This window comes from Staurois parvus, unplaced genomic scaffold (genome assembly GCF_062004578.1).
Source record: "Staurois parvus isolate SC_StPar_1 unplaced genomic scaffold, SC_StPar_1.0 ptg002526l, whole genome shotgun sequence".
NCBI lineage: Eukaryota > Metazoa > Chordata > Amphibia > Anura > Ranidae > Staurois > Staurois parvus.
In genome coordinates, this window is record NW_028320322.1 from 1 (window position 1) to 144,179 (window position 144,179).

Sequence of the window (144,179 nt, forward strand, 5' to 3'; positions counted from 1 at the left end):
GACAGATGGGCCATGTCACCTAACGGAGTATTTTTCACTTTTTACATTTGATGGAACCATTGTGTTCCGGGAGGGAGTGTGGGGGATGTTTTTGGCAGCTGAACAGTCCAGTTTCATATCAAGCAACGAATCCTAAAAATAACAGTCGGACCCCCGGCGACGCGGAGGGAATGCTCAGGTTTCCTAGAACTCTGTAAAATCAGAAACATCAGCCAGAGTTCGGTTCTGCAGCAATATACATCCGATGGCCAGAAAAACAGAAACTCCCTCCCCGCTGCTTCAGCAGAAATTGGCCGACCCTGCTATAGAAGGGATATTGAAAAAATCAGCTTTATCTGTACATTGGATTCATGTGTGGCCTGGCAGTGTACATGTACATGCACCTCTATAGAAGCCAACAGTCACCAAGTACCTTCTAAAGCAGTCATTCTCAACCAGGTTCCGTGAAACCCTAAGGTTCCTCCAGGGGTTCCTTAGCCACTGAGAAATGTCTGCCTTTCAGGTAAGTAACCAATGACACCGTTGATCTTTTTAGCTGTTGGTGACTCCAAATGTACATCCAGTCCACATGTCATCTATTGACTTCCATGCACCCAGTGACACCAAGTGTACTCCCAGTAAATGTGTCCTCTACTGACTTTGGTTCTTCCAGTGCACCCAGTGGCTCCAAATGCACTCCCTGTCCACAAGTTATTTATTGTCACCGGTGCTCCCAGTACACCCAGTTACTCTAGGTGGGCTACAAGTCAGAATGTAATCTAATGTCTCCGGTGCTCCCAGTATGCTAAGTGACTCTAGGTGGGATAATAGTCAACATGTCCTCTAATATCTCCAGTGCTCCCAGTGCTCTCCACGTCCATGTGTCCTCTAATAATTTTGGTGTTCCCAATGTGCCCAGTTGATCCAAGAGTGCTCCCAGTCCATGTGTCATCTAGTGACACCAGTGCTCCCAGTGGCTTCAAGTGCTCTCCAAGTCCATATGTCCTCTAATAATTTTGGTGTTCCCAATGTGCCCAGTTGCTCCAAGAGTGCCCCCAGTCCATGTGCCATCTAGTGACTCCAGTGCTCCCAGTGGCTTCAAGTTCTTTCCAAGTCCATGTGTCCTCTAATAATTTTGGTGTTCCCAATGTGCCCAGTTGATCCAAGAGTGCTCCCAGTCCATGTGTCATCTAGTGACACCAGTGCTCCCAGTGGCTTCAAGTGCTCTCCAAGTCCATATGTCCTCTAATAATTTTGGTGTTCCCAATGTGCCCAGTTGCTCCAAGAGTGCCTACAGTCCATGTGCCATCTAGTGACTCCAGTGCTCCCAGTGGCTTCAAGTTCTTTCCAAGTCCATGTGTCCTCTAATAATTTTGGTGTTCCCAATGTGCCCAGTTGCTCCAAGAGTGCTCCCAGTCCATGTGCCATCTAGTGACTCCAGTGCTCCCAGTGGCTTCAAGTGCTCTCCAAGTCCATGTGTCATCTAATAATTTTGGTGTTCCCAATGTGCCCAGTTGCTCCAAGAGTGCCCCCAGTCCATGTGCCATCTAGTGACTCCAGTGCTCCCAGTGGCTTCAAGTTCTTTCCAAGTCCATGTGTCCTCTAATAATTTTGGTGTTCCCAATGTGCCCAGTTGATCCAAGAGTACTCCCAGTACATGTGTTATCTAGTGACTATCATGTTCCATGTGGTTTCAAATCCACATGTTATCTAATTACCTTAGTGCTCCCAGTACGTCCAGTGACTCCAAGTGCACTCCCAGCCCATATGTCATCTAATGTCACAGCTGCTGCCAGTACGCCCAGAGTCTCTAGGTGGGCTACCAGTCCACATGTTCTCTAATGTCTCCAGTGCTCCCAGTATGTCCAGTTACTGTGGAAGGGCTACCAGTCCACATGTCATCTAATGTCTCCCATGCACCCAGTGACACCAAGTGTACTCCCAGTAAATGTGTCCTCTACTGACTTTGGTTCTTCCAGTGCACCCAGTGGCTCCAAATGCACTCCCTGTCCACAAGTTATTTATTCTCACCGGTGCTCCCACTACACCCAGTTACTCTAGGTGGGCTACAAGTCAACATGTAATCTAATGTCTCCGGTGCTCCCAGTATGCCCAATGACTTTAGGTGGGCTAACAGTCAACATGTCCTCTAATATCTCCAGTGCTCCCAGTGCTCTCCAAGTCCATGTGTCATCTAATAATTTTGGTGTTCCCAATGTGCCCAGTTGCTCCAAGAGTGCTCCCAGTACATGTTATCTAGTGACTATCATGTTCCACGTGGTTTCAAATCCACATGTTATCAATTTACCTTAGTGCTCCCAGTATGCCCAGTGACTCCAAGTGCACTCCCAGCCCATATATCATCTAATGTCACAGCTGCTGCCAGTACGCCCAGAGTCTCTAGGTGGGCTACCAGTCCAAATGTTCTCTAATGTTTCCGGTGCTCCCAGTATGTCCAGCTACTGTGGAAGGGCTACCAGTCCACATGTCATCTAATGTCTCCGGTGCTCCAAGTACACCCAGAATCTCTACGTGGGCTTCCAATCCACATGTTCTCTAATGTCTCTGGTGCTCCCAGTATGCCTAGTTACTGTCGGAGGTCTACCAGTTCACATGTCATCTAAAGTCTCCAGTGCTCCCAGTATGCCCAGAGTCTCTAGGTGGGAAACCAGTCCACATGTCACCTAATGTCTCTGGTGTTCCCAGTATGCCCAGTTACTCTAGGAGGACTACCAGTCAACCACTCATCTAATGTACCCAGCCCTCCAGAGTGCCTAGCGACTCTAGGTGGGCTATGAGCCAACATCTCATCTAATATCTCTGGTGCTTCCAGTATGCCCAGTGACTCTAGGTGGGCTACCAGTCAACATCTCATCTAATGTCTCTGTGGCTCACAGTATGCCCAGAGACTCCAAGTGTGTTTCCAGTCAATGCGTCATCTAGTGACTCCAATGCTCCCAGTGGTTCTAAATGCTCTTCAAGTCCATCTAATGACATTGGCACTCCATGTACATCAAGTGATTCCAAGTGTGCTCCCAGTCCACATGTCACCTAAAGTCTCCAGTGCTCCCAGTATGCCTAGAGACTCCAAGCGTGCTCCCAGTCCATGTGTCACCGTGTGTCTCCAGTGCTCCCAGTATGCCTAGAGACTCCAAGCGTACTCCCAGTCCACATGTCACCTAAACTCTCCAGTGCTCCCACTATGCCTAGAGACTCCAAGTGTGCTCCCAGTCCACATGTTACCTAAAGTCTCCAGTGCTTCCAGTATGCCTAGAGACTCCAAGTGTGCTCCCAGTCCACATGTCACCTAAAGTCTCCAGTGCTCCCAGTATGCCTAGAGACTCCAAGCGTGCTCCCAGTCCATGTGTCACCTAATGTCTCCAGTGCTCCCAGTATGCCTAGAGACCCCAAGTGTGCTCCCAGTGTCCATGTGTCATCTAATGTCTCCAGTGCTCCCAGTATGCCTAGAGACCCCAAGTGTGCTCCCAGTGTTCATGTGTCATCTAGTGACTCTAGTGCTCCAGTTGACTCCAAATGCACTCCTTCTCAATGTGTCATCTATTGACTTTGGTGCTCCCAGAGCGTCCAATACCTCATCTACTGACCTCTAGTGCACCCCTGTATCTATAGTATGTTCCCTTGTAGAAAGGAAGTATATCACTGTCAGCATCAACAGGTGAATAAAGAGAATAAAAGCCTAAAAAAAGAAAACTAATGCAGCCACCACATCTAAGGAATGGTAAGCTCTGCTATTACTCCTAGGGATGGAGTTCCCATATAATGGATATATTCCAGATCCTCCCCCCCCCTCGTATGTTCTCATGCCGGAGTGTGAGCACCGGCTCGTCTGTCATCTTTCACCCCGCAGTCTCTTTTTCCCACGAATCTGCAGGAAATGCCACCCGGGAATTCCCGCTCATGGAGAGGAGAGAGCGATCACTATCTGATCCTCGTCATGCTAATCTTTCATGTGCCCTTCCTATGAGGGTCTCTCATTGTTGTCCGCCCACCTCATATGAGAGAGATTTCACGTACATTGCTCCACACCCTTATCCAGACCGCCCGAGACTCCCTGCCCTTCTCAAGACCCCCAAATCTTCCCAATCTCACCCAGAATATCGTGCACCACCACCTCAACAGGGAGGACTTTCTTCCGCAGGGTAATCTGATACCGTGCATTCCATGTGAAGTAACGAACAACTATACTAACTAGAAAAAGTATATCCAAATCAAAGTCCCAGTGAGCTGGGAATGCCCCGTACATCCACTCTGCATAATTCATGCGATAGAGAAAGGGGGTACCCAGAACCCTCCCCACCCCTTTATACACCTCTATGGTAAAGGGACACTGGAGCGGAAAGTGGTCCATAGACTCCACTTTACCAACACACTCTGCTCTAGGACAATCCCGATCATCCACAGGGCGGTGCTTCAGGTTCCCTCTCACATAGAGCCTTCCATGAAAAGTGAGCCAGGCTTGGTCCTTAAGCTTCAAAGGGATTCTCTCCAAATTAATTAAACGCAACCCCCCCCCCCCCCCCACCACCACCGCCATCATCATTACGGAGCCTGGGCAATCCTTTAAGGCCAGTGACACACCAAAAGCAGAAGCCAAAATCCTCTCCCCCAGAAGCTTCCTGGGAAGGGACCTGATATCCTCCACTGTCACCTGCCACTGCCGAAGTATTTTCAGACACGGGGCAACATAATCTGGGAGCTTGCCATGTCGGACTCTCAGACTTTTCACTGGGCCGCCATCTTTCCAGCAATGCAGAAAAGGCCTAAACCAAGACTGGTTTAGACCAAAAAAATACCCACCCATCCCGGGGGGGTCTCTGCTAATATTACCAAGATTGTACTTTAAAAACAGCAAAGAAAAGAAAACTATAGAGTTGACCATTCCTGGGCCACCCTCCCGCCTGGATAGGTAAGTTACATTGCGTTTGATCAGGTTCGGCCTATTTCCCCATAACAGTTGGATGGCCAATCGGTTCTTACTCCAGGCCTGGCAGTATTTGGCTTTGAAGGATTTGTGCTCAGCTTTTAAAACTTTTACGTTTTTCCTCAGCTTTTCCAATCGCCAAGAATCGATCAATAATCCTCTGTCTGTACACATCCTCACCAGGGCCTGGACCCACAGACAGGTCCTCCTCCTCCTCACTAGGCCCGGTGTCATCAGGGGGATCCCTCCCAGGGTCAGGCATGGTTCCTGGGCCAAGCTAGAAGGCAAAGCCCAGGCTTGGAAAACGCTGGTTCTCAGGGAGAGCTTGTTCAATGTGTCCTCCTCATTCTCCCACTGACCCCCAATGTAAGGGACATTCTTCCCACTGACCCCCAATGTAAGGGACATTCTTCCCACTGACCCCCAATGTAAGGGACATTCTTCCCACTGACCCCCAATGTAAGGGACATTCTTCCCACTGATCCCCAATGTAAGGGACATTCTTCCCACTGACCACCAATGTAAGGGACATTCTTCCCACTGACCCCCAATGTAAGGGACATTCTTCCCACTGACCCCCAATATAAGGGACATTCTTCCCACTGACCCCCAATGTAAGGGACATTCTTCCCACTGACCCCCAATGTAAGGGACATTCTTCCCACTGACCCCCAATGTAAGGGACATTCTTCCCACTGACCCCCAATGTAAGGGACATTCTTCCCACTGACCACCAATGTAAGGGACATTCTTCCCACTGACCCCCCAATGTAAGGGACATTCTTCCCACTGACCCCCCAATGTAAGGGACATTCTTCCCACTGACCCCCAATGTAAGGGACATTCTTCCCACTGACCCCCAATGTAAGGAACGTTCTTCCCACTGATCACCAATGTAAGCAACATTCTTCCCACTGACCCCCCAATGTAAGGGACATTCTTCCCACTGACCCCCAATGTAAGGGACATTCTTCCCACTGACCCCCAATGTAAGGGACATTCTTCCCACTGACCCCCAATGTAAGGGACATTCTTCCCACTGACCCCCAATGTAAGGAACGTTCTTCCCACTGACCCCCAATGTAAGGGACATTCTTCCCACTGACCCCCAATGTAAGGGACATTCTTCCCACCTGACCCCCAATGTAAGGGACATTCTTCCCACCGACCCCCAATGTAAGGGACATTCTTCCCACTGACCCCCAATGTAAGGGACATTCTTCCCACTGACCCCCAATGTAAGGAACGTTCTTCCCACTGACCCCCAATGTAAGGGTGCAGCAAAAATCTCAGATCCTGCATTAGTTGCATCATTGTGATCCTTTCTTCTCCATGGCAACCATCAGTCTGAATAAAATTCGATGGTGTCTTTCCTTTGCAGATAAGCCGGATCCCCCAGCCGGGCAGCCCTGTGCCTCGGAGATGAAGGGCTCGGCCCTGACCCTGTCCTGGTATGGTCCCACCTATGATGGAGGCAGCGTGGTCCAGTCCTACATGGTGGAGATCTGGGATTCCGTGGACAAGAAGTGGTCCGACCTGACGCTGTGCAGGAGCACCTCCTTCAACGTGGAGAATCTGCTGCACGACCGCGAGTACAAGTTCCGGGTCCGGGCCACCAACGTGTACGGAACCAGTGAGCCCAGCCAGGAATCGGACCCGGTGGCTTACAAGGAGAAAGTAGAAGGAGGTAACAATTAGAGATGAGCGAATCGAAGTATCCGAAGTGGAATTCGAGTCGAATATCGGAAAAATTTCGATTCGTGCCGAATCCGAAAAACAGCCTAATTCGGACGCGCGAATCGAAATTTTTCCGAAAATGGCGGCTGACATGTGCGGCGACGGAGCGGGGATGTCGGGGAAGGCGCGCAGACAAGGCGCGCTGCCCCATAATGCATTCCTCAACGACATGTGATCGCATCAGCCAATCAGCAGCCAGCCAGCCAGCACTGTGTAATGGTCGAGGTATATATAGCGGCCATTTTGGAAATCTTCATTTGCCTGCAGTCATTGAACAGAGGCAGACCGCTCTGTACTAGGGACAGGGACAGAGTTAGGGCCACAGAAACGAGAATTGGGGACAGAGAGAAGTTACTTAGGGACAGAGAACCATTACTCAGGGACACAGACTTGTTAATGAGGGCCACAGAATCGTTATTTAGGGACAAAGAAACGCTAGTTAGGGCCACAGAATTCATACTCAGGGACAGACAGAATTGTTACTCAGTGCCAGAGAATTGTTACTTAGGGCCACAGAAACGTTATTAGGGCCACAGAATTTTTACTCAGGGACAGACAGAATTGTTACTGAGTGCCAGAGAATTGTTACTCAGGGACAGACAGAATTGTTACTGAGTGCCAGAGAATTCTTACTCAGGGCCACAGAATTCATTCTCAGGGACAGACAGAATTGTTACTCAGGGACAGACAGAATTGTTACTGAGTGCCAGAGAATTGTTACTCAGGGACAGACAGAATTGTTACTGAGTGCCAGAGAATTGTTACTCAGGGACAGACAGAATTGTTACTGAGTGCCAGAGAATTGTTACTCAGGGACAGACAGAATTGTTACTGAGTGCCAGAGAATTGTTACTCTCACAGACACAAAATTGTTACTTGCACAGACACAGAATTGTTACTTGCACAGACACACAATTGTTACTCAGGGCCACAGAATTCATACTCAGGGACAGACAGAATTGTTACTGAGTGCCAGAGAATTCTTACTCAGGGCCACAGAATTCATACTCAGGGACAGACAGAATTGTTACTCAGGGACAGACAGAATTGTTACTGAGTGCCAGAGAATTGTTACTCAGGGACAGACAGAATTGTTACTGAGTGCCAGAGAATTCTTACTCAGGGACAGACAGAATTGTTACTGAGTGCCAGAGAATTGTTACTCTCACAGACACAAAATTGTTACTTGCACAGACACAGAATTGTTACTCGCACAGAGACAGAATTGTTACTCAGGGCCACAGAATTCATACTCAGGGACAGACAGAATTGTTACTGAGTGCCAGAGAATTGTTACTCAGGGACAGACAGAATTGTTACTGAGTGCCAGAGAATTGTTACTCTCACAGACACAAAATTGTTACTTGCACAGACACAGAATTGTTACTTGCACAGACACACAATTGTTACTCAGGGCCACAGAATTCATACTCAGGGACAGACAGAATTGTTACTGAGTGCCAGAGAATTCTTACTCAGGGCCACAGAATTCATACTCAGGGACAGACAGAATTGTTACTCAGGGACAGACAGAATTGTTACTGAGTGCCAGAGAATTGTTACTCAGGGACAGACAGAATTGTTACTGAGTGCCAGAGAATTGTTACTCTCACAGACACAAAATTGTTACTTGCACAGACACAGAATTGTTACTTGCACAGACACACAATTGTTACTCAGGGCCACAGAATTCATACTCAGGGACAGACAGAATTGTTACTGAGTGCCAGAGAATTGTTACTCAGGGACAGACAGAATTGTTACTGAGTGCCAGAGAATTCTTACTCAGGGCCACAGAATTCATTCTCAGGGACAGACAGAATTGTTACTCAGGGACAGACAGAATTGTTACTGAGTGCCAGAGAATTGTTACTCAGGGACAGACAGAATTGTTACTGAGTGCCAGAGAATTGTTACTCAGGGACAGACAGAATTGTTACTGAGTGCCAGAGAATTGTTACTCAGGGACAGACAGAATTGTTACTGAGTGCCAGAGAATTGTTACTCTCACAGACACAAAATTGTTACTTGCACAGACACAGAATTGTTACTTGCACAGACACACAATTGTTACTCAGGGCCACAGAATTCATACTCAGGGACAGACAGAATTGTTACTGAGTGCCAGAGAATTCTTACTCAGGGCCACAGAATTCATACTCAGGGACAGACAGAATTGTTACTCAGGGACAGACAGAATTGTTACTGAGTGCCAGAGAATTGTTACTCAGGGACAGACAGAATTGTTACTGAGTGCCAGAGAATTCTTACTCAGGGACAGACAGAATTGTTACTGAGTGCCAGAGAATTGTTACTCTCACAGACACAAAATTGTTACTTGCACAGACACAGAATTGTTACTCGCACAGAGACAGAATTGTTACTCGCACAGAGACAGAATTGTTACTCAGGGCCACAGAATTCATACTCAGGGACAGACAGAATTGTTACTGAGTGCCAGAGAATTGTTACTCAGGGACAGACAGAATTGTTACTGAGTGCCAGAGAATTGTTACTCTCACAGACACAAAATTGTTACTTGCACAGACACAGAATTGTTACTTGCACAGACACACAATTGTTACTCAGGGCCACAGAATTCATACTCAGGGACAGACAGAATTGTTACTGAGTGCCAGAGAATTCTTACTCAGGGCCACAGAATTCATACTCAGGGACAGACAGAATTGTTACTCAGGGACAGACAGAATTGTTACTGAGTGCCAGAGAATTGTTACTCAGGGACAGACAGAATTGTTACTGAGTGCCAGAGAATTGTTACTCTCACAGACACAAAATTGTTACTTGCACAGACACAGAATTGTTACTTGCACAGACACACAATTGTTACTCAGGGCCACAGAATTCATACTCAGGGACAGACAGAATTGTTACTGAGTGCCAGAGAATTGTTACTCAGGGACAGACAGAATTGTTACTGAGTGCCAGAGAATTGTTACTCTCACAGACACAAAATTGTTACTTGCACAGACACAGAATTGTTACTCGCACAGAGACAGAATTGTTACTCAGGGCCACAGAATTCATACTCAGGGACAGACAGAATTGTTACTGAGTGCCAGAGAATTGTTACTCAGGGAAGACAGAATTGTTACTGAGTGCCAGAGAATTGTTACTCAGGGACAGACAGAATTGTTACTGAGTGCCAGGGAATTGTTACTCTCACAGACACAAAATTGTTACTTGCACAGACACAGAATTGTTACTCGCACAGAGACAGAATTGTTACTCAGGGCCACAGAATTCATACTCAGGGACAGACAGAATTGTTACTGAGTGCCAGAGAATTGTTACTCAGGGACAGACAGAATTGTTACTGAGTGCCAGAGAATTGTTACTCTCACAGACACAAAATTGTTACTTGCACAGACACAGAATTGTTACTTGCACAGACACACAATTGTTACTGAGTGCCAGAGAATTGTTACTCAGGGACAGACAGAATTGTTACTGAGTGCCAGAGAATTGTTACTCAGGGACAGTCAGAATTGTTACTGAGTGCCAGAGAATTGTTACTCAGGGACAGACAGAATTGTTACTGAGTGCCAGAGAATTGTTACTCGCACAGACACAAAATTGTTACTTGCACAGACACAAAATTGTTACTTGCACAGACACAGAATTGTTACTCGCGCAGACACAGAATTGTTACTCAGGGCCACAGAATTCATACTCAGGGACAGACAGAATTGTTACTGAGTGCCAGAGAATTGTTACTCAGGGACAGACAGAATTGTTACTGAGTGCCAGAGAATTGTTACTCAGGGACAGACAGAATTGTTACTGAGTGCCAGAGAATTGTTACTCAGGGACAGACAGAATTGTTACTGAGTGCCAGAGAATTGTTACTCGCACAGACACAAAATTGTTACTTGCACAGACACAGAATTGTTACTCGCACAGACACAGAATTGTTACTCGCACAGACACAGAATTGTTACTCAGGGCCACAGAATTCATACTCAGGGACAGACAGAATTGTTACTGAGTGCCAGAGAATTGTTACTCAGGGACACCTAATCGTTGAATTAAATAGTATGTCAGACAACATGCAGAGGAGTGGCAGAGGAGGCAATGTTTTAGGAGCGAGCAGACGTGGCAGCAGAGGAAGGGGTCGAGGCAGCAGTATTCGCAGCCAGAGGCCAGTGCTCCCGGTGTCATCCAGCGGTCGTGTCTCCACCGACAACCCTGCCGTCATTGATTGGTTGGCTCGGTCGTCTTCCTCTTCCCAGGTCACCTCTGACACCTACAGCCAACGGTCGGTGGGTACGTCAGACACAACCGTTAGTTGGCATGGCCCGGGACCAAGCCCACTGAAATCACGTGTCCTCTACCTGCCCCTGTCCTTTGCTGTTCCCTCACCAAGCGAAGTATCGCATGCTGTGGGCTCAGCCCCACTGTACAGTGAGGAAGAGCTAACAGAGGGCGGTCAGGAACGGGGGGAGACATCGGCCTTTTCAGCAGCCAAGCGAACAAGTACTGGCGAGGAGAGTGGCTCGGTAGCCGGTCTAGAGACAGGTCTGTCTCCTGACCCAGACGCAGCCGAGGGGGCTAGTAGTGAGGCGGAGACCCTACTTGATGATGAGGAGGTTGATCGCACTTGGCAGCCTCGTCGTCATCAGGCAATTTCTTCCGCATCATCAGGAGAAGAGGGTGGCAGCTTGGCAGCGAGCAAAACAGTCGGTGGGTTGCCCAGGAGACAGCAGCAGGGTCGCATCAGTGTCAGTGGAGCCAAACGTCCACGGAGTAGAGCACCAGCTCCACTGCAGCCTACCACCACGGCCAGTAGTGGTGCCGGTGCGCACGGAGGAAGTAGCAGTCAGCCAGTGAAGAGTAGCGGGGGCAAAGTTTCCTACTCGGTGGTGTGGCAATTTTTCCTCAAGCCGCCCGAGGAAGTAAACGTAGCCGTATGTCGACTATGTGGCCAGAAATGCAAGCGTGGCCAGGGGGCCCATGTTGGGACTACAGCGTTGCGTCAGCATATGCAGCGTCACCATTCGGTGGCCTGGGAAAACCGTGATAAACATACGGCGGTTCTGCCTGCCCCAGCCCCCGCTCCATCACCCGCTCCGTTACTTGCTCCGTCACCCGACGTCGTCAATCGCCCTCTATCAGCCAGTCAAGGCTCCAACACCTCTGCTGAGGGGAGTTGTCGCTCGTTGGCATCTTCCGCTCGTTCAGATGCTCCTTCTCCTGCTACTCCTCTTCTCGGATTCCGTCAACAGTCTTTCTTGGAATCCGTATCCAAGAGACAACAGTTTGCGAGCACGCACCCGACGGTGCAAAAGCTGAACGTCCTCCTGTCCAAGTTGCTGGTGCTGCAGTCCCTCCCTTTCCAACTGGTGGACTCAGCACCTTTCCGAGAAATGATGGCTTGTGCCGCGCCGCGGTGGAGAGTGCCAAGCCGTCATTTCTTTGCCCAAAAGGCAGTGCCAGCCCTGCATTCACATGTAGAAGAGATGGTGGGCCAGTCTTTGAGCATGTCGGTCTCTGCCAAAGTGCACGGCAGCGCCGACGTGTGGAGCTGTAACTACGGTCAGGGACAGTACATGTCATTTACGGCCCACTGGGTGAACGTGGTGCCGGCACAGCCGCACCAGCAACTTGGACAGGTCACGACGCTTTTGCCTCCACGTTTGCACGTCCTTGGTCCAGCAAGCATGTCCGCCTCTACCACCTCTTTTTCCGCCGTGTCCTCAGCCGCCACCCCCGTGCCAAGTCCCATTACCCGACCGGCATATCACATGTGCAGGGCGCAACGGTGTCACGCTGTGCTGCACCTGGTATGCCTTGGCGAACGTAGTCACACAGGGGAGGAACTGCTGAGTGTAATGAACAGAGAAATCGACAGATGGCTGTCTCCGCGCAAACTAAAAATCGGAACCATGTTGACTGACAACGGAAAGAACATGGTGTCTGCTCTGCGTCAAGGAAGGTTGTGCCATGCGCCATGCATGGCTCACGTGTTCAATCTGGTTGTCAAGCGGTTCCTAAAATCCACCATCCCACTGCAAGACATCCTTAAAATGTCACGTAAACTGTGCATGCATTTCAGCCATTCCTACACCGCAAAGAACACCCTCATTGAGCTGCAGCGGCAGAACGGAATTCCACAGCATCGCCTGATCTGCGACGTTGCAACAAGGTGGAATTCAACCCTACACATGTTAGACCGCCTTTACGAGCAGCGAAAGGCCATCACCGATTTCCTGATGTTACAAGCGGATAAAGGTACTCCCCTGTGTAACTTAGATGTCAGCCATTGGCAGCTCATGCGTGACACCTGCCGCTTGCTCAGGCCCTTTGAGGAGGCCACGCTATTCGTGAGTCGGCAGGACTATGGGATGAACGACGTCATTCCTCTGTTGCACGTCCTGGAACAAATGCTGTTAACAATGGCTGGTCAGGGTGCGGTAGACGTGGCGCACAGATCTCAACGCCACATGACCCCTGTGGGGGCAGGACAGGAAGAAGAGGAGGAGGTAGAGGAGGACATTTGTGCTCAGGAATTATTGAGTGAAATGGGTGGTTTTTCCACTCAGCGGACAGGAGTGGAGGAGCAGGAGCATCTGGTAGAGGAGGAGGAGGAGGAGACAGAGGACCCAGACGCACCGTGGCAGTATGCTGTGGAGATGGAGGCAGGGAGTCCCTCGCATTCCTTGGCACAAATGGCCCATAGCATGCTCGGTTGCTTGCGTAGCGACAGCCGAATAATAACCATCAGACAGAGGGATGACTTTTGGCTGTCCACCTTGTTGGACCCTCGCTACCGGTCCAAAATGGTGGCCTTTTTCACACCTGCTGAGAGGGAGGCCAAAATTACGTACTATAAAAACCACCTATGTAGTCAGTTGGTCTCTGCCTTTGTGCGCCAACGTCCATCCTCAGACACTGTGGGCCCTGTGCGCTCGCGTTCCGCTGGCATGGCAGCAGGGGAGGGGTGGGGTGGTAGGAGCAGTGGCAGCTCCACCAGCAGTGGCTGCCTCAGTCTGCAGTCGATGATGAGTAGCTTTCTTCACCAGCGCAGTGAGGAAACTACTAACCAGCCGCAGCAGCAGCAGCAGCATCAGGTGGACCTGGAGCAGGAGCTCAAACAACAGGCTTGGGCCTACTTGGACAGCACCCTGCCAACCGAGGTAGACAATCCCCTTGACTACTGGGCAACGAAACTTGACCTTTGGCCCCAACTAGCTGAATTTGCCCTTGAAAGGCTGTCATGCCCGGCCAGTAGCGTGGCATCGGAGCGCGTGTTTAGTGCGGCAGGAGGTATTGTAACTCCGCGGAGGACACGACTGTCCACCCAAAGTGTGGAGAGACTCACGTTTGTGAAAATGAATCAGGCGTGGATTAGTCTGGATTTCAAACCACCAGTTCCTGACACAACTGACTAAATCCGCCATGAATCATGCCTCAAACATGTGCCACTTTCAGGTCTCCTCACACTGCTGGTGTGTTTAATTTTTTGACATAGGGTGCTGGCAGATTACGGGCCTCCTATAGCTGCTGCCAGGCCCCTAATCTGCCATAGGCCCCTATATACCGCCTCCTCATGCTGCTGCCAAGTCCAGAGTCTCTCATGGGTCCCTGTACGGCCTCCCATTGCTGCTGTCTCCATCGCCACACTCTGCTGCCATGTGCCACTTTCAGGTCTCTTCACACTGCTGGTGTGTTAAATTTTTTGACATAGGGTGCAGGCAGATTACGGGCCTCACATAGCTGCTGCCAGGCCCCTAATCTGCCATGGGCCCCTATATACCGCCTCCTCATGCTGCTGCCAAGTCTAGAGTCTCTCATGGGTCCCTGTACGGCCTCCCATTGCTGCTGTCTCCATCGCCACACTCTGCTGCCATGTGCCACTTTCAGGTCTCTTCACACTGCTGGTGTGTTAAATTTTTTGACATAGGGTGCAGGCAGATTACGGGCCTCACATAGCTGCTGCCAGGCCCCTAATCTGCCATGGGCCCCTATAAACCGCCTCCTCATGCTGCTGCCAAGTCTAGAGTCTCTCATGGGTCCCTGTACGGCCTCCCATTGCTGCTGTCTCCATCGCCACACTCTGCTGCCATGTGCCACTTTCAGGTCTCTTCACACTGCTGGTGTGTTTAATTTTTTGACATAGGGTGCTGCAAGATAACGGGCCTCACATAGCTGCTGCCAGGCCCCTAATCTGCCATGGGCCCCTATATACCGCCTCCTCATGCTGCTGCCAAGTCCAGAGTCTCTCATGGGTCCCTGTACGGCCTCCCATTGCTGCTGTCTCCATCGCCACACTCTGCTGCCATGTGCCACTTTCAGGTCTCTTCACACTGCTGGTGTGTTAAATTTTTTGACATAGGGTGCAGGCAGATTACGGGCCTCACATAGCTGCTGCCAGGCCCCTAATCTGCCATAGGCCCCTATATACCGCCTCCTCATGCTGCTGCCAAGTCCAGAGTCTGTCATGGTCCCTGTACGGCCTCCCATTGCTGCTGTCTCCATCGCCACACTCTGCTGCCATGTGCCACTTTCAGGTCTCTTCACACTGCTGGTGTGTTAAATTTTTTGACATAGGGTGCAGGCAGATTACGGGCCTCACATAGCTGCTGCCAGGCCCCTAATCTGCCATGGGCCCCTATATACCGCCTCCTCATGCTGCTGCCAAGTCCAGAGTCTGTCATGGTCCCTGTACGGCCTCCCATTGCTGCTGTCTCCATCGCCACACTCTGCTGCCATGTGCCACTTTCAGGTCTCTTCACACTGCTGGTGTGTTAAATTTTTTGACATAGGGTGCAGGCAGATTACGGGCCTCACATAGCTGCTGCCAGGCCCCTAATCTGCCATGGGCCCCTATATACCGCCTCCTCATGCTGCTGCCAAGTCCATAGTCTGTCATGGTCCCTGTACGGCCTCCCATTGCTGCTGTCTCCATCGCCACACTCTGCTGCCATGTGCCACTTTCAGGTCTCTTCACACTGCTGGTGTGTTAAATTTTTTGACATAGGGTGCAGGCAGATTACGGGCCTCACATAGCTGCTGCCAGGCCCCTAATCTGCCATGGGCCCCTATATACCGCCTCCTCATGCTGCTGCCAAGTCCAGAGTCTGTCATGGTCCCTGTACGGCCTCCCATTGCTGCTGTCTCCATCGCCACACTCTGCTGCCATGTGCCACTTTCAGGTCTCTTCACACTGCTGGTGTGTTTAATTTTTTGACATAGGGTGCAGGCAGATTACGGGCCTCACATAGCTGCTGCCAGGCCCCTAATCTGCCATGGGCCCCTATATACCGCCTCCTCATGCTGCTGCCAAGTCCAGAGTCTGTCATGGTCCCTGTACGGCCTCCCATTGCTGCTGTCTCCATCGCCACACTCTGCTGCCATGTGCCACTTTCAGGTCTCTTCACACTGCTGGTGTGTTAAATTTTTTGACATAGGGTGCAGGCAGATTACGGGCCTCACATAGCTGCTGCCAGGCCCCTAATCTGCCATAGGCCCCTATATACCGCCTCCTCATGCTGCTGCCAAGTCCAGAGTCTGTCATGGTCCCTGTACGGCCTCCCATTGCTGCTGTCTCCATCGCCACACTCTGCTGCCATGTGCCACTTTCAGGTCTCTTCACACTGCTGGTGTGTTAAATTTTTTGACATAGGGTGCAGGCAGATTACGGGCCTCACATAGCTGCTGCCAGGCCCCTAATCTGCCATGGGCCCCTATATACCACCTCCTCCTGCTGCTGCCAGGTCCAGAGTCTCTCATGGGTCCCTGTACGGCCTCCCATTGCTGCTGTCTCCATCGCCACACTCTGCTGCCATGTGCCACTTTCAGGTCTCTTCACACTGCTGGTGTGTTAAATTTTTTGACATAGGGTGCTGCAAGATAACGGGCCTCACATAGCTGCTGCCAGGCCCCTAATCAGCCATGGGCCCCTATACCGCCTCCTCCTGCTGCTGCCAGGTCCAGAGTCTCTCATGCCATGTGCCACTTTCAGGTCTCTTCACACTGCTGGTGTGTTTAATTTTTTGACATAGGGTGCAGGCAGATTACGGGCCTCACATAGCTGCTGCCAGGCCCCTAATCTGCCATGGGCCCCTATATACCGCCTCCTCATGCTGCTGCCAAGTCCAGAGTCTGTCATGGTCCCTGTACGGCCTCCCATTGCTGCTGTCTCCATCGCCACACTCTGCTGCCATGTGCCACTTTCAGGTCTCTTCACACTGCTGGTGTGTTAAATTTTTTGACATAGGGTGCAGGCAGATTACGGGCCTCACATAGCTGCTGCCAGGCCCCTAATCTGCCATAGGCCCCTATATACCGCCTCCTCATGCTGCTGCCAAGTCCAGAGTCTGTCATGGTCCCTGTACGGCCTCCCATTGCTGCTGTCTCCATCGCCACACTCTGCTGCCATGTGCCACTTTCAGGTCTCTTCACACTGCTGGTGTGTTAAATTTTTTGACATAGGGTGCAGGCAGATTACGGGCCTCACATAGCTGCTGCCAGGCCCCTAATCTGCCATGGGCCCCTATATACCACCTCCTCCTGCTGCTGCCAGGTCCAGAGTCTCTCATGGGTCCCTGTACGGCCTCCCATTGCTGCTGTCTCCATCGCCACACTCTGCTGCCATGTGCCACTTTCAGGTATCTTCACACTGCTGGTGTGTTAAATTTTTTGACATAGGGTGCTGCAAGATAACGGGCCTCACATAGCTGCTGCCAGGCCCCTAATCAGCCATGGGCCCCTATACCGCCTCCTCCTGCTGCTGCCAGGTCCAGAGTCTCTCATGCCATGTGCCACTTTCAGGTCTCTTCACACTGCTGGTGTGTTTAATTTTTTGACATAGGGTGCAGGCAGATTACGGGCCTCACATAGCTGCTGCCAGGCCCCTAATCTGCCATGGGCCCCTATATACCGCCTCCTCATGCTGCTGCCAGGTCCAGAGTCTCTCATGGGTCCCTGTACGGCCTCCCATTGCTGCTTTCTCCATCGCCACACTCTGCCATGTGCCACTTTCAGGTCTCCTCACACACTGCTGGTGTGTTGAATTTTTTGACATAGGGTGCTGGCAGATTACGGGCCTCCCATAGCTGCTGCCAGGCCCCTAATCTGCCATGGGCCCCTATATACCGCCTCCTCATGCTGCTGCCAAGTCCAGAGTCTGTCATGGGTCCCTGTACGGCCTCCCATTGCTGCTGTCTCCATCGCCACACTCTGCCATGTGCCACTTTCAGGTCTCCTCACACACTGCTGGTGTGTAGAATTTTTTGACATAGGGTGCTGGCAGATTACGGGCCTCCCATAGCTGCTGCCAGGCCCCTAATCTGCCATGGGCCCCTATATACCGCCTCCTCATGCTGCTGCCAAGTCCAGAGTCTGTCATGGGTCCCTGTACGGCCTCCCATTGCTGCTGTCTCCATCGCCACACTCTGCCATGTGCCACTTTCAGGTCTCCTCACACTGCTGGTGTGTTGAATTTTTTGACATAGGGTGCTGGCAGATTACGGGCCTCCTATAGCTGCTGCCAGGCCCCTAATCTGCCATGGGCCCCTATATACCGCCTCCTCATGCTGCTGCCAAGTTCAGAGTCTGTCATGGGTCCCTGTACGGCCTCCCATTGCTGCTGTCTCCATCGCCACACTCTGCCATGTGCCACTTTCAGGTCTCCTCACACTGCTGGTGTGTTGAATTTTTTGACATAGGGTGCTGGCAGATTACGGGCCTCCTATAGCTGCTGCCAGGCCCCTAATCTGCCATAAGCCCCTATATACCGCCTCCTCATGCTGCTGCCAAGTCCAGAGTCTGTCATGGGTCCCTGTACGGCCTCCCATTGCTGCTGTCTCCATCGCCACACTCTGCCATGTGCCACTTTCAGGTCTCCTCACACACTGCTGGTGTGTTGAATTTTTTGACATAGGGTGCTGGCAGATTACGGGCCTCCTATAGCTGCTGCCAGGCCCCTAATCTGCCGTAGGCCCCTATATACCGCCTCCTCATGCTGCTGCCAGGTCCAGAGTCTCTCATGGGTCCCTGTACGGCCTCCCATTGCTGCTGTCTCCATCGCCACACTCTGCCATGTGCCACTTTCAGGTCTCCTCACACTGCTGGTGTGTTCCATTTTTTGTCATAGGGTGCTGGCAGATTATGGGCCTCCCATAACTGCTGCCAGGCCCCTAATCTGCCATGGGCCCCTATACCGACTCCTCATGCTGTGACGTTGCAACAAGGTGGAATTCAACCCTACATATGTTAGACCGCCTTTACGAACAGCAAAAGGCCATCACAGATTTCCTGATGTTAAAAGCAGATAAAGGTACTCCCTGTGTAACTTAGATGTCAGCCATTGGCAGCTCATGCGTGACACCTGCGCTTGCTCAGGCCCTTTGAGGAGGCCACGCTATTCGTGAGTCGGCAGGACTATGGGATGAACGACGTCATTCCTCTGTTGCACGTCCTGGAACAAATGCTGTTAACAATGGCTGGTCAGGGTGCGGTAGACGTGGCGCACAGATCTCAACGCCACATGGCCCCTGTGGGGGCAGGACTGGAAGAAGAGGAGGAGGTAGAGGAGGACATTGGTGCTCAGGAATTATTGAGTGAAATGGGTGGTTTTTCCACTCAGCGGACAGGAGTGGAGGAGCAGGAGCATCTGGTAGAGGAGGAGGAAGAGGAGACAGAGGACCTAGACGCACCGTGGCAGTATGCTGTGGAGATGGAGGCAGGGAGTCCCTCGCATTCCTTGGCACAAATGGCCCATAGCATGCTCGGTTGCTTGCGTAGCGACAGCCGAATAATAACCATCAGACAGAGGGATGACTTTTGGCTGTCCACCTTGTTGGACCCTCGCTACCGTTCAAAAATGGTGGCCTTTTTCACACCTGCTGAGAGGGAGGCCAAAATAACGTACTATAAAAAACACCTATGTAGTCAGCTGGTCTCTGCCTGTCTGCGCCAACGTCCATCCTCAGACACTGTGGGCCCTGTGCGCTCGTGTTCCGCTGCCATGGCAGCAGGGGAGGGGTGGGGTGGTAGGAGCAGTGGCAGCTCCACCAGCAGCGGCTGCCTCAGTCTGCAGTCGATGATGAGTAGCTTTCTTCACCAGCGCAGTGAGGAAACTACTAACCAGCCGCAGCAGCAGCAGCAGCATCAGGTGGACCTGGAGCAGGACCTCAAACAACAGGCTTAGGCCTACTTGGACAGCACCCTGCCAACCGAGGTAGACAATCCCCTTGACTACTGGGCAACGAAACTTGACCTTTGGCCCCAACTAGCTGAATTTGCCCTTGAAAGGCTGTCATGCCCGGCCAGTAGCGTGGCATCGGAGCGCGTGTTTAGTGCGGCAGGAGGTATTGCAACTCCGCGGAGGACACGACTGTCCACCCAAAGTGTGGAGAGACTCACGTTTGTGAAAATGAATCAGGCGTGGATTAGTCTGGATTTCAAACCACCAGTTCCTGACACAACTGACTAAATCCGCCATGAATCATGCCCCAAACATGTGCCACTTTCAGGTCTCCTCACACTGCTGGTGTGTTCCATTTTTTGTCATAGGGTGCTGGCAGATTACGGGCCTCCCATAGCTGCTGCCAGGCCCCTAATCTGCCATGGGCCCCTATACCGCCTCCTCATGCTGCTGCCAAGTCCAGAGTCTCTCATGGGTCCCTGTACGGCCTCCCATTGCTGCTGCCTCCATCGCCACACTCTGCCATGTGCCACTTTCAGGTCTCCTCACACTGCTGGTGTGTTCCATTTTTTGTCATAGGGTGCTGGCAGATTACGGGCCTCCCATAGCTGCTGCCAGGCCCCTAATCTGCCATGGGCCCCTATACCGCCTCCTCATGCTGCTGCCAGGTCCAGAGTCTCTCATGGGTCCCTGTACGGCCTCCCATTGCTGCTGTCTCCATCGCCACACTCTGCCATGTGCCACTTTCAGGTCTCCTCACACTGCTGGTGGGTTCCATTTTTTGTCATAGGGTGCTGGCAGATTACGGGCCTCCCATAGCTGCTGCCAGGCCCGTAATCTGCCATGGGCCCCCGTACCGACTCCTCATGCTGCTGCCAGGCCCGTAATCTGTCATGGGCCACTGTTGTCGCTTGTTGGCATATTCCGCTCGTTCAGATGCTCCTTCTCCTGCTACTCCTCTTCACGGATTCCGTCAGCAGTCTTTCTTGGAATCCGTTTCCAAGAGACAACAGTTTGCGAGCACGCACCCGACGGTGCAGAAGCTGAACGTCCTCCTGTCCAAGTTGCTGCTGCCAGGCTCGTAATCTGTCATGCGCCCCTGTACCGCCTCCTCATGCTGCTGCCAGGTCCAGAGTGTGTCATGGGCCCCCGTACCGACTCCTCATGCTGCTGCCAGGCCCGTAATCTGTCATGGGCCCCTGTACCGCCTCCCCATGCTGCTGCCAGGTCCAGAGTGTGTCATGGGTCCCTGTACGGCCTCCCATTGCTGCTGCCAGGCCCGTAATCTGCCATGGGCCCCTGTACCGACTCCTCATGCTGCTGCCAGGCCCGTAATCTGTCATGGGCCCCTGTACCGCCTCCTCATGCTGCTGCCAGGTCCAGAGTGTGTCATGGGTCCCTGTACGGCCTCCCATTGCTGCTGTCTCTATCGCCACACTCTGCCATGTGCCACTTTCAGGTCTCCTCACACTGCTGGTGGTTTCCATTTTTGTCATAGGGTGCTGTATGGCCTCCCATTGCTGCTGCCTCCACCGCCACACTGTGGCTCCACACTCTGGTTTTGGCCCCGTGACTGCCCAAATGAGTGAAGTGTGCGGTGATTCTAAGATCGACGGCACTCATCTGCATGTCATACTGACTGACAGTATTATTTCTCTTCCCCAGCAGACTCCAAGGGCATTTAAATTAAAGGTACAGTGTTCTGCACTAATATTAAGTCTCTCTGAAGCCTAGAAACACCCTTTTTTAAGTTAAATTCACAGCGAATTTATTCGACTCGAATCGAATATTGTCCACGAATTCGCCGAATCAGTCGAATCGAATTTTTCATTTCTTCGCTCATCTCTAGTAACAATGTAACACTTTTGGGTTCCTTAAAGGACCACTACGTTCAGAACCATTTATCATGTCTTTAGGTGTCTGCACGTGATTCAAAGTCATCAGGAGTTCTCTTTTTACGTGGTTGGATCATTTAAAGTAGAACTCCGGCCTCCAAAAAATAAAAAGTGCTGCAGTTCCTAATTATAAGTCCATCTGCACCCGCAGTTTTCTTTAGTCCTCCTCCAAACTTCCACAAATACCTGTTGATCCTGCCAGTAAAGTCCATCAAATGCAGCTTCCTGTAATAGGGTGACAACAATGCTGCACTGCTCCTGAATTCAGAGCAGAGTTGTCATGTAGGTGGCGTCTGCTTGCACTGCAGTGGGAGGAGATATTGCAGAGGGCGTGGCTGTCAGCAAGGTCACTACCGATTCAAAAGCCTGGAAATTGTTTTTCAACGCTTGGCCACACCCAGTCCTGCTTTCTGGATTGACAGCTGTGCCTCTGCTACTGAGATCTTCCCTGTGTGGGCTGCAGTGTCTGGGAGGGGGAGCGCGTGAGACACCAATGAAGGGGATCGGGCTCAGAACTTTTTTGGGGACCTGTGTAGACTGTCATACAGGAGCCCATTGATGTACTTTAGAGAAAGTTTTACACTTTTCTGTGTAGAGATTCTCAACTCGACTTTAGTAAATCAGCCTCAGTGAGTTCCCTCTACTGTCCGATATTAATGATGTTCATTATTTCCTTTCATGTTTTTGTAGAACATAAAGATGAAGTTGAAGTGTCTGATGATGGTGAGTGATTCACAGATTGTATATATAGTGGTGAGCCTTAGAGTGTAAGCTCCTCTGGTACAGAGACTGATGGGACTGTGGGGGAGGGGACATTAGAGTGTAAGCTCCTCTGGTACAGAGACTGATGGGACTGTGGGGGAGGGGACATTAGAGTGTAAGCTCCTCTGGTACAGAGACTGATGGGACTGTGGGGGAGGGGACATTAGAGTGTAAGCTCCTCTGGTACAGAGAGTGATGGGACTGCGGGGGAGGGGACATTAGAGTGTAAGCTCCTCTGGTACAGAGACTGATGTGACTGCGGGGGAGGGGACATTAGAGTGTAAGCTCCTCTGTACAGAGACTGATGGGACTGGGGGGGAGGGGACATTAGAGTGTAAGCTCCTCTGGTACAGAGACTGATGTGACTATGGGGGAGGGGACATTAGAGTGTCAGCTCCTTGGGTACAGAGACTGATGTGACTGTGGGGTAGGGGGCATTAGAGTGTAAGCTCCTCTGGTACAGAGACTGATGGGACTATGGGGGAGGGGACATTAGAGTGTAAGCTCTTCTGGTACAGAGACTGATGTGACTGTGGGGGGAGGGGACATTAGAGTGTAAGCTCCTCTGGTACAGAGACTGATGGGACTATGGGGGAGGGGACATTAGAGTGTAAGCTCCCCTGGTACAGAGACTGATGGGACTGTGGGGGAGGGGACATTAGAGTGTAAGCTCCTCCGGTACAGAGACTGATGTGACTGTGGGGGAGGGGACATTAGAGTGTAAGCTCCTCCGGTACAGAGACTGATGTGACTGTGGGGGGAGGGGACATTAGAGTGTAAGCTCCTCTGGTACAGAGACTGATGTGACTGTGGGGGAGGGGACATTAGAGTGTAAGCTCCTCTGGTACAGAGACTGATGTGACTGCGGGGGAGGGGACATTAGAGTGTAAGCTCCTCTGTACAGAGACTGATGGGACTGTGGGGGAGGGGACATTAGAGTGTAAGCTCCTCTGTACAGAGACTGATGTGACTGTGGGGGAGGGGACATTAGAGCGTAAGCTCCTCTGGTACAGAGACTGATGTGACTGTGGGGGAGTCTGACCCCGGGGAGGGTATATTTTCATCCAGGAACAGATTTTGGGATATAAATGGCTGTGTTTGTGTCTGGCAGAGGAGATGTCGGAGTCGGATTACCGCAATGTGGCCATAAACACCACGCAGAAGGTGGCAGAATTCTACGACGTGGAGGAGCGGCTGGGGACGTGAGTATGATGAGGAACCTTTTGCGGGGTCTTTCTGGTGCCGGCCGCGTCCCACCGCTCTGGGCTGCCACTCTCTCTGTCATTTGCCATGATTTATACTTCCTGTGGTACACACAGACTGTCATTTGGACGCACACAGGAGTGTGGGAAATCCCTCGGATCGCATTGGACGGCCGCCGTTCCCAGGACTTCATCCTGAGATATTCGTAACCCCGCCCTTCAGTCCAGAAATCTATTTATTTTTTATGGACTGTTGCTGGAATTTTGCAGACATCGTCACGTTTTTATGGATTTTTATTAACATTCACCCCCAAATCACATATCTGCGTTCCTGCGGGCGGCGTTTTGCGTGGGCAGGAGAGCCCAATCATTTGCCCCGAGACACGCAGGGAAGAAGTCCCAGCACTTCCTCTGAAAACGCAGCCGAGGTTCCCAGTACAGTTGCGTTTTCAAGTGCGGGAGGCGTGCCATTAGAACTAATATCACCCGCCGCGGGTCCGCGTTCTTCTGTGTGGTTGGTGCAGCTGCACGGATTGAAGGGGAGGAGCCGGTACACCTGTGCAAGACTGGAGGGGAGGAGCCGGTACACCTGTGCAAGACTGGAAGGGGAGGAGTCGTTACACCTGTGCAAGACTGAAGGGGAGGAGCCGATACACCTGTGCAAGACTGAAGGGGAGGGGCCGGTACACCTGTGCAAGACTGGAGGGGAGGAGCCGGTACACCTGTGCAGGACCGAAGGGGAGGGGCCGGTACACCTGTGCAAGACTGGAGGGGAGGAGCCGTTACACCTGTGCAAGACTAAAGGGGAGGGGCCGGTACACCTGTGCAAGACTGGAGGGGAGGAGCCGGTACACCTGTGCAGGACCGAAGGGGAGGAGCCGGTGCACCTGTGCAAGACCGTAGGGGAGGAGCCGGTGCACCTGTGCAAGACCGTAGGGGAGGAGCCGGTACACCTGTGCAAGACTGGAGGGGAGGAGCCGGTACACCTGTGCAAGACTGGAGGGGAGGAGCCGGTGCACCTGTGCAAGACTGAAGGGGAGGAGCCGGTACACCTGTGCAGGACTGAAGTGAAGAGGAAGGAATTAAAGGAAACCATAGCAGACTACATCCCCCCAGCCCATCCCCCCCCCCCCGCCCCCCACACACACACTCCCCTGTCTTCCAGAGATCTCCAGTTATCCGGTAGGAGATGAACGGTCGGCACCTGCTTGTGAGCTGGAGATACAAGGTCTGGTGTATATCCAGAGAAAATTCTGAGCTCTCTTTGTTGCTGTCATTTTTTTTTTTTGTTTGTTTCATGGGACTTTTGTTGGGAAAGTCTGTTGTGGTTTCTTCTGAACCCCCCCCCCCCCCTGGGCCCTATTTCCCCCCCCCCCCCATACCTGCAGAACAAAGGATTGAGCTCCCCATACAGCTTCTCTATGTGAGGATCCCAGAGACCTGGAAATTATGTGAATCCCCTGCGGAGGATGTGAAGAGTTTCCCAACGACGGAGCATGTGAAAATCCCCGTCCTGACATCCGCTCCGGGAGAATCAGAACCCAAATATTACACCTAATAATAGCTTGCGGTGGATTGGAAGGAATGGCGTTTGGATCCGGATGCCCATTCCTCATCCCGCTGGGAAAATCCCTAATTGTCTCCTAATGTCTGAGGCGCATTCCTCACATAGATTCCACCATATGTGCCGAATGGAGCGCCACCCGGTGCCAGAAAATATGGAGGAGATCCAGGAGAGAGACAAAGTGTTACTGTAATCACCGCCATGTGATGTCACTACTCTGTCATATATCTTATATCTGGAGGGCGGTGATGTCACTACCCTGTCATATATGTTATATCTGAGAGCGGTGATGTCACTACCCTGTCATATATGTTATATCTGGAGAGCGGTGATGTCACTACCCTGTCATATATCTTATATCTGGAGGGCGGTGATGTCACTCGGTATAATATATCTTATATCTGGAGGGTGGTGATGTCACTCCTGTATAATATATCTTATATCTGGAGAGCGGTGATGTCACTCTGTATAATATATCTTATATCTGGAGGGCGGTGATGTCACTCCTGTATAATATATCTTATATCTGGAGGGCGGTGATGTCACTCCTGTATAATATATCTTATATCTGGAGGGCGGTGATGTCACTCTGTATAATATATCTTATATCTGGAGGGCGGTGATGTCACTCTGTATAATATATCTTATATCTGGAGGGCGGTGATGTCACTCCTGTATAATATATCTTATATCTGGAGGGCGGTGATGTCACTCTGTATAATATATCTTATATCCGGAGGGCGGTGATGTCACTCCTGTATAATATATCTTATATCCGGAGGGCGGTGATGTCACTCTGTATAATATATCTTATATCCGGAGGGCGGTGATGTCACTCCTGTATAATATATCTTATATCTGGAGGGCGGTGATGTCACTCCTGTATAATATATCTTATATCTGGAGGGCGGTGATGTCACTCTGTATAATATATCTTATATCTGGAGGGCGGTGATGTCACTACCCTGTCATATATCTTATATCTGGAGGGCGGTGATGTCACTCTGTATAATATATCTTATATCTGGAGGGCGGTGATGTCACTCCTCTATAATATATCTTATATCTGGAGGGCGGTGATGTCACTCCTGTATAATATATCTTATATCCGGAGGGCGGTGATGTCACTCCTGTATAATATATCTTATATCCGGAGGGCGGTGATGTCACTCTGTATAATATATCTTATATCTGGAGAGCGGTGATGTCACTCTGTATAATATATCTTATATCTGGAGGGCGGTGATCTCACTCTGTATAATATATCTTATATCCGGAGGGCGGTGATGTCACTCTGTATAATATATCTTATATCTGGAGGGCGGTGATGTCACTCCTGCATAATATATCTTATATCTGGAGGGTGGTGATGTCACTCCTGTATAATATATCTTATATCCGGAGGGTGGTGATGTCACTCTGTATAATATATCTTATATCTGGAGGGCGGTGATGTCACTCTGTATAATATATCTTATATCTGGAGGGCGGTGATGTCACTCTGTATAATATATCTTATATCTGGAGGGCGGTGATGTCACTCTGTATAATATATCTTATATCTGGAGGGCGGTGATGTCACTCTGTATAATATAACTTATATCCGGAGAGCGGTGATGTCACTCCTGTATAATATATCTTATATCCGGAGGGCGGTGATGTCACTCTGTATAATATATCTTATATCTGGAGGGCGGTGATGTCACTCTGTATAATATAACTAACTGACATTGGCGCTGGTTGGTTGAGGGTCATGTGATCTGTTTCCTCTTTCAGGGGTAAATTCGGACAAGTGTTCCGGTTGGTGGATAAGAAGACGAAGAAGGTTTGGGCAGGAAAATTCTTTAAGGCGTACTCCGCCAAGGACAAGGAGGGGATCCGGCAGGAGATCGACATCATGAACTGCCTGCACCACCCCAAACTGGTCCAGTGCATAGACGCCTTTGAATCCAAAGCCGACATGGTGATGGTTCTGGAACTGTGAGTACTCCCTTTGTCAGCCAATCAGATCCTGCCTGCAGGATGACATCACACAGCGCACTGCTCAGACCTTCCTGTCTGCTGGTTTTAATAGTCTCCGTGTGGAAGTCATAAAGGGAAATAATAAAAAGTCTAATTGGCCGCCGCGGGTTTTTCTACGCTTTGTATACAGAGAGATCCAGGAGCCGCACTGGATGATGTTTGTTTAACATTTCGTCTTTTATTGCCGATCACCACGGAACTCGGAACTCCGGCCAAAACGGCTTCTTCCCCTTAGTGCAGGTCGGGGTGGATAACTAAAGCTGTCTGTGATATCTCCGGGGACAGTCCCCTCCATTCATTTTACAGATCTGCTCTGTGGGGGGCGCTCTCCATATGCAGCGACACCAGAATTACGGTCCCGGCATTGCGGGGTCACTGCCCCTAGGGGAATACATAGAGAATGCATGCTAGGGAAGGAACCACAAGAGCTTGCACTCTTATGGTAGGATTCAGACCCATTACCAAAATCCCAGAGAGCAGGAAAGACTAAAAACTAAAAAAAAAAAAAAAAAAAAAAGAATGTGGATGATAGATGATAGATATCAGTAATGATAGACAGTGAGTGGCTTGGCTGTCCTTTAATTCTTTCTGTTTATTTATTTATTGCAGTACAGCTGGAAACGGGCGTAGATAAGGGGGGGTCAGGGGGTGGTTGTGACAGACAGCGATCTCCTGTATGGCTGTCAATGAAGCAGCTAAAAGCCGTGCTAGGGAGAGGAGGAGATGCGGCTTCCAGCTGATTCATTGAAAGCCATACAGGAGATCGCTGCTTGTCACCACAACCACCGCCACTCCTCCCACACACCCCTAGTCCTGGCACTGCTCGCCGCCCCCACCGCTGCACAGAACGGTTCAGTTTTCTTTCTGGCCCCCCCTCTCCCCCCTCCCACCGCCGCTGTGTTCCCACCGCTGTGTTCCCACCGCTGTGTTCCCACCGCTGTGTTTTTCTCTGTGTATCAGTATCGGTATAAGTATCAGTATCGGTATAAATATTGGTATCAGTGTCAGTATAAGTATAAGTATCAGTATAAGTATCGGTATAAATATTGTTATCAGTATAAGTATCGGTATCAGTGTCAGTATCAGTATAAGTATCAGTATAAGTATCGGTATCAGTATAAGTATCAGTATAAGTATCGGTATCAGTATCAGTATAAGTATCAGTATAAGTATCAGTATAAGTATCAGTATAAGTATCAGTATCGGTATAAATATTGTTATCAGTATAAGTATTGGTATCAGTATCAGTATAAGTATCGGTATTAGTATAAGTATCAGTATAAGTATCGGTATCAGTATAAGTATCGGTATAAGTATCAGTATAAGTATCAGTATAAGTATCGGTATCAGTATAAGTATCAGTATAAGTATCAGTATAAGTATCGGTATCAGTATAAGTATCGGTATAAATATTGTTATCAGTATAAGTATTGGTATCAGTATCAGTATAAGTATCGGTATTAGTATAAGTATCAGTATAAGTATCAGTATAAGTATCGGTATCAGTATAAGTATCAGTATAAGTATCAGTATAAGTATCGGTATCAGTATAAGTATCAGTATAAGTATCAGTATAAGTATCAGTATAAGTATCGGTATCAGTATCGGTATCAGTATAAGTATCAGTATAAGTATCAGTATAAGTATCAGTATAAGTATCAGTATAAGTATCGGTATCAGTATAAGTATCAGTATAAGTATCAGTATAAGTATCAGTATAAGTATCGGTATAAGTATCGGTAACAGTATAAGTATCGGTATCAGTGTCAGTATCAGTGTCAGTATCAGTATAAGTATCAGTATAGGTATCTGTGTCAGTATCGGTATAAGTATCAGTATCGGTATAAATATTGTTATCAGTATAAGTATCAGAATCAGTAGCAGTATTAGTATAAGTATTGGTATAAGTATCAGTATAAGTATCAGTGTCAGTATTGGGATAAGTATCAGTGTCAGTATTGGTGTAAGTAGCAGTAAAAGTAGCAGTATAGGTATCAGTATAAGTATCAGTATCATTATCAGTAAAGGTATAAGTATTAGTATCGGTATAAATATCAGTATAAGTATCAGTATGGGTATGCGTATCGGTATAAGTATCGGTGTCAGCATAGTTATGGGTATCAGTATATGTAGCAGTATCGGTATAAGTATTGGTATCTGTATCAGTATCGGTGTCAGTATAGGTGTCAGTATAGGTATCAGTATAAGTGTAAGTATCGGTATCAATATAAGTATCGGTGTCAGAATAGGTATGGGTATCAGTATAGGTACAGGTATGGGTATCAGTATCGGTATGGGTATCGGTATGGGTATCAGTATCGGTACAGGTATGGGTATCAGTATCAATATCAGTATGGGTATCAGTATCGGTATGGGTATCAGTATCAGTATAGGTATGGGTATCAGTATCAGTATAGGTATGGGTATCAGTATCGGTATGGGTATCAGTATCAGTATAGGTATGGGTATCAGTATCGGTATGGGTATCAGTATCAGTATAGGTATGGGTATCAGTATAGGTATGGGTATCAGTATCAATATCGGTATAGGTATGGGTATCAGTATAAGTATTGGTATCAGTATTAATATAGGTATCAGTATCAATATAGGTATCAGTATCAATATTGGTATCAGTATCAATATAGGTATCAGTATCAATATCGGTATCAGTATCAATATAGGTATCAGTATCAATATAGGTATCAGTATCAATATCGGTATGGGTATCAGTATCAGTATAGGTATGGGTATCAGTATCGGTATGGGTATCAGTATCAATATCGGTATAGGTATGGGTATCAGTATCAATATCAGTATCAATATAGGTATCAGTATCAATATCGGTATCAGTATCAATATAGGTATCAGTATCAATATCGGTATCAGTATCAATATAGGTATAGGTATCAATATAGGTATCAGTATCAATATCGGTATAGGTATCAATATCGGTATCAGTATCAATATCGGTATCTGTATCAATATCGGTATCAGTATCAATATCGGTATCTGTATCAATATAGGTATCAGTATCAATATCGGTATCAGTATCAATATAGGTATCAGTATCAATATCGGTATAGGTATCAATATCGGTATCAGTATCAATATCGGTATCTGTATCAATATCGGTATCAATATAGGTATCAGTATCAATATCGGTATCAGTATCAATATCGGTATCAGTATCAATATCGGTATAGGTATCAATATCGGTATCAGTATCAATATCGGTATCTGTATCAATACCCATACCTATCAGTAATAATAACCGATAATTGTTGGCTTCACGTTTCAGGGTGTCCGGCGGCGAGTTGTTTGAGCGAATTATCGATGAGGATTTCGAGTTGACGGAAAGAGAAGTCATCAAGTACATGAAGCAGATTTCGGAGGGGGTGGAGTTCATCCACAAGCAAGGGATCGTCCACCTGGACCTGAAACCCGAGAACATCATGTGCGTCAACAAGACCGGAACCAAAATCAAACTCATCGACTTCGGCCTGGCCAGGAGACTAGGTACCGTGCGTGTCCCCTGGGGGTGTCGCCCATAGAAAATACGGGGTACAGGAGTTTATCGCTGTTTCACAGGCGCACCCAAATTTAACTCATTAAAAAAATGGCCGCACTGTCTCTTAAAAATCCCAAAGTGCGATTGCGCATACAATATGACTATCAAACCATATTTCTATAGAGAAAATGTAAGGATTGACATGTTTGGTATCTATTTACTCGGCGCAACCTCATCTTTTATATTTTAACAAAAATGTGGGTCATTGCGGTAATATCGTGTGCCATAAAAAAATTGTGGGGCACAGGTGTCAAACACAAGGCCTGCGGGCCATTTCATGTGGCCCTTGCACCTCTCCTGCAGGTACCCCCTTGTCTCCCCACCTTCTCTCAGCAGTCGGCAGCAGAGAGGAGAATAGAACTCCTCTGCCAAATCCTGCACCTCTCAGTGCAGCCGCAGCCCCCCCTCATCTCTGCCTCCCCCGGTCTCAGCATTCAGCAGACTCTGGTAACTGACTCCATTCCTCCTCTGGTCCTCCTCCAGACCCTGCACTTTGTTTTCCAGCTCTGCCCCCAAAGGGGGTGCACGGTGATGTTAGGGAGGGTGTGGGATTCTTGACATCTGATGTAATGGGGGGGGGGGTACTCTGGACATCTGATGTAATGGGGGTGGGGTGCTCTGGACCTCTGATGTAATGGGAGGGTGGGGTAGTCTGGACATCTGATGTAATGGGGGGTGGGGGGCTCTGGACATCTGATGTAATGGGAGAGTGGGGTACTCTGGACATCTGATGTAATGGGGGGGGTGCTCTGGACATCTGATATAATGGGGGGGGTGGGGTACTCTGGACATCTGATATAATGGGGGGGTGGGGTACTCTGGACATCTGATGTAATGGGGGGGGTGGGGTACTCTGGACATCTGATATAATGGGGGGGTGGGGTACTCTGGACATCTGATGTAATGGGGGGGTGGGGTACTCTGGACAGCTGATGTATTGGGGGGGTGGGGTACTCTGGACATCTGATGTAATGGGGGGGGGGTACTCTGGACCTCTGATGTAATGGGGGGGTGGGGTGCTCTGGACATCTGATGCAATGGGGGGGGGGGTGTTCTGGACATCTGATGTAATGGGGGTGGGGTGCTCAGGACATCTTATGTAATGGGGGGTGGGGTGCTCTGGACATCTGATGTAATGGGGGGTGGGGTACTCTGGACATCTGATGTAATGGGGGGTGGGGTACTCTGGACATCTGATGTAATGGGGGGGTGGGGTACTCTGGACATCTGATGTAATGGGGGGTGGGGTACTCTGGAAATCTGATGTAATGGGGGGTGGGGTACTCTGGACATCTGATGTAATGGGGGGTGGGGTACTCTGGAAATCTGATGTAATGGGGGGTGGGGTACTCTGGACATCTGATGTAATGGGGGGTGGGGTACTCTGGACATCTGATGTAATGGGGGGTGGGGTACTCTGGACATCTGATGTAATGGGGGGTACTCTGGACATCTAGTTTTACAGATACAACCGGCCCTTTGAGGGCACCCATAATGCTGATATGACCCGCCATGAAATGGAGTTTGACACCCCTGCTCTAGGGTCTCTGCTTTAAGAAAACATATCACGTTTGGAGTGTTTTGTATAATCTTCAGGTCCAAAATGAGTTTTTAATCGTGCAAAAAAAAAAGGGCGAAAAAACTAGAAACAAAAGGGTTAAAGTAAAAGAAACCCCCAAATTTTGGGTTGTTCCCAGCAAATTAATAGCGAGAAAATGTTCCAATGCGGACACTAGTTCTGGTGACCTGGGGGGACCCTCCCAAAGAATCCACAGACACCAGTTCTGGTGACCTGGGGGGACCCTCCCAAAGAATCCACAGACACCAGTTCTGGTGACCTGGGGGGACCCTCCCAAAGAATCCACAGACACCAGTTCTGGTGACCTGGGGGGACCCTCCCAAAGAATCCACAGACACCAGTTCTGGTGACCTCGGGGGACCCTCCCAAAGAATCCACAGACACCAGTTCTGGTGACCTGGGGGGACCCTCCCAAAGAATCCACAGACACCAGTTCTGGTGACCTGGGGGGACCCTCCCAAAGAATCCACAGACACCAGTTCTGGTGACCTCGGGGGACCCTCCCAAAGAATCCACAGACACCAGTTCTGGTGACCTCGGGGGACCCTCCCAAAGAATCCACAGACACCAGTTCTGGTGACCTGGGGGGACCCTCCCAAAGAATCCACAGACACCAGTTCTGGTGACCTGGGGGGACCCTCCCAAAGAATCCACAGACACCAGTTCTGGTGACCTGGGGGGACCCTCCCAAAGAATCCACAGACACCAGTTCTGGTGACCTGGGGGGACCCTCCCAAAGAATCCACAGACACCAGTTCTGGTGACCTGGGGGGACCCCCCAAGGAATCCACATCATTTGCAGGGATTTTCCTTCACTGCCTCTGCCAGGGCTTCTAAACTTTCCCAATGGGGCCAAAGAGAACAGCAAATAACCTCTTCCCTATTCCAGCCAAAACATAAAAAAAAAAAAGAAAAATCCAAAAATTCATCCCTTGAATGTCAGGAACATTCATTCAAATCGAGCGAAAGGTCACCGTAATTTTTCTAAGAGATTCATTCCTGCGTCTTCGGCTCCATCTATTGGCCAAGATGCGGTATCGTTTTCTCATTGAGGTATTTCAGAAAGCTATGCTGCACTTTGGTCGCCGGGTGGAGCCGACGAGGCGATTGTTCTCTTGCAAAAATGACAGAATGGCAGACGTTTCATTCAGTTGGCGCAAAGTCTTCCTACATTCGCGCGACAAACGTTTTGTAAACAGACGCCCCTTCGTTTTTTATGTTTTCACCCGACATCCGCACGTTTGGAGAAAATGTGTAAAAAAATTTGGGTGAAAGCATTTTATAGACCGGCAGGTTCAAGACTAAAGGCAAGGCTCAGACCTTGTGTGTGTCGGGAACGAGCGTAAATCTGCGTGCAGCTGCGCAGCAGCGCCATTAATTGTTGTTGGCGCCCCCTACGTATCGGCTTACGCACACGATTTTGCATTCACCATGTGATTTGGATTTTGGAAAGGGGTCAGGGACGGCTTTTCTGTGTTTCTAGCGCATAGGACAGCTGCTTAAAATGAATGGGCTGCCCAACACGCGGCGCGCGGGAACGCACATGTACCCATCGCACCTCGCGGCGTGAACCTAAAATGAGAGATTTCCATCATCCGTTCTTCTCTAACCCCAAAAAAGAACCATTAAATGGCGAGGAGTTGTGTGGAGGGCGGAGAGCTCCTCCTACGTGGTCTGTCCTCCGGTTTTCGCCGTTTTTAAAGACGTGCCATAGACTCCGTCTAATCAGAAGCAGGGGCGGACTGACCGTTTGGAAACTCGGGCACTGCCCGAGGGCCCGGGGTCAGTAGGGGGCCCCATGAGATGCCCCTGGTACCTTTTTCATAGGCTTTTTTGAGTTTGGGCAAGGACACAGGGGCCCCATGATCCCCTATTGCCCGGGGTCCCCATGAGTTGTCAGTCCACCCCTGATCGGAAGCCCCATCTTCAGATCCGCTCCTGACCCCCATCCCTCGCACAGCTCCTTGGGTCCCTCGCACGGCTCCTTGGGTCCCTCGCACGGCTCTTTGGGGCTCTAGTTGCGGGTCGGACATTCTTCTCCAAGTCATGGGATTTGATTTCTGCCCTTTTTTGGTTGTTTGATGTCTCCTGGAAACTTCACGGCAGATAATCGGCCGGCAGGAGATTCGTCTGTTAACTCTTCGTGACTTTCCACAAACTTCTGTTAGTGCTCCGCAGTGTCTGACCCCAACTGTGTACATTGTCCTGGGGGACCCCCAAGTGTCAGGGTGTCATTGTCCTGGGGGACCCCCAAGTGTCAGGGTGTCATTGTCCTGGGGGACCCCCAAGTGTCAGGGTGTCATTGCTCTGAACCCACAAGTGTGAGTGTGTAATTGTTCTGGAACCCCCAAGTGTCAGAGTTTCATTGTCCTGGGGGCTCCCAAGTGTCAGGGTGTCATTGTCCTGGGGGACCCCCAAGTGTAAGGGTGTCATTTTCCTTGGGGACCCCCAAGTGTCAGGGTGTCATTGTTCTGAACCCCCAAGTGTCACTGTGTCATTGTTCTTGGACCCCCAAGTGTCAGTGTGTAATTGTTCTGGAACCCCCAAGTGTCAGTGTGTCATTGTCCTGGAACCCCCAAGTGTCAGAGTGTCATTGTCCTGGGGGACCCCCAAGTGTCAGTGTGTCATTGTCCTGGGGGACCCCCAAGTGTCAGGATGTCATTGTTCTGAACCCCCAAGTGTCAGGATGTCATTGTTCTTAACCCCCAAGTGTCGGTGTGTCATTGTTCTGGGACCCCCAAGTGTCAGTGTGTCATTGTTCTGGGACCCCCAAGTGTCAGTTTGTCATTGTTCTGGGACCCCCAAGTGTCGACGTGTCATTGTTCTGAGGGACCCCCAAGTGTCAGTGTGTCATTGTTCTGGGACCCCCAAGTGTCAGTGTGCCATTTTTTTTGGACCCCCAAGTGTCAGTGTGTCATTGTTCTGGGATCCCCAAGGGTAAGGATGTCATTGTTCTGAACCCCAAAGTGTCAGGGTGTCATTGTCCTGGGGGACCCCCAAGTGTCAGGGTGTCATTGCTCTGAACCCACAAGTGTGAGTGTGTAATTGTTCTGGAACCCCCAAGTGTCAGAGTTTCATTGTCCTGGGGGCTCCCAAGTGTCAGGGTGTCATTGTCCTGGGGGACCCCCAAGTGTAAGGGTGTCATTTTCCTTGGGGACCCCCAAGTGTCAGGGTGTCATTGTTCTGAACCCCCAAGTGTCACTGTGTCATTGTTCTTGGACCCCCAAGTGTCAGTGTGTAATTGTTCTGGAACCCCCAAGTGTCAGTGTGTCATTGTCCTGGAACCCCCAAGTGTCAGTGTGTCATTGTCCTGGAACCCCCAAGTGTCAGAGTGTCATTGTCCTGGGGGACCCCCAAGTGTCAGTGTGTCATTGTCCTGGGGGACCCCCAAGTGTCAGTGTGTCATTGTCCTGGAACCCCCAATTGTCAGTGTGTCATTGTTCTGGAACCCCCAAGTGTCAGTGTGTCATTGTCCTGGAACCCCCAAGTGTCAGAGTGTCATTGTCCTGGGGGACCCCCAAGTGTCAGTGTGTCATTGTCCTGGGGGACCCCCAAGTGTCAGGATGTCATTGTTCTGAACCCCCAAGTGTCAGGATGTCATTGTTCTTAACCCCCAAGTGTTGGTGTGTCATTGTTCTGGGACCCCCAAGTGTCAGTGTGTCATTGTTCTGGGACCCCCAAGTGTCAGTTTGTCATTGTTCTGGGACCCCCAAGTGTCGATGTGTCATTGTTCTGAGGGACCCCCAAGTGTCAGTGTGTCATTGTTCTGGGACCCCCAAGTGTCAGTGTGCCATTTTTTTTGGACCCCCAAGTGTCAGTGTTGCATTGTTCTGGGATCCCCAAGGGTCAGGATGTCATTGTTCTGAACCCCAAAGTGTCAGGGTGTCATTGTCCTGGGGGACCCCCAAGTGTCAGTGTGTCATTATTTGTGGACCCCCAAATGTCAAGGTGTCATTGTTCTGGACCCCCAAGTGTCAGTGTGTCATTGTTCTGTATCCCCAAGTGTCAGTGTGTCATTGTTCTGGATCCACAAGTGTCAGTGTGTCATTGTTCTGGACCCCCAAGTGTCAGTGTGTCATTTTTCTGGACCCCCAAATGTCAAGGTGTTGTTGTTCTGGACCCCCAAATGTCAGTGTGTCATTGTTCTGGGATCCCCAAGTGTCAGTGTGTCATTGTTCTGAACCCCCATGTGTCAGTTTGTATTTGTTCTGAACCCCCAAGTGTCAGTTTGTCATTGTTCTGTATCCCCAAGTGTCAGTGTGTCATTGTTCTGGACCCCCAAGTGTCAGCGTGTCATTGTTCTGGACCCCCAAATGTCAAGGTGTCGTTGTTCTGGACCCCCAAGTGTCAGTGTGTCATTGTTCTGAACCCCCAAGTGTCAGTTTGTCATTGTTCTGAACCCCCAAGTGTCAGTTTGTCATTGTTATGGATCCCCAAGTGTCAGTGTGTCATTGTTCTGGACCCCCAAGTGTCAGTGTGTCATTGTTCTGAACCCCCAAGTGTCAGTGTGTCATTGTTCTGGACCCCCAAGTGTCAGTGTGTCATTGTTCTGGATCCACAAGTGTCAGTATGTCATTGTCCTGGGACCCCCAAGTGTCAGCATGTCATTGTCCTGGGACCCCCAAGTATCAGTGTATCATTGTTCTGGACCCCCAAGTATCAGTGTGTTATTGTTCTGAGGGACCCCCAAGTGTCAGGATGTCATTGTTCTGAACCCCCAAGTGTCAGTGTGTTCTTGTTCTGAGGGACCCCCAAGTGTCAGGATGTCATTGTTCTGGATCCCCAAGTGTCGGCGTGTCATTGTTCTGAACCCCCATAGTGTCAGTGTGTCATTGTTCTGGACCCCCAAGTGTCAGTTTGTTATTGTTCTGGACCCCCAAGTGTCAGTGTGTCATTGTTCTGAACCCCCAAGTGTCAGTGTGTCATTGTTCTGGACCCCCAAGTGTCAGTGTGTCATTGTTCTGGATCCACAAGTGTCAGTATGTCATTGTCCTGGGACCCCCAAGTGTCAGCATGTCATTGTCCTGGGACCCCCAAGTGTCAGTGTGTCATTGTCCTGGGACCCCCAAGTATCAGTGTATCATTGTTCTGGACCCCCAAGTATCAGTGTGTTATTGTTCTGAGGGACCCCCAAGTGTCAGAATGTCATTGTTCTGAACCCCCAAGTGTCAGTGTGTTCTTGTTCTGAGGGACCCCCAAGTGTCAGGATGTCATTGTTCTGGATCCCCAAGTGTCGGCGTGTCATTGTTCTGAACCCCCATAGTGTCAGTTTGTCATTGTTCTGGGACCCCCAAGTGTTGGCGTGCCATTATTCTGGGACCCCCAAATGTCAGTGTGCCGTTATTCTGGATCCCCCAAGTGTCAGTGTGTCATTGTTCTGAAATCCCAAGTGTCAGTGTGTCATTGTTATGGGACCCCCAGGTGTCAGTGTTTCATTGTTCTTGAATCCCCAAGTGTCAGTGTGTCATTATTCTGGACCCCCAAGTATCAGTGTGTTATGCCCCCCCCCCCAAGGTGTCAGTGTGTACATGTTGCTGGGGTCAGGGGTGTAGAATGCAGTGCGTATGGGGCAGACGGGATTTTATACTTCTGATGTTTTGGGTCTCTGTCGGTCTCATATTTCAGATTTCCTGGAATTGGGGGGGGTACATTTCCTGTATTAGATGTATTGGGGTACACTTCGCCGAGCAGGCAATAACTCCATCCTTTTCTATTGCAGAGAGCACACCAAACCTCAAAGTCTTGTTTGGGACCCCCGAATTCGTGGCCCCTGAGGTGATCAACTATGAGCCCATCGGCTACGCCACGGACATGTGGAGCATCGGGGTCATCTGCTACATCCTGTAAGTTCTGCATGGAAGGGGTTAATGCCCCAATCTCCTGTGTTCCCATAAGCTCCTTAGATCCCCCACCCCACATGGGGTGTTGGCTGAATCTGTCCAGGGCACATCTTCAGAGTCAGGTGCCCACCCCGCCGCCCGTCTCCCACCCAGCCAAGTCCTGCAGCTCTTTGATCCGTTTACTTTTGCATTCCGAGCAAGAAATCGTCTCCAGCGTCTGTCGGGACTCATCTTCCTTAAAATGGGTATCAGAGGCGGCGCGGCGGAGGCGCGAGGAATTCTGCCGCTTATCTCCAACCGAACGGCCAACTATCCGTCCAAAATATTCACATCCACTCCAATCAGTGCATCTGATTCCTTTTTTTTTTTTTTTTAATCCCGTTGAACCAGTCTTGCAGTTTAATCACCCAACTACCATAAAATCCAGCCTGAGGACGACTATTCACTATCCGCTGGTCATTGGTCGATAAATGAGCTTCTGCTATTTATAAAGCAGCAATTCTTAATTATTTTTTGCAAAATCAACTTAAAAAGAATTGTGAGGCAGCCAGGCTTCTAGCATTTTCAGAGGAAGGTCAGCGATGGAGGTCTCCCAACTTCTCCAATGACAGGTTTGAGGCCATAAGCAGCTGAAATCCAACATGTTCTCATGTGCTGCCATCTAATGGTGGATTGAGGAATTGCTGTACAGTGGGGGAAAATAACAATTTGATCCCCGGCAGATTTTGAACATTTTCCCACTCAAAGACATGACAGGTCTATCATTTGTATCATCTGTGTATTTTAAATGATAGAGACAGAATATCAACCAAAATCCTGAAAAAACAAATGATACAAATGTTATAAATGGAGTTGCAGTTCAGTGAGTAAAATAAGTATTTGATCCCCAAGCAAAACTTGACTTAGTAGTTGGTGGAGGAACCCTTGTTGGTGAGCACAGAGGTAAAGATGTTCCTTGTAGTTGGTGGAGGAACCCTTGTTGGTGAGCGCAGAGGTGAGACGTTCCTTGTAGTTGGTGGAGGAACCCTTGTTGGTGAGCGCAGAGGTGAGACGTTCCCTGTAGTTGGTGGAGGAACCCTTGTTGGTGAGCACAGAGGTGAGACGTTCCTTATAGTTGGTGGAGGAACCCTTGTTGGCGAGCACAGAGGTAAGACGTTTCTTGTAGTTGGTGGAGGAACCCTTGTTAGCGAGCACAGAGGTGAGACGTTCCTTGTAGTTGGTGGAGGAACCCTTGTTGGCGAGCACAGAGGTGAGACGTTCCTTGTAGTTGGTGGAGGAACCCTTGTTGGCTAGCACAGAGGTAAGACGTTTCTTGTAGTTGGTGGAGGAACCCTTGTTAGCGAGCACAGAGGTGAGACGTTCCTTGTAGTTGGTGGAGGAATCCTTGTTGGCGAGCACAGAGGTGAGACGTTCCTTGTAGTTGGTGGAGGAACCCTTGTTGGCGAGCACAGAAGTGAGACGTTCCTTGTAGTTGGTGGAGGAACCCTTGTTGGTGAGCACAGAGGTGAGACATTCCTTGTAGTTGGTGGAGGAACCCTTGTTGCCGAGCACAGAGGTGAGATGATCCTTATAGTTGGTGGAGGAACCCTTGTTGGCGAGCGCAGAGGTGAGACGTTTCTTGTAGTTGGTGGAGGAACCCTTGTTGGCGAGCACAGAGGTGAGATGTTCCTTGTAGTTGGTGGAGGAACCCTTGTTGGCGAGCACAGAGGTGAGATGTTCCTTGTAGTTGGTGGAGGAACCCTTGTTGGCGAGCACAGAGGTGAGACGTTCCTTGTAGTTGGTGGAGGAACCCTTGTTGGCGAGCACAGAGGTGAGACGTTCCTTGTAGTTGGTGGAGGAACCCTTGTTGGCGAGCATAGAGGTGAGATGTTCCTTGTAGTTGGTGGAGGAACCCTTGTTGGCGAGCACAGAGGTGAGACGTTCCTTGTAGTTGGTGGAGGAACCCTTGTTGGCGAGCACAGAGGTGAGACGTTCCTTGTAGTTGGTGGAGGAACCCTTGTTGGCAAGCACAGAGGTGAGACGTTCCTTGTAGTTGGTGGAGGAACCCTTGTTGGCGAGCACAGAAGTGAGACGTTCCTTGTAGTTGATGGAGGAACCCTTATTGGCGAGCAAAGAGGTGAGACGTTCCTTGTAGTTGGTGGAGGAACCCTTGTTGACCAGCACAGAGGTGAGACGTTCCTTGTAGTTGGTGGAGGAACCCTTGTTGGCGAGCACAGAGGTGAGACGTTTCTTGTAGTTGGTGGAGGAACCCTTGTTGGCGAGCACAGAGGTGAGACGTTCCTTGTAGTTGGTGGAGGAACCCTTGTTGGCGAGCACAGAAGTGAGACGATCCTTGTAATTGGTGGAGGAACCCTTGTTGGCGAGCACAGAGGTGAGACGTTTCTTGTAGTTGATGGAGGAACCCTTGTTGGCGAGCACAGAGGTGAGACGTTTCTTGTAGTTGGTGGAGGAACCCTTGTTGGCAAGCACAGAGGTGAGACGATCCTTATAGTTGGTGGAGGAACCCTTGTTGGCGAGCACAGAGGTGAGACGTTCCTTGTAGTTGGTGGAGGAACCCTTGTTGGTGAGTACAGAGGTGAGACGTTCCTTGTGATTGGTGAAGGAACCCTTGTTGGCAAGCAAAGAGGTGAAACGTTCCTTGTAGTTGGTGGAGGAACCCTTGTTGGAGGAATCCTTGTTGGCGAGCACAGTGGTGAGACGTTCCTTGTAATTGGTGAAGGAACCCTGTGGTCTCAACTGCCTTGAGATCATTCACAAGCTCCTCCCGTGTAGTTCTGGGATGATCCCTCACTTTTTTCATGATCATCCTTACCCCATGAAGTGAAAGCTTGCATGGAGCTCCAGACAGAGGAGGGCAATTGATGGTTATTTATATTTCTTCCATTTGCGAATAATCGCTCCAATGTTTGTCTCCTTCTCACCAAGCTTTTTTCTGATGGTCTTGTAGCCCATTACAGCCTTGTGTAGGTCTACCATCTTGTCCCTGATGTCCTCTGACAGCTATTTTGTCTTGCCCATGGTGGTGGTGAGGTTTGAATGGAAGAGATTCTGTGGACAGGTGTCTTTTATACACATAAGGAGCTGTAATTAGGAGTGCCTTCTTCCATTGACAGGACTGATCTGTGTACCACATGAGCACATCGCCAGTCTGTGGGAGCCAGAATCATTGTTGGTTGGTGGGGGATCAAATACTTATTTTACTCACCGAACTGCAACTCCATTTATGACATATGTATCGTGTTGTTTCTGGATCTAAGGTCCTGGAGTGGCCTAGCCAGTCTCCGGACCTGAATCCTGTAGAAGATTTATGGAGGGAGCTGAAACTTCGAGTTGCCAAATGTCAGCCAAGAAACCTTAAGGATTTGGAGAAGATCTGTAAAGCAGAGTGGACCACAATCCCTCCTGAGATGTCTGCCAACCTGGGAACCAACTTCAAGGAACGTCTTACCTCACACAAGGGTTTCTCCACCAAGTACTAAGTCATGTTTTGCTTGGGGATCAAATATTTATTTTACTCACCGAACTGCAACTCAATTTATGACATTTGTATTGTGTGGTTTTTTTTTTTCATTTTTGGTTAACATCGCTGCCGATGCGGGTGGACGTTTCTAAACGTCTCCCCGCATCCATTGCCTGGGAGCGCGCAGCAAAACAATCGGTGCCCGCTGTGTCTGAACACTATGTGAGGTCCTGATCGTGTGATCACTGATTGGCCAATCAGTGATCACATGCAGGAGTAGTACACAAGAGGTCACTTCTGACATCATTGCTTACTACGTGTGAAATCTGTGAATGATCACAGAGGTCACATGGTACAGGGCCATTCGCAAGAGCCTTGTACCATGTGACAAGCTGTGACCAATCACAGCTCTCACGGTATTTCTCAATGGCTGCAGGAATGCAGTCAGAGAGAAGGAGAAATGATTCCTGTTACAGCCTTTATGGGTGTAAAAGCAATCAGTGTAAAAAAAAGAAAAAAAAATATTCATCACCCCCCACAAGTAGTACTGCTAAGGTGATGGTATGTTAAAAAAAAAAAAAAAAAACATAAAAAAAATCTTGACAATTATAATTTTTGGTTATAAACTAATTTGTTTTTTTTTTTACTAAAAAGATAACGGAATAAATTTTGGCCAAGATTTATGAAGAAAGATTATTTATTTGCAAAATTTTATAAGAAAAACAAAATTTTTGGACTTTTTCATTTATATAGCAAAAAACATTAAAATCCCAGCGGTGAATAAATACCACCAAAATAAAGCTTTATCTGTCTCAAAAAAATGCTAACAAAAAATTCATATGGGTACAGTGTTGCATGACCGCGCAATTGTCATTCAAAGTGTGATTGCGCTGAAAGCTGAAAATTGGCCTGGACAGGAAGGGGGGGAAAGTGTCCGGACTGGAAGGGGGGGAAAGTGTCCGGACTGGAAGGGGGGGAAAGTGTCCGGACTGGAAGGGGGGAAAGTGTCCGGACTGGAAGGGGGTGAAAGTGTCCGGACTGGAAGGGGGGGAAAGTGTCCGGACTGGAAGGGGGTGAAAGTGTCCGGACTGGAAGGGGGTGAAAGTGTCCGTACTGGAAGGGGGTGAAAGTGTCCCGACTGGAAGGGGGGGAAAGTGTCCGGACTGGAAGGGGGGAAAGTGTCCGGACTGGAAGGGGGTGAAAGTGTCCGGACTGGAAGGGGGGGAAAGTGTCCGGACTGGAAGGGGGTGAAAGTGTCCGGACTGGAAGGGGGGGAAAGTGTCCGGACTGGAAGGGGGTGAAAGTGTCCGGACTGGAAGGGGGTTGAAGTGTCAGGACTGGAAGGGGGGGAAAGTGTCCGGACTGGAAGGGGGGGAAAGTGTCCGGACTGGAAGGGGGTAAAAGTGTCCGGAATGGAAGGGGGGGGGGGAAGCGTCCGGACTGGAAGGGGGGGAAAGTGTCCGGACTGGAAGGGGGTAAAAGTGTCCGGACTGGAAGGGGGGGAAAGTGTCCGGACTGGAAGGGGGTAAAAGTGTCCGGACTGGAAGGGGGGGAAAGTGTCCGGACTGGAAGGGGGTAAAAGTGTCCGGAATGAAAGGGGGGGGAGCGTCCGGACTGGAAGGGGGAGAAAGTGTCCGGACTGGAAGGGGGTGAAAGTGTCCGGACTGGAAGGGGGTGAAAGTGTCCGGACTGGAAGGGGGGGGGGGAAGCGTCCGGACTGGAAGGGGGGAAAGTGTCCGGAATGAAAGGGGGGGGGGGGAAGCGTCCGGACTGGAAGGGGGGAAAGTGTCCGGACTGGAAGGGGGGAAAGTGTCTGGACTGGAAGGGGGGGAAAGTGTCCGGACTGGAAGGGGGGGAAAGTCTCCGGACTGGAAGGGGGGGAAAGTGTCTGGACTGGAAGGGGGGGAAAGTGTCTGGACTGGAAGGGGGGGAAGTGTCCGGACTGGAAGGGGGTGAAAGTGTCTGGACTGGAAGGGGGGAAAGTGTCCGGACTGGAAGGGGGGGAAAGTGTCCGGACTGGAAGGGGGGGAAAGTGTCCGGACTGGAAGGGGGGGAAAGTGTCCGGACTGGAAGGGGGGGAAAGTCTTCGGACTGGAAGGGGGGGAAAGTGTCCGGACTGGAAGGGGGGGAAGTGTCCGGACTGGAAGGGGGGGAAAGTGTCCGGACTGGAAGGGGGGGAAGTGTCCGGACAGGAAGTGGTTGATATTCTGTCTCTATCATGTAAAATACCCCGATGATAATAATGATAGTTGGGCAAACTTCCACAATCTGTAGGGGATCAAATAATAATAATAATTATTATTATCATTATTATTATACAGGATTTATGGCGCCAACAGTTTGCTCAGCGCTTCACAATATATAGGAAAACAATACAGCAACAATACAGTTCAATACAAGAGGGATAGGAGGGCCCTGATCCTGGGAGCTTACAATCTAAGAGGGAGGGGCTAGTGGTACAAAAGATAGTAACTGTGGGGGATGGACTGGTAGGAGGAGTAGAAGATTCCATTATTAGTTGAGGGCGGGGTAGGCTTCCCTGCAGAGATCGGTTTTCAGAGATCGCCTAAAAGTGAGCAGAGTAGGCGATAGTCTGATAAATTGGGGTAGAGAGTTCCAGAGGATGGGGGAAGCTCTGGAGAAGTCATTTTCTTCCCTGTATATTGTACAATCTCAGGAACTCATCTGAGTATTGTCTAGAATCATTTTTATACTTTCACAATCAGCTCATTTTTCCAGGCAGGCATTTCGGGGGGTCTACCCCCTTCTTCTAGATCCACAGAGGTGGAGCAACATGTCAGCTGAGGTTTTGCAGTTATCTGATTGGCCCGTCAGAGATCGTTCTGAAGTGTAATTTCTTCTCTCGCTACATTTAATCTTTGTAAGGAACAGACGTTCCCTCTGGAGTGCTGTCATGGGCAGGATGTTGCACTCACTGCTTCTCTCTTGCAGGGTGAGCGGTCTCTCGCCCTTTATGGGTGACAACGATAATGAGACGTTGGCGAATGTCACCTCCGCTACCTGGGACTTCGACGATGAAGCCTTCGATGAGATCTCAGAGGACGCCAAAAACTTCATCAGCACTCTGCTCAAAAAAGACATGAAGTGAGTCAGCTTCTGATCTTCCATCTCTTGTGTCGCATCGGTCATGGGGGGGGGGACGCGCCGCGCTCCAACCAGTGACCCGCCTTTCATTCAGAGAGAACCGCAATGGTTGGTGCTGCCCAGAGGTGTCCCTAGGGTTGGTGTCACCCGGTGCGGTAATATGTGGTGTCACCCCCTCCAGAGAGGATGTAGCGGTAAAATGAGTATCCCCTGAAGATATGTATCCCCGGAAGCGACTGCGCCTGTGCCGGTTTCAGGCCAAAGAAGCCGATCTCAGACTTTAGCACAGAGCCGGCACATGCGCAGTCGCTTCAGGGAATACTCATGTTATTGCTACACCAGGGCAGGGGCAGCTGTCACTGTGCCAGCACCCTGCTCCTGCACCCCCTGATGGTGTCACCTGGTGCAGCCCGCACCCCCCCTAGGGACGCCACTGGTGCTACAGTCTGCACGTTCACATAGATCTTCAACAGTTAATTATTTATTTTTTCTTTTTTTTAATTATTATTATTTATTTTATTTTTTATTTTATAATTTTCTTTTATTATTTATTTATTATTTATTTTATTGTATTTATTTATATTTTTTTATTATTAATATTATTCATTTATTTTATTATTTATTTTTATTTCATTTTCTTTCTTTCTTTTATTATTTTTTTTATGTGTTTTATTGTATTAATTTGTATTTTATTATTATTTTATTTTTTATTTTAGCATTTTCTTTCTTTCTTTTATTATTTATTTTATTGTATTTATTTGTATTCATTTTTTTATTATTATTATTATTCATTTATTTATTTATTATCGTTTTCTTTCATTTATTTTTATGTATTTTATTGTATTTATTTATTATTTATTTTATTATTATTGTTATTAATATTATTATTCATTTATTTATTTTATTATTTAATTTATTTATTTTTTATTTTATCATTTTCTTTCTTTCTTTTATTATTTATTTTTTATTTATTTTATTGTATTTATTTTTATTTACTTTTTAATTGTTAATATTATTACTATTCATTTATTTTATTATTTATTTATTTTATGTTATTTTATTTTATTATTTTCTTTCTTTTATTATTTATTTTTTTATTTATTTTACTGTATTTTTATTTTATTATTAGTATTATTATTATTATTCATTTATGTTATGTTTTAATTTATTTTATTTGATTTTATAATTTTCTTTCTTTCTTTTATTATTTATTTTATTGTATTTATTTTTATTTATTTTTTAATTATTATTATTATTACTATTCATTTATTTTATTATTTATTTTATTTTATTATTTTCTTTCTTTCTTTTATTATTTCTTTTTTATTTTTGTAAATAAATAAAAAATCGTTGTTGCCAGACAATACCATGTAAAAGGGATCCTTGTTTGTCATAAAACAATAATCTGTGTATTTCCTCGCTCTGTAATCCCTCCATATCCCCGGAGCAGTGCCCGGCCTCAGGTGGTACACAGAGATCAGACAAATCCTCCTACATACGTTGTACCTGTTTGTCTGCAGCCATCTCTTCTCTCCATCCGTTCAAAGTGAAAACTTTATAAAGCTTGTATGAGAGCTTAAAAAAAAGGGGCGTAGAGCTGAAAATACATTCTGCAGAGCTCAGTGAGGGGAGCTCTGGGAGCTGATTGGAGGGAAGGGACAACCCCCCCCCCCCCCCCACCATGCTGGAGCTCCCTCCCCTGTCACCATTTTTCTCTTGGTGTCAGGAAAACTTGTCAGAAGTGACTCATGCTGATAGCAGAGGAAGGAGGCAGCAGACAGAAATGACACTCAGTGCTCTGGACTGAGACAAGGACACACTATAGAGGGATGTGCTTTGTTCATATTTCATGTCTGAGGGTTACAACCACTTAAAGTAATGATGAAGGTATTGAGGAATAAACCCTCCCATAGAAGAAAGGGGGAGGTGAATGGGAAGGGCAGGAGGTGAATGGGAAGGGGGGAGGTGAATGTGAAGGCGGGAGGTGAATGGGAAGGGGGGAGGTGAATGGGACGGGGGGAGGTGAATGGGACGGGGGGAGGAGAATGGGACGGGGGGAGGAGAATGGGAAGGTGGGAGGTGAACGTCATGGGGGGGAGGTGAACGGGAAGAGGGGAGGTGAATGGGAAGGGGGAAGGTGAATGGGACGGGGGGAGGAGAATGGGAAGGGGGGAGGAGAATGGGAAGGTGGGAGGTGAACGTCATGGGGGGGAGGTGAACGGGAAGAGGGGAGGTGAATGGGACAGGGGGAGTTGAGTGGGAAGGCGGGAGGTGAATGGGAAGGGGGAAGGTGAATGGGACAGGGGGAGGTGAATGGAAAGGCGGGAGGTGAATGGGAAGGGGGAAGGTGAATGGGAAGGGGGAAGGTGAATGGAAAGGCGGGAGGTGAATGGAAAGGTGGGAGGTGAATGGGAAGGGGGGAGGTGAATGGGACGGGGGGAGGTGAATGGGACGGGGGGAGGTGAATGGGAAGGGGGGAGGTGAATGGAGAGGCTGGAGGTGAATGGGAAGGGGTGTGGTGAATGGGAAGACGGGAGGTTGAAGGTGGGAGGTGAATGGGACGGGGGGAAGAGAATGGGAAAGGGGGAGGGGAATGGGATGAGGGGAGGGGAATGGGACTGTGGGAGGGGAATGGGATGAGGGGAGGGGAATGGCATGGGGGGAGGGGTTAATCTGACTCGTGGCTCATTAACTCCGTATTGTGTGGCCCTAACAGGAGTCGCCTGAACTGTACGCAGTGCCTGCAGCACCCTTGGCTCCAGCAGGACACCAACACCATGGAGGCCAAGAAACTGTCCAAGGAGCGGATGAAGAAGTACATGGCGCGGCGGAAGTGGCAGGTACATTCCCCTCCAGGCAGCAGTCAGGCACAGCGCTCCTCATGGGAGGGGCCTCACTTTTTGGAAATTAACTGCTGTGTTTGTTTTTTTTTTTTCTTTTTCTTTTTATGGTGTTCTTTCTGGTTTTTATGAGGATCAGATTTTTTGTCCAATGGGGTCATCACCCGGCAGATCTCGTGTTTCGTTTGCTCTGACGCGTTCCATGCGCTCTCCTCTGTCTTCCAGAAAACCGGGAATGCTGTGCGAGCCATCGGGCGTCTGTCTTCCCTGGCCATGATATCCGGTATGGGTGCCAGGAAGTCTTCAGGAGGTTCCCCCACCAGCCCATTGTGTGCAGAACTGGAGGCTGGAGAAGGTGAGTCCGCGGACCGCGACTGATGAGACTACACCCAGCCGGAAGACTAGGATAGGCTAGATCTAGGCTACACACTCCATGCGGCTGTGCAACATGAGAAATGCACAATTTGTGATTTTTCTTTTGTTTCATATCAGGAAATAGGCAGGAGCCAAGGGAGAGAATATTTAGTGGCCTTTCTGGCTTTTTACCAAACGTCCTGCATGAGAGAAACTCAGAGAAACTCAGAGTGAACGAGCTGCATGATATCTGACAAATCTCAAAGCTGTCCTCTATGTGATGCACGGCTCACCTTTACTGCCTGTATGTATTATTACTAAAATTAGGGGAACAAGATGGCACCCCCCTGGGATTGACAGGGATAGAAAAAAATAGAATAGAATAGAAAAAAACAATAGAATAGAATAAAATAGAAGGAGCATACCTGTCCTCCGAAATTCCAATAGAATAAATTCGAATAACGAATCCGAAATAATGAAATGAAATTCGGATGCAAATCGAATCGAATTCGAATACGAAAAGAATAGAAAATTAAAGAACAGAATAGATTAGAAAATAGAAAAGAATAAAATAGAAAATTGTAGAATCAAATAGAATATAACTGTCTTCCGAAATTCAATTTTCCAATAGAAGAAAATTCAAATTCGAATAACGAGTCTGAAATAAAGAAATTCGGACGCCATTTGAATGGAATTCGAACATGAAAAGAACAGAATAGATAATAATAGAATAGATTAGAAAATATTTGAATAGAATAGAAAAAAATTGAAAGAATATAACTGTTTTCCGAGATTCTAATTTTGAACAGAATAAATTAGAAAAGAATAGAAAATAAGAATAGAATAGAACAGAATAAAAGAAAACAATACAATATAATAAAATACAATATAACTGTCTTCCGAAATTCAAATTTTGAATAGCATATATTCAGATTAGAATAGAATAGCATAGCATAGTATAACTGTTTTCTGCAAATCTAATTTTGAATAGAATAAATTTGAATAAAATTAGAAAAGAATAGAATAGAAAAAAAACAATAGAATAGAATAAAATTGAACGAATATTTCTGTTTTCCGATATTCTAATTTTGAATAGAATAAATTTGAATAAATTAGAAAAGAATAGAATAGAAAAAAATTAGAATAGAATAAAATAGAATATAACTGTTTTATGATATTCTAATTTTGAATAGAATAAATTTGAATAAATTAGTAAAGAATAGAATAAAATAGAAAAAGACAATAGAATAGAATAGAAAAAGACAATAGAATAGAATAAAAAAGAAGGAATATGACTGTTTTCCGATGTTCTAATTTTGAATAGAATAAATTTGAATAAATTAGAAAAGAATAGAATAGAACAAAAAACAATAGTATAGAATAAAATAAAATTAATAGATCCATCTTCTGAAATTCGAATTTCAAATAGAATAAATTAGAATTCTAATGCCAATTTAAATTTGTATTTGGTCGAATTGAATTAGAATCGATCTAAAATGGCTGCTGTATGGGGCCCCGTGGTTTCCAACATCAGCCCGGTTACGAGGTCAGATGCCGGCATTCATTACCGAGAACCAGATTGTAGGGTGAAGGGTTACCACAGATTTTCATTGCTGAGATATTACCGTCTTGTCATTTGTAACCCCTCCCCCGACCTCTCCTTTCAGATGACGGCCAGGCCTTCCTGGAGTCCGTGTCGGAGGAGAGACCTCCCATGAAGCCGGTCTTCACCAAGACCATATTGGATATCGAGGTGGTGGAGGGCAGCGCGGCCAGATTCGACTGCAGGATCGAAGGTACGTCTTCATCCTCCAAACATTTGTACATTAGAACGACAACCGGAGAAGTGGGTCAGGAGGAGACCCGGAGTCAGAGATGCCGATCCACAGTGAGATACATAGAATTGGTCATCACCGAGTGTCTGAGAACATATCCATGGTGGCCATCTATGGAGAACATTCGACTTGGAGGGAAAATCGCCTGACCACTTCATTTTATTCCCTTCAAAGTTGCTGGAGATGTTCTCACCCATTGGGGGATCCGAACTCCCTTCAAAATTGCTGGAGATGTTCTCACTCATTGGGGGATCTGAACTCCCTTCAAAGTTGCTGGAGATGTTCTCACCCATTGGGGGATCCGAACTCCCTTCAAAGTTGCTGGAGATGTTCTCACCCAATGGGGGATCTGAACTCTCTCAAAGTTGCCGGAGATGTTCTCACCCATTGGTGGGATCCCAACTCCCTTCAAAGTTGCTAGAGATGTTCTCACCCATTGTGTGATCCGAACTCCCTTCAAAGTTGCTGGAGATGTTCTCACCCATTGGGGGATCCCAATGCCCTTCAAAGTTGCTAGAGATGTTCTCACCCATTGTGTGATCCGAACTCCCTTCAAAGTTGCTGGAGATGTTCTCACCCATTGTGGGATCCGAACTCCCTTCAAAGTTGCTGGAGATGTTCTCACCCATTGTGGGATCCGAACTCCCTTCAAAGTTGCTGGAGATGTTCTCACCCATTGTGGGATCCGAACTCCCTTCAAAGTTGCTGGAGATGTTCTCACCCATTGGGGGATCTGAACTCCCTTCAAAGTTGCTGGAGATATTCTCAAGCATTGGGGGATCTGAACCCCCTTTAAAATTGCCGGAGATGTTCTCACCTATTGGGGGATCCCAATTCCCTTCAAAATTGCTGCAGATGTTCTCACCCATTGGGGGATCCCAATTCCCTTCAAAATTGCTGCAGATGTTCTCACCCATTGGGGGATCCCAGCTCCCTTCAAAGTTGCTGGAGATGTTCTCACCCATTGGGGGATCCCAACTCCCTTCAAAGTTGCTGGAGATGTTCTCACCCATTGGGGGATGTCACTTACATCTTCAGGACTTGTCCCGACATTGCCCAATATTGGGAGTCCGTAGTCCACATCCTTCGTTCTGTTTCCTGAATTGCATTTTCCCCCTCTCTGCGTCTCTGTCCACTGGACTTGGTTGAAGATCTTGCTCCCGCAGTAGCTGAACCGACACTACTGGGGCTTCTCTTATTTTATGCCAGGAAGGCCATCACCCTCTCTTAGAAGAACTCCACCCCTCCAACTGTCATGTTTTGGCAACAACTGGTTGCCCAAAAAAGTTTGACATGGTGTGGTCCAAGTGGCTTCAGGATGACTCCACAGCTCAAATGTAGGATGCCTTCAATGAAATGATGATGTTCCATGATTCATGTTGATTAGGATGTGTGTGTGGGGGGGGGGTGTTCTCTGAGGCCTTCTTGGCCTCCACCTAATGGGCATTATCTCATCTTTACTGCCTTCTTATGGTATTAGCATGAGCCACACACACACACAAAGGAAACGGTGGCTCGGTTCTTCTAAGCCCCCGTTCACACTGAATACACTTTGAAATCGTGAATATGTCTATACAAGTTGCACCTGAAGTCGTAAAAAGTAGTGCAGGAACTACTTTCTGTTAGGGTTAGAGTTAGGGTGAAGATTGGAGGGTTAGGGTTAGAGGGTTGGGTTTAGAGCTAGGCTTAAGGTTAGGGTTGGAGAGTTAGGGTCAAGATTAGTGTTGGAAATTTAGAGTTTGAGGGTTAAGGTTAGGTTAGGGTTAGACTTAAGGTTAGGTTAGGGTTGGAGGGTTAGAAGTCAGGGTTGGAGAGATAGGGATAGAGTTAGAGGGCTAGAAGGTTAGGTTTACAGCTAGGTTAGGGTTGGAGGGTTAGGGATAAGATTAGGGTTGCACAGTTAGGATTAGAGTTAGAGGGTTAGAAGGATCAGTTTAGAGCTAGGCTTAACATTAGGGTTAGAGGGTTAGGGTTAGGGTTAGAGGGTTAGAAGGTAAAGTTTAGAGCTAGGGTTAAGGTTAGGTTTGGAGGGTTAGAGTTGAGGTTAGAATTGGATTTAAGATTAGGGCTGGAGAGTTAGGATTAGGGTTAGAGGATTAGAAGGTAAGGATTAGAGCTAGGTTTAAGGTGGGGGTTAGGGTTGGAGGGTTAGAGTTAAGGTTAGGGTTGGGAGATAGGGATAGAGTTAGAGGGCTGGAAGGTTAGATTTACAGCTAGGTTAGGGTTGGAAGGTTAGAGTTAAGATTAGGTTTGGAGAGTTAGGATGAGTTAGAGGGTTAGAGTGAGAGTTTGAGTGTTAGGGTTAGAGTGAGAGTTTGAGTGTTAGGGTTAGAGTTAGAAGATTAGGGTTAGATTTAAGATTAGTGGTTAGGATTGGAGGGTTAGGGTTAGATTTAGAGGATTAGAAGGTTAGGTTTAGAGACAGCCTTAAGGTTAGGTTTGGATTTAAGATTAGGGCTGGAGAGTTAGGATTAGGGTTAGAGGAGTAGAGGGATAGGGTTAGAGTTTAGAGGGTTGGAAGGTAAGGTTTAGAGCTAGGCTTAAGGTGGGGGTTAGGGTTGGAGGGTTAGGATTAGAGTTAGAGGGTTAGAAGGTTAGATTTAGAGCAAGGTTTAGCATTAGGTTTGGAGGGTTAGGGTTGCAATTAGAGTTGGAGAGTTAGGATTAGAGTTAGAGGGTTAGAGTGAGAGTTAGAGGGTTAGAGTGAGAGTTTGAGGGTTAGAATTAAGGTTAGAGGTGAGGACTGGAGGGTTAGAAGGTTAGGTTTAGAGACAGCCTTAAGGTTAGGTTTGGAGGGTTAGAGTTAAGGTTAGAATTGGATTTAAGATTAGGGCTGGAGAGTTAGGATTAGAGTTAGAGGACTAGAGGGATAGGGTTAGAGTTAGATGGTTAGAAGGTAACGTTAGCATTAGGCTTAAGGTGGGGGTTAGAGTTAAGGTTAATGTTGGAGAGTTAGGGTTAGAGGATTAGAGTGAGGGATAATGCTAGAGTTAGAAGGTTGGAGGGTTAGGAATTACGGCTAGGGTTAGGCTTCAACTTAAGTGTTGAGGTTTGTGTGAAGGTTAGGGTTGGAGGGTTGGAGTAAGGCCTTGGATTGAAGAGTTACGGTTACAGTTTAAGGTTCAAGTTAGAAGGTCAGAGTGAGGGACAGAGTTAGAAGTTTGGTTCTTAGAAATTAGGGTTAGGCTTCAAATGAAAGGTTGGGGTTAGAGTTAGGTTTGGGTTGGAGGGTTTGAGTAAGGCCTTGGTTTGAAGAGGTACGGTTACAGTTGAAGGTTTGAGTTAGAAGGTCGGAGTGAGGGATAAAGTTAGAGTTAGAATTTTGGGTTCTTAGAAATTAGAGTTAGGCTTCAAATAAAGGGTTGTGGTTAGAGCATGAGGGAAGGTTAGGGTTGGAGGGTTGGAGTAAGGCCTTGGGTTGAAGAGTTACGGTTACAGTTTACGGTTCAAATTAAAAGGTTAAAGTGAGGGAAAGAGTTAGAGTTGGAAATTTGGGTTCTTAGAAATTAGGGTTAGGTTTCAAATGAAGGGTCAGGGGTTAGTATATGAGTGAAGGTTGGGGTTGGAGGGTTGGAGTAAGTCCTTGGGTTGAAGAGTTACGGTTACTAGAGTTAGAAGGTTGGAGGGTTAGGAATTAGGGCTAGGGTTAGGCTTCAATTTATGGGTTGATGTTTGTGTGACGGTTAGGGTTGGAGGGTTGGAGTAAGACCTTGGGTTGAAGAGTTACGGTTACAGTTGAAGGTTCGAGTTAGAAGGTTGGAGTGACAGACAGAGTTAGAGTTAGAACTTTGGATTCTTAGAAATTAGGGTTAGGTTTCAAATGAAGGGTTGGGGGTTAGAGTATGAGTGAAGGTTGGAGTTGGAGGGTTGGAGTGAGTCCTTGGTTTGAAGAGTTACGGTTACAGTTTAGGGTCGAGTTAGATGGTTGGAGTGAGGGACAGAGTGAGAGTTAGAAGTTTGGGTTCTTAGAAATTAGGGTTAGGCTTCAAATAAAGGGTTGGGATTAGAGTTAGAGTGAAGGTTGGGGTTGGAGGGTTGGAGTAAGTCCTTGGGTTGAAGAGTTACGGGTACTAGAGTTAGAAGGTTGGAGGGTTAGGAATTAGGATTAGGGTTAGGCTTCAATTTAAGGGTTGAGGTTTGTGTGAAGGTTAGGGTTGGAGGGTTGGAGTAAGACCTTGGGTTGAAGAGTTACGGTTACAGTTGAAGGTTCGAGTTAGAAGGTCGGAGTGAGGGACAGAGTTAGAGTTAGAACTTTGGATTCTTAGAAATTAGGGTTAGGTTTCAAATGAAGGGTTGGGGTTAGAGTATGAGTGAAGGTTGGGGTTGGAGGGTTGGAGTAAGGCCTTGGGTTGAAGAGTTACAGTTACTAGAGTTAGAAGGTTGGAGGGTTAGGAATTAGGGTTAGGCTTCAATGGTTGAGGTTTGTGTGAAGGTTAGGGTTGGAGGGTTGGAGTAAGGCCTTGGGTTGAAGAGTTACAGTTACAGTTTAAGGTTCGACTTAGAAGGTCGGAGTGGGGGATAGACTTAGAAGGTCGGAGTGGGGGATAGACTTAGAAGGTCGGAGTGAGGGATAGACTTAGAAGGTCGGAGTGAGGGATAGACTTAGAAGGTCGGAGTGAGGGATAGACTTAGAAGGTCGGAGTGGGGGATAGACTTAGAAGGTTAGGATCAAGGTCAGGATTAGAGTTGAAGAGCGTAGGCGTTTGTTCGCTGTTGGAACTTTCCTAAAAACTAAACACTTCTTTTTTTGCTCTCCAGGTCATCCCGACCCCGAGGTGATCTGGTACAAGGACGATCATCCCATCAAGGAGTCTCGCCACTTCAAGATAGAGTACGACGAAGATGGCAACTGCTCTCTCACCATCTCGGAGGTGTGCGGTGACGATGACGCCAAGTACACGTGCAAATCCATCAACAGCCAAGGGGAGGCGTCCTGCACCGCTGAGCTCATTGTGGAGGTGATGGCGGAGGAGGAGGAGGAAGAAGAGGAGGAGGAAGAAGAAGAGGAGGAGTGATGGATATCCCGTGTCGGACTTATCTCTATTGAGGGGACTTTCCCATCCAGATCCCAGAGAGACACTTCTTAGAGAACCTGGAAGCCATATTTACATGCACAGTTTGAAGAGCACGTCGGCGGCCAACCAGATGAGAGTTGTTCCTTTTCTCCGAGGGCATTATCGCTGCTCAGCCGTAACAGACAAAACGATGACTCTGGGGGCGGCGGGGGTGGGGTTTGGGGGGGGGGGGGTTCAGGCTGGCTCTGTTATTAGAGAAACACACCGGATTGTGGATCTGGGGGGAGAGTGATGGGATGGCGGCAGGAGGGCGAAGTGCGAAGATTTGTACCCCTTTGCTCACCGTAGAGTTGCCTTTCTTCTCAGCACAGTTTTTGGAATGACGTAAAGTTACCACTTTAGCACCACCTGTATGTAAAATGGCCACGTGATAATATAACTCCGTTTTCACTTTAGTTTTACTTTTTTGGGGGTTTTTCTAGTCTGCCCATGACTGCCGCACACGCGTGCACAGATTCGAATGTCTAGCGGCTGTGTATGGAAGCTTGATTGTATACACCTGTGGCCATGGAGGGGATTGGAACACCTGAATCACATGATATGGAGGGGATTGGAACACCTGAATCACATGATTGGGAGGGGATTGGAACACCTGAATCACATGATTGGAGGGGATTGGAACACCTGAATCACATGATATGGAGGGGATTGGAACACCTGAATCACATGATTGGGAGGGGATTGGAACATCTGAATCACATGGTTGGAGGGGATTGGAACACCTGAATCACATGATATGGAGGGGATTGGAACACCTGAATCACATGATATGGAGGGGATTGAAACATCTGAATCACGTGATTGGAGGGGATTGGAACATCTGAATCACGTGATTGGAGGGGATTGGAACATCTGAATCACATGATTGAGAGGGGATTGGAACACCTGAATCATATGATATGGAGGGGATTGGTACACCTGAATCACATGATTGGAGGGGATTGGAACACCTGAATCACATGATATGGAGGAGATTGAAACATCTGAATCACGTGATTGGAGGGGATTGGAACATCTGAATCACATGATTGAGAGGGGATTGGAACACCTGAATCATATGATATGGAGGGGATTGGTACACCTGAGTCACATGATTGGAGGGGATTGGAACACCTGAATCACATGATATGGAGGAGATTGGAACATCTGAATCACATGATTGAGAGGGGATTGGAACACCTGAATCATATGATATGGAGGGGATTGGTACACCTGAATCACATGATTGGGAGGGCTGGGCCTCTGTCAGACCTCTGCAGAGAGACCACTGCTCCCTGCCAGAAGGCTGCAGAGGATCCTCGCTGTCTGTGTAGAAGCAGTGGTCTCTCTGTAGTGGTCTGACATTCCTCTTGCATAGAGAACCCTAAAGATTTGCAGAAATATAGCTTTGACTCAGCAAGAGGCATGTCAGACCTCTGCAGAGAGACCCCCGCTCCCTGCCAGCAGGCTGAAGAGGTTCTGTGCTGTGTAGAAGCAGTGGTCTCTCTGCAGAGGATCCTTGCTGTCTGTGTAGAAGCAGTGGTCTCTCTGTAGTGGTTCTGTGCTGTGTAGAAGCAGTGGTCTCTCTGCAGAGGATCCTTGCTGTCTGTGTAGAAGCAGTGGTCTCTCTGCAGAGGTCAGACATGTCTCCTGCAGAGTCAAAGCTATATCTCAGTAATCAATCAAAGCAATATTTGTGCTACCAACAAAGTTATTTCTCTTTTGCTGATTGAAGACCTCTAGCACTGACTCAGCAGGGGGTCATGTTGGACCTCTGCAGAGAGACCACTGCTTCTACACAGACAGCGAGGATCCTCTGCAGAGAGACCACTGCTTCTACACAGACAGCGAGGATCCTCTACAGAGAGACCACTGCTTCTACACAGACAGCGAGGATCCTCTGCATGGAGACCACTGCTTCTACACAGACAGCGAGGATCCTCTACATAGAGACCACTGCTTCTACACAGACAGCGAGGATCCTCTGCATGGAGACCACTGCTTCTACACAGACAGCGAGGATCCTCTACAGAGAGACCACTGCTTCTACACAGACAGCGAGGATCCTCTGCAGAGAGACCACTGCTTCTACACAGACAGCGAGGATCCTCTGCAGGTCCGACATGCCTCCTGCTCAGTCAAACTACATTTCCGCCATCAGCACCGTTAATGCTCTTTGCTGATTGGAGATCTCTAGCTCTGACTCTGCAGGGGGCGTGTTGGACCTCTGCAGAGAGACCACTGCTTCCACACAGACCGCAAGGCTCCTTCTATGCAGCATGCTGGCAGGGAACAGGCTTTTCTACTGTGGCTGCTTTTTTTTCTTGTACAGCCGATTTACACTGACAGGGAACACTGACTGTTAGCTGGAGGGACTACAACTCCCAGCAGTCATGACAACGGCAGTTGTCGTCTTCTTCCTTGCCACCCGCTCCTTTGCAGGCAATGCCGCGTTTCTGGTCACTAGAGGTGAGGCAAGGTGTCACTGATTCCCGGCCAATCGATGGGTTGAAGACGTGTCCGGCCCCCGGATTGGCTGAGATCTGTGTGTGTGTGACAGGTACCCTTCATTGCACAGAGAATGATTGGTGTGAACGATCCCTCCGTCTGTGGGGGAGGAGCGCACGATTGAACCTCACTGTCATCTGTGTCTTTGTGGAGGCGTGGTCATATCATTAAAGGTTACAAATGTCATCTTCCTGATCCCTGGTCTGATATCCGTCATTAAAGCCTGTCATGGGGCCGACGTCACCCCGCAAAAACAATGCTCGTCGCCTGGCCGCCTCCCACTTCAGTGCTCGCTGAAACTAGGGCGGAGCTTGCGACATCAGAACACCCCGACCTGAGCGCTCTCATGTACTGAAAGGAGAATAAAGGGAGAGAGGGCGCCACCATCTAAGTGTAGATCTCAGGGATCTGACAAACAAAGCCCAGTAGGCACTCGCAGGCAATACGCAGAATGCGGACACAACCCACACACTGCAGGGGGAGAGGCCGGCTGTCTGCATACTCCATGTGTCCGCGTGCTGGGTTCTATGTTTATTATCTCATCAAATCTACACTTAGATGGTGGCGCCCTCTGTCCTTATATCCTCACAAGGTGAGAGGCTGCAGACTCTGCCTGGCTGAAATGATGTCATCCATCTGTTGCAGGCAGGAGGAAGCATTTCCTCAGTCTCCCCTCCCCCAGTGATCAGACTGTACATTGTAACTTTGTAGAAGGAGGAGGAAGCATTTCCTCAGTCTCCCCTCCCCCAGTGATCAGACTGTACATTGTAACTCTGTAGAAGGAGGAGGAGTCATTTCCTCAGTCTCCTCCCCCAGTGATCAAACTGTACATTGTAACTTTGTAGAAGGAGGAGGAGGCGTTTCCTCAGTCTCCTCCCCCAGTGATCAGACTGTACATTGTAACTTTGTAGAAGGAGGAGGAGTCATTTCCTCAGTCTCCTCCCCCAGTGATCAGACTGTACATTGTAACTTTGTAGAAGGAGAAGGAAGCATCTCCTCAGTCTCTCCTCCCCCAGTGATCAGACTGTACATTGTAACTTTGTAGAAGGAGGAGGAGGCATTTCCTCAGTCTCCCCTCCCCCAGTGATCAGACTGTACATTGTAACTTTGTAGAAGGAGGAGGAGGCATTTCCTCAGTCTCCCCTCCCCCAGTGATCAGACTGTACAGTGTAACTTTGTAGAAGGAGGAGGATCACTTCCTCAGTCTCCCCTCCCCCAGTGATCAGACTGTACAGTGTAACTTTGTAGAAGGAGGAGGAGTCACTTCCTCAGTCTCCCCTCCCCCAGTGATCAGACTGTATATTGTAACTTTGTAGCAAGTCACAAGGGAAGAGGCTGCATCAGGGGCTGATATGTGTCAAACATTTCTGAACACAGCTGAAAACTGCACAGGTACATGATGGTGTCATCTCCATCCAGGTAGTAGATGGTGACCCTGGATGATGCCTGAACATAGATGGTGCCGTCTTCCGGAGCAAAAAGCAGATGAAGGCGTTGTCAGCGTGAGTCCTGAGAAATGCAAGAAATACCTGGAAATGTTACAATCACACATCACTGAGCATGCGGCACCCAATATATATATATATACACTGCTAAATAAATGAAAGTTACACTTTGTAATCCGAGTCGCATGAAGTCCATGAACCTCCCGGGATATGGATCTGGTCAGGTAAGTCGCAAAGGGGGGTGGTAATCAGTTTCAGCTGCTTTGGTGTTCATGAAATTAACAACAGGTGCACTAGATGGGCAACAATGAGACGACCCCCGAAACAGGAATGGTATTACAGGTGGAGGCCACTGACATTTTTTTCTCTACTCATCTTTTCTGACTGTTTTTCACTAGTTTTGTATTTGGCCGGGGTCAGTGTCACTACTGGTAGCATGAGGCCATACCTGGACCCTACAGAGGTTGTACAGGCAGTCCAACTCCTCCAGGATGGCACATCAATACGTACTATTGCCAGAAGGTTTGCTGTGTCTCTCAGCACAGTCTCAAGAGCATGGAGGAGATTCCAGGAGACAAGAGCACAGAGGAGATTCCAGGAGACAAGAGCACAGAGGAGATTCCAGGAGACAAGAGCATGGAGGAGATTCCAGGAGACGAGAGCTTGGAGGAGATTCCAGGAGACGAGAGCATGGAGGAGATTCCACGAGACGAGAGCGTGGAGGAGATTCCACGAGACGAGAGCGTGGAGGAGATTCCAGGAGACGAGAGCTTGGAGGAGATTCCAGGAGACGAGAGCGTGGAGGAGATTCCACGAGACGAGAGCGTGGAGGAGATTCCGGGAGACGAGAGCGTAGAGGAGATTCCGGGAGACGAGAGCGTGGAGGAGATTCCGGGAGACGAAAGCACGGAGGAGATTCCGGGAGACGAGAGCACGGAGGAGATTCCGGGAGACGAGAGCACGGAGGAGATTCCGGGAGACAAGAGCACGGAGGAGATTCTGGGAGACGAGCATGGAGGAGATTCCGGGAGACAGGCAGTTCCTCTACGAGAGCTGGACAGGGCCGTAGAAGGTCCTTAACCCATCAGCAGGACCGGTATCTGCTCCTTTGTGGAAGGAGGAGCAGGATGAGCCCTGCCAGAGCCCTACAAAATGACCTCCAACAGGCCACTGGTGGGAATGTCTCTGACCAAACAATCAGAAACAGACTTCATGAGGGTGGCCTGAGGGCCCGACGTCCTCTAGTGGGCCCTGTGCTCACTGCCCGGCACCATAGAGCTGGATTGGCACTGGCCATTGAACCCCAGAATTGGCAGGTCCACCACTGGCCCCCTGTGCTTTTCACAGATGAGAGCAGGTTCCCCCTGAGCACATGTGACAGACATGAGAGGGTCTGGAGGAGCCGTGGAGAACGTTCTGCTGCCTGTAACATGGTTCAGCATGACCGTTGTGGTGGTGGGTCAGTGATGGTCTGGGGAGGCATCTCCATGGAGGGACACACAGACCTCTACAGGCTAGACAATGGCACCCTGACTGCCATTAGGTATCGGGATGAAATTCTTGGACCCATTGTCAGACCCTACACTGGTGCAGGGGGTCCTGGGTTCCTCCTGGTGTAGGGGTCCTGGGTTCCTCCTGGTGCGGTGGGTCCTGGGTTCCCCCTGGTGCGGTGGGTCCTGGGTTCCCCCTGGTGCGGTGGGTCCTGGGTTCCCCTTGGTGCGGTGGGTCCTGGGTTCCCCCTGGTGCTTTGGGTCCTGGGCTCCCCCTGGTGCGTTGGGTCCTGGGTTCCCCCTGGTGCGGTGGGTCCTGGGTTCCTCCTGGTGCGGTGGGTCCTGGGTTCTTCCTGGTGCAGGGGGTCCTGGGTTTCTCCTGGTGTAGGGGTCCTGGGTTCCTCCTGGTGCAGGGGGTCCTGGGTTTCTCCTGGTGTAGGGGGTCCTGGGTTTCTCCTGGTGTAGGGGTCCTGGGTTCCTCCTGGTGCAGTGGGTCCTGGGTTCCTCCTGGTGCAGTGGGTCCTGGGTTCCTCCTGGTGCGGTGGGTCCTGGGTTCCTGCTAGCACACGACAATGCCCGGCCTCATGTGGGGAGAGTATACAGGCAGTTCCTGGAGGATGAAGGAATTGATACCATTGAATGGCCCCCACACTCCCCTGACCTAAATGCAATAGAACACCTCTGGGATGTCATGTTTCGGTCCATCGGACGCCGCCAGGTTGCACCTCAGACTGTCCAGGAGCTCAGTGATGGTCCAGATCTGGGAGGAAATCCCCCAGGACACTATCTGTGGTCTCATTAGGACCCTCCCCCGACATTGTCAGGCATGCATACAACCACGTGGGGGCCACACAGACTACTGAGGACCATTCTGAGATGCTGCAATGACATTTCACCAACATGGACTCGCCTGCTGCATCATTTCTTCACTTTGATTTTTGGGGTGTCTGTGAATTCTGTCCTCTGTAGTAGTGATGGGCTGAACACCCCCCGTTCGGTTTGCGGTCGAACATTCAAACCTACAGGATGTTCGACCGCGATCTTCGAACACAATATGCTGAGCGGTATCTTCCTGCATGTGACTATGTGGTGAGATCCCGCTCAGTGACTACAATCTGGCTGAGTTCTATGATGAAGTCACACGGTATTTCAGTAGTGAGACATCCATTCATGTTCCGGGTGTCAGTGGGGTTCCTGGTGTCAGTGGGGTTCATCGTGTAAGTGGGGTTCCTGCAGTCAGTGAGGTTCCGGGTGTCAGTGGGGTTCCTGGTGTCAGTGGGGTTCCTGGAGTCAGTGAGGTTCCTGGTGTCAGTGGGGTTCCTGGTGTCAGTGGTGTTCCTGGAGTCAGTGGGGTTCCTCGTGTCAGTGGGGTTCCTGGTGTCACTGGGGTTCCTGGTGTCAGTGGGGTTCATCGTGTAAGTGGGGTTCCTGGAGTCAGTGAGGTTCCTGGTATAAGTGAGGTTCCTGGTGTCAGTGGGGTTCATCGTGTAAGTGGGGTTCCTGGAGTCAGTGAGGTTCCTGGTGTCAGTGGGGTTCCTGGTGTCAGTGGGGTTCATTGTGTAAGTGGGGTTCCTGGAGTCAATGAGGTTCCTGGTGTCAGTGGGGTTCCTGGTGTCAGTGGGGTTCCTCATGTCAGTGGGGTTCCTGGTGTCACTGTGGTTCCTGGTGTCAGTGGGGTTCATCGTGTAAGTGGTGTTCTTGGTGTCACTGTGGTTCCTGGTGTCAGTGGGGTTCATCGTGTAAGTGGGGTTCCTGGAGTCAGTGAGGTTCCTGGTGTCAGTGGGGTTCCTGGTGTCAGTGGGGTTCATCGTGTAAGTGGGGTTCCTGGAGTCAGTGAGGTTCCTGGTGTCAGTGGGGTTCCTGGAGTCAGTGGGGTTCCTGGTGTCAATGGGGTTCATCGTGTAAGTGGGGTTCCTGGAGTCAGTGAGGTTCCTGGTGTCAGTGGGGTTCATTGTGTAAGTGGGGTTCCTGGAGTCAGTGAGGTTCCCGGTGTCAGTGGGATTCCTGGTGTCAGTGAGGTTCCTGGTGTCAGTGGGGTTCCTGGTGTCAGTGAGGTTCCCGGTGTCAGTGGGGTTCCTGGTGTCAGTGGGGTTCCTGGTGTCAGTGAGGTTCCTGGTGTCAGTGGGGATCCTGGTGTCAGTGGGGTTCCTCGTTTCTGACAGCTGAATGGAAAAAGAATTGTCGGCATTGTCCAATCATGAAATTTTTTTTTAAAATGACGGGGGGGGGGGGTGTGTCTCCCCTCCCATCCATACCAAGCCCTTTGGGTCTAGTAAGGATTTTGAAGGGGGGCGGGATCCGGGGACCCCCTGGGGGCATCCAGATTCCGATAAGCCCCCTGCCCACAGACCCCCACAACCACTGGCCAGGGTTGTTGGGAAGAGGCCCTTGTCTCCATGAACACGGGACAAAGTGCTTTGGGGGGGGCTCCCCTCAAAGCACCCCCCCCAAAACCCATACCAGAGCCTTATCTGAGCATGCAGCCCGGCAGGTCAGGAAAGGGGGGGAGGAACAAGCAATTCCCCCCCCTTCGAACCATACCAGGCCACATGCCCTCAACAAGGGAGGGGTGCTTTGGGGCGGGGGCTTCCTCCCCAAAGCACCTTGTGTCCATGTTGACGGGGAAAAGAGCCTCTTCCCTACAATCCTGGGCTGTGGTTGGGGGGGTCTGCGGGCGGGGGGGGCTTATCGGAATCTGGAAGCCCTCTTTAACATGGGGGCCCCAGATCCCGGAACCCCCATGTGAATGACTAAACCACAATCCATCTCACTGCCGTATTTCAAATTGCCCCGAACATACAGTAGAGCCTCCCATGGAAGTACAGCCAGGCTACATCCCCAAATTTAAGGGGGACTCTATCCAAATTAATCAGCCTTAAGCCTTTCCTCATAATTTCCCTTGAGGCCAGCAGGTCATGAAAGACTTTGCTCAAGACCCGGCTGTGACAATCGCGGCGTCAGACCCCAGACCTTCTCACCAAACTCGTGACCGAAGGACTAGCCGATCTAGAACCGCGATGTGACGTGCGTAACAATGCCACACCCAGCTGCACCCTGCACAGCGATTTTCCAGCTAATGGACTACAATCGATGTACTGGCCGCCTGGGAGCGATTGTTACTGGGTCAAGTTAATTACGCAATTAACCCTTCACACTGCCACCACCTCCTTTTTGAAAGAGGAAACTCGGCAATATCAGCAATAACATCATAATGGTTGAGATAATCGTCTGTATAATACGGTCACCGCAGGCCGGTTATACAGAGGGTTAAACAAACACAGTAGCGCTCTTTTAGAGGCAGGAATTCGTAAATTGCATTCAGGAGCTTTAGAAACAGTTCAACACTTTCAGAAAGAAAGATTTATTACTAAAAGGTCCAAAAGGGTGCAATAAAAATATTTACAGAAAAAAGATGTAACCAATATATATATAAATACACAGAGAGCAACAGCACAGCAAAGAGATAACAGAAAGGAGGTTAAAGGGTTAAAGTACTTGCCAATCAGCCTTGGGTTTGCAGATCAAGTTTCAGAGCGAAAGGGGTACGGGTCTCCCAAGTTGGGTCTGATGTTAAACAGGAGAATTCTTCAACTTAACTCTCTTAGGCCTGACAGCCCATTTTGTAGTTCCCTAGCAGGGGGTGTTTCTGAAGTCAAGGACCAATACCCCATTTAGGGAGGGGAGGTCTGGGCGTAGACCTAAGCTAGAGCCAAAATCTTTCATAGCTCATATTTTGGCTCATAACTTTCCCTAGGTTCAAGTAACACTCCACCCGAGGGTAGATTAATATGCAGATGCATTTGAGGAATGATTAGATATGAAATATGAAATTATACACTGAATGGTTCAAGAGATGTAATTTTCTGCTTTCCTAGGTATTCCAGTCAGGGAGTGTGACCTATCAAACTGTTTGTCTTCTTGTGGGCAATCTGAAGATAGGCCTGGTTTTTATGTAAGTCTCACATATTCCAAGATAGGGGAAAAAATGGATTTTAAAAGTGTTAGCTGGTTCGTGCTCCTCTGGAATGTCTTTGAACTCCTGGGAAGGCTTGCGTTATCTTTTACGATGTGCTATATTGCACAGCTTTCTTAGACAGCCAGGTGCTCAGCTCAGAGAGGTTTTATAGCTCGGGGCTCCCTGCTGGGCCCTGGCCTGCCTGTGACACTTCCAACACCCATACGGCCAAATGTCACTGTGACTCTCAGAGAGGGAGGGGGAGAATGAGGGGAGAACATGGAGAATTCTTAACAAAATGGAGGGTTGGAGCAAAATGGTTGAACCGCGTCCATCTCTGTGGGTACGCTTGCCACACCGCCTCATAAGGACTTTCCTCAGAGAGGATCTGAGATCTTCAGCCGACCATCACCAGGCACGGAGAGACGTAGGATGGAAGCTGACCACAATGACCTCTGAGATTCTTCACTTGGCCACCTTCTTCTCAAAGTCGTAGAAAAGGCCTAAACCAAGATCTAAACATGCCTGCCCATCCAGGAGGTTCCACTGCAAGCATACAGTATCTCCCAGAAATGAATCCACCCCTCCCCCGTACTGAAATGATCGGTCTAACAATGGAATGTTCGCCCCTCACACAGAAATGATCGGTCTAACAATGGAATGTTCGCCCCTCACACAGAAATGATCGTTCTAACAATGGAATGTTCGCCCCTCACACAGAAATGATCGGTCTAACAATGGAATGTTCGGTGTAACACTGAGAGACAGAATACAACAACAAATTCAGCAAAAATGCATCTAACAAATGATGACTGATCTGCATGTTCATGAGGGAAAGAAGGATTTGATCCCCTATCATTCAGCAGGATTTCTGGCTCCCAGGTGTCTCTCATACAGGTAACAAGCTGAGATTAGAAGCAGTCTCTTAAAGGGAGTGCTGCTAATCTCATTGTGTTACCTGTATAAAAGACACCTGTCCACAGGAGCAATCAAACCATCAGATTCCAAACTCTCCACCATGGCAAAGACCAAAGAGCTGTCCAAGGATGTCAGGGACAAGATGGTAGACCTACACAAGGCTGGACTGGGCTACCAAACTATGGCCAAGCAGCTTGGTGAGAAGGTGACAACAGTTGGTGCAATCATTCACAAATGGAAGAAACACAAAACAAGTGTCAGTCTCCCTAGGTCTGGTGCACCATGCAAGATCTCACCTCGTGGGGTGTCAATGATCATGAGAACAGTGAGGGATCATCCCAGAACTACACGTGAGGATCTTGTCAATGATCTCCAGGCAGCTGGGACCACAGTCACCAAGAAAACAATTGGTAACACACTACGCCGACAAGGACTGAAATCCTGCAGTGCCCGCACGGTCCCTCTGCTCAAGAAAGCCCATGTCCAGGACCGTCTGAAGTCTGCCACTGAACATCTGAATGATGCAGAGGAGGACTGGTGGGAAGTGTTGTGGTCAGAGGAGACCAAAACCCAGCTCTTTGGCATCAACTCAACTTGCCGTGTTTGGAGGAGGAGGAATGCTGCCTATGACCCCAAGAACACCATCCCAACTGTGAAACATGGTGGTGGAAACATTCTGCTTTTGTGGGTGTTTTTCTGCTAAGGGGACAGGACAACTGCACCGCATCAAAGGGACGATGGACGGGGCAATGTACCCTCAAATCTTGGGTGAGAACCTTCTTCCCTCAGCCAGGGCATTGAAAATGGGTGGTGGATGGGTGTTCCAGCATGACAATGACCCAAAACACACGGCCAAGGCAACAAAGGAGCGGCTCAAGAAGAAGCACATTAAGGTCCTGGAGTGGCCTAGCCAGTCTCCAGACCTTCATCCGATGGAAAATCTGTGGAGGAGCTGAAAGTTCAAGTTGCCAAACGTCAGCCACCAAACCTTAAGGACTTGGAGAGGATCTGCCAAGAGGAGTGGGCCAAAATCCCTCCTGAGATGTGTGCGAACCTGGGGGCCAACTCCAGGAAACGTCTGACTTCTGTGATTGCCAACAAGGGATTGGCCACCAAGTACTAAGTCATGTTTTGTGAAGGAGATCAAATCCTTCTTTCCCTCATGAACATGCAGATCAGTCATCATTTGTTAGACGCATTTCTGCTGAATTTGTTGTTGTATTCTGTCTCTCAGTGTTACACCGAACATTCCATTGTTAGACCGATCATTTCTGTGTGAGGGGCGAACATTCCATTGTTAGACCGATCATTTCTGTGTGAGGGGCGAACATTCCATTGTTAGACCGATCATTTCTGTGTGAGGGGCGAACATTCCATTGTTAGACCGATCATTTTTGTGTGAGGGGCGAACATTCCATTGTTAGACCGATCATTTCTGTGTGAGGGGCGAACATTTAATTGTTAGACCGATCATTTCTGTGTGAGGGGCGAACATTCCATTGTTAGACCGATCATTTCTGTGTGAGGGGCAAACATTCAGCATCAGCCGGGGAGCAAATACACATTTCCTGCACTGTATGTAACTATGTAATAGATTAATAGATTATTAAAGAGGAGTTCCAGCCCCCCCGCCACCTCCCAATAAAAAAAAAAAATTCAGCAGCTACAAGTACTGTGGCACTTACTTGTCCCGGCATCCAGCGGTATCCTCACCCCGAGCCAATTCTCCAATCGACTGTCAGGTGCTGACACAAATGCAACACCTCCTGCGCCCAGGGACCCAGATCAGTAGAGGACAGGGGCGGACTGGCAACTCATGGGGCCCCCCGGGCAATAGGGGATCATGGGGCCCCTGTGTCCTCGCCCACACTGAAACCACACCCAAAACAGCCTATGAAAGGTACCATTGGCATCTCCTGCTTGATAAAGGAGTGCGCTTCCACCCTTAGAGGTCTAATGCATGCTCCGAAATGCGTCGCTATGCATGCTGGTCCATGTACGTCATCACGCTGACGCCGATGTCGCGCCTCAACATGGTTCCAGACGCCATCTTTAGTAGATTCCACATGCCTGCCGGCTTTTCTCCTACAACCGCTTTTAGTGAATCTCCCCCATTGTTACTGTATGTGGATTAACATTCAAAAGTGCAGCGCTAGAAACTTAAAGCAGGGTTCTGCCCAAAAGTGAAAGCTCCAATTTTCTGCCTCCCCCCTTCGGTGCCACATTTGGCACCCTTTATGGGGGGGCGCACGTACCTGGTTTTGACAGGTACCCACTCCCACTTCTGGCTGAGTTCGCCGCGGTGAACTGAGCCGGAAATTCAGCACCCCTCCAAAGCCCTTTGGGCAGGGACGTCCCTAAGGTTGGTGTCACCCGGGGCGATAACACTTGATGACACCCCCTCCGACGATGGATCGGATCTGCGGATTGAGCATAATGGATTACATTCCGATCCATTATGCTCCCCAATCTACAGATCCGATCCATCCTGCGGGGATCGTCGGCTTTCTTTACAACTTACCTGTTCGTGGAGGGGATCCGGTGTCACCCCATATAGGTTGCATGCTGACGATCCCCGCAGGATGCATCGGATCTGCAGATTGAGCATAATGGATCCGATCCATTATGCTCAATCCGCAGATCTGATCCATTCTGCAGGGAATCGTCGGAGGGGGTGTCACCAAGTGTTATCGCACTGGGTGACACCAACCCTAGGGACGCCCCTGCCCAGAGGGCTTTTGGGGGGTGCTGAATTTGCGGCTCAGGTCTCCGTGGCAAACTCAGCCAGAGGTGGGAGCAGGTACCTCTCAAAACCAGGTACAAGCACCCCCCCCCCCCATAAAGGGTGCCAAATGTGGCACCGGAGGGGGGAGGGAGGCAGAAAAGCGGAGCTTCCACTTTTGGGCAGAACCCTGCTTTAAGTTTCTAGCGCTGCACTTTTGTATGTTAATCCACATGCAGTAACAATGGGGGGGTTCACTAAAAGCGGTGCACACAGAATGTGGTGCAGCTGCACACAGCGGACCAATCAGCTTCTAACTTCAGCTTGTTCAATTAAGCGTTGATGATAAGAACTGGAAGCTGATTGGCTACTCTGCACAGCTGCATCACATTCAGTGCTGCCAACCCCCCGGCAGCATTTTTTACTGACAAAACATGGAAAATTTACTGACGGAGCACATTTTTTTTACTGACAGCCTGAAAAATGGCAATAAAGACTAAGGCAATCAATATTTAAACCGTATAAATCCGATGTGGAAACCCTGACAACACCGACGAGTCGTTTGATTGGTTTACACTTAGAAAAGTCAATACAGCATGACGAATTATCAGACCCGGATATTTACAGACAGTTGTAAAAATCAAACTATCCATCAATTTACTGACCGTTGGTAACCCCAATCACTCCGGTTTCAGTGAATCCTCCCCATAGTGTAGATTTCCCCTTCAGCCTCTGCAGATATGATAACTGCAGTACTGAAATATATCCACTAGATGGCGATGAGTCATCACAGAAGGCTGTCCACAGTGAGTAGAGGTTTAGAGACCTCTAGTGGTGGAGGAGAATATCTCTGTCCTGTAAGGGCCCTTCTAAGGGTTGTCACCTTCTCCCAGCAGAGAGTCTTGTGACCTATCACCTTGTCCCTGCAGAGAGTCTTGTGAACCATCACCTTGTCCCAGCAGAGAGTCTTGTGACCTATCACCTTGTCCCTGCAGAGAGTCTTGTGAACCATCACCTTGTCCCAGCAGAGAGTCTTGTGACCTATCACCTTGTCCCTGCAGAGAGTCTTGTGAACCATCACCTTGTCCCAGCAGAGTCTTGTGACATATCACCTTGTCCCAGCAGAGAGAGTCTTGTGACCTATCACCTTGTCCCAGCAGAGAGTCTTGTGATCTATCACCTTGTCCCTGCAGAGAGTCTTGTGACCTATCACCTTGTCTGAGCAGAGAGTCTTGTGACCTATCACCTTGTCCCAGCAGAGAGTCTTGTGACCTATCACCTTGTCCCTGCAGAGAGTCTTGTGACTTATCACCTTGTCTCAGCAGAGAGTCTTGTGAACCATCACCTTGTCCCTGCAGAGAGTCTTGTGACCTATCACCTTGTCCCTGCAGAGAGTCTTGTGACCTATCACCTTGTCTGAGCAGAGAGTCTTGTGACCTATCACCTTGTCCCAGCAGAGAGTCTTGTGACCTATCACCTTGTCCCTGCAGAGAGTCTTGTGACCTATCAACTTGTCCCTGCAAAGAGTCTTGTGACCTATCACCTTGTCCCAGCAGAGAATCTTGTGGCCTATCACCTTGTCCCAACAGTCTATATTGAGAATTATTTTTAAAGGTCCAACTGGCACTGTTTGGAATGAAAATGGACCTTGGCTGCAATACCAACCTGCTCTCAGGTGCTGTCCCCCCCCGCAGTACCTTTTCTCTCCCACCAGGTGTCCTCAGTCTGAATGATGCCCAGCAGGAGACATACTCTGAGTGCGGGCGTCATGAACCCGCCCCCCTGAGCCAGTGTCACTACAGCACCCTGCACTCACAGCCCACCATTGGGTGAAGACTGGGAGAGGACCCTGCATGTCACTGACTGGGTTGAAGGTATACGTCTGGGGGAGGGGAGCTGCGGGGGATGGGGAGAATGCATCCTGGAGTGGCAGAAATGTTAAAGTCATAAACCCATATTACACAGGCGTGGTCCACTGACACCCATATTACACAGGCGTGGTCCACTGACACCCATATTACACAGGCGTGGTCCACTGACACCCATATTACACAGGCGTGGTCCACTGACACCCATATTACACGGGCGTGGTCCACTGACAACCCCTATTACACGGGCGTGGTCCACTGACAACCCATATTACACGGGCGTGGTCCACTGACAACCCATATTACACGGGCGTGGACCACTGACAACCCATATTACATGGGCGTGGTCCACTGACAACCCATATTACACGGGCGTGGATCACTGACACCCCATATCACACAGGCGTGGTCCACTGACAACTCCTATTACAAGGGCGTGGTCCACTGACAACCCATATTACACAGGCGTGGTCCACTGACAACCCATATTACACGGGCGTGGTCCACTGACAACCCATATCACACAGGCTTGGTCCACTGACAACCCATATTACACGGGCGTGGTCCACTGACAACCCATATTACACGGGCGTGGTCCACTGACAACCCATATCACACAGGCTTGGTCCACTGACACCCCATATCACACAGGCGTGGTCCACTGACAACCCATATCACACAGGCGTGGTCCACTGACAACCCATATCACACAGGCTTGGTCCACTGATAACCCATATTACACAGGCGTGGTCCATTTCAGTGAATATGTCCTCCATCTTCTGGATCGCTCAGTAGTTGCTCTGAAATAGCCGATTCATTTTCAGATCGAACTGTTAATTCTCTTTGGTTTCCTGTTTGTGTGGCCGGTGGCCTCTATGCCTCCTATTCCCCCAGCCACCGGTCTTGGCACCTCCCTTCCGTAGTTCTTTCTCCAAGGAAGCAGTGATGTCATTCAGCCCCACTTGCAGTGGTGGGCGGACCGAGACTCTCAGATACATTCAACATGTAATGGCCTGGTGTACCCGCCCACATTTACCACCATTCCCTGTGGATGATGGGAACTGTAGTTTCCTTTTTCTGCAGAGAGAGAGGAGAGGATATGATGTCATCGCGGCTGTTGCTCCTCCTCCTTGGCAGGCATCTTGCTGTCATGAGATGAGGTCATGGAAATTCTATAAGACTTTTCTCTTAAAGTAATAAAGTCTTCCGAAATCGCACCTGAAATTGCGCATTTTTAAATCGCAGCAGTGTGACCGGTGACTTAGTATCGGGGTTCTTGCCTCCAGAGCGAGCCTGATTGGGTGCCCCCATAGCGAGTTCTGGGGGCACTTGGCATTAGGGAAGGCATTACAACCCCCAGAAGACATGGTCCTGGAGAGTCAGACAGCCCCCCACCCCCACCCAGGGCAACGGCAACCGGCTGTGGATATTATTAGTTGTACTCACTCGCACTGTAAAGAATCCCTTCCAATAATGATGGTAAAGACACCTTCCCTCTACACATGGCTGATTTGTGACACAATCCCTGGAATAAAACATTTATCTGTCAGATATTTATATTTCTCTTGAATATATTTATACATAAGAATTCAATTATCTCTCAGATGTTTCCTATTTTTACCCCCCCCCCCCCACAAGAATCATTTCTCTAACCTTTCATTGTAATTTATAGGGGTTGGGGGGGCCAGATTTGGGTTATGTGCTTCTCTCCCACCTTTCTGTGTTCCCACCCACCTTTTACATGACCACACCCACCTTTATGTGATCCCACCTCATCTTTTACATGACCCCACCCACCTTTATGTGATCCCACCTCATCTTTTACATGATCCCACCCACCTTTGTGTGATTCCACCCACCTTTTACATGACCCCACCCACCTTTATGTGACCCCATACCATCTTTTACATTATCCCACCCACCTTTATGTGATCCCACCCCATCTTTTACATGACTCCACCCACCTTTGTGTGATCCCACCCCATCTTTTACATGATCCTACCCACCTTTGTGTGATCTCACCCACCTTTTTCATGATCCCACCCACCTTTCTATGTTCCCACCCACATTTTACTTGATTCCACCCACTTTTATGTGATCTAACCACACCTTTTACATTACCCCACCCACCTTTATGTGATCCCACCTCATCTTTTACATGACCCCACCCACCTTTATGTGATCCCACTCATTTTTTACTTGATTCCACCCACTTTTACATGACCCCACCCACCTTTCTGTGTTCCCACCCAGCTTTTACATGATCCCACCCACCTTTCTGTGTTCCCACCCACCTTTTACTTGATTTCACCACTTTTTCTGTGATCCAACCACACCTTTTACATGACCCCACCCACCTTTATGTGATCCCACCTCATTGTTTACATAATCCCACCCACCTTTACGTGATCCCACCCACCTTGTACTTGATTCCACCCACTTTTATGTGATCCCACCCAATCTTTTCCATTATCCCACCCACCTTTATGTGATCCCACCCCATCTTTTACATGATCCCACCCACCTTTATGTGATCCCACCCACCTTTTACATGATCCCACCCCCCTTTATGTGATCCCACCCACCTTTTACATGATCCCACCCACCTTTATGTGATCCCACCCCATCTTTTACATGATCCCACCCACCTTTGTGTGATCCCACCCACCTTTTACATGATCCCACCCACCTTTATGTGATCCCACTGCACCCTTTACATGCTTCCACACACCTTTAGGTGATTACGACCAGGTTTTTGTGTTCCCAACTATGTTTATCTAATCCCACCTACATTTATGTGATCCTGCCCACTTTTTTGTAACCCCATCCCCCTTTATGTGATTGCGCCCACATTTTTGTGATCCTGCACACTTTTATGTGGGCCCACCTTTATATGATCCCACCCACCTTTATGTGATCCCATTCACCTCTTCATGATCCCACCCACCTTTTTGTGATCCCATTCACCTCTTCATGATCCCACCCACCTTTATGTGACCACGCCCACTTTTAAAGGACCCTGCATACTTTTATGTGATTCCCACCCACCTCTAAATGATCCCACTCACCTTTATGTGACCTAACCACTTTTATGTGATCCAACCCACCTCTATGCAATCCCACCAACATTTTTGGGGCCTCACGCACCTTTATGTGACCACACCCAACTCTACATGATCCCACGCACCTTTATTTGACCTAACCACTTTTATGCGCCCCCATCCACTTTACATGATCCTGCCCACCTTTATGTTATCCCTTCCATGTTTCTGTGCACCTTTGTGGGTTCTTGCTCATTTTTATATGCTACCTGTTAGATGTAAGGGTCCTCTTTGAACACGATGGATGAACATCATCATATGATCCCACGTACCTTTATGTGATCCCATTCACCTCTACATGATCCCACCCACCTTTATGTGACCACGCCCACTTTTGAAGGAACCTGCATACTTTTATCTGATCCCACCCATCTCCATGCAATCTCACCAATGTTTTTGGGGCCTCACACACCTTTATGTGACCACGCCCAACTCTACAGGATCCCGCCTTTATGTGACCACGCCCACTTTTGAAGGATCCAGCATACTTTTATGTGATCCCACCCACCTCTATATGATCCTACTCACCATTATGTGACCTAACCACTTTTATGTGATCCAACCCACCTCTATGCAATCCCACCAACGTTTTTGGGGCCTCACGCACCTTTAGGTGACCACACCCAACTCTATATGATCCCACGCACCTTTATTTGACCTAACCACCTTTATGTGTTCCCACACCCACCTTTACATGATCCTGAACACGTTTATGTGATCCCACCAGGGGCGGACTGACCATTTGGAAACTTGGGCACTGCCCGAGGGCCCAGGGTCAGTAGGGGGCCCCATGAGATGCCCCTGGTACCTTTTTCATAGATCACCTTTATGTGATCCTGCCCCCCCCCCCCCCCCCCTTCGTGTGATCCCTTCCATGTTTATGTGCACCTTTATGGGCTCATCCTTCTATGATCCCACCAACCTTTATGAGATCCCACCCACCTCCACATGAACTTACGTACCTTTATGTAATCCTGTACACCTTTATGGGATCCCATGCACCTTTGTGTGGCCACGCCCACTTTTATGTGACCTGCCCACCTTTATATGATCCTACCCACTTTTATTTGGACCCACCCATCTTTTTGTTTGTCCCTTGCACCTTTTTTTGTGTTCCCACCCACTTTTACGTGACCACGCCCACCTTTTATGCTATCCCTTCCACCTCTCCGTGTCCCTTCTCCTCCTGTTACATTCTCCATAACATCAAATTAAAAAAGATACAGCTGGAATAGTGAGATCTCAGGATCAGAGATGTATGACATATCTCACCCCTCCCCCAGAATATCCATTTGGTTCTTTAACTCACCAGCAGCCATGGAACACTCAACTGCCATTTCCAGGCGGAGGGGAATTTTTTGATGCTGCTGATCGTATCCAGGACACATTTTATCTTCTGATAAAAATATTTTCCGGCGTCTCCATTCATGTGACCCCTCCAGCATCCCGCTGCATCCTTCTCACATGTCCTGTTAGACTGACTCCCCCGTCCAGCCCTGGACTGCCCGCCGGTTCTGTCTGTACAATGCTTCTGTTAGTAAATGGGCCGATTGTAACTTACGTAAGAAAGAGCCCAGATAGCCCCATCACCGTCTCCTGGCAGAAGTCCTGCAGAGCAAACCCCCGGGGGTAGGACTGGGCTGAGGAGATCGTGATCCCTGTCAATGACTTCCTGCAGTATATATATATATACACGGCTCAAAAAAATACAAGGCAGACGTTGTAATCTGAGTCTAGCATGACATCCATGACACTCCTGGGATATTGATCTGGTCAGGTAATGCAGGCCATAGATGGGTCGAAAATCGGCCGATTTTTCGGCCGAAAATAAAATCGGCCGATTTTCGGATCGTTAGTGGGCGATTTGGTCGGCCGTTTTTCGGTATTTTGGCCGTTTTTTTTTTTCGGTAAAGTTGAAAAAAAATCGGCCGATTTTGCCGATCGGCCGATTTTCGCGGCAATTAGTGGGCGAATCGTCCGATTTTTTACCGATAAAAAAAACTGCGCATGAGCAGTGACCTGCAAGAGGAAGACAAAAAGAAGAAAAAGAAGAAGAGGAAGAGGATGAAGAAGAGAAAGAGGATGAGGATGAAGAAGAAGAGGATGAGGATGAAGAAGAAGAGGATGAGGATGAAGAAGAAGAGGATGAGGATGAAGAAGAAGAAGAGGATGAAGAAGAAGAAGAGGATGAGGATGAAGAAGAGGATGAGGATGAAGAAGAGGATGAGGATGAAGAAGAGGATGAGGATGAAGAAGAAGAAGAGGAGGAGGAGGAGGAGGATGAAGAAGAAGAAGAGGATGAGGATGATGAAGAAGAAGAAGAGGATGAGGAAGAAGAAAATGAGGATGAGGATGAAGAAGAAGAGGATGAGGATGAGGATGAAGAAGAAGAAGAGGAAGAAGAAGAGGATGAAGAAGAAGAGGATGAGGATGAAGAAGAAGAGGATGAGGATGAAGAAGAAGAAGAGGATGAAGAAGAAGAAGAGGATGATGATGATGAAGAAGATGAAGAGGATGAGGATGAAGAAGAGGATGAAAAAGAAGAAGAGGATGAGGATGAAGAAGAAGAGGATGAGGATGAAGAAGAAGAAGATGAGGATGAAGAAGAGGATGAGGATGAAGAAGAAGAAGAAGAAGAGGATGAGGATGAAGAAGAAGAAGAAGAAGAGGATGAGGATGAAGAAGAAGAAGAAGAAGAAGAAGAAGTAGGATGAAAATAAGAATAATTCCAGTCCAGCAAAAAGTGTCCCTGCAGAGAGCTCCGCTATTTCTGACAGTTCTCTGACAGTTCCTTGACATTTACAGCGGTTGAAACATTGTATCTGTTTCCGAATAAAAACATCTGTATCCTAAATGGAAATAAATAGATACAATGTTTCAACCGCTGTAAATGTCAAGGAACTGTCAGAGAACTGTCAGAAATAGCGGAGCTCTCTGCAGAGACACTTTTTGCTGGCTGTAGAAGGGATGAAAATCGGCCGATTTTTTTTACCATTGATGGCAACATCGGCCGCTTGAACGACCGAATTTTCGTTTTTTAAAAGAGAAATCTGCCGTTTTTCTCCCCATCTATGGCCTGCATTAGTCGCAGAGGGGATTGTTCATCAGTTTCAGCTGCTTTGGTGTTCATGAAATTACCAACAGGTGCACTAGATGGGCAACAATGAGATGACCCCCGAAACAGGAATGGTTTTACAGGTGGAGGCCACTGACATTTTTTTCCCTACTCCTCTTTTCTGACTGTTTTTCACTAGCTTTGCAGTGTCACTACTGATAGCATGAGGCCATACCTGGACCCTACAGAGGTTGCACAGGCAGTCCAACTCCTCCAGGATGGCACATCAATACGTGCCACTGCCAGAAGGTTTGCTGTGTCTCCCAGCACAGTCTCAAGAGCATGGAGGAGATTCCAGGAGACGAGAGCATGGAGGAGATTCCAGGAGACAAGAGCATGGAGGAGATTCCAGGAGACAAGAGCATGGAGGAGATTCCAGGAGACAAGAGCATGGAGGAGATTCCAGGAGACGAGAGCATGGAGGAGATTCTAGGAGACAAGAGCATAGAGGAGATTCCAGGAGACAAGAGCATGGAGGAGATTCCAGGAGACGAGAGCATGGAGGAGATTCCAGGAGACGAGAGCATGGAGGAGATTCCAGGAGACGAAAGCATGGAGGAGATTCCAGGAGACGAGAGCATGGAGGAGATTCCAGGAGACAAGAGCATGGAGGAGATTCCAGGAGACGAGAGCATGGAGGAGGTTTCAGGAGACAGGCAGTTCCTCTAGGAGAGCTGGACAGGCCGTAGAAGGTCCTTAACCCATCAGCAGGACCGGTATCTGCTCCTTTGTGCGAGGAGGAACAGGATGAGCCCTGCCAGAGCCCTACAGAATGACCTCCAGCAGGCCACTGGTGGGAATGTCTCTGACTAAACAATCAGAAACAGACTTCATGAGGGTGGCCTGAGGGCCCGACGTCCTCTAGTGGGCCCTGTGCTCACTGCCCGGCACCATAGAGCTGGATTGGCATTGGCCATTGAACCCCAGAATTGGCAGGTCCACCACTGGCACCCTGTGCTTTTCACAGATGAGAGCAGGTTCCCCCTGAGCACATGTGACAGACGTGAAAGGGTCTGGAGAAGCCGTGGAGAACGTTCTGCTGCCTGTAACATGGTTCAGCATGACTGTTCTGGTGGTGGGTCAGTGATGGTCTGGGGAGGCATCTCCATGGAGGGACGCACAGACCTCTACAGGCTACACAATGGCACCCTGACTGCCATTAGGTATCAGGATGAAATCCTTGGACCCATTGTCAGACCCTATGCTGGTGCAGTGGGTCCTGGGTTCCTCCTGGTGCAGTGGGCCCGGGTTCCTCCTGGTGCGGTGGGTCCTGGGTTCCTCCTGGTGCAATGGGTCCTAGGTTCCTCCTGGTGCAGTGGGTCCTGGGTTCCTCCTGGTGCAGACAATGCTCGACCTCATGTGGGGAGAGTATTCAGGCAGTTTCTGGAGGATGAAGGAATTGATACCATTGAATGGCCCCCACGCTCGCTTGACCTAAATCCAATAGAACACCTCTGGGATGTCATGTTTCGGTCCATCCGATGCCACCAGGTTGCACCTCAGACTGTCCAGGAGCTCAGTGATGCCCTGGTCCAGATCTGGGAGGAAATCCCCCAGGACACCATCCGTGGTCTCATTAGGAGCCTCTCCCGACGTTGTCAGGCATGCATACAAGCATGTGGGGGCCACACAGACTACTGAGGGCCATTCTGAGTTGCTGCAATGACATTTCACCGACATGGACTCGCCTGCTGCATCATTTCTTCACTTTGATTTTCGGGGTGTCTTTGAACTCTGTAGGTCGATCATTTTCATTTCCATCAAACGATGGGGCGTCCTTACATTCCTCACCCATCCCCCGTCCATGTCAGGATAGAGATCCAGCAGGAGATTCCTCCCCATTGGGATCTGATGGGTTCTCAGAGTCTTCCTCTAATTTTTTTTAGAAGTGTAAATATATACACCATATTGCCCCAAGTATCGGGCCGCCGGCCTTCCCACGCACATGACCTTTAATGGCCCCCCAGTCTCAGTCCGTAGGGTTCAATATTGAGTTGGCCCCGCCCTTTCCACACACATGACCTTTGATGGCCCCCCAGTCTCAGTCCGTAGGGTTCAATATTGAGTTGGCCCCGCCCTTTCCACGCACATGACCTTTGATGGCCCCCCAGTCTTAGTCCGTAGGGTTCCATATTGAGTTGGCCCCGCCCTTTCCACGCACATGACCTTTAATGGACCCCCAGTCTTAGTCCGTAAGGGTCAGTATTGAGTTGGCCCCGCCCTTTGCACCTACAATAGCTTCAACTCTTCTGGGAAGGCCGTCCACAAGGTTTAGGAGGGTGTCTATGGGAAGGTTGGACCATTCTTCCAGAAGCACATTTGTCAGGTCAGGCACTGATGTCGGGGGAGGAGGCCTGGCTCTGATGTCGGGGGAGGAGGGCTGGCTCTGATGTCGGGGGAGGAGGCCTGGCTCGCAGTCTCCACTCTAATTCATCCCAAAGGTGTTCTATGGGGTTGAGGTCAGGACTCTGTGCAGGACAGTCAAGTTCCTCCACCCCAAACTGGCTCCTCCATGTCTTTATGGACCTTGCTTTGTGCACTGGTGGGCAGTCATGTTGGAACAGGAAGGGACCATCCCCAAACTCCTCCCACAAAGTTGGGAGCATGAAATTGTCCAAAATGTCGCCTTAAGAGTTCCCTTCATTGGAACTAGGGGGCCAAGCCCACCCCCTGAAAAACCACCCCCCACCATAATCCCCCCTCCACCAAACTTTACACTTGGCACATGCAGTCAGGCAAGTGCCGTTCTCCTGGCAACCGCCAAACCCAGACACATCCATTGGATTGCCAGACAGAGGAGTGTGATTGGTCATTCCAGAGAACACGTCTCCATGCTCTAGAGTCCAGTGGCGGCGTGCTTTACACCACGGCATTCGACGCTTTGCGTTGCACTTGGTGATGGAAGGCTTGGATGCAGCTGCTCGGCCATGGAAACCCATTCCATGAAGCTCTCTACGCACTGTTGTTGGGCTCATCTGAAGGCCACACCAAGTTTGGAGGTCTTTAGCTATTGACTCTGCAGACAGTTGGTGACTTCTGCGCACTGTGCGCTTCAGCATGCGCTGACCCCGCCCTGTCATGTGACGTGGCCTACCACTTGGTGGCTGAGTGGCTGTTGTTCCCATTGGCTTCCACTTTGTTATAATCCCACTAACAGTTGAGCGTGGAATATTTAGTAGCCAGGAAATGTCACGGATGGACTTATTGCCCAGGTGGCCACCTATCACGGGACCACGCTTGGAGTCACTGAGCTCCTGAGAGCGACCCATTCTTTCACCAATGTTTGTAGAAGCCGTCTGCATGCCTAGGGGCTTGATTGTATACACCTGTGTCCATGGAGGGGATTGGAACACCTGAATCACATGATATGGAGGGGATTGGAACACCTGAATCACATGATATGGAGGGGATTGGAATACCTGAATCACATGATTGGGAGGGGATTGGAACACCTGAATCACATGATACGAAGGGGATTGGAACACCTGAATCACATGATATGGAGGGAATTGGAACACCTGAATCACATGATACGAAGGGGATTGGAACACCTGAATCACATGATATGGAGGGGATTGGAACACCTGAATCACATGATACGGAGGGGATTGGAGCACCTGAATCACATGATTTGGAGGGGATTGGAGCACCTGAATCACATGATACGGAGGGGATTGGAGCACCTGAATCACATGATATGGAGGGGATTGGAACACCTGAATCACATGATATGGAGGAGATTGGAGCACCTGAATCACATGATTTGGAGGGGATTGGAGCACCTAAATCACATGATATGGAGAGGATTGGAGCACCGAAATCACATGATATGGAGGGGATTGGAGCACCTGAATCACATGATTTGGAGGGGATTGGAGCACCTGAATCACATGATTTGGAGGGCGGGGACAATATTTTGGGCCATATAGTATATATATATAGTGCAGCTGACCTGTCCTTATATGTGATGGTTGCATTAGTTTTCCTTTTAAACCTTTTCCCTTTATTTTCCCCCGATGATCTGATCAGTGACACACTTCCTGTCCTAGGGTGACAACATTCACTCATTGCACTGTATCTATGAGGAACAGAGTGGTCACCCTGAGGCTAGACTACAGAACCTCCCCCCCTCTTTATCTCTGTAACATAGGAGGGTGTTACTTTGTAGATCACAGTACATTACTAGAATGGCTGATAAGATCTCAGTTCAGTGCACAGGAAGTTACATGATTTCTGGCAGGATCAACAGGACTTTTCCTGGATTTAAGCAGCACATGGATTCTTCAGTTTTCTTTCCTTCCACCAGGGGTGATAGGAGAGAAAATTCCGGACAGAAAAAGATCTGACAGGCAGGTTGTACTGAAGTCGATCGATGGATCCAACCAGCCTATCCATCGATGGATCGAATCTCACATGTGTGTCCATGGATGGCTGAGGTTTCTGTGCTGAGAGCATGCACCCCTAGCACAGTGGCCAAGCTGTCATAGACAACACTTGGGAGCCGGTAGGACAGCCAGTCACAGTGGTCACATGATCAGGAAGGCACGGACCGACTTAAAGTGATTCTAAAGGAAACATATATATTAAATAACACAAATGTGATACTTCCCCCTCTCTGGAATGGTTCTGCATGGAGTAGCCCCTTCTTCATGGGTCCCCCGCTGGTGCTTCCGGCTCCTTCCCCCTGACGAGCGCCCCCAATAGTTAGCCTATTGCTATGGGGGCACTCAAGCAGGATCGCTCCTGAGCCGTCCTCTCTGTGTCCACTCACACACACAGAGTGCGGCTCAGCCCCCACCCCCACCCCTCCCCCGCTGGTGCTTCCGGCTCCTTCCCCCTCATGAGTGCCCCCAATAGCTAGCCTCAAGCAGGATCGCTCCTGAGCCATGTTCTGTGTGTCCATTCACACACATAGAGTGCGGCTCAGACCCCCCCACCCCACCCCCCCCCCCCCCGCTCTCCCCCCATTGGCACTGATAATAGCAAGAGCCAGTAAGGCAAGAAGGAGACCTGGGAGAGCTGCTGCTCTCATGCATGTCATTGGATCAAGATGGGGCTTAGGTAAGTATAAGAGGAGCTGGGAGGGGGGAGCTGGGGAAGGGGAGCTGGGAGGGGGGAGCGGGGGGAGGGGAGCTGGGGGGGAGGAATGTATTAAGGTAAGAAAAACTTTAGTCTCTAGAATTCACACTGGTGTTCCGTTTTTTTTTCTGCAGTTCAGTCATGTTTTTTCAAAGAAAAAAACAGATGAGTTTACATTCGTTTTTCATCCGTTTACATTCGTTTTTCATCCGTTTACATCCGTTTTTCATCCGTTTTTCATCCATTTAGATCTGTTTTTTCATCCGTTTTCCACCATTTACATCCATTTTTCATCTGTTTTAATCCGTTTACATCTGTCTTTTCATTCATTTTCATCCATTTAGATCAGTTTTTTCATCCGTTTTCACCCATTTACATCCATTTTTTTTTCATTCATTTTCATCTGTTTACATCCGTTTTTTCATCCTTCTGGATCTGTTTACATAAGTTTTTTCATCTGTTTTTCATTTGTTTGCATCCGGTTTTTCATGTTTTTTATCCATTTACATCTTTTTGCATCCATTTTCATCCGTTTACATCTTTTTCATCCGTTTTTCATCTATTTTTATCTGTTTACATCCATTTTTTTCATCCTAGTAGATCTGTTTACATCCGGTTTTTGATCCATTTTTCATCCGTTTTGCATCATTTTTTTCATCTGTTTTTCATCCGTTTTCAACCTTTACATCTGTTTTTTCATCTGTTTACATCTGGTTTTTCATCCTTTTAGATCCATTTACATCCGTTTACATCTTTTTCATCCATTTTTTCATCCTATTAGATCCATTTACATCCGTTTACATCTGTTTTTTCATCCATTTTCATCCGTTTACATCTTTTTCATCCGTTTTTTCATCCTACTAGATCCATTTAAATCTATTTTTTCATCTGTTTTTCATCCGTTTACATCCGTTTTTCATCCGTACTTGTCCCTGGAAGTGTATGGGACCTCTGTGTACAACGCCACAGAAGATGTTGGAGCTCCACACACTGTAACAATAATGATTCATGTGGAATATGCTGCCTGCAGGCCCCCCCCCCACATGTGACCTGGGAGGGTGATCCCTATTCATCTCCATGTTGATGCAGATGTGGGGGGGGAGGGGGGATGGGAATGGGGGGGAAGTAAACAGAGTGAGTGTCAAAGTGTCCAATCAGTAGCCTCAGTAAAGCATTTGCTCCCTGTGGGGGGGGCGTTACTGAAGACCCCTGGAAGGTTTTGTCAGTTCATAAAGCCGGCCATCCGCGGGTCGAATTCCAAACAAATTTTCTTTCCAAAATTTTTCTAAGAATTTTCGTTCGAATTTCACCATTCGTGGGGCGAAAGCAACGGGCGATTTTTGAGCGACCATCGAATCTGAGTGATCGGGCACCTGGGAAATTTAAAAAAAAAATTTCTAGTCAATGATGGGAGAATTGTGCGAGAAATTTCATCGATAAAGAAACGAGCGCGAGCGGCGAGCTGGAGAGAAGCGAAAATTCATGGCCACGAAAATTCTTTTCTGTAGCAATAGGAGGGGAACTTAAAGGCTCGATCGGTCGAATTTTGAAATCAATCGGATTGCAGAACACACAAAATTTCTGATTTTCTGCAGAAAATTAGTTTGGAATCTGACCCGTGTGTGGCCTGCGTTGTCGGTGGATCGGTGCGTGTGGATGGCTGGAGCTGGTCATACCGGGAGGTGGGACAGGTGGAACGATCGAATCTTCCTCCACTCACAATGAACAGATACGGAGTACACACAGCGCCAGGTGCCAAAGCATCACCTCAATGTGGCCGACCTCCAAATCTGGGACCGCGCAGTGCTGGTCTGTGGTCCCAGATTTACACACAGATCGAATATTGCAGCCGGCGTTGGCTTATGAGGCCATAGAAGGGACGAAAACCGGACGTTCAATCAGTCGTTCAATTGGCCGACGTTACCACCAACAATCCCGTCTACAGCCGGCATTTAATGACTTCTGTCCCTGCAGAGAGCGCCGCTATTATATTTTACATGAAAGTCTTGCGGTTGCAACAATGTATCCATTTGTATCCATTTCAGATACAGATGGTTTTATGCGGATACAAATGGATACATTGTTGCAACCGCAAGACTTTCATGTAAAATATAATAGAGGACTGGAATTCTTCTACTTCTTCTTCTTTTTTCTTCTTCTTCTTTTCCTTCTTCTTCTTCTTCTTTTCCTTCTTCTTCTTTTCCTTCTTCTTCTTTTTCTTCTTCTTCTTTTCCTTCTTCTTCTTTTTCTTATTCTTCTTTTCCTTCTTCTTCTTTTCCTTCTTCTTTTCCTTCTTCTTCTTTTTCTTCTTCCTCTTCTTCTTTTCCTGCTACTTTTCTTCTTTTCCTTCTTCTTCTTCTTCCTCTTCTTTTCCTTCTTCTTTTTCTTCTTCCTCTTCTTCTTTTCCTTCTTCTTCTTTTTCTACTTCTTCTTTTCCTTCTTCTTCTTTTTCTTATTCTTCTTCTTTTCCTTCTTCTTCTTTTCCTTCTTCTTCTTTTTCTTCTTTTTCTTCTTCTTCGTTTCCTTCTTCTTCTTCTTCTTCTTCCTCTTCTTCTTCTTTTCCTGCTTCTTCTTTTTCTTCTTCTTCTTCTTCTTTTCCTTCTTCTTGTTATTTTCCTTCTTCTTCTTTTCCTTCTTCTTTTTCTTCTTCTTCTTCTTTTTCTTCTTCTTCTTTTCCTTCCACTTCTTTTGCTTCTTCTTTTTCTCCTTTTTCTTCCTCTTCTTCCTCTTCTTTTCCCTCTTTTTCTTCTTCTTCCTTTTCTTCTTCTTCCTTTTCCTTCTCCTTCTTTTTCCTTCTTCTTTTCTTCTTCTTCTTTTCCGTCTTCTTTTTCTTCTTCTTTTTCTTCCTATTCTTTTTCCTTCTTCTTCTACTTTTTTCCTTCTTTTTGCTTCCTCTTCTTTTTCCTTCTTCTTCAACTTTTTTTTCTTCTTTTACTTCCTCTTCTTTTTCCTTCTTCTTCAACTTTTTTTCTTCTTTTACTTCCTCTTCGTTTTCCTTCTTCTTCTTTTCCTTCTTCTTCTTTTTCTTCTTTTTTTTCTTCTTCTTTTCCTTCTTCTTCTTTTTCTTCTTCTTTTTCTTTTTACTCCTTTTCTTTTTCTTCTTTTTCCTTCGTCTTTTTCTGCTTCTTTTACTTCTTTTTCTTCTTCTTGCAGGTTACGGCTCATGCGCAGATTTTTTATCGGTAAAAAGATCAGCCGATTTGCCCGTCATTGCCGGGAAAATCGGCCAATCAGCAAAATCGGACAATTTTTTCCAACTTTACTGATAAAAAAATGTGCCAAAATCCCGAAAAACGGCCGACCCACTAATGGTACAAATATTGGCCGATTTTAGAACCATCTATGGCCTGCATTAGTCGTGCAAAAAAAAAGAAAGCCCGGGTTCGTGCTAATGCGATGCAGTACATCACATGTGATTCAGGAACATTCCTGCGCAGATCACATGCGATTTGTGTGCGGTGCGATTTGAGGCGTACATTTTGTATGGCTCTATTTGCACCAAAAACGCGCAGGACCCTTTTTTGGAATCGAGTTGCACGGGTATTAACACCTCTGCGATCCAATTCTGCACATCGCATCGCGTTTTACGGATCGATTTTGGGGTGTCATTAACGTAACATACACACCCGCAGCGCTTCGCATGCGATTCTGATGCGGTGCGGAATTCGCACAGAAAACCCTGCAAATTCCGCACTGCGTCAGTTCAAGCGTATCGCGACATTCAGCTCAACAAACTGCCAGTGCTGACTTGTGTTTGGAGGTGCGGGTTCCAGGGCTGTCGTCCAATCAGGGATGAGCTCAAGGTTTGGACCGAACGTTTTACACCCGAGCACCCGAACATTTACCCATTCGACGGGAAACAAACCTCATGTATGACGCTAGGTTCACACCTATGCAGGTTGCGTTTGAGACGTTTCTGCATTGCGTTTTGTATTGCGTTTTTGCACCTGCCTTTTTGATATTTTTTGCGCCTTTTTTTTCTTGTTGCTAGGCAGATTTAAAACGTAAAAATGTAAATGCAGAAAAAATGCAGCAAAAAAGCAATGCATGCTTTTCTGCAGCATTTCCATTGAAGTCTATAGAACCAAAAACGCAACTTTTTGCGTTCAAAAAAAGTTCCCGACCCTTTCCAAGAAACGCATCGGGGTGAAAACGCGGAGCTGTGAACCTGTCCCATAGGAAATCATGGCAAATGGACAGCTGTGCGTTTATGCAAAATGCCATTTTTTTTTCTTGTTGCTAGGCAGATTTAAAATGTAAAAATGTAAATGCAGCAAAAACGCAATAAATGTTTTTCCATTGAAGCCTAAAAAAACAAAAAATGCAACTTTTTGTGCTAAAAAAAAGTCCCCGCCCCTTTCCAAAAATGCATCGGGGTGAAAACGCGGAGATGTGAACCTGTCCCATAGGAAATCATGGTAAATGGACTGCTGTGCGTTTCTGCAAAACGCCATTTTTTGTTTTTTTTTTCTTGTTGCAACGCAGATTTAAACCGTAAAAATGTAAATGCATAAAAAGTGCAGCAAAAATACACAACATACTTTTCTATTGAAGCCTAAAGAACCAAAAAATGCAACTTTTTGCGTTCAAAAAAAGTCCCCGACCTTTCCAAAAAACGCATTTTCTGCAAAATGCCATTTTTTTCTTCTTGTTGCTAGGCAGATTTAAAAGGCAAAATGTAAATGCAGCAAAAATGCAGCAAAAACGCAATGCATGCTTTTCTGCAGCGTTTCCATTGAAATCTATAGAACCAAAAATGCAACTTTTTGCGTTCAAAGAAGTTCCCGACCCTTTCCAAAAAACGCATCGGGGTGAAAACGCGGAGCTGTGAACCCGTCCCATAGGAAATCATGGTAAATGGACTGCTGTGCGTTTCTGCAATACGCCGTTTGTTTTCTTGTTGCTAGGCAGATTTAAGATGTAAAAATGTAAATGCAGCAAAAACGCAATACATGCTTTTCTGCAGCGTTTCCAGTGAAGTCTATAACACCAAAAAACGCAACTTTTTGCATTAAAAAAAGTCCCCGCCCCTTTCCAAAAAACACAGTGGGTGAAAACGCAGAGATGTGAATCCGTCTCATAGGAAATCATGGTAAACGACTGCTGTGCGTTTCTGCAAAATCCTGCAGAAAACGCATGGGTGTGAACCGCGGGGTAAGTGCGGCATTACTACTTCCCGCTGTCAGGCACCTCAGAGTCCTCGACATCCAATGACATCACTGGTCCCATTCATTCATATGGCTGGAAATCCCCGAAACGTGTAAGAAAAGGGGCGGGATCTCAGTGACATCATTTACCATATATGGTCATAGGATGAGCAGGACCGGTGTCGGTGGTGGCTTGTTTTTTTTTTTGTCAGCCAATGGGAATCGAGGTAGATTGGCGTCACTGTGATTGACAAGGAACATTTTGGGGGGATTTTTATTTTTTTATATATATTTGGGGTCTGATTTCCGGGTTGCAGCTTTTTTTTCTCTGGTGAATGGATGGGGGGGGGGTCTATGACCTCACAGCGGGGGAGGGGGGAGGCCTTGTTGTTAAAGGAAGCTTCCGGATTCTGATAAGCCCGCCGCGTGCAGACCCCCACACCAGGCCAGAGCTGCGGGGAGGAGCCCCCCGTCCTCATCATGGATGGGCACTCGATGCGATACATTGTTCCCAGCTGTGTGATCCAGTTCCATGTATCGTCTCCCAATGTATCCCATAATAATGTGTCTTCCGCCAGAACCCGGTGACTACAGAACGTGCCGCCGCGGGTATGGATGATGTGTGTGTCAGAGCGGAATCCTGAATTCCTGTGTGAGAGTCCTGCGGGATGACGTCATACTACTCTGTATATTACACCAAACATGGCATCACGCCTTCTATACATTGTATCCTATCAGTGCTGGATTGTACCCCCCCTGTGTATAATATCCGTGTTATATGTACCCCTCTGTGTATTATATCCGTGTTATATGTCCCCCTCTGTGTATAATATCCGTGTTATATGTCCCCCTCTGTGTATTATATCCGTGTTATATGTCCCCCTCTGTGTATAATATCCGTGTTATATGTACCCCTCTGTGTATATCAGTGTTATATGTCCCCCTCTGTGTATGATGTCAGTGTTATATGTCCCCCTCTGTGTATTATATCCGTGTTATATGTCCCCCTCTGTGTATAATATCCGTGTTATATGTACCCCTCTGTGTATTATATCCGTGTTATATGTACCCCTCTGTGTATTATATCCGTGTTATATGTACCCCTCTGTGTATATCAGTGTTATATGAACCCCTCTGTGTATTATATCCGTGTTATATGTACCCCTCTGTGTATATCCGTGTTATATGTACCCCTCTGTGTATTATATCCGTGTTATATGTCCCCCTCTGTGTATTATATCCGTGTTATATGTCCCCCTCTGTGTATTATATCCGTGTTATATGTACCCCTCTGTGTATATCCGTGTTATATGTCCCCCTCTGTGTACTATATCCGTGTTATATGTACCCCTCTGTGTATAATATCCGTGTTATATGTACCCCTCTGTGTATTATATCCGTGTTATATGTACCCCTCTGTGTATATCCGTGTTATATGTCCCCCTCTGTGTACTATATCCGTGTTATATGTACCCCTCTGTGTATAATATCCGTGTTATATGTACCCCTCTGTGTATTATATCCGTGTTATATGTCCCCCTCTGTGTATAATATCCGTGTTATATGTCCCCCTCTGTGTATTATATCCGTGTTATATGTCCCCCTCTGTGTATTATATCCGTGTTATATGTCCCCCTCTGTGTATAATATCCGTGTTATATGTCCCCCTCTGTGTATATCAGTGTTATATGTCCCCCTCTGTGTATAATATCCGTGTTATATGTCCCCCTCTGTGTATAATATCCGTGTTATATGTCCCCCTCTGTGTATGATGTCAGTGTTACATTGTCCCCCTCTGTGTATGATGTCAGTGTTACATTGTCGTCGTCCCCCCCCCCCCCCCCCCGTGCAGTGTTACATTGTATCAGTGTCTCTCCTGTGATTAGAGTCTCTCTCCTCCTCCTCTACAACACCCCAGGCATCAAACACTTCTCCGGCCAGTAACATCCCGTGGGAAAACCCTGACAGTCCGGCTCAGCCAATCGTGTGCAGGGAGAGGCGGGCTCAGAGGGTTCACTGTGTGCTGAATGAGAATACAAAGCCTAGTATAGAGGCAGCAGCAGGATGGGGTGTCCTGGCTCTCCAGCTCTGTGACCTGCAATACCTGCTGGAGGAAGCTGCACCATCGCCTGGCCTGAGGATCTACTGGATCTAGGAGCATTCTGAACACATTGGGATCTGGGAGCCTTTGCTGGATCTAGGAGCATTCTGAACACATTGGGATCAGGGAGCCTGTGCTGGATCTAGGAGCATTCTGAACACATTGGGATCAGGGAGCCTGTGCTGGATCTAGGAGCTTTCTGAACACACTGGGATCTTGGAGCCCGTGTTGGATCTAGGACGATTCTGTACACATTGGGATCTGGGAGCCTTTGCTGGATCTAGGGCCAGTCTGTGTACGTTGGGATCTGGGAGAGTGTGCTGGATCTGAGATCGATCTGGGAGCCTGTGCTGGATCTAGGACCATTCTGTACATATTGGGATCAGGGAGCCCGTGCTGGATCTGAGACCAATCTGTACACATTGGGATCTGGGAGCCCGTGCTGGATCTGAGACCAATCTGTACACATTGGGATCTGGGAGCCCGCGCTGGATCTGAGACCAATCTGTACACATTGGGATCTGGGAGCCCGCGCTGGATCTGAGACCAATCTGTACACATTGGGATCTGGGAGCCCGCGCTGGATCTGAGACCAATCTGTACACATTGGGATCTGGGAGCCCGTGCTGGATCTGAGACCAATCTGTACAAATTGGGATCTGGGAGCCCGTGCTGGATCTGAGACCAATCTGTACAAATTGGGATCTGGAAGCCCGTGGTGGATCTGAAAGCAATCTGTACACATTGGGATCTGGGAGCCCGTGGTGGATCTAGGACCAATCTGTCCACATTGGGACCTGGGAGCCTGTGCTGGATCTGAGACCAATCTGTCCACATTGGGACCTGGGAGCCTGTGCTGGATCTGAGACCAATCTGTACACATTGGGATTTGGCAGCCAGTGCTGGATCTGAGACCAATCTGTACACATTGGGATCTGGGATCCTGTGCTGGATCTGAGACCAATCTGTACACATTGGGATTTGGCAGCCAGTACTGGATCTGAGACCAATCTGTACACATTGGGATCTGGGATCCTGTGCTGGATCTGAGACCAATCTGTCCACATTGGGACCTGGGAGCCTGTGCTGGATCTGAGACCAATCTGTACACATTGGGATCTGGCAGCCAGTGCTGGATCTGAGACCAATCTGTACACATTGGGATCTGAGATCCTGTGCTGGATCTGAGACCAATCTGTACACATTGGGATTTGGCAGCCAGTACTGGATCTGAGACCAATCTGTACACATTGGGATCTGGGATCCTGTGCTGGATCTGAGAGCAATCTGTACACATTGGGATCTGGGAGCCTGTGCTGGATCTGAGAGCAATCTGTACACATTGGGATCTGGGAGCCTGTGTTGGATCTGAGACCAATCTGTACACATTGGGATCTGGTGTCATATCTAGGGCCATTCTGTGTACATTAGATCTGCTCGCTTTGCTGGATGTATATCAGGCTTTGCAGGATCTGGCTCTGGTGAGCAAAGCATCGTTAGATGTGAGAATCTGGATTGGAGAGGATGGAGGATCACTGCGTGCTCCCAACGCTCTGGAGATAAACAATGAGGATTGCCCACGTCTGTCTGCTGATGGTGGTGAGTGTGCTGGAGGAAGGGACCGGGGATTCTGCATCTTCCAGCCTGAATGCTCGTAGCCCAAATGTTGCCCTGGACTCTGGCCCTGTACTTGGACCATGACCCCGTGATGACAGATCAGGTCCGCATACACATGTCGTTACGTTGCATCTTGGGCACCATGTCGTTGATGTACCTTTTAACCATTGTAACCCTTCAGTTGACTGCCATTCTGGTTCCATCCACCATGAGGTATTGGCTGACGCCAAACAGAGGCAACGTGGAGTCGATGTAAACAGGACGGTCACTATTCCAGTGATGGACACAGTGAGATCCTCCAAATGTCCACATGTTCTGCCCGATGGAGACCAGCCACTGCCGTATAGCTAAGCTCACCCACTGAGGGTTAATCCCACCACAGAACATTGGGACTATGCAATATCTGCCTTCACAATGACCCAGCGGGGTGTTCCCAGATTCAACAGCTGGCCAACTGCTCAGGTGTGACCGGCCAAGCCAATGCCCACCCGATCGGAGATTGGAGGACGATTTTGATTTTAATTCCCTTTTCGGTCTGCACACCAAACCTTCTTTTTTTTTTTTTTTTGTATCTATTTAATTCTTGCTATTATGGGATTTATTCCGTCCGGAAGGCTGATAACGGATTGAACCGCGCTCGTAATTCCGCGCCGGGATTAAGTTGACCAAAAATTGTGGTGTTTTTCGAATTCTGGACGAACGTTTTTCACTCCTCTATTTTTGTAGAAAATATGGCAATGGTGGAACAATAAAGCCGTCCAGATTTTTAAAACGCTCAGAAAAAAAAAACATGAAGGTCCTGGAGCGGTTTTCATTTTATTTGGGATCGGAAATCTAGACGCGGATTGCGGGAAGGATACGGGGAGTACATGGTGCTTATTATTTCAGCTGGTGGGACTTCGGATACGAATTACGGATCGGTGTGCGCGTCGCTCATTATGTGAAGTGCATTCCAGGTGCGAGGGGGACTGCACGACTTTTTTTTTTTTTTTTCGGTAGCGAGGGGACATGTCTAGGTCAAACAGCGTGAGCCCACCAGGATTCGGGGCTCCTGTCTTGCGATCGGGTACCGAGCACAGGTCGGCTTGGGGAGAAGCGGAAACCAGGATCAATGGGTACGGTTACTCGAGCCGGTCCTCGAGGAAGAAGACCTCGCGGATGATGGGTTTATGGAGGAGCGAGGATGACTATGAAGCCCAGACGGGGAAAAACTCTCCGTTGGACCATAGGGTGAGCTTCCGGTCCAAATCTGCATGGCAGGAACATGGAGAGGAGAGCCGCAACAACAACAAACCCATCCAGAAACCTTCCGAGGGAGAGGTGAGGCCTAAATCTGTAGAGGTTGGCTTGGACGAGAAGTCCGGCAAGGGCAAAGCCGAGGGGGTCGAGGACGGGTCGGAATTTCATTTCTCGCTGGGGGTCTGCTGCAATGGCATCCTGCAGATATTCCGCTCCAAAAAATTCCAGTCCAACAAACTGGAGAGGCTCTACCAGCGATACTTCTTCAGACTCAACCAGAGCAGCCTGACCATGCTAATGTCCGTCCTGGTCTTGCTGTTCCTGGTCATGCTCTTGTTCAATTGCCTCCATGGGAAGTACCAGGTGCCTTATGTCGTGGTTCTGTTGGTGGCCATGGTGATCCTCATCCTGACCATCGTGGTGTGTACCCGGAACTTTTTCCACCAGGACTACATGTGGATCGCTTGTTACGCCGTCATTGCCATCATCTTCATGGTGCAGTTGGTCTGCGTCTTCTTGGTCAGACCGCCAAGCGCCTCCGATGGAATCTGGTGGACCGTGTTCTTCATCTACACCATTTACACCTTGCTTCCGGTGCGGATGAGGGCGGCGGTCATAAGCGGGATTATCCTTGCCGTCTCTCATCTTGCCATCTCCCTGAAGGTCAACGCCAACGACGACTTCCTGACCAAACAGGTACGCTCATCCTCTTTCTACTCTATGCTGATTTCCTGATAACTTCACAGCTGTAGGAAATTCCAGGGGCCGGCCGAAGCGTTTCAAGGGTAACTCCATTTTCATGGGGGGGGGGGAATAGTAAACAAAAAACAATATAGCATATATAATTGTTTTTCGTTTCGGATGAAGTGGGGATGGACTAGAATCAGGGGCGGAATGACAACTCATGGGGCCCCCGGGCAATAGGGGATCATGGGGCCCCTGTGTCCTTGCCCAAACTCAAAAAAGCCTATGAAAAACGTACCAAGGGCATCTCATGGGGCCCCCTACTGACCCTGAGCCCTTGGGCAGGGCCCGAGTTTCCAAATGGTCAGTCCGCCCCTGACTAGAATCCTTTTCAAGCTTCTATTGCAGTCTGTCATTGCCTATTACATTAGTGATGACCTCGTCGCTTTGTGCTGAGGTCATGAATGATGTCATAGGCAATGTGGTGGCTAAGTGGTTAGCACTGTGTCTTTGTAGCACTGGGGCCCTAGGTACACTTCCTACCACAGAATTGCCTGCATGGAGGGGGTATGTTCTTCTGACAGTAAATTTTGGGCTTCAAGGTATACTTAACATGTATGTTACCCTGAATGTTTTTTTTTTTTCTACATGTGTGTTCAATGATGTGTATATTATAAATCCTAGTCTCTATCGTTTTCATGCACTTCTTACATCTGAAGTTTCTGCTTGATCCTGCCACTCCTCTTTCTTTCTTGTTCTAAACTGACCACACAAAGTACAGAAGCTGATCTGGTATTGTGTGGTCAGTTCTCATCCTTTGGTTGGCCATTCAGAGGTACAGGATACTGTGCAGTTACATGGCATGCCTGGATTGGGTAGTTTGTTCAGCTACCATACCCCCTGACCAACTGCAGAGTGCCTCTGGCACACACCCCCTCCCAATCACAGCCTGCCTCCTAAACACGCCTACTCCCAAGCACAGCCTTCCTCTTGAGCACATCCCATCCCAATCACAGCCTGTCTCTTGAACACACCCACTACCAAGCGCAGCCTGCCTTTTGAACACGCCCTCTCCCAATCACAGCCTGCCTCTTGAACATGCCCCCTGCTCAAGCACAGCCTGTCTCTTGAATACGCCCCCTCCCAAGCACAGCCTTCCTCTTGAGAACACCGCCTCCCAATCAGAGCCTGCCTCTTGAACACGCCCCCTCCCAATCAGGGCCTGCCTCTTGAACACGCCCCCTCCCAATCAGAGCCTGCCACTTGAACACGCCCCCTCCCAATCAGAGCCTGCCACTTGAACACGCCCCCTCCCAATCAGAACCTGCCTCTTGGACACACCCCCTCCCAATCACTGCCTGCCTCTCGAACACACCCCCTCTCAATCGCAGCCTGCCTCTCGAACACGCCCCCTCCCAATCGCAGCCTGCTTCCTGAACACTCCCCCTTCCAAAGAGAGCCTGCTTCTTGAGCACGCCCCCTTCCAGGCACAGGCTGCCCGCTTGAACACGCCCCCTCCCAATCACAGCCTACTTCTTGAGCACGCCCCCTCCCGATCACAGCCTGTGCTTGAGCGCGCCCCCTCCCAATCACAGCCTGCCTCTTGCGCACGCCCCCTCCCAATCACAGCCTGCCTCTTGAGCACGCCCCCTCCCAATCACAGCTTGCCTCTTGATCACACCCCCTCCCAATCACAGCCTGCCTCTTGAGCACGACCCCTCCCAATCACAGCCTGCCTTGTGAACACGCCCCCTCCCAATCACAGCCTGCCTCTTCCCTCAGGCTGAAAAGACTCTGGAATACAGGCACAGGGTGTGTCTGCACAGTGTCCTGTAACCCCGCCCCTCTCTATCAGGATGCATGGTCACATGACAGAACTTTTTACAAAAAAGAAGTAAGAAATGTCAGTTCTGAAGCAGAAGTAGTCGTGGTGCCGGCAGAGCTGGAGCTGTACAGAGCATTGGATGTTTATAACTACCTTCTGTCTCGGTTCCCATTACTGCGACCCCAAAAGTCATGTGACTTCCAGCGTGACTTTGCGTTGCGACTTGCTTGTGGCTCGAGGCAACCTCAGTGCGACTTTCATGCAACTTTGGCTTACAAAAAAATAAAATAAAATCGCAGCCGGAGTCGCAAAGATAAGACAAAGAAACGACTAGACTGTGACTTTTACCGCGGCAATCTGTGACACATCGCGCCAAAGATGCAGGAAAGCCGTGCCGAAACTATGTACACGGCGCCCAATGGACGGGCTTCTACTTGTCTGCCGACTTTGTGTCGCAGGTCGCTCCAGAAGTCGCAGCAGTGTGAGGCGGGGCTAGTACAGAGCAGAGATCGATCCAACCAGCGATAAGATCGATACAACTGAATGATCGCTTCCTGCAGTAAATCCTGTCCGATGATTTACTGATTGCAGATCGATCGTTTCGTACAAACTCGGGGCGTAGAAATCAATTCCGTTATATGGCCTTGTTTTGCTTAGAAAAAAAGCCGCAAATGTTAAAACGCAGTAAATATAAAATGCTAAAAAACGCAAACGCTGAAAAACGCTATTGAAAAATTGCTAAAAAACCGCAAACGCGGAAAAACTCTATTGAAAAATTGCTAAAAAACGCAAACGCGGAAAAATTCTAATTGTAAACATGCTAGAGAATGCAAATGCTGACAAACCGTAACGCAAAAAAGGTTAAAAAAAACCCCGTAAATGCTGAAAAACGCTAATGTAACCACGCTAGAGAACGCAAACGCTGAAAAACCTTAATGCGAAAATGCTAAAAAAACCGCAAATGCTGAAAAACATTAATGCAAAAATACTAAAAAAAAGGCAAATGCGGGAAAAATGCTAATTCAAAAATGTTAAAAAACGAAAAACGCTGAAAAACCCTAATACAAAGATGCTAGAAAATGCAAACGCTGAAAAATGCTGATGCAAAAAGGTTAAAAAAAACATAAATGATGAAAAACCCTAATGCAAAAATGCTAAAAGACACAAATCCTGAAAAACCCTAATGCGAAAATGCTAAAAAAAACGCAAATGCTGAAAAACGTTAATGCAAAAAAGGTAAAAAAATGCTAATGCGAAAATGCTAAAAAAAAAACGCCAATGCTGAAAAAAACTAATGCGAAAGAGGTAAAAAGCGCAAAAGCTGAAAAATGCTAATGCGAAAATGCTAAAAAAAGGCAAATGCTGAAAAACGCTAATGCAAAAATGTTAAAAAACGAAAAACGCTGCAAAACCCTAATACAAAGATGCTAGAAAATGCAAACGTTGAAAAATGCTGATGCAAAAAAGATAAAAAAAAAAAGTAAATGACGAAAAACCCTAATGCAAAAATGCTGAAAAAACCGCAAACGCTGAAAAACGCTAATGCAAAAAAGGTAAAAAAAAACGCAAACGCTGAAAAACGCTAATGTGAACGTGCTAAAAAACGCAAAAGCTAAAAAACGCTAATGTAAAAAAAACGTAAATGCCAAAAAAACCTAATGCAAAAATGCTGAAAAAAACGCAAACGCTGAAAAACGCTAATGCAAAAAAGGTAAAAAAAAAACGCAAACGCTGAAAAACGCTAATGTGAACGTGCTAAAAAACGCTAATGTAAAAAAGGTAAAAAAAAAACGTAAATGCCAAAAAAACCTAATGCAAAAATGCTAAAAGACACAAATCCTGAAAAACGCTAATGCAAAAAAAAGGTAAAAAACGCAAAACGCTGAAAAACGCTAATGCAAACATACTAAGAAAAGGTGACAAAACAAATGTTTTTTTACCGTTTTTACAGCGGCTGTTTTTGGCTTCAGGCGTTTTTTGTTTTTTTGTTTTTTTTCTACAGCCAGTAAACTCCCCGCATGTCCTCCTATGGGGCTGATTTACTGAAGACAAATAGATGGCGCACTCTGCAAAGTGCAGCTGCTCTTAGTAAATGAGGCGGGGCTTTGCAAAGAACACCCAATCACGTGCAGGGAAAATGTAAAAAAAACAGCATTTTTGCTTGCACGTGATTGGATGATGGAAGTCAGCAGAGCTTCTGCTCATTTGCTAATTTCTGGAGCTACTGCACTTGCAAAGTGCGCAGACTAATTGCCTTTCGACTCCACTTGTGTGACTTCAAAATCGTGCGTTTTTTTTTTTTGTGTTTTTTTTGTGTTTTTTTTTTTAATTTTATTTATTTTTCCATTACCACTTTACAGTGTGACTTGATGTGACTTTTGGATGAGTACAACTTTGGTGCGACTTTGACCAAGAATGATTGTTTGCGTTTTACAAAGTCGCACGTATAACATTGAGGTGCGCCTTTCATGCGACTTTAAGGGGGGTTTACATTGAAGTCTATGGCCCTAAAGTCGCATAAAAGTCGGACCAAAGTAGTGCAGGAACGGGTCACATGCCTGATGAAGGGGCCCTTGCTTCAGGGGAGGACTGACCATTTGGAAACTCAGGCAGGGCCCGGGGTCAGTATGGGGCCCATGAGATACCCCTGGTACCTTTTTCATAGGCTTTTTTGGGTGTGGGTGAGGACACAGGGGCCCCATGATCCCCTATTGCCCGGGGGCCCCATGAGTTGTCAGTCCGCCCCTGCCTTGCTGTAACTATGCGATCGTTCATTAAAACGTTTGGACCCGTATTGGTGACCCGTATTGGTGACCCGTATTGGTGACCCGTATTGGTGATCCTCGGTGTGCTGGTGACATCGCAGGAGCTACTTTCGAGTCGCTGCAACTTGAAGTCGCACAGACATGATTGGTACTCATTGGGAAAAATGGGGGTTCGACTTGTCATGCGACTTTTGAACCCCAAAGTCACACGACAAGACGCACAAGTGTGAATGGACACTTCGTAAATCGCCCCCATAGGCTTTAATCAGCATTTTTTGGCAGGGGAGTTCTCTGGCTGCACCTAGCGGGTTTCAAGAGGAGCTTTTAGCTGTGAAAACGCCGATAAATGCAGAAAAACTCAGAAAACCGGCGTTTTTGAGACAAAAATTGTGTTTTTTTTGTGCTAAAAATGCAGCAGAACGCAGCTAAACGCTACAAACTGCAGAAAAAAACCCGCATTATTAGTCACCGGTGAAATTTGAGACGTACGTTTAGTATGGCTCCAATCGCACCGCATTCGCACCCAAAAAGTGCAGGACGCTTTTTTTAGTCCGCACCAGAACCGGATCGCATTGGGCGTCCAGACCCCAATTCTGCACATCGCACCGCATTTTGCAAACTGATTTTGGGGGTGTTGTTAACTTAAAAAAGACGCCCGCAGCGGTTCGTGTGAATGGGGTGCGATTCTAATGCGGTGCGGAAATCGCGCAGACACCGCTGCGATTTTTGGCTTTCGGCGTTTTTGTTTTTCTACAGCCAGTAACCCCCCCCCCGGCACGTTCTCCTAGGTGTCCGTTCGCGCGTTGGGCTGTAATCGGCGTTTTTTGGCTGGAAGAAAACCCAGAACTAGCGGATTTGGGTTTTTTTAGCTGTAAAAATGCGGTAAAACGAGGCAAATCAGCGTTTTTGGTGTTTTTTTGAGCAAAAATTTTATTTATTTTTTTGGGTAACAAAAAAAAAGACAAAAAAACGCAGCTGAACGCTAATGCGAAAATGCTAAGAAAAAGCCAAAAAACTCGCCAGTGTGCATGGGGACTAAAGAGGACCTGTCATGCTTATTTCTGTCACAAGGGATTGTTACATTCCTTGAGACAGGAATAAAAGTAATCAAAATTTTTTTAAAAGGGACAGTGGAAAGAAAATGTAAAAAATTAAAAAAAAAATTTTTAAAAAAAGTATAAAAACATAAATAAATATTTTTTGACAATTTAAAAAAAATAAATTTTTTTTTTTAAAAAAAATTAAAAAATAAATAAAAAAAATGTAAAATAAATTTAAAAAAAGAAAAAAAAATGTAAAGTGCGCCATCCCCCCCCCCCCTCCATAGTGGTCAACGCATACGTAAGTCACGCCCACATATGTAAACGGTGTTCTTAGCGCACACGTGAGGTATCGCCGCGATCGTGAAAGCGAGAGCAATAATTCTACCGCCAGACCTCCTCTGCAACTCTAAACTGGTAACCTGTAGAAATTCTTTAAGCATCGCCTGCGGAGATTTTTCAGTACTGTAGTGTGGCGCCGCTCCACGAGTGTGCGCCATTTTAAAGCGTGACCTGTTGGGTATCTATTTTGTCGTAACATCCTCTTTCATATTTTACAAAAAAAATGAGTTATATATTGCGTGCGTCCCTTTTTTTTTTTTTTTATTCGTTAAAATGTATTTTTTTTCCCAAAAAATTGCATTTGAAAAGTCGCTGCGCAAATACCGCATGATCTAAAAAATTGCAGCGACGGCCATTTTATTCTCTAGGACCTCTGCTACCCAAAAAAAGATATGTGTGTGTGTATATATATATAATATAATTTTTTTGTAGCAGAGGTCCTACAGAATAAAATGGCGGTTGCTGCAATTTTTTAGATCACGCGGTATTTGTGCAGCGACTTTTCAAATGCAATTTTTTGGGAAAAAAATACATTTTAATGAATTAAAAAAAAAAAACAGACGCACGCAATATATAACTCTTTTTTTGTAAAATATGAAAGAGGATGTTATGACAAAATAGATACCCAATCGGTGTGTGTGATATATATATATGTATGTGTCAGAATTGGCCCGGGAAGGTAAAGGGGCATATTCACATACAAGAGCCCAGTCATTTGAATGAATGGCACCTGCCAGCGGGTCCCGCCTTCCTCCATGTGGGTGGTGCGGCTGCAGGTATTTATGCGCGGGTCCCGCCTTCCTCCGTGCGGGTGGTGCGGCTGCAGGTATTTATGCGCGGGTCCCGCCTTCCTCCGTGCGGGTGGTGCGGCTGCAGGTATTTATGCGCGGGTCCCGCCTTCCTCCGTGCGGGTGGTGCGGCTGCAGGTATTTATGCGCGGGTCCCGCCTTCCTCCGTGCGGGTGGTGCGGCTGCAGGTATTTATGCGCGGGTCCCGCCTTCCTCCGTGCGGGTGGTGCGGCTGCAGGTATTTATGCGCGGGTCCCGCCTTCCTCCGTGCGGGTGGTGCGGCTGCAGGTATTTATGCGCGGGTCCTGCCTTCCTCCGTGCGGGTGGTGCGGCTGCAGGTATTTTTGTGCGGGTCCCACCTTCCTCCGTGCGCCTGCAGGTATTTATACGTGGGTCCCGCCTTCCTCCGTGTGGGTGGTGCAGCTGCAGGTATTTTTGTGCGGGTCCCGCCTTCCTCCGTGCGGGTGGTGCGGCTGCAGGTATTTATGCGCGGGTCCTGCCTTCCTCCGTGCGGGTGGTGCGGCTGCAAGTATTTTTGTGCGGGTCCCGCCTTCCTCTGTGAGGCTGCAGGTATTTATACGCGGGTCCCGCCTTCCTCCGTGCGGGTGGTACGGCTGCAAGTATTTTTGTGCGGGTCCCGCCTTCCTTCGTGCGGGTGGTGCGGCTGCAAGTATTTTTGTGCGGGTCCCGCCTTCCTCCGTGCGGCTGCAGGTATTTATACGCGGGTCCCGCCTTCCTCCGTGTGGGTGGTGCAGCTGCAGGTGTTTTTGCGCGGGTCCCACCTTCCTCCGTGCGGGTGGTGCGGCTGCAGGTATTTATGCGCGGGTCCCGCCTTCCTCCATGCGGGTGGTGCGGCTGCAGGTATTTTTGCGCGGGTCCCGCCTTCCTCCATGCGGGTGGTGCGGCTGCAGGTATTTTTGCGCGGGTCCCGCCTTCCTCCGTGTGGGTGGTGCGGCTGCAGGTATTTATGCGCGGGTCCCGCCTTCCTCCGTGCGTACTCATGCGGTCTCCTCAGGGTTACAGACTCTCCGTTCGCCTGGCCCGGACCTCTGCCAGATACACAGCCCAGGAATATCCGGTCACACTGGGTGCAAATCGCATGCCTAGTCACACCCTATTGCACGCAGGTAGAGCGGCCATATTGACTTGGTTGGAGCCGCACCGATTTCTACAGGGGTCCATGCACGGCTTTCGGTGCGATTTCCATAGACCTCTGTGTCTTTTTCCTGCGCATTTTGCATTTTTTGTTTTGGGGGGGGTTGCCAATAGGAAAGAAATTACTTTGATGTAACTTTGGATGGGTGCGACTTTGATGAGAATTTAGATGGGTGGGACTTTGATGCGACCTTGGATGGGTGGGACTTTGATGCGACCTTGGATGGGTGGGACTTTGATGCGACCTTGGATGGGTGGGACTTTGATGCGACCTTGGATGGCTGGGACTTTGATGCGACCTTGGATGGGTGGGACTTTGATGCGACCTTGGATGGGTGGGACTTTGATGCGACCTTGGATGGGTGGGACTTTGATGCGACCTTGGATGGGTGGGACTTTGATGCGACCTTGGATGGGTGCGACTTTGTGACTTTGATGCTGCTTGAGTGCCAGAGAGTGTAAAGTCGCATTACACGAACAGAAAGGTCATAATTTCTTATTAGCAAAACAAAGTTGCGTGAAAAGTCGCACTCGGTAACCCCTGTCCTGGGGTGACAACGCTGCTCCGCCATAGGTCCAGTACAGCGAGGAGTGTTGTCACCCAGGACAGGAAGTCTGTTACAGTATGGAGGATTGTGCTTTCATAAGACAGACTTAGTATTGATTACAGAGGACTTATCCCCCTCCCCCCCCCCCCCGTCTCCCCCGCCTCTCATCCTATGATCTGCACGATCCCAATGTTACCTCTGAGGACGAACAAATGGATCCTCGAATTTTATGTGGACCTGACGGTAACTTTACATTTCTGCCTGAAAATGCAACAGGATGGATGTTCTGGAAACTCCACCTTTTATCATTAAAAAGCTGTCCCTGAGCTCCAGTCAGTGACTGTGCCTAGGCCGGGATGATGTCATCAGTCTGCTGCAGGAAGGAGGAGGCGTTTCCTCAGTCTCCCCTCCCCCCGGTGATCAGACTGTACATTGTAACTTTGTAGGAGGAGGAGGCATTTCCTCAGCCCCCCCCCCCTCGATCAGACTGTATATTGTAACTTTGTAGAAGGAGGAGGCGGCGTTTCCTCAGTCTCCCCTCCCCCAGTGATCAGACTGCACATTGTAACTTTGTAGAAGGAGGAGGCATTTCCTCAGCCCCCCCCCCCTCCATCAGACTGTATATTGTAACTTTGTAGAAGGAGGAGGCGGCATCTCCTCAGTCTCCCCTCCCCCAGTGATCAGACTGCACATTGTAACTTTGTAGAAGGAGGAGGCATTTCCTCAGTCTCCCCTCCCCCAGTGATCAGACTGCACATTGTAACTTTGTAGAAGAAGGAGGAGCCATTTCCTCAGTCTCCCCTCCCCCAGTGATCAGACTGCACATTGTAACTTTGTGGAAGCAGGAGTCGTTTCCTCAGTCTCCCCTCCCCCAGTGATCAGACTGTACATTGTAACTTTGAAGAAGGAGGAGGAGGCGTTTCCTCAGTCTCCCCTCCCCCCGGTGATCAGACTGTACATTGTAACTTTGTAGGAGGAGGAGGAGTCATTTCCTCAGCCCCCCCCTCCCCTCCTTAATCAGACTGTATATTGTAACTTTGTAGAAGGAGGAGGCGGCGTTTCCTCAGTCTCCTCCCCCCCAGTGATCAGACTGCACATTGTAACTTTGTGAAAGGAGAAGTCATTTCCTCAGTCTCCCCTCCCCCAGTGATCAGACTGTACATTGTAACTTTGTGGAAGCAGGAGGAGTCGTTTCCTCACTCTCCCCTCCCCCCAGTGATCGGACTGTACATTGTAACTTTGTAGAAGGAGGCATTTCTTCAGTCTCCCATGGATGATGCCTGAACAAAGATGGCGCCGGCCTACTAGAGATGAAAGCATTGTCGGGGAGTTGTGGGATGATTGCAGGCCTGGCAGGGTGACGGTGACATTTCTGAGCTCGCTAGGTGTAGATAAATCCATTTGTCTCATCCGATCCGCACTGGATATTCGATCTGTAAATATTCGCTGATCGAAGGAACCCTCGGGCTCTTTTCTGGCCAATGTAGTATTCTCTTTGGTCATGTGACTCTTTAACCCATTCATGAATTCTTATGGCCGATTGGTTTGCTCTCAGCAGCCGAGGATGGAGTGCGTCACCCCAAATTTCACCGCTTCCCCCAAATCACCGGAAATTCATCTCCCAACCGCTGACAGGTCCAATTACCCAGAAGCCCCTCCTCCACTTACTCTAATAACCAATGCGGAATCGATCGTCGTCTCCTTCGACAAATCTTTACTATAATTAGCGCTGCAGAAAACAATTAGCGGAATTGGATGGAGATGAAGAAATCATTGGATTTGGGTGGTCTTGAGGTTCACATTTCTGGGGGCTGATTTACATTCCCTCCCAGATATACCATCATTAGAGAAGAAGCCCTCCCCTCCCCCACCCGGGGGGATGTACAGTCTGTAAACAGGGAATGATTTCTCCTGAAACTCTGCGAGTGGCGAAAAATCCTCATCATACGAGCCGAGCCGCGGGGCTGATTGTTCCCTTCCCCTCATTGGTAGGAAATCAGGTCCATATGTCACCAGAATCAGGTCAGCTGCATCGTCCTGGAATGGAGCGTGGAAACCCGGAGTCTGGGCAACATCCCCACCCCGGAGCAATGTACAGTGCAGACCTACCAGACCCATATACACCCCATCAGATCAATATCCTATATATACACCCCATCGGATCAATATCCTATATATACCCCCCATCGGATCAATATCCTATATACACCCCATCGCATTAATATCCTATATATACACCCCATCGGATCAATATCCTATATATACACCCCATCAGATCAATATCCTATATATACACCCCATCAGATCAATATCCTATATATACACCCCATCAGATCAATATCCTATATATACACCCCATCAGATCAATATCCTATATACACCCCATCGGATCAATATCCTATATATACCCCCCATCGGATCAATATCCTATATATACACCCCATCGGATCAATATCCTATATATACACCCCATCGGATCAATATCTAATATATACACCCCATCTGATCAATATCTAATATATACACCCCATCGGATCAATATCCTATATATACACCCCATCGCATCAATATCCTATATATACACCCCATCAGATCAATATCCTATATACACCCCATCGGATCAATATCGTATATATACACCCCATCGGATCAATATCCTTTATATACACCCCATCGGATCAATATACTATATATACACCCCATCAGATCAATATCTAATATATACACCCCATCTGATCAATATCTAATATATACACCCCATCGGATCAATATCGTATATATACACCCCATCGGATCAATATCCTATATATACCCCCATCGGATCAATATCCTATATATACCCCCCATAGGATCAATATCCTATATATACACCCCATCTGATCAGTATCCAATATACACCCCATCGGATCAATATCCTATATATACACCCCATCTGATCAATATCTAATATATACACCCCATCGGATCAATATCCTATATACGTTGTCTGTGACCCGTATACTGCGCGGTATCGGACGCGCCCTCGGCGTGCGTTGTCTGTGACCCGTATACTGCGCGGTATCGGACGCGCCCTCGGCGTGCGTTGTGTGTGACCCGTATACTGCGCGGTATCGGACGCGCCCTCGGCGTGCGTTGTCTGTGACCCGTATACTGCGCGGTATCGGACGCGCCCTCGGAGTGCGTTGTGTGTGACCCGTATACTGCGCGGTATCGGACGCGCCCTCGGCGTACGTTGCGTGCGACTCGTATACTGCGCGGTATCGGACGCGCCCTCGGCGTGCGTTGTCTGTGACCCGTATGCTGCGCGGTATCGGACGCGCCCTCGGCGTGCGTTGTCTGTGACCCGTATGCTGCGCGGTATCGGACGCGCCCTCGGCGTGCGTTGTCTGTGACCCGTATACTGCGCGGTATCGGACGCGCCCTCGGCGTGCGTTGTGTGTGACCCGTATACTGCGCGGTATCGGACGCGCCCTCGGCGTGCGTTGTCTGTGACCCGTATGCTGCGCGGTATCGGACGCGCCCTCGGCGTACGTTGCGTGCGACTCGTATACTGCGCGGTATCGGACGCGCCCTCGGCGTACGTTGTGTGTGACCCGTATACTGCGCGGTATCGGACGCGCCCTCGGCGTACGTTGCGTGCGACTCGTATACTGCGCGGTATCGGACGCGCCCTCGGCGTACGTTGCGTGTGACCCGTATACTGCGCGGTATCGGACGCGCCCTCGGCGTGCGTTGTCTGTGACCCGTATGCTGCGCGGTATCGGACGCGCCCTCGGCGTGCGTTGTCTGTGACCCGTATGCTGCGCGGTATCGGACGCGCCCTCGGCGTACGTTGTCTGTGACCCGTATACTGCGCGGTATCGGACGCGCCCTCGGCGTGCGTTGTCTGTGACCCGTATACTGCGCGGTATCGGACGCGCCCTCGGCGTACGTTGTGTGTGACCCGTATACTGCGCGGTATCGGACGCGCCCTCGGCGTGCGTTGTCTGTGACCCGTATGCTGCGCGGTATCGGACGCGCCCTCGGCGTGCGTTGTCTGTGACCCGTATGCTGCGCGGTATAGGACGCGCCCTCGGCGTACGTTGTCTGTGACCTGTATACTGCGCGGTATCGGACGCGCCCTCGGCGTGCGTTGTCTGTGACCCGTATACTGCGCGGTATCGGACGCGCGCCCTCGGTGTACGTTGCGTGCGACTCGTATACTGCGCGGTATCGGACGCGCCCTCGGCGTGCGTTGTCTGTGACCCGTATACTGCGCGGTATTGGACGCGCCCTCGGCGTGCGTTGTCTGTGACCCGTATACTGCGCGGTATCGGACGCGCCCTCGGCGTGCGTTGTCTGTGACCCGTATACTGCGCGGTATCGGACGCGCCCTCGGCGTGCGTTGTCTGTGACCCGTATACTGCGCGGTATCGGACGCGCCCTCGGCGTGCGTTGTCTGTGACCCGTATGCTGCGCGGTATCGGACGCGCCCTCGGCGTACGTTGTGTGTGACCCGTATACTGCGCGGTATCGGACGCGCCCTCGGCGTACGTTGTGTGTGACCCGTATACTGCGCGGTATCGGACGCGCCCTCGGCGTACGTTGCGTGCGACTCGTATACTGCGCGGTATCGGACGCGCCCTCGGCGTACGTTGTGTGTGACCCGTATACTGCGCGGTATCGGACGCGCCCTCGGCGTACGTTGCGTGCGACTCGTATACTGCGCGGTATCGGACGCGCCCTCGGCGTACGTTGTGTGTGACCCGTATACTGCGCGGTATCGGACGCGCCCTCGGCGTGCGTTGTCTGTGACCCGTATGCTGCGCGGTATCGGACGCGCCCTCGGCGTGCGTTGTCTGTGACCCGTATGCTGCGCGGTATAGGACGCGCCCTCGGCGTACGTTGTCTGTGACCTGTATACTGCGCGGTATCGGACGCGCCCTCGGCGTGCGTTGTCTGTGACCCGTATACTGCGCGGTATCGGACGCGCGCCCTCGGTGTACGTTGCGTGCGACTCGTATACTGCGCGGTATCGGACGCGCCCTCGGCGTGCGTTGTCTGTGACCCGTATACTGCGCGGTATTGGACGCGCCCTCGGCGTGCGTTGTCTGTGACCCGTATACTGCGCGGTATCGGACGCGCCCTCGGCGTGCGTTGTCTGTGACCCGTATACTGCGCGGTATCGGACGCGCCCTCGGCGTGCGTTGTCTGTGACCCGTATACTGCGCGGTATCGGACGCGCCCTCGGCGTGCGTTGTCTGTGACCCGTATGCTGCGCGGTATCGGACGCGCCCTCGGCGTACGTTGTGTGTGACCCGTATACTGCGCGGTATCGGACGCGCCCTCGGCGTACGTTGTGTGTGACCCGTATACTGCGCGGTATCGGACGCGCCCTCGGCGTACGTTGCGTGCGACTCGTATACTGCGCGGTATCGGACGCGCCCTCGGCGTACGTTGTCTGTGACCCGTATACTGCGCGGTATCGGACGCACCCTCGGCGTGCGTTGTCTGTGACCCGTATACTGCGCGGTATCGGACGCGCCCTCGGCGTACGTTGTCTGTGACCCGTATACTGCGCGGTATCGGACGCGCCCTCGGCGTGCGTTGTCTGTGACCCGTATACTGCGCGGTATCGGACGCGCCCTCGGTGTACGTTGCGTGCGACTCGTATACTGCGCGGTATCGGACGCGCCCTCGGCGTGCGTTGTGTGTGACCCGTATACTGCGCGGTATCGGACGCGCCCTCGGCGTGCGTTGTCTGTGACCCGTATGCTGCGCGGTATCGGACGCGCCCTCGGCGTGCGTTGTCTGTGACCCGTATACTGCGCGGTATCGGACGCGCCCTCGGCGTGCGTTGTCTGTGACCCGTATACTGCGCGGTATCGGACGCGCCCTCGGCGTGCGTTGTCTGTGACCCGTATGCTGCGCGGTATCGGACGCGCCCTCGGCGTACGTTGTGTGTGACCCGTATACTGCGCGGTATCGGACGCGCCCTCGGCGTACGTTGTGTGTGACCCGTATACTGCGCGGTATCGGACGCGCCCTCGGCGTACGTTGCGTGCGACTCGTATACTGCGCGGTATCGGACGCGCCCTCGGCGTACGTTGTGTGTGACCCGTATACTGCGCGGTATCGGACGCGCCCTCGGCGTACGTTGCGTGCGACTCGTATACTGCGCGGTATCGGACGCGCCCTCGGCGTACGTTGTGTGTGACCCGTATACTGCGCGGTATCGGACGCGCCCTCGGCGTGCGTTGTCTGTGACCCGTATGCTGCGCGGTATCGGACGCGCCCTCGGCGTGCGTTGTCTGTGACCCGTATGCTGCGCGGTATAGGACGCGCCCTCGGCGTACGTTGTCTGTGACCTGTATACTGCGCGTTATCGGACGCGCCCTCGGCGTGCGTTGTCTGTGACCCGTATACTGCGCGGTATCGGACGCGCGCCCTCGGTGTACGTTGCGTGCGACTCGTATACTGCGCGGTATCGGACGCGCCCTCGGCGTGCGTTGTCTGTGACCCGTATACTGCGCGGTATTGGACGCGCCCTCGGCGTGCGTTGTCTGTGACCCGTATACTGCGCGGTATCGGACGCGCCCTCGGCGTGCGTTGTCTGTGACCCGTATACTGCGCGGTATCGGACGCGCCCTCGGCGTGCGTTGTCTGTGACCCGTATACTGCGCGGTATCGGACGCGCCCTCGGCGTGCGTTGTCTGTGACCCGTATGCTGCGCGGTATCGGACGCGCCCTCGGCGTACGTTGTGTGTGACCCGTATACTGCGCGGTATCGGACGCGCCCTCGGCGTACGTTGTGTGTGACCCGTATACTGCGCGGTATCGGACGCGCCCTCGGCGTACGTTGCGTGCGACTCATATACTGCGCGGTATCGGACGCGCCCTCGGCGTACGTTGTCTGTGACCCGTATACTGCGCGGTATCGGACGCACCCTCGGCGTGCGTTGTCTGTGACCCGTATACTGCGCGGTATCGGACGCGCCCTCGGCGTACGTTGTCTGTGACCCGTATACTGCGCGGTATCGGACGCGCCCTCGGCGTGCGTTGTCTGTGACCCGTATACTGCGCGGTATCGGACGCGCCCTCGGTGTACGTTGCGTGCGACTCGTATACTGCGCGGTATCGGACGCGCCCTCGGCGTGCGTTGTGTGTGACCCGTATACTGCGCGGTATCGGACGCGCCCTCGGCGTGCGTTGTCTGTGACCCGTATGCTGCGCGGTATCGGACGCGCCCTCGGCGTGCGTTGTCTGTGACCCGTATACTGCGCGGTATCGGACGCGCCCTCGGCGTGCGTTGTCTGTGACCCGTATACTGCGCGGTATCGGACGCGCCCTCGGCGTGCGTTGTCTGTGACCCGTATGCTGCGCGGTATCGGACGCGCCCTCGGCGTACGTTGTGTGTGACCCGTATACTGCGCGGTATCGGACGCGCCCTCGGCGTACGTTGTGTGTGACCCGTATACTGCGCGGTATCGGACGCGCCCTCGGCGTACGTTGCGTGCGACTCGTATACTGCGCGGTATCGGACGCGCCCTCGGCGTACGTTGTGTGTGACCCGTATACTGCGCGGTATCGGACGCGCCCTCGGCGTACGTTGCGTGCGACTCGTATACTGCGCGGTATCGGACGCGCCCTCGGCGTACGTTGTGTGTGACCCGTATACTGCGCGGTATCGGACGCGCCCTCGGCGTGCGTTGTCTGTGACCCGTATGCTGCGCGGTATCGGACGCGCCCTCGGCGTGCGTTGTCTGTGACCCGTATGCTGCGCGGTATAGGACGCGCCCTCGGCGTACGTTGTCTGTGACCTGTATACTGCGCGGTATCGGACGCGCCCTCGGCGTGCGTTGTCTGTGACCCGTATACTGCGCGGTATCGGACGCGCGCCCTCGGTGTACGTTGCGTGCGACTCGTATACTGCGCGGTATCGGACGCGCCCTCGGCGTGCGTTGTCTGTGACCCGTATACTGCGCGGTATTGGACGCGCCCTCGGCGTGCGTTGTCTGTGACCCGTATACTGCGCGGTATCGGACGCGCCCTCGGCGTGCGTTGTCTGTGACCCGTATACTGCGCGGTATCGGACGCGCCCTCGGCGTGCGTTGTCTGTGACCCGTATACTGCGCGGTATCGGACGCGCCCTCGGCGTGCGTTGTCTGTGACCCGTATGCTGCGCGGTATCGGACGCGCCCTCGGCGTACGTTGTGTGTGACCCGTATACTGCGCGGTATCGGACGCGCCCTCGGCGTACGTTGTGTGTGACCCGTATACTGCGCGGTATCGGACGCGCCCTCGGCGTACGTTGCGTGCGACTCGTATACTGCGCGGTATCGGACGCGCCCTCGGCGTACGTTGTCTGTGACCCGTATACTGCGCGGTATCGGACGCACCCTCGGCGTGCGTTGTCTGTGACCCGTATACTGCGCGGTATCGGACGCGCCCTCGGCGTACGTTGTCTGTGACCCGTATACTGCGCGGTATCGGACGCGCCCTCGGCGTGCGTTGTCTGTGACCCGTATACTGCGCGGTATCGGACGCGCCCTCGGTGTACGTTGCGTGCGACTCGTATACTGCGCGGTATCGGACGCGCCCTCGGCGTGCGTTGTGTGTGACCCGTATACTGCGCGGTATCGGACGCGCCCTCGGCGTGCGTTGTCTGTGACCCGTATGCTGCGCGGTATCGGACGCGCCCTCGGCGTACGTTGTGTGTGACCCGTATACTGCGCGGTATCGGACGCGCCCTCGGCGTGCGTTGTCTGTGACCCGTATACTGCGCGGTATCGGACGCGCCCTCGGCGTGCGTTGTCTGTGACCCGTATGCTGCGCGGTATCGGACGCGCCCTCGGCGTGCGTTGTCTGTGACCCGTATGCTGCGCGGTATAGGACGCGCCCTCGGCGTACGTTGTCTGTGACCTGTATACTGCGCGGTATCGGACGCGCCCTCGGCGTGCGTTGTCTGTGACCCGTATACTGCGCGGTATCGGACGCGCGCCCTCGGTGTACGTTGCGTGCGACTCGTATACTGCGCGGTATCGGACGCGCCCTCGGCGTGCGTTGTCTGTGACCCGTATACTGCGCGGTATTGGACGCGCCCTCGGCGTGCGTTGTCTGTGACCCGTATACTGCGCGGTATCGGACGCGCCCTCGGCGTGCGTTGTCTGTGACCCGTATACTGCGCGGTATCGGACGCGCCCTCGGCGTGCGTTGTCTGTGACCCGTATACTGCGCGGTATCGGACGCGCCCTCGGCGTGCGTTGTCTGTGACCCGTATGCTGCGCGGTATCGGACGCGCCCTCGGCGTACGTTGTGTGTGACCCGTATACTGCGCGGTATCGGACGCGCCCTCGGCGTACGTTGTCTGTGACCCGTATACTGCGCGGTATCGGACGCACCCTCGGCGTGCGTTGTCTGTGACCCGTATACTGCGCGGTATCGGACGCGCCCTCGGCGTACGTTGTCTGTGACCCGTATACTGCGCGGTATCGGACGCGCCCTCGGCGTGCGTTGTCTGTGACCCGTATACTGCGCGGTATCGGACGCGCCCTCGGTGTACGTTGCGTGCGACTCGTATACTGCGCGGTATCGGACGCGCCCTCGGCACGCGTTGTCTGTGACCCGTATACTGCGCGGTATCGGACGCGCCCTTGGCGTGCGTTGTCTGTGACCCGTATACTGCGCGGTATCGGACGCGCCCTCGGCACGCGTTGTCTGTGACCCGTATACTGCGCGGTATCGGACGCGCCCTCGGCGTGCGTTGTGTGTGACCCGTATACTGCGCGGTATCGGACGCGCCCTCGGCGTGCGTTGTCTGTGACCCGTATGCTGCGCGGTATCGGACGCGCCCTCGGCGTACGTTGTGTGTGACCCGTATACTGCGCGGTATCGGACGCGCCCTCGGCGTGCGTTGTCTGTGACCCGTATACTGCGCGGTATCGGACGCGCCCTCGGCGTGCGTTGTCTGTGACCCGTATACTGCGCGGTATCGGACGCGCCCTCGGCGTGCGTTGTCTGTGACCCGTATACTGCGCGGTATCGGACGCGCCCTCGGTGTACGTTGCGTGCGACTCGTATACTGCGTGGTATCGGACGCGCCCTCGGCGTGCGTTGTCTGTGACCCGTATACTGCGCGGTATCGGACGCGCCCTCGGCGTGCGTTGTCTGTGACCCGTATACTGCGCGGTATCGGACGCGCCCTCGGCGTACGTTGTGTGTGACCCGTATACTGCACGGTATCGGACGCGCCCTCGGCGTACGTTGTCTGTGACCCGTATACTGCGCGGTATCGGACGCGCCCTCGGTGTACGTTGCGTGCGACTCGTATACTGCGCGGTATCGGACGCGCCCTCGGTGTGCGTTGTCTGTGACCCGTATACTGCGCGGTATCGGACGCGCCCTCGGCGTACGTTGTGTGTGACCCATATGCTGCGCGGTATCGGACGCGCCCTCGGCGTGCGTTGTCTGTGACCCGTATACTGCGCGGTATCGGACGCGCCCCCCCCCCCAGCTTGATTCAGCAGGCCTTTCCCAGTGCCTCTTCTGTGTAGAGGGACGGCTGCCTCTGGTCACATGATTCTGCTGGCCCCCCCACCAGAGGCATTTTTAGCTCCCACCCCTTCATGCCGTACAGCCAATCCTGTGCCTGTGCGGGGGAGGAGTCATCCTGGAGCCGCGTGACTGTCGCTGTGCGTATACAAGCGCACACACGTGTCGTCCTCCATGTTAGTCATTCCTGCGGCTCCGGACCCGCCTCCTGTACGCGCCGCTATCGCTGGAGCCTGTTGCCATGGCGACGTGCGTTCGCTTGGCCGGGGTCCCGATGCCGCATATTGGCTCCTCGCTTCCTCCCGGCCGGGTTAACCCCTCCAGTGCCGCATCCGCAGAGTCCCCCTCCCCCCGGGGGCTCCGCACATGCCCCCCCCGCACATCCCGAGCGCAGCGACCGCAAATTGTGTTTTCTCTGAATTGTGCGTCACGTGATATTGTCAGAAATGATGAGGATTGTGTGATGGCTAATTGTACAAAAAAAAGGAAAATGTATATTTATAGGGAGCGCTGAGCAAAGAGACCCTGAGACTCCGCCCACAGTCACCACACCCACCGTCACCACACCCACCGTCACCACACCCACAGTCACTCCGCCCACAGTCACCACACCCACCACAGTCACCACACCCACAGTCACTCCGCCCACAGTCACCACACCCACAGTCACTCCGCCCACAGTCACCACACCCACAGTCACCACACCCACAGTCACTCCGCCCACAGTCACCACACCCACCACAGTCACCACACCCACAGTCACTCCGCCCACAGTCACCACACCCACCACAGTCACCACACCCACCATCACCACACCCACTACAGTCACCACACCCACTACAGTCACCACACCCACCACAGTCACCACACCCACTACAGTCACCACACCCACAGTCACCACACTCACCACACCCACAGTCACTCTGCCCACAGTCACTCCGCCCACAGTCACCACACCCACAGTCACTCCGCCCACAGTCACCACACCCACCACAGTCACCACACCCACAGTCACTCCGCCCACAGTCACCACACCCACCACAGTCACCACACCCACAGTCACCACGCCCACAGTCCCCACAGTCACCACACCCACCACAGTCACCACACCCACAGTCACCACACCCACCACAGTCACCACACCCACAGTCACCACACCCACAGTCACTCCGCCCACAGTCACCACACCCACCACAGTCACCACACCCACAGTCACTCCGCCCACAGTCACCACACCCACTACAGTCACCACACCCACAGTCACTCCGCCCACAGTCACCACAGTCACCACACCCACAGTCACTCCGCCCACCACAGTCACCACACCCACAGTCACCACACCCACCACAGTCACCACACCCACAGTCACCACACCCACCACAGTCACCACACCCACCACTTCATCAATGAGCTGCCCAGAAGATTACAGTTTATAGATTTTATTTTAAATTTTTTAATATTATTATTATTATTCCTCGTTCTTATTGGCACTGCCAGACCAATTGTTAATATTATTATTTTGGTATTTTATTTTATATCATTATTATTAGTATTATTATTATTTTTATTTTGGTATTTTATATCATTATTATTATTTTTATTTTGGTATTTTATATCATTATTATTAGTATTTTTATTTTGGTATTTTATATCATTATTATTAGTATTATTATTATTATTCCTCATTCTTATTGGCACTGTCAAACCAATTATTATTATTATTTTGGTATTGTATTTTATATCATTATTATTATTATTTTGGTATTGTATTTTATATCGATATCATTATTATTATTATCAGGCCTTATTATTTAAAATATGTAGCAAGTGACGCTTGATTCAAATCAGCTGCTAGTATAAAGGCTGAACCCCGGTATCCTCAAATAAACTAGTAACATAAAATTCAGCGCTAAATACTAAAAATGATGAGAAAGTGACAAGTGTATAAGGTAAGGGGCAAATTATTGCACTTTTTGTTACACTTTTTTTAGCGCATTAATTTGCGCCTTATCTTAGGCTTTATTATTACTGGCGCTCTCAAACCTACATGATGATGATGATGGCTATTATTAATATTTTGTTAATATATATTATTTTTTATATTATTAATTTTTTAAATTTTTTTGTTATTATACTATATTATATATTCTTCTTCTAATTATTGTCAATCATATTGTTATTATTAGCCCCCCTTCCTATTGGCACCGTCTTCACTCATTATTAATAATATTATTATTTTGTTTTTTATATTAAAATTTATATTATTAGTAGTAATAGTCGGCCTCATTCTTCCTGGCACTGTGAACCTACTTGTCTTAGTATTTTTTTAATATATATTTTATTATTAGTAGTATTATAATTAGGCCACATTTTTTTCTGGCACTGTCAAACCTTCATGTATTATTATTATTATTTTGTTATATTATTATTATTTCTTCTTATTATATTATTAGTTTGTTAATATATGTTATATTTAGTATTATTACTATTATTAGCAGCAGCAGTAGTAGCAGATTTAGGCCTCATTCTTGATGGCACTGTTAAACCTACAATAGTATTTTTAGCAGTAACATTATTATTTTATTATCAAATAATATTTTACGTGATGATTATTACTATTACGTATTATTATATTTCATATTTTATCATTTACATTTTTTAACTGTAGTCCTCACTGTCAAATTTACATTGGTTATTTTTAAAATCATTATTATTTATATAAAAGTTTAAATTTGATATTAATTATTATTAGACCTAATTCTTACTAGCACTGTCAAATTTACATTTATTATTTTTAAAATAAATTTTTTTTAATTATATGAAATTTTATATTTGAAATTTGTATTAATATTAATATTATTATTATTTTTTACTATTATTATTAGGCTTCATTTTTACTGGCACTTATTTTTAAAATAACAATCATTTTTTAATTATGTAAAGATTTAAAATGTTATATTTTTTATACGTTTTATTATTATTATTATTATTATTATTATTATTTGTATTAATATAATAATATAATAATAACATTTTCAGTCCTAATTCTTACTGCCACTTATTTTTAAAATAATAATCATCTTTTAATTATTTAAACATTTTAAATGTTATATTTTATATAATAATTATTATTATTATTATTATTATTATTATTTGTATTAATCTAATAATAATAAGAATAACAACATTCTTACTGGCACTTATTTTTAAAATAATAATCTTTTAATTATTTAAAAATTTTAAATGTTATATTTTTTATACTAATGGTTATTTTATAATTTTTTTATTATGAATCTAATATTATTTTTTTATTATTAATAATAATAACATTTTTAGTCCTAATCCTTACTGGCACTTATTTTTAAAATAATAATCATCTTTTAATTATTTAAAAATGTTAAATGTTTTATTTTATATAATTTTTATTATTATTATTATTATTATTTGTATTAATCTAATAATAATAAGAATAACAACATTCTTACTGGCACTTATTTTTAAAATAATAATCTTTTAATTATTTAAAAATTTTAAATGTTATATTTTTTATACTAATGATTATTTTATTATTTTTTTATTATGAATCTAATATTATTTTTTTATTATTAATAATAATAACATTTTTAGTCCTAATCCTTACTGGCACTTATTTTTAAAATAATACTCATCTTTTAATTATTTAAAAATGTTAAATGTTTTATTTTATATAATTTTTATTATTATTATTATTATTTGTATTAATCTAATAATAATAAGAATAACAACATTCTTACTGGCACTTATTTTTAAAATAATAATCTTTTAATTATTTAAAAATTTTAAATGTTATATTTTTTATACTAATGATTATTTTATTATTTTTTTATTATGAATCTAATATTATTTTTTTATTATTAATAATAATAACATTTTTAGTCCTAATTCTTACTGCCACTTATTTTTAAAATAATAATCATCTTTTAATTATTTAAACATTTTAAATGTTATATTTTATATAATAATTATTATTATTATTATTATTATTTGTATTAATCTAATAATAATAAGAATAACAACATTCTTACTGGCACTTATTTTTAAAACAATAATCTTTTAATTATTTAAAAATTTTAAATGTTATATTTTTTATACTAATGATTATTTTATTATTTTTTTTATTATGAATCTAATATTATTTTTTTATTATTAATAATAATAACATTTTTAGTCCTAATCCTTACTGGCACTTATTTTTAAAATAATAATCATCTTTTAATTATTTAAAAATGTTAAATGTTTTATTTTATATAATTTTTATTATTATTATTTGTATTAATCTAATAATAATAACAACATTCTTACTGGCACTTATTTTTAAAACAATAATCTTTTAATTATTTAAAAATTTTAAATGTTATATTTTTTATACTAATGATTATTTTATTATTTTTTTATTATGATTCTAATATTATTTTTTTATTATTAATAATAATAACATTTTTAGTCCTAATCCTTACTGGCACTTATTTTTAAAATAATAATCATCTTTTAATTATTTAAAAATGTTAAATGTTTTATTTTATATAATTTTTATTATTATTATTTGTATTAATCTAATAATAATAAGAATAACAACATTCTTACTGGCACTTATTTTTAAAACAATAATCTTTTAATTATTTAAAAATTTTAAATGTTATATTTTATATAATAATGATTATTATTATTTTTTTTTTATTATGAATCTAATATTATTTTTTTATTAATATTATTATTATTATTATTATTAATAATAACATTTTTAGTCCTAATCCTTACTGGCACTTATTTTTAAAATAATAATCATCCTTTAATTATTTAAAAAATTTTAAATGTTATATTTTATATAATTTTTATTATTTTATTATTAATCTAATAAATAATAATAATTTGTGAATGTATATAGATGCAGGTAAAGATTCCGAGGTGCGTTCAGCTGCGTTTTAGCCCAGTGATCGAGATATTTGGACGGTGATTTATTATGTGGGGTATCGGGGGGGGGGGTCACATTTCTCGGTGGGGTTTGTTGCGTCACTTTGTCTTCTATGAGATGTTTTTCCTGACAAGAAAAGCGTTGTATCCCGCCTAGCCGTGTGATTGGCTGACGCTGAAGGCACGCCCTGTGTGTGTCGTGTGGATGGTAATGACAGGTCCTCTTTACATCCCGTGTGAAATCAATCCGTCGCTGTGGGCGGCGTCCTGCATTGTGGCCATTCCATGAACCCCCCTCCAGGCGGGGGGACACAATGATGCATACGATGAATGTTGTCACGCGGTCACGTGACGCGTCCTCTGCACGGCGCCGACTTTGCTGGACGTTAATCTGGCGTTTCTCTGTCTATAAATAGGCCGAACTTCTGCTATTTCCAGCGATAACTCGTGAATGGAGGCGCGTGGGGTCGATGCGAAGCGCGTGATTGTCCGCGAAGGATCACGTGCTGCGTCCAGGGAGGTCATGGCGGAGGGGGGAGGGGCTGTAAATCAATATTAATGTATAGAGATCGTACAATGGAGATTCGGGGATCCGAGAATGAAGAGAGAAAAGACGAGACGATCGTCCAGAGAGAAATGTCGTCCCATGGAAGGTCAAATAGAAGACTTTATCAAAGATCCAACGTGTCCCCTCCCCCCCTTCATCAGGACTCAGAGATAGGAAAAATGTACAGGGACTGGGAGACGATACAATGTACAGGGACTGGGAGACGATACAATGTACAGGGACTGGGAGACGATACAATGTACAGGGACTGGGAGACGATACAATGTACAGGGACTGGGAGACGATACAATGTACAGGGACTGGGATGGACTGAATGTTTAGGGACTGTACACTAAAAGTGTGTACACAGTGAAGGAAATGTGTATTTGCTCCCCGGCTGATGCTGAATGTTCGCCCCTCACACAGAAATGATCGGTCTAACAATGGAATGTTCGCCCCTCACACAGAAATGATCGGTCTAACAATGGAATGTTCGCCCCTCACACAGAAACGATCGGTCTAACAATGGAATGTTCGCCCCTCACACAGAAACGATCGGTCTAACAATGGAATGTTCGCCCCTCACACAGAAATGATCGGTCTAACAATGGAATGTTCGGTGTAACACTGAGAGACAGAATACAACAACAAATTCAGCAGAAATGCGTCTAACAAATGATGACGGATCTGCATGTTCATGAGGGAAAGAAGGATTTGATCCCCTTCACAAAACATGATTTAGTACCTGGTGGCAAATCCCTTGTTGGCAATCACAGAGGTCAGACGTTTCCTGGAGTTGGCCCCCAGGTTCGCACACATCTCAGGAGGGATTTTGGCCCACTCCTCTTGGCAGATCCTCTCCAAGTCATTAAGGTTTGATGGCTGACGTTTGGCAACTCGAACTTTCGGCTCCCTCCACAGATTTTCCATCGGATGAAGGTGTGGAGACTGGCTAGGCCACTCCAGGACCTTAATGTGCCTCTTCTTGAGCCGCTCCTTTGTTGCCTTGGCCGTGTGTTTTGGGTCATTGTCATGCTGGAACACCCATCCACCACCCATTTTCAATGCCCTGGCTGAGGGAAGAAGGTTCTCCCCCAAGATTTGAGGGTACATTGCCCTGTCCATCGTCCCTTTGATGCGGTGCAGTTGTCCTGTCCCCTTAGCAGAAAAACACCCCCAAAACAGAATGTTTCCACCACCATGTTTCACAGTTGGGATGGTGTTCTTGGGGTCATAGGCAGCATTCCTCCTCCTCCAAACACGGCGAGTTGAGTTGATGCCAAAGAGCTGGATTTTGGTCTCCTCTGACCACAACACTTCCCACCAGTCCTCCTCGGCATCATTCAGATGTTCAGTGGCAGACTTCAGACGGGCTGGACATGGGCTTTCTTGAGCAGAGGGACCGTGCGGGCACTGCAGGATTTCAGTCCTTGTTGGCGTAGTGTGTTACCAATTGTTTTCTTGGTGACTGTGGTCCCAGCTGCCTGGAGATCATTGACAAGATCCTCACGTGTAGTTCTGGGATGATTCCTCACTGTTCTCATGGTCATTGACACTCCACGAGGTGAGATCTTGCATGGTGCACCAGACCTAGGGAGACTGACACTTGTTTTGTGTTTCTTCCATTTGTGAATGATTGCACCAACTGTTGTCACCTTCTCACCAAGCTGCTTGGCCATAGTTTGTTAGCCCAGTCCAGCCTTGTGTAGGTCTACCATCTTGTCCCTGACATCCTTGGACAGCTCTTTGGTCTTTGCCATGGTGGAGAGTTTGGAATCTGATGGTTTGATGGCTCCTGTGGACAGGTGTCTTTTATACAGGTAACACAATGAGATTAGCAGCACTCCTTTTAAGAGACTGCTTCTAATCTCAGCTTGTTACCTGTATGAGAGACACCTGGGAGCCAGAAATCCTGCTGAATGATAGGGGATCAAATCCTTCTTTCCCTCATGAACATGCAGATCCGTCATCATTTGTTAGACGCATTTCTGCTGAATTTGTTGTTGTATTCTGTCTCTCAGTGTTACACCGAACATTCCATTGTTAGATCGATCGTTTCTGTGTGAGGGGCGAACATTCCATTGTTAGACCGATCATTTCTGTGTGAGGGGTGAACATTCCATTGTTAGACCGATCATTTCTGTGTGAGGGGTGAACATTCCATTGTTAGACCGATCATTTCTGTGTGAGGGGCGAACATTCCATTGTTAGACCGATCATTTCTGTGTGAGGGACGAACATTCCATTGTTAGACCGATCGTTTCTGTGTGAGGGGCGAACATTCGATTGTTAGACCGATCATTTCTGTGTGAGGGGCGAACATTCCATTGTTAGACCGATCATTTCTGTGTGAGGGGCGAACATTCCATTGTTAGACCGATCATTTCTGTGTGAGGGGCGAACATTCCATTGTTAGACCGATCATTTCTGTGTGAGGGGCGAACATTCACCATCAGCCGGGAGCAAATACACATTTCCTTCACTGTATATCTTCCATTGGATATGAGTTCTTTCAGCCGCGGAGTATCTCAGGTGTGTGAAGCCCTCAGGTTGCCTAGGAACGCCTCCAGACTGACACCCACCTATCATAGCATTTTAATATTTGGACAACTCCTCCCAAGAGCCCGCCTGCTGCTTGTATCAGGGCTAAAGGAGCACTGTGGCGGGGTGCTGTGCTGTGTTCAGGTAGCTACGTACAGCCCCCTGCCAGCCCCTCCCACCAGCTACGACCTGCCTGCATTGCATAGAGAAGCACAGAGACCCAGTGACTAAGGCATGTATTCAAAAAACAGGTTTTATTTGAAGTTTAAGGAGTGGAGAGGGGGAACCGGGAAAGGGAAATGAAAGGCCAAAGTAACAAAGTCCTGGCGGTGACAACTGCGGGGGGTGTGATGGTTCCCGGGTGTCGGGGCGAGCACCTGTCCCCCGTCCCCCCCCCTCACCATCTGCTGTGCGGACGGATCTGTGTTCTGATTAATAACAGTTCCTGTATTTCCTGCAGCTGGGCCGCTATAGAGACTATCATGTCCTCATCTCCGCACACTGATACATTGTTACCCGACAATAGGGCCACGCTCCAGCGTTGGATAGCAGAGTCACAGGACGTCTGGTGCTGCCAGGCACAGAGCGGGGCGTGGTACAATGGGGGGGGGGCAGAGCGCGGTACAATGGGGGGGGGCAGCGGAACGTTCTATCTATAACCCGCCATCAATCACCGCCCCCCCCCCCCCCCCCCCCCCGGGGCCTGTCGTGTGCGAAGGTGACCCGATATCTGTTCCCAATTCCCAGAACCGGCGCCCGTTTGGGACATTTTGTCCCCTGAAATGTTCGTGACATTGGACAAGACTCACCTTCTATATATAACCTTCCCGCGCGTCGGACGAACCGCCAGAAATACGCGCAGAACCGCCCCCTGCGCTAATGTCACCCTCATCCCACGCCGAACCGCCCCCTGCGCTAATGTTACCCTCATCCCACGCCGAACCGCCCCCTGCGCTAATGTCACCCTCATCCCACGCCGAACCGCCCCCTGCGCTAATGTCACCCTCATCCCACGCCGAACCGCACCGTGCGCTAATGTCACCCTCATCCCACGCCGAACCGCCCCCTGTGCTAATGTCACCCTCATCCCACGCCAAACCGCCCCCTGCGCTAATGTCACCCTCGTCCCACGCCGAACCGCCCCCTGCGCTAATGTCACCCTCATCCCACGCCGATTCGCGCTCTGCGCTAATGTCACCCTCACCGAACCGCCCCCTGCGCTAATGTCACCGTCATCCCATGCAGAACCGACCCCTGCGCTAATGTCACCCTCACCGAACCGCCCCCTGCGCTAATGTCACCCTCATCCCACGCCGAACCGCCACCTGTGCTAATGTCACCCTCATCCCACGCCGAACCGCCCCCTGCGCTAATGTCACCCTCATCCCACGCCGAACCGCCCCCTGCGCTAATGTCACCCTCATCCCACGCCGAACCGCCCCCTGTGCTAATGTCACCCTCATCCCACGCCGAACCGCCCCCTGCGCTAATGTCACCCTCATCCCACGCCGAACCGCCCCCTGCGCTAATGTCACCCTCATCCCACGCCGAACCGCCCTCTGCGCTAATGTCACCCTCATCCCACGCCGAACCGCCCCCTGCGCTAATGTCACCCTCATCCCACGCCGAACCACCCTCTGCACTAATGTCACCCTCATCCCACGCCGAACTGCCCCCTGCGCTAATGTCACCCTCATCCCACGCCGAACCGCCCCCTGCGCTAATGTCACCCTACTCCCACGCCGATCCGCCCTCTGCGCTAATGTCATCCTCATCCCACGCTGAACTGCGCTAATGTCACCCTCATCCCACGCCAAACCGCCCTCTGCGCTAATGTCACCCTCATCCCATGCCGAACCGCCCCCTGCGCTAATGTCACCCTCATCCCACGCCGATCCGCCCCCTGCGCTAATGTCACCCTCATCCCACGCCGAACCGCCCCCTGCGCTAATGTCACCCTCATCCCACGCCGAACCGCCCTCTGCGCTAATGTCACCCTCATCCCACGCCGAACCGCTCCCTGCGCTAATGTAACCCTCATCCCACGCCGAACCGCCCCCTGCGCTAATGCCACCCTCATCCTACGCCAAACCGCCCCCTGCGCTAATGTCACCCTCATCCCATGCCTAACTGCGCTAATGCCACCCTCATCCTACGCCGAACCGCCCTCTGCGCTAATGTCACCCTCATCCCACGCCGAACCGCCCTCTGCGCTAATGTCACCCTCATCCCACGCCGAACTGCCCTCTGCGCTAATGCCACCCTCATCCTACGCCGAACCGCCCCCTGTGCTAATGTCACCCTCATCCCACGCCGAACTGCGCTAATGCCACCCTCATCCTACGCTGAACCACCCCCTGCGCTAATGTCACCCTCATCCCACGCCGAACTGCGCTAATGCCACCCTCATCCCATGCTGAACCGCCCCCTGCGCTAATGTCACCCTCATCCCACGCCGATCCGCCCCCTGCGCTAATGTCACCCTCATCCCACGCCGATCCGCCCCCTGCACTAATGTCACCCTCATCCCATGCTGAACCGCCCCCTGCGCTAATGTCACCCTCATCCCACGCCGATCCGCCCCCTGCGCTAATGTCACCCTCATCCCACGCTGAACCGCCCTCTGCGCTAATGTCACCCTCATCCCACGCCGAACCGCATGGTCCGGGGGGGATTAGGATCAAAGATTTATGCTGGGAGAGGGGATTTTAGCAGGGGGGTGAATTTGTCCTGGGAAGATGGATTTACACTTGGGGGGTAAGCATGCAGATAAGTGCTCGACTTCTTTTTTAGGGGGGAGGAAATTTTTGCTGACACATAATGTTCATACATCTTGTGGGGGGGGTCACAATTTGGCATGTCTGCCCTGGGCTCTAGATGAACTTGTACCAGCACTGGCTAGGGGTTCTGTTGTTGCTGGGGGGGGGGGGGGATCTACTGCTGCTGGGGGGGTCTATTGTTTCTTCCTGCTGAGATCTGTATTGTTGCTGGAGATATCTATTGTTTCTGGTGCAGGATCTATTTTTGCTGGGGGATCTACTGATCTCGAAGGTGGATAGGGGGCGGAGACAAGGGATGGTGCTTGGAGGTGGATAGCGGGTGGAGGCAAAGGATGGAGCTTGAAGATATCTATTGTTTCTGGTGCAGGATCTATTTTTGCTGGGGGAATCTACTGATCTCGAAGGTGGATAGGGGGTGGAGACAAGGGACAGAACAAGGAGGTGGATAGGGGGCAGAGACAAGGGACTGTGATCGGAGGTGGATAGGGGGCGGAGACAAGGGACGGTGCTCGGAGGTGGATAGGGGGAGGAGACAAGGGACGATGTTCAGAGGTGGATCGGGGGAGGAGACAAGGGACGTACTCTAAGGTGGATAGGGGACGGAGAGAAGGGACGGTGCTTGGAGGTGGATAGGGGGTGGAGAGAAGGGACGGTGCTTGGAGGTGGATAGGGGGTGGAGAGAAGGGACGGTGCTTGGAGGTGGATAGGGGGTGGAGAGAAGGGACGGTGCTTGGAGGTGGATAGGGGGTGGAGAGAAGGGACGGTGCTCGGAGGTGGATAGGGGGTGGAGACAAGGGACGGTGCTCGGAGGTGGATAGGGGGTGGAGAGAAGGGACGGTGCTCGGAGGTGGATAGGGGGTGGAGAGAAGGGACGGTGCTCGGAGGTGGATAGGGGGTGGAGAGAAGGGACGGTGCTTGGAGGTGGATAGGGGGTGGAGAGAAGGGACGGTGCTTGGAGGTGGATAGGGGGTGGAGAGAAGGGACGGTGCTTGGAGGTGGATAGGGGGTGGAGAGAAGGGACGGTGCTTGGAGGTGGATAGGGGGTGGAGAGAAGGGACGGTGCGTGGAGGTTGATGGGGGGTGGAGAGAAGGGACGGTGCGTGGAGGTTGATGGGGGGTGGAGAGAAGGGACGGTGCTCGGAGGTGGATAGGGGGTGGAGACAAGGGACGGTGCTTGGAGGTGGATAGGGGGTGGAGACAAGGGACGGTGCTCGGAGGTGGATAGGGGGTGGAGACAAGGGACGGTGCTTGGAGGTGGATAGGGGGTGGAGACAAGGGACGGTGCTCGGAGGTGGATAGGGGGTGGAGACAAGGGACGGTGCTTGGAGGTTGATGGGGGGTGGAGAGAAGGGACGGTGCTTGGAGGTGGATAGGGGATGGAGACAAGGGACGGTGCTCGGAGGTGGATAGGGGGTGGAGACAAGGGACGGTGCTCGGAGGTGGATAGAGGGCGGAGACAAGGGAGGTGGCCATTATCACTGAGTACCTCCGACGGGGGGGGGGGGGGAGGGAGGCCTGCGTATAAACAACACAGATCTCTCCCCTGTCAGCTCCTACACACTGCTTTGTATGGCTCAGCATAGCCGTCAGTGACACCAAGTCAGGTTTCCCCCCCCCCCGTGTCAGAATGCCCGCCGCAGTCCCGCTATAAGTCGCTGATTGCCATCATTATTAGTAAAAAACAATCCCCAGTATCTATCCCGCCATTTGTAGACGCTGTAACTTTCACGTAAACCAATTAATTTACACGTATTGGGATTTTTTTTTTAGCGAAGACACGGAGCGGGAGAAATTTTGGTCGAAATTTATGAAAAAATTAGACTTTTTAAAAAGATTTTACTGGACACGTTTAATAGCAAAAAGTCAAAAATGTTTTTTTTCTCAAAATTGTCGCTTTTTTTTTTTTTTTTATAGCGCAAAAATAAAATCCGCACAGGCGATCAAATACCACCGAAAGAAAGCTGTATCTGTGGGGAAAAAAAGACGTAATTTAATTTGGGTGCAGCGTTGCACAACCGCACAATTGTAACGCAGCGCCGTAACGCAAAAAATGGTCTGGTCAGGAAGGGGGGGGAATCCTCTTTAAGGGGAGTTGTCACTGTTCTAGGACTACCCGGTGGACCCTTCATATACTGTTGTCACCGTCAGGAAACCTGTCATGAGAAATGCCATGCAGCCATCCCTGTAGAAAGATTTTACTGAATAAAATGGCAGTTGTTTATGATACACAGTACATGGAGCTAACTGTTGTTTAGTTGCTGTGTCTCTACTGTAGGTTGGGGTCGGCAGGTGACTGTTCAGCATTTTGGCGTATTAACTGATAAATTCATTTCCTGGTCTGATGGTGATACGTGGATGGTGCGTACAATGATACGTGGATGATGCATACAGTGATACGTGGATGGTGCGTACAATGATACGTGGATGGTGCGTACAGTGATGCGTGGGTGGTGCGTACAATGATACGTGGATGATGCATACAGTGATACGTGGATGGTGCGTACAGTCATACGTGGATGGTGCATACAATGATACGTGGATGATGCATACAGTGATACGTGGGTGGTGCGTACAGTCATACGTGGATGGTGCATACAATGATGTGTGGATGGTGCATACAATGATGCGTGGATGGTGCGTACAATGATACGTGGATGATGCATACAGTGATACGTGGATGGTGCGTATAATGATACGTGGATGATGCATACAGTGATACGTGGATGGTGCGTACAATGATACGTGGATGATGCATACAGTGATACGTGGATGGTGCGTACAATGATGCGTGGATGATGCATACAGTGATACGTGGATGGTGCTTACAATGATACGTGGATGATGCATACAGTGATACGTGGATGGTGCGTACAGTCATACGTGGATGGTGCATACAATGATGCGTGGAAGGTGCATACAATGATGCGTGGATGGTGCGTACAATGATGCGTGGATGGTGCGTACAATGATATGTGGATGGTGCGTACAATGATACGTGGATGGTGCGTACAATGATACGTGGATGGTGCGTACAGTGATGCGTGGGTGGTGCGTACAATGATACGTGGATGGTGCGCACAGTGATGCGTGGGTGGTGCGTACAGTGATGCGTGGGTGGTGCGTACAGTGATACGTGGATGGTGCGCACAGTGATGCGTGGGTGGTGCGTACAGTGATGCGTGGGTGGTGCGTACAGTGATACGTGGGTGGTGCGCACAGTGATGCGTGGGTGGTGCGTACATTGATGCGTGGGTGGTGCGTACATTGATGCGTGGGTGGTGCGTACAGTGATGCGTGGGTGGTGCGTACAGTGATGCGTGGATGGTGCGTACAGTGATACGTGGATGGTGCGTACAGTGATGCGTGGATGGTGCGTACAGTGATACGTGGGTGGCGCATACAATGATGCGTGGATGGCGCATACAGTGATACGTGGATGGCGCATACAATGATACCTGGGTGGCGCATACAATGATGGGTGGATGGTGCATACAATGATACGTGGATGGTGCATACAATGATACGTGGATGGCGCATACAATGATGGGTGGATGGTGCATACAATGATACGTGGATGGCGCATACAATGATACGTGGGTGGCGCATACAGTGATACGTGGATGGCGCATACAATGATACGTGGGTGGCGCGTACAATGATACGTGGATGGTGCGTACAATGATACGTGGATGGTGCGTACAGTGATACGTGGATGATGCGTACAATGATACGTGGATGGTGCGTACAGTGATACGTGGATGGTGCGTACAGTGATACGTGGATGATGCATACAATGATACGTGGATGGTGCGTACAGTGATACGTGGATGATGCGTACAGTGATACGTGGATGGTGCGTACAGTGATACGTGGATGGATGATGCGTACAGTGATACGTGTATGGTGCGTACAGTGATGCGTGGATGGTGCGTACAGTGATACGTGGATGGTGCGTACAGTGATACGTGGATGGATGATGCGTACAGTGATACGTGGATGGATGATGCGTACAGTGATACGTGTATGGTGCGTACAGTGATGCGTGGATGGTGCGTACAGTGATACGTGGATGGTGCGTACAGTGATACGTGGATGGATGATGCGTACAGTGATACGTGGATGGATGATGCGTACAGTGATACATGTATGGTGTGTACAGTGATGCGTGGATGGTGCGTACAATGATGCGTGGATGGTGCGTACAATGATACGTGGATGGTGCGTACAGTGATGCGTGGATGGTGCGTACAATGATGCGTGGATGGTGCGTACAGTGATACGTGGATGGATGATGCGTACAGTGATACGTGTATGGTGCTACAGTGATGCGTGGATGGTGCGTACAGTGATACGTGGATGGATGATGCGTACAGTGATACGTGTATGGTGCGTACAATGATACGTGGATGGTGCGTACAGTGATGCGTGGATGGTGCGTACAGTGATGCGTGGATGGTGCGTACAATGATGCGTGGATGGTGCGTACAGTGATGCGTGGATGGTGCGTACAATGATGCGTGGATGGTGCGTACAATGATGCGTGGATGGTGCGTACAGTGATACGTGTATGGTGCGTACAGTGATGCGTGGATGGTGCGTACAGTGATACGTGGATGGTGCGTACAGTGATACGTGGATGGTGCGTACAGTGATGCGTGGATCGTGCGTACAGTGATGCGTGGATGGTGCGTACAGTGATACGTGGATGGATGATGCGTACAGTGATACGTGTATGGTGCGTACAGTGATACGTGGATGGTGCGTACAGTGATGCGTGGATGGTGCGTACAATGATACGTGGATGGTGCGTACAGTGATGCGTGGATGGTGCGTACAGTGATGCGTGGATGATGCGTACAGTGATACGTGTATGGTGCGTACAGTGATGCGTGGATGGTGCGTACAGTGATGCGTGGATGGTGCGTACAGTGATGCGTGGATGGTGCGTACAGTGATGCGTGGATGGTGCGTACAGTGATGCGTGGATGGTGCGTACAGTGATACGTGGATGGATGATGCGTACAGTGATGCGTGGATGGTGCGTACAGTGATGCGTGGATGGTGCATACAATGAAAAGTATTAATGCCAAAATGTTTTCGTGCCATAACTAGCACCAAGATTCCTGCTGCGGGAACAACGAATTGAATTTTCAGGCCATACCAGACGAATTTAGTCTGAGTGTCAGCAAACCTCTGGCAGCCAAACTCAGTAGGTTTTTCACAGTGCTTCTGAGTGGGACTGCAGCCTCCGCTCACATGTTTCCTGTACAATTACACCATCATTTGCAGTTCCTCTTTTTATGTTCTTTCTTCTGATACTTTGTTTATGATCTTACGTTGCTACATGTGGTGTATGATTTTGTTTTAACCCCTTCCCACCCAGCCACGGGGTCTCTTTAATGGGGTCTCTGCGCCAGGGAGTGGGAAGGATCGACTGACGGCTGTCAGAATGGTCACATGACCCGGCTGCCGCTCATTAGCCGAGACCGAGGGCTGTCTATGACAGCTCAGTCAATGTTCTGGAAGGGTGCAGGGAGTGAGAAAGCTCTGCCACCTGTGGACACTAATGCAGGCCACACACGGTTCGAATTCTGAATGATTTTTCGTCCGAAAATCAGAAACGTCGCTCACTCGGTAATCTGATGGCGCCATCAATGATTTCGAAAATCGGCCGACCGAGTCATAAAGTTCACCCCATATAACAGGCGAAACTTCTGTTCCTTCCAGGTCACGGCTCACGGCGCATATTCTTTTCAGGAAAAACGATCGTACGATTTGACCATCATTGAGTCGAAAATCGGTTGTTTTTCACGAATTTTCGATCACCCTAAAGGAGAGGAACCCCGAAAATCGGCCGGTGCCATTGACCCCACTAACAGAGCGAAAATCGGCCGATTATTCTTAGGTCAAGTGTTTGAACAAAAAATCAGTTGATTTTCCACCCATGTACGGCCGGCCATACACTCGCCGGCCACTTTATTAGGTCCACCAGCTCAATGCCTTGGTAATACAAATTGCTAATCAGTCAATCACATGGCAGCAACTCAATGCATTTAGGCATCTAGACGTGGTGAAGACGACTTGCTGAAGTTTAAACCGAGCATCAGAATGGGGAAGAAAGGGGATTTAAGAGGCTTTGAACGTGGAATGGTTGTTGGTGCCAGACGGACTGGTCTGAATATTTCAAAAACTGCTGATCTCCTGGGATTTTCACGCACAACCATCTCTAGGGTATCCAGTGAGGTGCAGTTGTGTGGAGGATAATGCCTTGTTGGGGTCAGAGGTCAGAGGAGAATGGGCAGACTGGTTCCAGATGATAGAAAGGCAACAGTAACTCCAATAACCCCTCGTTACATCCAAGGTATACAGAATACCATCTCTGAATGCACAACATGTTCAACCTTGAAGCAGATGGGCTACAGCAGCAGAAGACCACACCGGGTGTCACTCCTGTCAGCTAAGAACAGGAAACAGAGGCTACAATTCACACAGGATCACCAAAATTGGAGAATAGATTGGAAAAACGTTGTCTGGTCTGATGAGTCTGGATTTCAGCTGCAACATTCAGATGGAAGGGTCAGAATTGGGTGTAAACAACATGAAAGCATGGATCCATCCTGCCTTGTATCAACGGTTCAGGCTGGTGGTGTCATGGTGTGGTGGATCCATCCTGCCTTGTATCAATGCTTCAGGCTGGTGGTGTCCTGGTGTGGTGGATCCATCCTGCCTTGTATCAATGGTTCAGGCTGGTGGTGGTGTCATGGTGTGGGGGATCCATCCTGCCTTGTATCAATGGTTCAGGCTGGTGGTGGTGTCATGGTGTGGTGGATCCATCCTGCCTTGTATCAACGGTTCAGGCTGGTGGTGGTGTCATGGTGTGGTGGATCCATCCTGCCTTGTATCAATGGTTCAGGCTGGTGGTGGTGTCATGGTGTGGGGGATCCATCCTGCCTTGTATCAACGGTTCAGGCTGGTGGTGGTGTCATGGTGTGGGGGATCCATCCTGCCTTGTATTAATGGTTCAGGCTGGTGGTGTCATGGTGTGGTGGATCCATCCTGTCTTGTATCCACGGTTCAGGCTGGTGGTGGTGTCATGGTGTGGGGGATCCATCCTGCCTTGTATCAATGGTTCAGGCTGGTGGTGGTGTCATGGTGTGGTGGATCCATCCTGCCTTGTATCCACGGTTCAGGCTGGTGGTGTCATGGTGTGGTGGATCCATCCTGCCTTGTATCCATGGTTCAGGTTGGTGGTGGTGGTGTCATGGTGTGGTGGATCTATCCTGCCTTGTATCCATGGTCCAGGCTGGTGGTGGTGGTGTCATGGTGTGGGGGATCCATCCTGCCTTGTATCAAAGGTTCAGGCTGGTGGTGGTGGTGTCATGGTGTGAGGGATCCATCCTGCCTTGTATCAAAGGTTCAGGCTGGTGGTGGTGGTGTCATGGTGTGGGGGATCCATCCTGCCTTGTATCCATGGTTCAGGTTGGTGGTGGTGGTGTCATGGTGTGGGGGATCCATCCTGCCTTGTATCAAAGGTTCAGGCTGGTGGTGGTGGTGTCATGGTGTGGGGGATCCATCCTGCCTTGTATCCATGGTTCAGGTTGGTGGTGGTGGTGTCATGGTGTGGGGGATCCATCCTGCCTTGTATCCATGGTTCAGGCTGGTAGTGATGGTGGAATGGTGTGAGGGAGGTTTTCTTGGCAGTAGCAAGGTGGACCTAATAAAGTGGCTGGTGAGGGTATGTGTGGTGTGTGGGCATTAAATCCCACCCTCTGTGTTGCTGTACATATGCGATCTGTGGGTGATTATGTGGGTGAATGTGGGTGATTATGTGGGTGATTATGTGGCTGATATGGGCATCGCTGCCGACTATCCGCAGTGGATCGCGTGGCCTCCGGCAAGCCTGTTTGAAATCCCTTTTCCCTATGCTGGAACCATGTCTAATAGATCCGGTTGCACCGTGGTTGTGGCATCACCTCAGTCACTTCTATTGGGCACGTTGACAGGCAAAATCACTTGCCAAACACGACAAGCGCTCTTTTTTTTTCCCCCCGCTTCCAAGCCCAGTGGCACAGCCACGTCGATGTGGTTGGGACCATTCAGTGGCCATTGCTGGGTTTTGACAAGCAGCTGAGGTGCATTTCAAAATGCACACCAACCATCTGCATTTAACACACCAACGTGCCCATGTGGAAGGGGCCTAACTGGCCTAAAGTGGTTCTCAGGGCTGAAGGTTTTTTATATTAATGTATTAAAGTACAAAATCTTCTGCATCCAACTCCCCCCCCAGCCCCCCCCCCCCATACTTATCTGTCCGATCTTGATCCAGCCCTATGCATGAGAGCAGAGACTCTCTCCGCTCTCTCCCCATTCATTGGCTCAAAGACAAAAGCAGGAGCCACTGGCTGCTGTCAATCACAGCCAGTGAGGAGGGAGCAGGGGCAGGGCTAAGTGTGTCCATGGACACACATGGCTTTAGCCAATCACAAGGCACTGTCAGAGTGCAGTGCATTGTGGGGCACAGCAGGGGAACAGCCCACCAAACACCCTTACCGTTCGTATGTTTGCAGAACATGCGAATGGCCGATGTTCAAGCCCAACAGGCACATCAAGCCCAACGATATTGCGGAGATCCAGAGGGCAGCTAGGAGATCCTAACTACAGCCCAACGTGGGTCCATCCAAGAACATGGCCGGCCACAGCACTCCAACACCAGGGAAGATGCAAATCAGGTCCATACACCTCCAATCCCCATAGCCCATAGCCCAACACTCTTGCCGAGATCCAGAGGGCAGCTAGGAGATCCTAACTACAGCCCAACGTGGGTCCATCCAAGAACATGGTCGGCCACAGCACTCCAACACCAGGGAAGATGCAAGTCGGGTCCATACATCCGGGATACAATTTGTTGGATAAATTAGTTCTGGAATGTTGGCACCCTAGTAGCTTCCAATCACACCAATTATCATCCGCTCTCTTCCCCGAAACACGTTGCCATGACCCTGTGATGTTTCCTGTAGGGCTTTGGCCAATCACAAGGCACTGTTAGAGTGCAGTGCATTGTGGGGAACGGCAGGGGAACAGCCTACCAAATGCCCTTACCATTTGTGTATTCGCCAAACACGCGAACGGCCGATGTTCAAGCCCAACAATATTGCCGAGATCCACAGGGAAGCTAGGAGATCCTAACTACAGCCCAACGTGGGTCCATCCAAGAACTTGGCCGGCACTCCAACACCAGGGAAGATGCAAGTCGGGTCCATACACCCGGGATACAATTTGTTGGACAGATTATTTCTGGAATGTTGGCACCCTAGTAGCTTCCAATCACACCAGTTATGGTCCGCGCTTTTCCCTGAAACGCGTTGCCATAACCCTGTGATATTTTCTGTAGGGCTTTAGCCAATCACGATGCACTGTTAGAGTGCAGTGCATTGTGGGGAACAGCAGGGGAACAGCCCACCAAACGGCCTTACCATTTGTGTGTTCGCTGAACACGCGAACAGCCGATGTTCAAGCCCAACACTCTTGCTGAGATCCAGAGGGCAGCTAGAAGATCCTAACTACAGCCCAACGTGGGTCCATCCAAGAACATGGTCGGCCACAGCACTCCAACACCAGGGAAGATGCAAATCGGGTCCATACACCTCCAGTCCCCATAGTACATAGCCCAACACTCTTGCCGAGATCCAGAGGGCAGCTAGGAGATCCTAACTACAGCCCAACGTGGGTCCATCCAAGAACTTGGCCGGCACTCCAACACCAGGGAAGATGCAAGTCGGGTCCATACACCCGGGATACAATTTGTTGGACAGATTATTTCTGGAATGTTGGCACCCTAGTAGCTTCCAATCACACCAGTTATGGTCCGCGCTTTTCCCTGAAACGCGTTGCCATGACCCTGTGATATTTCCTGTAGGGCTTTGGCCAATCACAAGGCACTGTTAGAGTGCAGTGCATTGTGAGGAACAGCAGGGGAACAGCCCACCAAACGCCTTTACCATTTGTGTGTTCGCTGAACACGCGAACAGCCGATGTTCAAGCCCCACACTCTTGCTGAGATCCAGAGGGCAGCTAGAAGATCCTAACTACAGCCCAACGTGGGTCCATCCAAGAACATGGTCGGCCACAGCACTCCAACACCAGGGAAGATGCAAATCGGGTCCATACACCTCCAGTCCCCATAGTACATAGCCCAACACTCTTGCCGAGATCCAGAGGGCAGCTAGGAGATCCTAACTACAGCCCAACGTGGGTCCATCCAAGAACATGGCCGGCACGCCAACACCAGGGAAGATGCAAGTCGGGTCCATACACCCGGGATACAATTTGTTGGATAGATTAGTTCTGGAATGTTGACACCCTAGTAACTTCCAAGCACACCAGTTATCATCCGCTCTCTTCCCTGAAATGCGTTGCCGTGACCCTGTGATGTTCCTTGTAGGGGTGGAGCTTGTGTGGGTGTGGCCGGTCTCCTTGTGCTGTATGCTCTGTTTTGATTTCCCGGACACTGATGGCAATCAAAGGGACTTTTTTTTAGCATCACCTTTGCGCACGTAACTCACTACGAATGTTATGAAATTCTTTTCATGCCTTCTTCATGGATGTTTTCTGTGCAGCTCTTCCACGCTGTTTGTTTTATTAATAATCCTTTATTTCTTTTGGCCTGGCCATCGTCCCCCTGCGGCTGCTTGGCCCCGTCTGCTCCAGCGCGCTCACAGTTACATATTTTCGGTTCTATGTTTAGCTTTTCTCTGAGGACTCAACAAACTCCATGTGGCAGCGATCCAAGTCACTGACATGGGAAAGCCTGTGGGGTCAGCCTGTATGGTCAGAGGTTTCACGCCGCAGAGGGACGCTGTCAGAGGGACTGAAGCAAACAGATTACCGCTTGTTTGGGAGGTTGAAGAAGGAAGCCGGCGAACAGATACAGATTGCTGCAAAAATCCACATTTTATCTGATTGGTTTTCCATAAGTCAGTGTTTGTAAATTGTTTCCTTGTATTGTGTCTGTGACATCACAGTGAGAACCCCGTCCTGTGGTGGTGTCCTAGTGTGAAGCGGCTAATATTGGACAGTTTCATATTTCATGAGTCTAGAGAAATTAAAGCTGTTGTTTCATTTGCTTAACTTTGTCTTCCCTGGTCCCTGAGCTCCTTTATTCACCATAGCTGAAGTCCTCCATCCCCCATAGATAAGATCCTCCATCCCCCATAGATGAGGTCCTCCATCCCCCATAGATGAGATCCTCCATCCCCCATAGATGAGATCCTCCATCCCCCATAGATGAGGTCCTCCATCCCTCCATAGCTGAGGTCCCTCATCCCCCATAGCTGAGGTCCCTCATCCCCCATAGATGAGATCCTCCATCCTTCATAGCTGAAGTCCTCCATCCCCCATAGATGAGATCCTCCATCCCCCATAGATGAGATCCTCCATCCCCCATAGATGAGATCCTCCATCCCCCATAGATGAGGTCCTCCATCCCTCATAGATGAGGTCCTCCATCCTTCATAGATGAGGTGCCTCATCCCCCATAGCTGAGGTCCCTCATCCCCCATAGATCAGATCCTCCATCCCCCATAGATGAGATCCTCCATCCCTCATAGATGAGGTCCTCCATCCCCCATAGATGAGATCCTCCATCCCCCATAGATGAGATCCTCCATCCCCCATAGATGAGGTCCTCCATCCCCCATAGCTGAGGTCCTCCATCCCCCATAGCTGAGGTCCTCCATCCCCCATAGATGAGGTCCTCCATCCCCCATAGATGAGGTCCTCCATCCCCCATAGCTGAGGCCCTCCACCCCCCATAGCTGAGGTCCTCCATCCCCCATAGATGAGGCCCTCCATCCCCCATAGCTGAGGTCCTCCATCCCCCATAGATGAGATCCTCCATCCCCCATAGATGAGGTCCTCCATCCCCAATAGATGAGATCTTCCATCTCCCATAGCTGAGGTCCTCCATCCCCCATAGATGAGATCCTCCATCCCCCATAGATGAGATCCTCCATCCCCCATAGATGAGATCCTCCATCCCCCATAGATGAGGTCCTCCATCCCCCATAGATGAGATCCTCCATCTCTCATAGATGAGGTCCTCCATCCCCCATAGATGAGGTCATCCATCCCCTATAGATGAGATCCTCCATCTCCCATAGATGAGGTCCTCCATCCCCCATAGATGAGATCCTCCATCTCCCATAGATGAGGTCCCTCATCCCCCATAGCTGAGGTCCTCCATCCCCCATAGATGAGGTCCCTCATCCCCCATAGCTGAAGTCTTCCATCTCCCATAGATGAGGTCCTCCATCCCTCATAGCAGACATCCTCCATCCCCCATAGATGAGGTCCTCCATCCCTCATAGCAGGCATCCTCCATCCCCCATAGATGAGGTCCTCCATCCCTCATAGATGAGGTCCTCCACCCTCCATAGCTGAAATCCTCCATCCCCCATAGCTGACATTCTCCATCCCCCATAGCTGAAGTTCTCCATCCCCCATCGCTGACCTCCTCCATCCCCCATAGATGACTTCCACCATCCCCCATAGATGAAGTCCTCCATCCCCCCTAGCTGAGGTTCCCCATTCTCCATAGCTGAACTCATCCATCCCAAATAGCTGAGCTCCCTCATTCTCCAATTGCTGAGGTCTCCCATTCCCCATAGCTGAGCTCCTCCATCCCCCATAGATGAGATCCCTCATCCCCATAACTGAGCTCCTCCATTTCCCATAGCTGAGCCCCTCCATCCTAAATACCTGGCTCCCCCATTCTCCAATAGCCGAGGTCCCCCCATCCCCTATTACTGAGCTCCTCCATTCCAAATAGCTGGGCTCCTCCAACCCTAATAGCTGAGCTCACCCATTCTCCAAAAGCTGAGATCCCCCATAACTGAGCTCCCCCATCCTCCAGCAGCTGAGGTCCCCAATCCCCCATAACTGAGCTCCTCCATCCCCCGTAGCTGAAGTACTCAATCCCCCATAGCCGAGGACCCCAATCTTCCAAAGCTGAGATATTCCATCCCAAATAATTGAACTCTTCCATCCCCCATAGATGATGTCCACCATCCCCCAAAGCTGAAGTCCTTCATTCCCCATAGCTGTGCTCCTCCATCCCCCATAGCTGAGCTCAATACATATATTTTTAGATACTTATTATATATATTAACATATTGAAGGAATTGTTATATTTCTGTACTGTCCTGGTTTTAGCCTTGATGAAAGGGGAGCATTGAGCCTCTGAAATGGATTTTGTTGCAGAAAAGAATCTTTTACGGACTGTATGAACTAGTGCGGTGCTCCCATCTTTTCATTTTTTTTTTAACTAGTGACCAAAAGGAAATCAAAAAGGTGACCAACACGTCTTGGGGGCCCAAACACTCCTTCGTCGGGGCTTAACACTGCGTCTAATGGATCCTGGACATGCCAGTCACATCCCGGACAATACTCTGTGAGATTTCAGTGCTGAGCAGCTCTGGGAATTTATTTCCCATCACGGGTACTTTTCACATTTTTTTTTTTGGTATCGGGACTCTCTGAAGAATGTAATACAACAAAGGGCGATAAAACGATTTTGTCACTCTGTGAACGGCGCGCGGTACGAGGCGGTGTTACACAGTAACAGTCGATGCGGTTGGATTGTAGAATCAATAATCTGCTGTTGTTTTTCTGAATCTCAGCTGGGAACGCAGCGGAAACATTCGGTGAATTCCTTCGTGTTCACATAACCTATGTGATACTGTGGGGGGAGATCAGACCCCGGCTGGCGTCCAGCGAGCAGATGGAAGATGGCTGCTGGTGTTTGGCGTAGCTCAGGGAAAGTTGATGTTGCTGTGTTGTCAGGGCGTACGGTGACTCTGTTGTTGTCACAGGGTTGCTCTTTGCTCAGATATTCAGAGATCAGGAAATGTTCTTCCAGGGAAATGGGATGTGGACGGGGCACAGGAGCCGAGAGGTTTTATTTATGTATCTAACAGCTGATGGTATATCCTCGGTGAGAACACAAACACTTCCTCCTCGCCTTTTACCACATTAGGACTTTCCGGCTCCACCATTTGCACAATTTCATTGCAATCTTTTTTAGGGTTTTTTAGAGTCCGGTGCAACCTATGTGTCTGTATATGTTGTCTGATTTGTATTCTCTAACAATTCTCGGGGTCCTGTATATTGTGCTTTCTGAGAAAGACATCTAAATGTTTTTTGAAGTCAACATTCTCAGCTAGTACCACTTCCTGTGGGAGGGAGTTCCGCATTTTTACTGCTCTGACAGTAAAGAACCCTTTCTGCAATCTAAGGTTCAATCTCCTTTTCTCTACCTCAAATTGTGACTGATTAAATAGTTTATTACAGTTATTGGAGTCACCTCTGATATATTTGTACAATGTAATCATATCACTTAACCAGATTGAATAACGGTACTCTATGTCATGATCTTCATAGTTGAGGTCCTCCATCTGCCATAGCTGAGGTCCTCCATATCTGAGCTGCTTCAGTCACCAAAGCTGAGGTCCTCCATCCCTCATAGCTGAGGTCCTCCATCCCCCATATCTGAGCTGCTTCAGTCACCAAAGCTGAGGTCTTCCATCCCTCATAGTTGAGGTCCTCCATCCCTCATAGTTGAGGTCCTCCATCCGTCATAGCTGAGGTCCTCCATCCCCCATAGCTGAGGTCCTCCATCCCTCATAGCTGAGGTCCTCCATCTCTCATAGCTGAGGTCCTCCATCTTCCATAGCTGAGGTCCTCCATCTTCCATAGCTGAGGTCCTCCATCTTCCATAGCTGAGGTCCTCAATTCTCCATAGATAACGTCCACGATCCCCCATAGCTAAGGGCCTCCAACCCCTATAACCAAGATCCTCCATCTCCCATAGCCAAAGTCCTCCATCCCCAATAGCTGAGGCCCTCCTTTCTCCATAGATGTGGTCCACCATCCCCAATAGTTGAGTTCCTCTAAACCACATAGATTAGGGCTTTCACTTCCCTTATCTGAGGTCCTCCATCTCTCATACCTGAGATCCTCCATCTTCCATAGTTGAGACCCTCAATTCTCTATAGATGAGATCCACCATCCAGCATAGCTAAGGGCATCCAACCCCTATAACCGAGCTCCTCTATTCCCCATAGCTGATCTCCTTCATCTCCCATAGCTGAGCTCCTCCAGTCACCAAAGGTGGGGTCCTTCATTGCCCAAAGCTGAGGTCCTCCAATCTCTCATAGCTGAGATCCTCTATACCCCACAGCTGAGCTTCTCCATTCCCCATAGCTGAGGTCCTCCATCCCCCATAGTTGATGTATTCCATTCTCCAGAAATTAGATTCGCCATCCCCAATAGCTGAGCTCCTCCATCCCCCACAGCTGAGTTCCATCCACCACAGCTGAGCTCCTTCACCCCCCATAGCTGAGATCCTCTATTTCCAGAGCTGAGCTCCTCAACTCCCCACAGCTGAGCTTCTGCATTCCCATAGCGGAGCTCCACCATCCCCCATAGCTTACATCCTCCATAAATAAATGTTATTAAATAAATTTGAGGGGTCTTCAAAACGTTACTGCACTTTTATACACACACACGCGCGCACACGCACACACACACACACGTTCAAAGAAATGCAGCAACCTTTTGAAGAACCCTCGTATAATCATTTCAAAGAACTTCTTAGCAGCATCACATTGACAGCTCCTGCATCATAGAACAGCCAGGGGCTCCATGTAGAGAAAAAATGCCCATAATGATCATATAGCCTAGCCATCAATTCTTCCATACACATAAGATATTGCAACTCCTCAACCCATTATTTCATCAATTTGGGTGGGGGGGGGGGGGTAGAGCAATGCTGGCTTTGGAGAACGTTGCACCTTTGAGGCGTAAGGTGATCAGATCATAGATGTCAAAAACAAATGACGGGATTGTAGTGACCTTGGGTCATGTCCACCATAGATGATGAAAGGGATGAGCGACGTATCTCCAGGACTTCTCTGGAACATGTGAAATGGGGACAGAGGTACCACCTGGTAAGGAGTTCCTTTATAGGATACAACTGGCCATCGAGAGCTTGTGGGTCAAGATGAATGATTTGGAGATATCTTCTTCTGTAAAGTTACAGATTGCCCAATCCACCATGTAATATGGGGAAGAGTATGACACAAAGGGGAAGAGTATGACACATACGAAGGTAGAAGATTATAAAGCATTGAAATGGTGTGGGTGGGGTCTTCTGTTTGTGGCCATAGGGAGTCAAAGGGATGAAGGTTTCTATGTAGTGATCCCTTGGTGGAATAGTATTTGGAGGCTCTGAGCTGGAACTTAAGCAACCAATCCCCTGAAGAGTGTGCTGATCCTTCAGAAGAGGCTGTAGACCATCAGTCAGGGCAGTTTGAACGGGCGAGAGGAAACAGGAAGCCCATGTAGGCAGCCTAGTGCACATGTAAAGTGTAATAGAACACATATCCAGAAGTCTCCAGCAAATGGCAGCCTTCAGGGTAGTCAATGGTGGGCAAGCCCCTCCTGCTCCTGTGATGTAAGGTGCTTGGAGCCAGGAAGTCAACCAAAGGAACACCAGCAAGGAAGCGTTACAGGCCGACAGGCCATGATGGCTTCATATGTGGCGTTAATGGTCGTGGCTACGCATTTCGGGGCAGAGCATCCCTTCCTTTCGCCCCTTTGGTGCATTGGTGACCAGGAGAGAGGTTTGGGTTCTCTCATATGGGGTCATAGCACCCATTTATATGGACTGGAGAGTGAATTACTTTTGGGAACAAGAACATTCTGATGTCGACATGCATTGTATTATCAATGTGATACTTTTTGTCTTTTTTTCCATCGTTATTGTAAGAGTAGCAGCTCTATGCAACAACAAAAATATATGTAGAACATCTCTGCAATACACATCCCCATGTTTTGTCCGGGTATAATTGCGACAAGTTCATAAAAATATCCGTTGACCTGCCAAAAATCCAGTGAGCTGTCCGCTCTCCCTCTTCCGCACTGAAATCTCAATCAGTATTACCAACCCTACCCTGTTCTCCTCTGTGGACTACAGAACACCTTCCCTATATAATGTAGTTAGGCCCACATGGAAGAAAAATATATTTGAAGTATATTTTAAAAATATTCTTCCCAAATATATTGACACATATCTGAAATTCAACAAATTTGGCCATATTCAATATATTTCAATAAACAAATAAAATTTTATATATATATAGATATATATATACTGTATATACCGGGTGTCGGCAACCCGCGGCTCCGGAGCCGCATGCGGCTCTTTTTCACCTTTCCTGCGGCTCCGGAGCACACTGCCCACCAGGTGACAGGCAATAGGGTCGGCAAGCCGCGGCTCTTTTAATGTAGATCTTCTGTGTGCCGGGCGCCCGCTGGCAAACATTGGCTGTCAGGATGTAGGCGGGGCAGCCCGGATGTAGGCGGGGCAGCGTGACGAACTCCTCTCCTCTCACAGTCCGCCCTGAAGACCAGAACGGCGCGGGAACCCAGCGAGAGGAACGCGCGGAGCAAAGGTAAGTGAATTCACACAATATGGGGAATGAATTACTATAGGGGATGAATTACTATAGGGGGGATGAATTACTATAGGGGGGATGAATTACTATAGGGGATGAATTACTATGGGGGATGAATTACTATAGGGGGGATGAATTACTATAGGGGGGATGAATTACTATGGGGGATGAATTACTATATGGGGGATGAATTACTATATGGGGGATGAATTACTATGGGGGATGAATTACTATGGGGGATGAATTACTATAGGGGGGATGAATTACTATAGGGGGGATGAATTACTACGGGGGATGAATTACTACGGGGGATGAATTACTATAGGGGATGAATTACTATGGGGGATGAATTACTATAGGGGGGATGAATTACTATAGGGGGGATGAATTACTATAGGGGGGATGAATTACTATGGGGGATGAATTACTATATGAGGGATGAATTACTATATGGGGGATGAATTACTATGGGGGATGAATTACTATGGGGGATGAATTACTATATGGGGGATGAATTACTATATGGGGGATGAATTACTATAGGGGGGATGAATTACTATGGGGGATGAATTACTATATGGGGGATGAATTACTATAGGGGGGATGAATTACTATAGGGGGGATGAATTACTATATGGGGGATGAATTACTATAGGGGGGATGAATTACTATAGGGGGGATGAATTACTATGGGGGATGAATTACTACGGGGGATGAATTACTATAGGGGGGATGAATTACTATAGGGGGGATGAATTACTATGGGGGATGAATTACTATATGGGGGATGAATTACTATAGGGGGGATGAATTACTATGGGGGATGAATTACTATATGAGGGATGAATTACTATATGGGGGATGAATTACTATGGGGGATGTATTTTCAGTTTTAAAAATGTTTCTCTCAAAATAAATTTCAATCGTGGTTTTGGCGAGATTTGGCTCAGTCGAAAAAAAAGGTTGCCCACCACTGACCTAAGGCTATGATTGTGATTATGACGATACACTGTGGCCCTGATCAACCCTTTGCTTACTGGGCCCTTAAACCCCCTTCATGACCAGAGCGTTTTTTGCAATATATGCAGTGTCGGATTTGTTTTAAATGTTGCAATGGTTTTGCGGCTCCCAGTCTTTTTTTCCCTCTCAGAAACGGGTCCAAGTGGCTCTTTATGTCTTAAAGGTTGCAGACCCCTGGTATATACATACACACATATATATATATATATATATATATATATATATATACAAGCGCACACACACACACACATATATATATATATATATATGTATATAGAGTATATATATAAATGTATTTATGTATGTGTATGTGTGTGTATATATATATATATACTGCATGTTGAAATGAATTTTTATTACAAAATATATGAAAAACATTTTTAAAAAATACATTTCAAATATACCGTAGGTCTTTAAAAATACAAATCTACATTTTCGGAATGCATTTACAAATCTATGTAAAAATACATGTTGACATCACTTTTTTATAAGTTTAAAAAAAAATCTGAAGAATTTATTTAAAAAAATATATTTTTAAAAATATTTTTCATATATTTTGTAATATATAAAAATGACAAAATATATGAAAAATATTTTAAAAAATATATTTTTCCAGTAATTGCCCCCCCCCTCCACACCCATCATCCTCCCATATGGTTGTCCAGGTCCCTCTGTGTGTGCCCACCCCCCATTGCTCCTGGGTTCCCTCCGCTCCCTCCCACCGGTAACTGCAAGCACACAATAGAATCGGTACCGATCACTCACTGTGTTCATTCACAACTGAAGCATAGTAAACTGTGTGGGGGGCTATCAGGTTTGCTGTATGGGGCCCCATGGTTTCTAACAGTAGCCCTGTTCTCAGCTAAGGACATCCTCCTGCCTGTGTACCTGAGCTAAGAGCAGATGGATTCAAGGAAGTAAAGGCTACATGTATCATCTGCCCTTACTCAAGATGGCCAGAACTAAAAATGCTGGGGGGGGTTTCAAAGTGATTTCTCAGCAATGAAAAGAGACATGCATGGATGGGCGAGTTTGCTTTGAATTTTTTTTTTTCCCAAATAACTTTTTCATCAAAGTTTTGCAATTTTACAAAAATCCGCCAGAGAAAACGAAACACCAACGAAAGCACAATGTACATTAGCAGTCACCAATGTCTTCAGTGCTGATATACAGGGGCGGACTGACAACTCATGGGGCCCCCGGGCAATAGGGGATCATGGGGCCCCTGTGTCCTTGCCCAAACTCAAAGCACACCCACAAAAGCCTATAAAAGGTACCAGGGGCATTTCATGGGGCCCCCTACTGACCCCGGGCCCTCGGGCAGTGCCCAAGTGCTTGAATGGTCAGTCTGCCCCTGCTGATACACAATGTATGTAGCACTGCACAAAAACGATTGTTAGATCGAATACCCAAGGCTTTGAATATGAAGAATGAAGTAAATCGTGTTTTTGGTGCTCAGACACGGTGCGGCTCATATTCATATTCCAGCAAATCTGACATTCCCCGCACATTCTCTGCAGGTGGATCTTCTGGGTGTATGGGATGCAAGTGATTGATTCCACACGAGTGAATGTCTGGGACAGGTCACATTCACCACTGTAGACTAAACTCAGCCTGGGTGAATAGGGGGGGGTCAGTGCTCTGAGCCAATCAGGTGTGCTGCATGTAACATGCTGACAGGAGAAGAGAGCAGAGGGATGAGTTCATCAGTGTGTTGCTGCTCCATTATTGTCCAATCAGAAGGTGGGGGGAGGTGACTGAGCTGTTTTTTTGCATATCTGTGGCAAAGTGAGGTCGCTATACATACACATTGAGCACACATTAGCAGAGCACAGAGTCATGTGACATGAAGCAGTAGTGCTGTGAGAACAAGCTCCTGAGTTTGTTGGAGACGGATAGAGAGACTTTTTCTGGTGAGATTTTGCTCTTTCCTTTCCGTGGATATTTTTTTATTACTTTTATGATATTTTGTAACATGTACAGGAAATAAGAAATGTAAAATCTCTGCAAACGAAATCGGTGAATGGTTTTGGAGTCTCCATCTCCGGCTTGCCGTTGTGGTCGCTGGCGGCAGGGCTGCTGTCAGAAACCAAGGGGCCCCATACAGCCAACTTGACAGGGCCCCCCAAATAAAGCAAAGTTTACTACGCTTCAGTTATGAATGAACACAGTGAGTGATCGGTACCGATCACTCATTGTGTTCATTAAGGGGAAAAAAAGGGGGGCTGGTAAATGTGAGGAGGGAAGCTGACAGCACTGCGGGGGGGGGGGGGGGGCACACAGGTGGGGCCTGGACAGCAGGGGGAAATGTAGCATGCACAGAGAGGGTGATGGGTGCAACGGGAGGGGGGGGGCAATTACTGGAACCGATCCCCTGTATGGCTCCCTCTGCAGCAGCTGTAAGTTGGCTTCTTCTCCTCCCCCCTCCTGCTGGCTTTCAGCTGCTGCAGAGGGAGCCATACAGAGGATCGGTTCCAGTAATTGGCCCCCCCCCCCCCACAATGCCGATCACTCTCTCTACCCACATCCAATTCACCCAGCTGTCTGGGCCCCCCTGCTGGCCTGGGCCCCTTACAGGAAGCCTGGTGGTACCCCCTTATCCATGGCCCTGACAGGCAGGAACGGATTCCACCAGTCCTCCTGTATGGGGCCCAGGCCAGCAGTGGGGGGGGCAGGTATCTGGGTGAATGAGATGTGGGCATGGAGGGTGATTGTCATGGGGAGCAATTTAATTAATGGGGGGGGGGATACTGGAACCGATCCCCTGTATAGCTTTTGCTGCAGCAGATGAAAGCTGGCTTCTTCTCCTCCCCCCTCCCACTGTCTTTCAGCTGCGGCAGAGGGAGCCATACAGGGGATCGGTTCCAGTAGTTGCACCCCCCCCCCTCGCTGCAGCCATCACCCTCCCTGTGCTCCATAGATTCTCCCTGCTGCCCCGCCCCCCCTGTGTGACCCCACCCCCGCAGTGCTGCCGGCTTCCCTCCTCTCCTTTCCACCAGCAGCTGCAAGCACACAATAGGATCCCTCAGGATGGAGAGTGGGGGAGGGGTCCAGTAAATATGTCACATTTACCAGCCCTTTTCTTACCTGATTGAACACAATGAGTGATCAGTACCGATCACTCACTGTGTTCATTCACGACGGAAGCGTAATAAATTGTGTTTTTATTGGGGGGGCTGTCAGGTTGGCTGTATGGGGCCCCGTGGTTTCTAACAGCAGCCCTGGTCACTGGTCACCACAACATATTAACATTAAATTAGCTCCTGCCCCCATAATGTGGCCCCAGGGGAGTTCTCGCAGGAGATGTCAGATTCGGGAGCCCCCGGTGGGTCTTGGCACGGATGTATCCGGCTGGTGGCGGAGCGATTTGTATTTTATTATCTCCGCTGCCCATATCAGAGGGAAATCCAGGACACGGAGCGAAGCACCATCAGTCTTGTTTGGAAGATCATGGAAGGTTAATTGCAAAAAATAACCCGTCTGATTCCTAATCAACAGCTTTTCCGAAAATGCCACTTAGAGGTCTGGAGAGGATTCTGTGATATTTTGCCAGGCAGCAGTGCGGAGGGGCAGAGGGCGGCTCTGGGCTGATTCGTGACAGATTTCTCCGTCCTCCTGTGTGTCTAGAATTTCTGAAATTTCCACATTTAAAGGGAAATAACACCCCCTGCCTGAATCTTCGTCCATGAATGTGAGGAGTAAAACATGTCCTGGCGCTGCACAGACGTCCCCTTCATACCCCGGGAATTATTTCATTATACCTTGTATTTGTGTATATAGCTCTGACATATACCACGGCGCTGTACAGAGAACACTGAGCCGGTCACATCAGTCTCTGTACCAGAGGAACTGACGCTCTAATGTCCCCTCCCCCACAGTCACATCAGTCTCTGTACCAGAGGAGCTTACACTCTAATGTCCCCTCCCCCACAGTCAC

The 144,179-nt window shown here is 49.0% G+C and overlaps 1 protein-coding gene across 1 annotated transcript; it reads left to right on the forward strand.

Annotated features, from left to right (window-relative positions):
- The first annotated feature begins 6,306 nt into the window (after positions 1-6,306).
- On the forward strand, positions 6,307-55,325 carry LOC149430688 (myosin light chain kinase, smooth muscle-like). The gene is made up of 11 exons (XM_089666098.1): positions 6,307-6,608; positions 22,415-22,447; positions 23,598-23,688; positions 27,029-27,232; positions 30,573-30,790; positions 38,141-38,264; positions 44,674-44,826; positions 47,543-47,666; positions 47,892-48,021; positions 49,688-49,816; positions 54,614-55,325. The coding sequence occupies exons 1-11, from the start codon at positions 6,344-6,346 to the stop codon at positions 54,868-54,870; spliced, it is 1,728 nt and encodes a 575-aa protein (XP_089522224.1). The 5' UTR covers positions 6,307-6,343; the 3' UTR covers positions 54,871-55,325.
- The last annotated feature ends 88,854 nt before the right edge of the window (positions 55,326-144,179 follow it).

Bases quoted from the DNA above. Each gene is read 5' to 3' on its own strand.
- LOC149430688 (XM_089666098.1), top strand. From the start codon at position 6,344: ATGAAGGGCTCGGCCCTGACCCTGTCCTGGTATGGTCCCACCTATGAT. The intron at 27,233-30,572 runs GTGAGTACTCCC...TTCACGTTTCAG, and splicing joins ATGGTGATGGTTCTGGAACT to GGTGTCCGGCGGCGAGTTGT. The intron at 47,667-47,891 runs GTACATTCCCCT...TCTGTCTTCCAG, and splicing joins TGGCGCGGCGGAAGTGGCAG to AAAACCGGGAATGCTGTGCG.